This window comes from Bos grunniens, chromosome 8, assembly GCF_055505025.1.
Source record: "Bos grunniens cultivar Pamir isolate PY7600 chromosome 8, Bosgru_T2T1.0, whole genome shotgun sequence".
Classification (NCBI taxonomy): Eukaryota; Metazoa; Chordata; class Mammalia; order Artiodactyla; family Bovidae; genus Bos; species Bos grunniens.
The window spans coordinates 83074044-83218222 of record NC_141172.1 but is presented as its reverse complement, the minus strand read 5'-3'; the positions used below and the strand labels follow the sequence as shown (position 1 = coordinate 83218222).

The 144179-nt window shown below is 38.6% G+C and overlaps 1 protein-coding gene and 1 pseudogene across 4 annotated transcripts; both read left to right on the top strand.

Moving 5' to 3' along the window:
• Window positions 1-27838: 27838 nt before the first annotated feature.
• Window positions 27839-117228, top strand: ZNF782 (zinc finger protein 782). 3 transcript variants are annotated; one of them, XM_086315565.1, is made up of 5 exons: window positions 27839-27973; window positions 30187-30237; window positions 54891-55017; window positions 108120-108215; window positions 113660-117228. In XM_086315565.1, the coding sequence occupies exons 2-5, from the start codon at window positions 30223-30225 to the stop codon at window positions 115528-115530; spliced, it is 2109 nt and encodes a 702-aa protein (XP_086171691.1). In that variant the 5' UTR covers window positions 27839-27973; window positions 30187-30222; the 3' UTR covers window positions 115531-117228. The 3 variants fall into 3 exon arrangements, with proteins under 3 accessions (XP_086171691.1, XP_086171692.1, XP_086171693.1); XM_086315566.1 differs by having other exon boundaries at window positions 27851-27960; XM_086315567.1 differs by having other exon boundaries at window positions 27873-28352.
• A 5097-nt stretch (window positions 117229-122325) lies between these two features.
• Window positions 122326-122793, top strand: LOC147367567 (small ribosomal subunit protein uS8 pseudogene; annotated as a pseudogene). The gene has a single exon (XR_015131932.1). The product of XR_015131932.1 is annotated as a small ribosomal subunit protein uS8 pseudogene (transcript).
• Window positions 122794-144179: the final 21386 nt, after the last annotated feature.

The window sequence follows — 144179 nt, the reverse complement described above, 5'->3', positions numbered from 1 at the left end:
CCTTGTGCCTCACTTGGTAAAGAATCTGCCTGCAATGCAGGAGACCTGGGTTTGATCCCTGGGTTGGGAAGATCTCCTGGAGTGGATGGCAACCCACTCTAGTATTATTGCCTGGAGAATCCCCATGGACAAAGGAGCCTGGTCAGCTGGAATTCCATCACCTCCACTAGCTTTGTTCCTAGTGATGCTTCCTAAGGCCCACTTGACTTTGCACTCCAAGATTTATATCTTTTCCCAAATTTGAGAAGTTTCAGACACTATTTTTTCAAGTACTTTTTCAGTGCTACTCTTCCTCGCCTCTCTTTCTGTGTTTCTGATGGCATGTGTGTTAACTCTTTTGTTATTGTCCTACAAGTCCTTGAGATGCTGTCTTTTTTAAACTTCTATTTTGTAGTTGTGGTTTCTCACATATGGTGATTTCTACTGATTTGTCTTCATATCTCTGAATCTACCTTCTGTTGTGTCCACCTTACTATTGAGCTTATACAGCAAGTTTTTCATTCTGATTATTGTATTTTTCAGTTCTTTAATCTTCGTTTGCTTATTTTTTGAATTTTTATTTCTTTGGTTAGGTTTTCTATTTTTCACGTTTCCAAAAATATGTAGCTGCTTGTTGAAACATTTTTAAGATGACTACTTTAAAACCCTTGTCAGACGATGCCACAAAAAAAGAAAACTACAGGCCAATATCACTGATGAACATAGATGCAAAAATCCTTAATAAAATTCTAGCAATCAGAATCCAACAACACATTAAAAAGATCATACACCATGACTAAGTGGGCTTTATCCCAGGGATGCAAGGATTCTTCAATATTCGCAAATCAAATTCTTCCATATCTGCAAATCAATTAGTGTAATACACCACATTAACATATTGAAAAATAAAACCCATATGATTATCTCAATAGATGCAGAGAAAGCCTTTGATAAAATTCAACATCCATTTATGATAAAAACTCTCCAGAAAGCAGGAATAGAAGGAACATACCTCAACATAATAAAAGCTATATATGACAAACCCACAGCAAACATTATCCTCAATGGTGAAAAATTGAAAGCATTTCCCCTAAAGTCAGGAACAAACAAGGGTGCCCACTCTCACCACTACTATTCAACGTAGTTTTGGAAGTTTTGGCCACAGCAATCAGAGCAGAAAAAGAAATAAAAGGAATCCAGATTGGGAAAGAAGAAGTAAAACTCTCACTGTTTGCAGATGACATTATCCTCTACAAAGAAAACCCTAAAAACTCCACCAGAAAATTACTAGAGCTAATCAATGAATATAGTAAAGTTGCAGGATATAAAATCAACACAGAGAAATCCCTTGCATTCCTATACACTAATAATGAGAAAATAGAAAGAGAAATTAAGGAAACAATTCCATTCACCATTGCAATGAAAAGAATAAAATACTTAGGAATATATCTACCTAAAGAAACTAAAGACCTATATATAGAAAACTATAAAACACTGATGAAAGAAATCAAAGATGACATAAATAGATGGAGAAATATACCATGTTCATGGATTGGAAGAATCAATATAGTGAAAATGAGTATACTACCCAAAGCAATCTATAGATTCAACGCAATCCCTATCAAGCTACCAACGGTATTCTTCACAGAGCTAGAACAAATAATTTCACAATTTGTATGGAAATACAAAAAACCTCGAATAGCCAAAGCAATCTTGAGAAAGAAGAATGGAACTGGAGGAATCAACCTACCTGACTTCAGGCTCTACTACCAAGCCACAGTCATCAAGACAGTATGGTATTGGCACAAAGACAGAAATATAGATCAATGGAACAAAATAGAAAGCCCAGAGATAAACCCACGCACCTATGGACACCTTATCTTTGACAAAGGAGGCAAGAATATACAATGGAGAAAAGACAATCTCTTTAACAAGTGGTGCTGGGAAAACTTGTCAACCACTTGTAAAAGAATGAAACTAGAACACTTTCTAACACCATACACAAAAATAAACTCAAAATGGATTAAAGATCTAAACGTAAGACCAGAAACTATAAAACTCTTAGAGGAGAACATAGGCAAAACACTCTCTGACATACATCACAGCAGGATCCTCTATGACCCACCTCCCAGAATATTGGAAATAAAAGCAAAAATAAACAAATGGGATCTAATTAAAATTAAAAGCTTTTGCACAACAAAAGAAACTATAAGCAAGGTGAAAAGACAGCCTTCAGAATGGGAGAAAATAATAGCAAATGAAGCAACTGACAAACAACTAATCTCAAAAATATACAAGCAACTCCTGCAGCTCAATTCCAGAAAAATAAATGACCCAATCAAAAAATGGGCCAAAGAACTAAATAGGCATTTCTCCAAAGAAGACATACAGATGGCTAACAAACACATGAAAAGATGCTCAACATCACTCATTATCAGAGAAATGCAAATCAAAACCACAATGAGATGCTATTTCACTCCAGTCAGAATGGCTGCAACCCAAAAGTCTATAAGCAATAAATGCTGGAAAGGATGTAGAGAAGAGGGAACCCTCTTACATTGTTGGTGGGAATGCAAACTAGTACAGCCACTATGGAGAACAGTGTGGAGATTCCTTAAAAAACTGGAAATAGAACTGCCTTATGACCCAGCAATCCCACTGCTGGGCATACACACCGAGGAAACCAGAATTGAAAGAGACACATGTACCCCAATGTTCATCATAGCACTGTTTATAATAGCCAGGACATGGAAGCAACCTAAATGTCCATCAGCAGATGAATGGATAAGAAAGCAGTGGTACATATACACAATGGAGTATTACTCAGCCATTAAAAAGAATACATTTGAATCCGTGCTAATGAGGTGGATGAAACTGGAGCCTATTATACAGAGTGAAGTCAGCCAGAAAGAAAAACACCAATACAGTATACTAATGCATATATATGGAATTTAGAAAGATGGTAACGATAACCCTGTATGTGAGACAGCAAAAGAGACACTGATGTATAGAACAGTCTTTTGGACTCTGTGGGAGAGGGGGTGGGATGATTTGGGAGAATGGCATTGAAACATGTATAATATCATATAAGAAACGAATCGCCAGTCCAGGTTCGATGCAGGATACAGGAAGCCTGGGGCTGGTGCACTGGGATGACCCAGAGGTATGGATGGTATGGGGAGGGAGGTGGGAGGGGGGTTCAGAATGGGGAACATGTGTACACCCATGGAGGATGCATGTTGATGTATGGCAAAACCAATACAATATTGTAAAGTAAAAAAAAAATAATAATAATAATAAAATATATAAATAAATAAAACCCTTGTCAGATAATTATATCATATATATCTTGGGGCTGGTATCTGTTCATTGTCTTTTCTCATTTCTTTTGTGATTTTCCTGGTCTTGGTAAAACATGTGTTTTTTGTGTGTGTGTGTTTGTTTTGTTATTATATCTGAGATATTTTATATATTATTATGAGATTATGGATCTTATTTAATCTTCTTTTTAGCAGTCATAGTTCAAGAGCCAGGTGGGTGTATTTGTTCAGCTTCCTGTCAGGATCTTCCAAAGCATCCTGGCCAAAATGGGGCACTGACTCATGCTCCTTTATTGCAAATGGGTAGGGTAAAAGTTCAGATCCCTCATCACCTCATCGTCATTTGTCAGGCAAAGGTGGGGCAGTGACTCACATCACATTGTTTTCTCTGAGTGATGTTGTATGATCAATTCACTGCTTGGCTCTACTGCCTTCCAGGTGGGAAAGAAGAGTGAGCAGAAGTCTGACTTACACCATTTTGTTACTGTGGGTAGGGGTAAAGGGTCAGCTCCCCATGGGGCCCCACTGACATAAGGCGAGGGGAGAGGCAAAGCATGAACTTCCTCTCGTTGTACTAGTCCATTCTGCCTCTCTGATGCCAGATAAGGTAGAGAGTTAGCTCCCCAATAGGCCTTGATGACAGGGGTAAGAGAGGTGAAGCCTTGTTGTAACTACATCTCCCTTGTACAACCTTGTGAAGTTTCACTGTTAGCATGTGGGAGTGGAGGATCAGTTCAAGGCTTGACCCCACTGATGTTCTCCTGAAGAAGCAGAGGGGAATCAGGCCACTGCCTGCATCTAGGAAAGTATGGAATTTCAGCCCTTTCAAATACTACTCTTTCTCTCCTTATTTGTGTCCGGGTTTCAAAAATATGATGGCTTTGCTTTGTGAGATCTCCTGTTTTTATTCTCCTCTCTCATTTCAATTTAAATCTCCTCTTTTCATCATCTCTGTTTTCCTTATCACACTTGATTTTGATTCAACTGCAAACAATTTCTTTTCATTGTGGGACTTTGTCTCACAAAAAGGGAACCCCGGCAGGTCAACTCAGAGTTCATAGCAGTTATATTGCTCTCTCTGTTTTTACTCTATCTTAACATAGGCCCCTTGCACTAAAGTGGTACTGGAGACAATGAACTTCCTTTTAGAGCTGCTGTTCTCAAACTAGCCCATCTCATTGTTTCCCTTGCATTCTCTTTCACAGATGCTACTAATGTGCAGATGGTGTGTCTCTACACCCATATTTTGGGATTTATGGGGCTATCTTGTCATCTTTTTTCTTTTCTTTTTTTTTGGGGGGGGGGTAAATTTATCCCTGATGCTTGATATTTAGTTTTGTTTTGATATCTAGTTGTTTTGTTTTTTTATGTAGTAGTTTAGAATGACTAAACAACTTTTTTGCCACTTTCATTGTCTTCCAAGAATCCCATCTCTCTTTCCATTCTTCATTTTCTATCATTCATTCTTCTCAGAACAGTCTGTGTGGTACTCTCTCTCTCCATTGTTTCTTCATGGATAAAGTGGCATCACAGGTACTCACAGGTTATCCAAATAGAAGAGAGAATTCTCATTTTGAGTCAATGACTGATTTAAGCCATCCCTCCCACAAGTTCAATGATGATGTGCTCAGTCACTTCAGTTGCATCCAGTAAACTCTGCAATCTATGGACTGTAGCCAGCCAGGCTCCTCTGTCCATGGGGATTCTCCAGGCAAGAGTACTAGAGTGGGTTGCCATGCCATCCTCCAGGGGATCTTCCCAACCCAGGAATTGAACCCATATTTCTGGGATCCCCTGCATTGTAGGCAGTTTCTTTACCCACTGAACCACCTGGGAAGCCCATTAGCGCATTCGGTTCAGTTCAGTTTAGTTCAGTCGCTCAGTTGTGTCTGACTCCGCAACCCCATGAATCGCAGCACACCAGGCCTCCCTGTCCATCACCAACTCCCAGAGTTCACTCAAACTCACCTCCATCAAGTCGGTGATGACATCCAGCCATCTCATCCTCTGTCATCCCCTTCTCCTCCTGCCCCCAATCCCTCCCAGCATCAGAGTCTTTTCCAATGAATCAACTCTTCACATGAGGTTGCCAAAGTATTGGAGTTTCAGCTTTAGCATCAGTCCTCCCAAAGAACACCCAGGACCAATCTCCTTTAGAATGGACTGGTTGGATCTCCTTGCAGTCCAAGGGACTCTCAAGAGTCTTTTCCAACACCACAGTTCAAAAGCATCAATTCTTTGGTGCTCAGTTTTCTTCACAGTCCAACTCTCACATCTATACATGACCACTGGAAAACCATAGCCTTGACTAGACAGACCTTTGTTGGCAAACTAACGTCTCTGCTTTTGAATATGCTATCTAGGTTGGTCATAACTTTCCTTCTAAGGAGTAAGTATCTTTTAATTTCATGGCTGCAATCACCATCTGCAGTGATTTTGGAGCCCCCAAAATAAAGTCTGACACTGTTTCCACTGTTTCCCCATCTATTTCCCATGAAGTGATGGGACCAGATGCCATGATCTTAGTTTTCTGAATGTTGAGCTTTAAGCCAACTTTTTCACTCTCCTCTTTCACTTTAAGACCCCCTAAACCTTGTTCCTATTAGCTCATGGTATCAGAATGAGGAGAAGTAAACCTACAGGTCTGTCTCCTGACTGCTTTCCTAAGGCATGTAACTGGTCTCTTATCAACTGCACACAGGCCTCCTGAATGCATAGTTTCTCTATCCCACAGAGCTCCTTAAACTGCTGTTGTAAGGGACATATGCAGTAAGCAAGGGCACCAGTATAAAGACAAATGCTAATCAAATAGTGTCAGAGCAGCATTTCACATACTCCCATCAAGCACAGGATATGAAGTGAAGAACAGAATGGAGAAATCATGTCCTAGAGAGGGCTGGTGGGCACTGCGAGTAGGCTGTGTAGGAGTGTCCTGTGCACTACCAAGAAGCCAAGAGATGCACTCCACACCATGTTTCTACCAAGAAATGGGAAGAGCCAGGTCTGACAGGGAAACATTCTATCCCTAAATTAAAACAGAGTGCAGTTCATGGACTGTGAATGCACATTTATGGCATAAAAGAATTTCAAATCTCTGTTTTCATAAAGCAAAAATCTCAAGTCTTTGTGATTGAGTTTCACATTAACTGGGACTTTATTTGCTTTCAACCTAAGCATTGTCAGTTTGAGAAGTAATCCACTGAGATACATAGATCTCTCCATCTAAATTCTAGGGTTTCTTCTTTTGATCCTTGATAAAAAAATTTTATCCAAGAAACAGAATAGATACATGAACCATTAGAGAATGAAATAGGGAATCAAGAAAGATTTAAGTTTTGGTGGCCCCTGCTTTTTTTTTTTAAGTTTTTTAAAGACTATAGCACAATAAAAGGATCACTGGCTCCGAGTCTCCTAGAGACAACAAGTGATCAAACCAAAACAAACAAGCAAACCCACATCCCTAAACAAGTTTCAGTTCAGTTCAGTCACTCAGTCGTGTCCGACTCTTTGCGACCCCATGAATTGCAGCTCGCCAGGCCTCCCTGTCCATCACCAACTCCTGGAGTTCACTCAGAGTCAGTGATGCCATCCAGCCATCTCATCCTCTGTCATCCCCTTCTCCTTCTGCCCCCAATCACTCCCAGCTTCAGGGTCTTTTCCAATGAGTCAACTCTTCGCATAAGGTAGCCAAAGTACTAGACTTTCAGCTTTAGCATCATTCCTTCCAAAGAACACCCAGGACCGATCTCCTTTAGAATGGACTGGTTGGATCTCCTTTCAGTCCAAGGGACTCTCGAGAGTCTTCTCCAACACCACAGTTCAAAAGCATCAATTCTTCGGTGCTCAGCTTTCTTCATAGTCCAACTCTCACATCCATACATGACCACTGGAAAAACCATAGCCTTGACTAGACGGACTTTTGTTGGCAAAGTAATATATCTGCTTTTGAATATGCTATCTAGGTTGGTCATAACTTTCCTTCCAAGGAGTAAGCATCTTTTAATTTCATGGCTGCAATCACCATCTGCAGTGATTTTGGAGCCCCCAAAAATAAAGTCTGACACTGTTTCCACTGTTTCCCCATCTATTTCCCAACAAGTTTAGGCAACCTCAATTCCCTGCCCTGCCCCATGGTAAAAAACATGAATACCTTAGGTAGCAGTTCAGAATTTATCTTTATCTCTTACCTGACCCATCAATGGAAGTTCAAAGTCATGATTTTTTTTGGACATCCATATTTTTGCATATAGAATATAAATTCATATTAGATGATAACTGATTTTTTAAAAATTCAGGTAGAGAAAGAAGCAATAACTTTTAACTAAAACCTTCTACATTTTTTGATTACTGTTGAACTTGCTACCATTTAGCAAAAGCAAAATTTCATATGTTTACCTCAAATCTCATTGCTTTACAACTGTGGCATACATTCCACTAAAAATAAAAAGATGAAGCAGTTGATCCAGTGATTAATTTAACACTGCTTTCATTAGGAAAAGGGGGGAGGGGGTCATGATGAAGAGGAGACCAATAGACAAAAAAGGTAAATTAAACATACAATGGTTCCCTTAAAAAAAAAAAAAAAAAGAAGAAGAAGAAGAAAAAGAGTTATTTTCAATTATCAATTAGTATCAATTCAATTATCAATGGCGATAATTGAAGTAAAGGAAACTTCAGCTAGTCTTTTACATCCAACAATGTGGAAAGATGGGATGTATTTTTCAAGTTTAAAATTTCTATATTGACAGTAACATTTTATAATTAGGCATAATATAAATATGCATCCAGTTAAAATTAATACATAAAAGTCTTGCCACATGACTAAGAATGAGACTGATTTTTCCCTACTAATGCTTTTGCAATTTTTTAAGTGAGAGGCTTGGTTTCACAGTTGCCAAGCAATAGAGATTAAAATAAGTCTAAGAAAGTCATCTTTTAAAATGAAATAGAAAGTAATTTTATCAAGAAATTAATTTCTCTAGTTGAGAATCAAACGATAATTCAAAATCCCTATTAAAGGAAGCCTATCCTTCTTTTAGAAATGGCCAATTTTCCATTGGTACTCAAGCTTAAAAGGAATTTATTATTTGAAATTTGCATAAGGAAATAATGAAAAACTTACTGGTTAAAGGCTACTAATATGTCTTCCTTATGGTGGCTGCTGCTGCTGCTAAGTCGCTTCAGTCGTGTCCAACTCTGTGCGACCCCAGAGATGGCAGCCCAACAGGCTCCCCAGTCCCTGGGATTCTCCAGGCAAGAATACTGGAGTGGGTTGCCATTTCCTTCTCCAGTGCATGAAAGTGAAAAGTGAAAGTGAAGTCGCTCAGTCACGTCCGACTCTTAGCGACCCCATGGACTGCAGCCTACCAGGCTCCTCCATCCATGGGTTTTTCCAGGCAAGAGTACTGGAGTGGGGTGCCATTGCCTTCTCCTTCCTCATGGTTACTAATAAATAAATATGCTATAATTCTAAATAACTAGGGCTGCTTCCCTCCAATAACTCAGCAAGTAGTTTATATTTTTAAAAACTAAAAGATCTTCATGACCCAGATAACCCAGATCACTCACCTAGAGCCAGACATCCTGGAATGGGAAGTCAAGTAGGCCTTAGGAAGCATCATGACAAACAAAGCTACTGGAGGTGATAGAATTCCAGATGAGCTATTTAAGAATCCTAAAAGATGATGCTGTGAAAGTGCTGCACTCGATATGCTAGCAAATTAGGAAAACTCAGCAGTGGCCACAGGACTGGCAAAGGGCAGTTTTCATTCCAATCCCTAAGAAAGGCAATGCCAAAGAATGTTCAAACTACTGCACAACTGCACTCATCTCACACACTAGCGAAGTAATGCTCAAAATTCTCCAAGCCAGGCTTCAACTGTATGTGAACTTCCAGATGTTCAAGCTGGTTTTAGAATAGGCAGAGGAACCAGAGATCAAATTGCCAACATCCGTTGGATCATCAAATAAACACAAGAGTCCCAGAAAAACATCTATTTCTGCTTTATTGACTGCGCCAAAGCCTTTGACTGTGTGGATCACAACAAACTGTGGAAAATTCTGAAAGAGATGGGATTACCAGACCACCTGATCTGCCTCCTAAGAAATCTGTACGCAGGTCAAGAAGCAACAGTTAGAACCAGACATGGAAAAACAGACTGGTTCCAAATTGGGAATGGATTATGTCAAGGCTGTATATTGTCACCCTGCTTATTTAACTTATATGCAGAGTACATCATGAGAAATGCTGGGCTGGATGAAGCACAAGCTGGAATCAAGATTTCTGGGAAAAATATCAATAACCTCAGATATGCAGATGATACCACCTTTATGGCAGAAAGTGAAGAACTAAAGAACCTCTTGATGAAAGTGAAAGAAGAGAGTGAAAAAGCTGGCTTAAAACTCAACATTCAGAAAACTAAGGTCCTGGTACCTGGTCCCATTACTTCATGGCAAATAGGTGGGGAAAATAATGGAAGCAGTGAGAGACTTTATTATTTTGAGCTTCAAAATCACCACAAATGGTGACTGCAGCCGTTAAATTAAAAGACGCTTCTTCTTTGGAAGAAAAGCTATGACCAACCTAGACAGCATAAAAGGCAGAGACATTACTTTGCCAACAGAAGTGCATTTAGTCAAAGCTATGGTTTTTCCAGTGGTCATGTATGGATGTGAGAGTTGAAAAATATCTTTATGTTGTTGGACAATATCTTTATACTGAGCGCCAAAGAATTGATGCTTTTGAAATGCTGTGTTGGAGAAGACTCTTGAGAGTCCCTTGGACTGCAAGGAGATCCAACCAGTCCATTCTAAAGGAGATCGGTCCTGGGTGTTCTTTGGAAGGAATGATGCTAAAGCTGAAACTCCAATACTTTGGCCACCTCATGTGAAGAGCTAACTCATCTGAAAAGACCCTGTTGCTGGAAAAGATTGAAGGTGGGAGGAGAAGGGGATGACAGAGGATGAGATGGTTGGGTGGCATCACCGACTCGATGAACACGAGTTTGAGTATGCTCCGGGAGTTGGTGATGGACAGGGAAGCCTGGTGTTGTGCAGTCCATGAGGTCGCAAAGAGTCTGATATGAATGAGCCACTGAACTGAACTGATAGCCACATTTCTCACAGCCTTTAAAATCCTGATGTTCACAGAAAACTGTAGAATCTTTTAAATTTTATTTATTTAACTTTACAATATTGTATTGGTTTTGCCATACATTGACTTGAATCCGGCATGGATGTACATGTGTTCCCCATCCTGAACCCCCTTCCCACCTCCCTCCCCATCCCATCCCGCTGGGTCATCCCAGTGCACCAGCCGTGAGCACCCTGTATTATGCATCGAACCTGGACTGGCGATTCTTAAAATACAAAGTGACTTTTCATGAATTTAGGTCCCTTGGACTTAACCTATTTTTTGGTCAAATCAATCTACATAAATGTCAAGTAATTGACTAAATTCTGAACACTTTTAATCTAAATATGATTTTCCACATTTTATTAGATCTCTGATAATATGTTGTTAGAATAAACATACACACACATTTCCAAAATATTTCATTTTATGCAATCCAGGCACTTTTTATCAAACTAACAAGAAAAGTTTAATACTTGGATGGAAATGCAAAAGATCTAAATAACTAAAACAGTTTATAAAATAAAAATAAAATTGGAGAACTTATATTATTTGATTTGAAAAATTACCATAAAACTATAGTAATTGGTGTGGGGTGGGAGGTGGGAGGGAGGGGACATATATATACCTATGGTCAATTTATGTTGATATATGGCAGAAACCAACACAATATTACAAAGCAATTATCTTCCAGTTAAAAGTAAACTTTTTAAAATGTCAAAAAAACTTATAGTAATCATGATAGTGTGATATTGGCGTAAGGATGGACCTACAGAACAATAGAGCAGAATGGCAAATCCAGAAATAGACACAAACATTTGTCTGTTCAGTTAATTTTCTATACAGGAGCCAAGTACTTCAGTGAACAATGATAGTCTTTTCCATAAATAGTGATGGAATAACTGAATATTTGTATAGGGATAAAGCTTAATCATTACCCCATACTCCATATTATGCATAAAAATTAACACGAAGTGGATCATAGTCCTGACTTTAAACGTTAAAAATGTAGTTTCTAAAGGGTGAAAATTTTTTAAACAAGGATTTTTTTTATAAATAACGTTAAGCAAAAAGAAAAAATCAATAAATTAGACTTCATCATGATTAAACCTTCTGCAATTTGAGAGTCTCTTAAGAAAACAAAAACTAACCATGTGATGAAAGGTTTTATATAACATGATCATCGATGTTAAATCCTGGTTATGATACTTTGCAAGATATTACCATTGGAATAAAATGGGTACATCTCTTTACATTTCTAGAAACTGTATATTAATCTATCAGTTCAGTTCGGTCACTCAGTCATGTCCGACTCTTTATAATTATTTCAAATTAAAGGCTTAATCTAAAAAAAGCACATCACAGACTGAGAGAAAACATTTGCAAAATATATATCTAACAAACAGCCTATATACAAAATATATTTCAATATTTTAGATATAAAAAATAAGATGATGAAACTTAATAAAGGTAAAATATTTGAACAGACCACTCACTGAAAGTTGCATACAAACAATGACAGGAAAATATGTTCAACATAATTGTCTATCCCAGAGATGCAAGTGAAATCTCCATCCAACTGAGTGGCTAAAATTAAATGACTGACACTTTTCTGGTTCCAGGCTAGATGTAAGCACATGCCCCTATCTATGTTCCTCACACTGCTTTCAAAACAAACAAAGAACCAAAATAATTCTAGATGAAATTTATAAAGCAAGCAACAAAAGATGCCAGAAGTAGAGTGAAGAAGATAGATTGTATAGAGACCCTGAGACTAGAGAAAAGCCAGTGGTGATTTCCTATAGGTTTTGTTTGTTTGTTTGTCTTTGTTTTTTGCCTCACATATCATAGCCTGGGCACTTAAGAGTCTTGTGACCTGGAAAGAACAATGGGCAAAAAGAGAAAAACTTCCAGAAAAAGCCCACTTTCTCCAGCATAAGAACCAGGAAAAAGGACAAAAAACTTTTGACCATTCCTTCCCAATTTAGGGATACATAAAAGAGCACACACAAAGACACACACACTCACCCCTTAATTGTCACTGGCCATGGAAGCTGCAAGGATTGTAGACAGTCTTGTCTTTTACCCCACCCTGCAATAACAGGGAGGCACCTTCTTGTCAGCCATGGAGCTGACATGAAGTCCTGACACTCATTCCTGACAAGTAATAATGGAGTAGCACTTTACATTTACAGCCATGGAGACTCTGGGCAAAGACTGATTTTTGGTCTCTTCCCTTCAGTAACTAGGTGGAACTCAGCCCTCGCCAAATGACCACAGACTGTGGGAACACACTTGTCCTTCATCACTGATCTGCAATAGCAAGGTGGTGTCCCTTTTCCTCCACATGGGATGCTGCAGCTGCAGAGAAGATCAGCAAAGTTCTGTCTGTGCTTACCACCCTTCAGAAAAAGGGATACCCCTCCCGACTAAATAAAGGGGGATGGGGGTACAGAGGACTACAGAGAGAACTGAACTAGAAAGAGCAATTTTCTTAATCTTTGCATGAAGTCCTGTGCAGAACTCTGAATAGCCCATGCATAAACCAAAAAAATAAGAAAAGGTTTAAGAACTGAACACTGATGTGGACTTTTGCCCAGGTTTCGAATGCTGTCATAATTTAAAAAAATTAAAAGTTAAAAAAAAAACAAACCTGAATTTTGCAATAAGGAGCTCATGATATGAGCCACAGTCAGCCCCAGGTCTTGTCTTAGCTGACTGTACAGAGCTTCTCCATCATCATCTCTTGGGTTGTTGAAGAAGTTTGCTATGAACAGTGTTCTCTTGACAAAACTTTGTTACTCTTTGCCCTGTTCATTTTATACTCCATGGTGAAACTTGCCTGTTATTCTAGGTATCTCTTGACTTCCTATTTTGGCATTTTAGTCTGCTATGATGAAAAGGACATTTTTAATTTTTTGAGTGTTCGTTCTAGAAGGTGTTGTAAGTCTTCATAGAACCAGTCAAGTTCAGCTTCTTCAGCATTGGTGCTTGGGGCATAGACTTGGGATTACTGTGATGTTGAATGGTTTGCCTTGGAAATGAACTGAGATCATTCTGTCATTTTTAAGATTGCACCCAACTACTGAATTTCAGACTCTTTGGTTGACTATGAGGGCTACTCAATTTCTTCTAAGGGATTCTTGTCCACAGTAGTAGATAAAATGGTCATCTGAGTTAAATTCATCCATTCTCGTCCACTTGAGTTCATTCTCGTCTATATGTCAATGTTCACTCTTGCCACTCCTGCTTGACCACATCCAATTTACCTTGTCGTGGACCCAACATTCCAGGTTCCTATGCAATACTATAGTTTACAGCATCAGACTTTACTTTCACCACCAGACACATCCACAACTGAGCAATGTTTCTGCTTTTGCCCAGCCACTTCATTCTTTCTGGAGCTATTAGTAATTGCCACCCACAAGGGATCAGTTACATTGGGGCTTCCCAGGCGACGCTAGTGGTAAAGAACCTGTCTGCCAATGCAGAAGACTCAAGAGACATGGGTTCAATTCCTGGGTCAGAAAGATCCCCAGGAGGAAGGCTTGGCAACCCACTCCAGTATTCTTGCCTGGAGAATCTCATGGACAGAGGAGCCTGGTGGGCAACAGTCCATAGGGTCGCTGAGAGTCGGACACAACTAAAATGACTTAGCATGCACACACACTTCCTCAGTAGCATATTGGACATCTTCCTAGGTGTCTTGTAAGGGGAGCTTATCTTCTAGTTTCATATATTTTTGCCTTTTCATACTGTCTATGGGGTTCTTATGGCAACAATACTGGAGTAGTTTACTATTCCCTCCTCCAGTGGACCATGTTTTGTCAGAATTCTTCACTATGACCTATCTGTCTTGAGTGGCCCTGCCCCGCATGGCTCATAGCTTCACTGAATTGTGCAAGCCTCTTCATTACACAAGTCCCTGTGATATATGAAGGGGGTTGTTCCACTGCCTTCTGATATTTTTCAAGTGACTTCATACTTCCATCTTTCCAAAATTTTTATCTTTTTGAGCAAAGAACCCTTCCAGGTACCTTTTATATTCTTCCAGGGAATTGAAATTTTTTGCAATAAGCAAATTTTGTAAAGACAAAAATAAATGGAAATCTGAAGGTGTAACATCTAATAAATATGGCAGATGAATCAGAACTTCCCAGACAAGCTGTAACAGTTTTTGCATGATCATCAAAGAAACATGAGGTCTTGTTTTATCCTGATGGAAGATTATGCATTTCCTGTTGCCAATTCTGGAAGCTTTTCTGTGAGTGCTGCTTTCAGTTGGTCTAACTGGGAGCAGTGCTTGTTGGAATTAATTGTTCAGTTTTCCAGAAAGAGCTCATAATAGAGGACTGCCTTACAATCCCACCATATACACAACATCACCTTCTTTGGATGAAGACTGGCCTTTGGTGTGGTTGGTAGTGGTTTATTTCACTTGCCTCGTGATCTCTTCCATTTCATATAATTGTATAGCATCCACTTTCCATCACCCATCACAATTTGTTTTATAAAGGGAACATTTTCCTTATGTTTCAGTACAGAATTGCATGCATAAATATAGTCAAGAAGGTTTTTTTCACATAACTTTTGTGGAACCCAAACATTAAAGTGATTAACATAACCAAACTGGTGCAAATGATTTTCGATGCCTGATTTGTATATTTTGAGTATGTCAGCTACCTCCTTCATGGTATAACATTCAGTTCAGTTCAGTTCAGTCACTCAGTCGTGTCCGACTCTTTGGGACCCCATGAACCGCAGGATGCCAGGCCTCCCTGTCCATCACCAACTGCCAGAGTCTACCCAAACCCATGTTCATTGAGTCAGTGATGCCATTCAACCATCTCATTCTCTGTCGTCCCCTTCTCCTCCTGCCCTCAATCTTTCCTAGCATCAGGATCTTTTCAAATGAGTCAGCTCTTCGCATCAGGTTGCCAAAGTACTGGAGTTTCAGCTTCAGCATCAGTCCTTCCAATGAATATTCAGGACTGATCTCCTTTAGGATGGACTGGTTGCATCTCCTTGCAGTCCAAGGGACTCTCAAGAGTCTTCTCCAACACCACAGTTCAAAAGCATCAATTCTTTGGAACTCAGCTTTCGTTATAGTCCAACTCTCACATCCATACCTGACTATTGGAAAAACCATAGCCTTGACTAGACAGACCTTTGTTAACAAAGTAATGTCTCTGATTTTTAATATGCTGTCTAGGTTGGTCATAACTTTCCTTCCAGGTATAATATTGATTGTTCTTAATTAATGTCTCAATTTGATTGCTATCAACTTCAACTGGTTTACCCAACCATGGAGCACTGTCCAGCAAGAAATCTCTAGCACAAAACTTCGCAAACCACTTTTGACATGTTTGATCAGTCACAACACTTTCTGCATACACTGCAGAAATCAAGTTTTGTGTTTCAGTTGTGTTTTCACCTTTCTTGAAACAATAAAGCATAATATGCAAAACGTTACTTTTTTCTTTCATCTTCAATATTAAAATGGCTACACAAAAATTCACCAATTTTGATAAGGTTTTTCTAATGCATGTATTGTGACAGTGGTCACAATACAATCTAATTGTTTCAAATGAAGTTAAAGACAAGTAAGTGCTACTAGAGCCATCATAAGAAGAACAAAAATTAAAGAAACTTTTGGCCAACCCAATAAATCACAGAGAGAAAACAACCTGAGGGACTTATGGGACAGAAACCAAAGGTCTGACATTTAAATCATCAAAGCACCAGAAAGAGAAGAAAGAGTGTGAATTAATATTTACTGAATAAATATTTGAAGAAATAGTAACTGCAAAGTCCTAATACTTAGAAAAAGACACACACAAAAATCTAATGTCTGAGGAAGCAGAGCCAACACTAAAAGAAAAATCCAAATAATCTGTACCAAGACATATCAGAAGAAAATTTTTGAAAAATAAACACAAAGAAACATCCTGAAAGCAGCCAGAGATAAATGAGGGTTAAACCTACAGGAGAATAATGATTTGAGTAACAGCTGATTTATCATTAGAAATGATGGAAGCCAAAAAAGGCACAACCTTTCTAAAGTGCTGAAAGAATGAACCAAAGTTCATTGTCAATGAACCAAAGTTCATTGAACCAAAGTTCAATGTCAACCAAAGTTATACATCCAGAAAAAAATATTCTCTAAGAACAAAGATGAAATCTATATTTTCAAATGAAACAAAATTCAGAGAATCTGTCACCAGCAGATCTTCTCTAAAAGAATGATTAAAGTAAGTTCTTCAGACAGAAAGGAAATGAGACCAAAAGAAAACTTAGAACACCCAAAATGGAGAAAAATCAACAGGAAGAGTAAATATATAGTTAATACAATATACTATTTTTTCTATCTTTTGAGGTTTTCCTTTTCAGTGGGTGAAAGTAAAAATGATAACACTGTCTAATGTGATTCTCAGTGTAAGTAGAAGTAATATTTAAGGCAATCATATTATAAAGAGGGAGGTTAAGGGCTGATAAAGTTTCTATATAATCTTTGAAGCAGTAAAATATTGATACTAGTAGCCAATGATATGTTACAGAGATTGGGAGAATGGATTACAAAAGATGAAGACAAAATTTTAAAAAACCAAACTACATGTTATGCACAAAATCTCACATGAAATGTAATGATTTAGGTATGCTAAACCTAAAAGTACCAAAAAGATACACCATGCAAACACTAAGCCAAGAAACCTGGAATGACTATATTAATATCAGACAAAGTAAATTTCAGAGCAAAAAAAAATGACCAGAGACAAAAACAATATTATATAACTATAAAATAGTCTATTCATGAAGAAAAGATAACAGTTCTAAATATATATTCATCAAACAACAGAGATTCAAAGCACAGTAGATGAAGTAAAATCTGACAGAATTGAGAAGAGAAACAGACAATAGATTATAATTATAGTTTGGATGTTGGGCTTTCCAGGTGGTGCTAGTGGTAAAGAACCCTCTTGCCAAAGCGGGAGATGCAAACAGATTCAGGTTCTATCTGTGGGTCGGTAAGATCCCCTGATGGAGGACATGGCAACCCCCTGCAAAATGCTTATCTGGAGAATCCCTTGAACAGAGGAGTCTGGAGGGCAATAATGCATAGGGTCACAAAGAGTCAGATGTGACTGAAGTGAGTTCGCACACACACACAGTTTGGGATTTTAACACCCTTCCCTCAATAATTGACAGAAGTAATGAACAGGATTCAGAAGAGAAAGAAAAGAATTGAAGGACCCCATCAATCAACATAATCTAGGGAACTCCTTGGTGGCCCAATGGTTAGGACTTGGTGCTTTCACTGCTGTGGGCTGGGTTTGATCCTTTGTAGGAGAAATAAAATCCCACAAGCCATGTAGCATGGCCATACACACATACACAAGCAAAAAACCAGGATCTAAGTGAAATGTACTGAACAACAGCAGAATACATCATTTCAAGTATACCTAGAAGATAAAGACAGTCTATGTCCTGGGTGTTCATTGGAAGGACTGATGTTGAAGCTGAAACTACAATACTTTGGCCACCTGATGCAAAGAGCTGACTCACTTGAAAAGATCTTGATACTGAGAAGGATTGAGGGCAGGAGAAGAAGGGGACAACACAGGATGAGATGGTTGGATGGCATCACTGACTCAATGGACATGGGTTTAGGTGGACTCCGGCAGTTGGTGATGGACAGGGAGGCCTGGCGTGCTGCGGTTCATGGGGTCGCAAAGAGTCAGACACGACTGAGCGACTGAACTGAACTGATGTCCTAGGATATAAAACAAATATGAAAAACATTAAAAGAATTAAAGTCATACAAAATATATTCTCTGACCACAGGGGAATCAAACTTGAAAGCAATAACAGTGATCAGAAAGTCTCCTGACCTTGGAAATTAAACAACACTTTTCTCAATTATGACAAACTCAACATTCCAATGGTCAAAATGAAGCTGCATGAAAATAATGTATGTATGAGAATAAAAATACAGCATAACATCTGTTGGATGTGGTTAAAGCAGTGCTTATCAGGAAATTTAGAGAACTAAAGTTATATAGTAGGAAATAAAACCAGTAATCTAAGCTTCCACCTCAAGAGAACAGTAAAAGAAGAGAAACTAAACAGAAAGCTAGAAGAAAGGGAATGATAAAGATAAAAACAAGAATCAGTAAAACGGAAAACATGAAAGTAAAAGAGAAAATCAAAGTCAAAGCTTTGGGCTTTTTAAAAATACAAATGAAATAGATAAACATCTTAGCAAGACTGACAATGATAAAAGGAAGATACAAATTACCAACATCAAGGATGAAAGCGAATTCCTACAGAACCCACGGATATTAGAAAGAATAATAAGACAATAACATGATCAAGTCTATACACAGAAATTCAACAAATTAGACAAAATGGCCCAATTCCTTGAAAACCACAAACACAGGATGAAGCTGATTGTTTAAGTAGTCTTATGTTAAATAAATTGAATGTGCAGTAAAAAGAAAGCCAAAAAAAAGAACTTGCAAAAAAGGAAATCTCCAGATCAGTTGTCTTCACTGGTGAATCTACCAAACATTTAAAGATGAATTAATGTGTGGAATCTAGTCAACCTCATGGAAGCTGAGAGTAGAATTATAATTGCCCAGGGTTGGGAGGGGGAGGAAATGAGGAGATGCTGGTCACAAGGTATAACACTTCAGTATGCAAGATAAATAAATTCTGGAAATTGAAAGAACAGTGGGATATGTGATGACTATAATAACAGTACGTGAAATTTGCTATGAGATTAAATCTTAACTGTTCTCACCCCAGAAAAAAAGAAAAAGAAAATGCTAACTGTGTGAGGTGATGAATATGTAAATTAGATTCTTTGTGATGATCACAATATATATGTAAATCAAAGTACCAAGTTATACACCTTTAATGTAAATGATTTTTGTCAATCATACCTTAGTGAAAGTGGGGGTGATATAACATCGGAAATTGAAATTTTTAAAACATATTATGATTATTTACAATTCTCCAAAAAAATAAAACAAATTTTATAAAACATGAGCAGGATCTGTATGGCAAAAAATACAAAATGTTGACTAAAAAAAATAAAACAAATGGAGATACATGCCATGTTCATAGATTAAAATACTCAGTATAGCTCAGATTCCTGAGGTTTCGGAGAAAAGTTTGCCTTTACCTCATGATAACCATCTTCCATCTGAAAAGCAGCTTCTGATTTGCCATTGGATCCTGACAGACACTAAACTCCTGAATATAGGAAAGCAAGTGATTGCTGCTGCTGTGTTGCTTCAGTCGTGTCCGACTCTGCACGACCCCACAGACGGTAGCCCACCAGGCTTCCCCGTCCCTGGGATTCTCCAGGCAAGAACACTGGAGTGGGTTGCCATTTCCTTCTCCAATGCATGAAAGTGAAAAGTGAAAGTGAAGTCGCTCAGTCGTGTCCAACTCTAGCGACCCCATGGACTGCAGCCTACCAGGCTCCTCCATCCATGGGATTTTCTAGGCAAAAGTACTGGAGTGGGGTGCCATTGCCTTCTCCGAAGCAAGTGATTATGTGACCCAAAATATCCATCATTTACTTATGTAATCTGCTTCACTGAATTATAATAATGGATACATAAAGCTATTTCATTGTTAAACGGGATAGCAAAATGTAAGACCAGACCAGAGCCTCCCTGTGGTCCAGCGGTTAAGAATCCACCTGCCAATGCAAGGGACACAGTTTTGGTCACTGGTGCTAGAAGATCCCACATGCCGAGGGGCACCTGAGCCTGTGTGCCACAACTTCTGAACCCATGCTCTGGAACCTGCTAGCAGTAACTACTGAAGCCCATGCCCTGTATAGTTCATGCTCTACAAGAGAAGCCACCGCAGTGAGGAGCCTGCTCACTGCAACTGGAGAAAGCCCACACACAGCGACGGAGATCCAGTGCAGACAAAAATAAATAAATTATATTTAAAAAAGAGACCAGAGCAAAACAGAATCAGAAAGTATAAGCAAACTGTATAATAAAGTAGTTCACAGTGTCATGGTATCAATACTTATTTTAGAAAACTGTTGACCAAAGCCACCTGCATACTTGGGCAGCCATAATGATAATCACTTGCAAGAGCTGTTTTGCAACAGAGGTCCAGATAAGGAATAAGGTGCTGTAGTCAAAAACTAACTGGGAGAATTCAGGAGGGGCCTAAAAGAGGAAGGAGATGTCAATCTATATTCTACCAAACTCCCATAATCCTTCTCGCTGAAATTCATCTTGGCTGAGAGACACACACACCACCAGGAAGGACCCTGAGTCATACCGAACACAGGTCAAGCAAGGTGATTGGCCAGAGAAAACCCGGAAACTAATCCCATTACCATAAAACCCGAGATTGTAAGCCACATGATAGAGCGGTTCTCCTGGTTTCCCTTACTTTGCTGCTCTCTGCCTGAATACCACTTCCCAATAAAATCTTTTGCTTTGTCAGTATGGATGTCTCCTTGGACAATTCATTTCCAAGTGTTAGACAAAAGCCCACTCTCAGGCCTTGGAAGGGGTCCCCTTCCTGCAACACTTACTCTTATTGACTCAACACATGACTCCCCAATGCACCTTAGAGCCCCATGGGGAGTCCCCTATAAACATTTAACAGAGGAGGAAAGAGTACTTTTCTTAGGTTATGGATGTGTCTGCAAGGGATGGTGGCAGAATGGTGACCCTAAAAAACTGTAGTGAAGAGAAATCCTCCTTAGTGGGCAGAGTTTGGGGAGGTATATTTAATTGTCCACTTTGTTCGGAGGAAGATACGTTTAAAATCATACTAATTCTCTTGGACTGCAAGGAGATGCAACCAATCCATCCTAAAGGAAATCAGTCCTGAATATTCATTGGAAGGACTGATGTTGAGGCTGAAACTCCAGTACTTTGGCCACCTGATGGGAAGAGCTGACTCATTTGAAAAGATCCTGATGTTGGGAAAGATTGAAGGTGGGAGGAGAAGGGGACGAGAGAGGATAGGATGTTTGGATGGCATCACCAACTCAGTGGACATGAGTTTGCGTAAACTCCGGGAGTTGGTGATGTTCTGGGAGGCCTGGCGTGCTGCATTCCACGGGGTCTCAAAGAGTCGGACACGACTGAGTGACTGAACTGAACTGAGCTGATGTTGAAAATCATACTAACTCAAGATTAATGATTCAATGAGTTCACTGGTAGTCTGGGACTGGAAAATTATCAAGGAGACTTGGAAGAGACTATGTGGATACACTTCTAGGAACCAAACAGAGAGGGAGGATACAAATAATCACTACTGGACAGGACAAGAGGGTGAAAAACAAGTAGAATTTGGGTATTTATTTCTTTGGCCCTCTGCACGAAGCCTTGAGTTGGCCATTTTAATGTTCCTCTTCTGAAGACCATAGCTCCTCTTGGGGCAATTTCTTGCCAAGCTGTAGTTATATACCTAGCCCCCCACCATAGGTCTTGTGGTGAGAATGGCTCCATACAGCTACTAGTCACAGGGTGTGTCTCAACAACCCTGCTCGTATTTTATTAGATCTCCTTAAGTATCCCATTGTTTCCTAACAACTGACCACAGCAACCCTGATCATAAACTCCACAAGAGTAAGGATTTTTATCTCTTAATATTGTTTGTTAAAATCCCAGCATCTAGGATCATGTCTACCGCACAGCAGGTTTTCAATAAATGTTTGTTGAACAAATATATATATGGCCCATTTTCTCTCCATTAGAACACTGTAGACTTAAAACTAGTCACAATCTAGAAACTGAGAGTTATGTTTTTGGTTTCTTTTGTTATTGTTGGAATGTTTAGGACTTCAAGCCTGGGAGACAGCATCTCAAGTGACCCTCAGAGAATTGTTCCGAAGAGGAAAGGGGAAGGAGTCAGGCCATATTCAAATTTGCAACAAAGGGGGCAGGTAGTCTGAACATCAAAGATTATTGTTTCAAGTTAAGAATTTAGCACTATTCTGTGCAAGAGAAGATGCAAGGGTCTGGGCTCACTAAAATTATTCCTTTCAGATGCATTTCAGCTGTCTGTGGCCAGCATCTTGGGTTTCCACACTCCCTACAGGGAGTGCCTCAGCCTGATGGCTATTAGATAGCAGATATTCTTCTTCCTGAATTCCCTTAGGACTCACTGGCTCACACAGAAGAGCTGCAACACTCATGACTGTGACATCATTGTTTACTGATATGGCAGGAAATAAATACTCCATTTCACAACATGAATAGCAATTCATATGGCATCACTAATAATTAGTTTTCAAAAATGCATGTTATCTGCTATCTGGTATTGGAATGGATGTGAGAAAACAACATAAACTGATACAGTTTTTCTGAGGACAATTTATTCAGTTCAGTTCAGTTCAGTTCAGTCGCTCAGTCGTGTCTAACTCTTCGAGACCCCACGAATTGCAGCACGCCAGGCCTCCCTGTCCATCAGTGAACAGTGAACTGAGTTCACTGTTAGCGTCTGTTAAATATTTAACATTGACAGGGCCTACATGGAGGCTCATGGTTAAAATGGCTCATTATGTTGACCTCACAAAGAATGAAGTCACATTGACCCTTGAGACTGATCGCATTGCTCAAGCAGACATCCTGTTTTCCCACTAGTGCCGACTTTCTCAAGGCTATGCGAGCACCAGATTCCAGACCTCAGGTTACGTGACCACAAGACCCTAGCTGCAGGCTAAAAATTAACCACCTGCTCAAAGAATTTTTCATTGGCAAGGTATAAGAAGGACCCCGTCAGGAAGAGAGGACACTGGTTCTTCTCAAGGGCCAGTCACTTTCTTGGTTTCCCTTTAATAAATTTCCTTTTCTTGACTGACTGTCTGGCTCACTCTCTTTTCTCCACACTTGCCTTACAAACATGACCTTTTTTTTTTAATGCCATCTGGCTTTCAGGATCTTGATTCCCCTGCCCAGGGACTGAATCAGGCCCTTGATAGTGAAAGCACAGAATCCTAACCACTGGACCACCAGGGAATTCCCATGTGTATACACTTTAACTGGGCAAGTCTATCATTTTGGCATTTCTGTTAAAGAAATAATCACAAACATACAAAAAATGTATGGGCAATGATGTGTGCTATATATTATTTATAAAAGTAAAAACTGGAAACAAACTGAACATCAGTCACAAAGAGACTGATTAAATAAACATGATATACCCCTACAATGCAGCCAAGAAAAAGAATGCTTTAGTTCTACATAGCCTGACTAGATGGGCTTCACTGGTGGCTTAAACTGTAAAGAATCTGCCTGCAATGCAGGAGACCAAGGTTCAACTCCTGCTTCAGGAAGATACCCTGGAGAAGGGAATGGCTCCCAGTATTCTTGCCTGGAGAATTCCATGGACAAAGAAATCTAGTGGGCTACAGTCCATTGGGGTCACAAAGAGTTGGACACAACTGGAGACTTCCACTTCACTTTCAACCCGACCAGATAACTGGATCAGGAGACACTTTGTGCAAAAACAAGTAGTAAATAAGTAGTGATCATGCTTTTTGGAAAACGCAGTTAGCTCTAACATAAAGTCTAGAAGTCAACATCAGTTAATACTGGTTTTATACGGACGATGGGATGGAGAGTAGAGGGAAATTCCATTATCCGGCAAGGACTTATAATTTAAAGAGAAACATTAAAATATACTTACATTAAAAAATAAACAGGGACAACTGAAGTGTTTAAAAGAAAACAGGCTTATTTAATAGCTCTGCTCAGCACAGAATGTAAGGATGATAAAATATCAAGTTGCGAAGCTTATTACAACACTAATAAATGTAGTCGGGATGACCATCTACTGAACTGTCACATTTTGCTTTCCCAGTACAAGTTCAATGGTATTTACCTTAAAAGCTGCATTTAAAGAAAAAGAAGGGTATTTGATTATTAACAAACCAACTGCATTGTTTATGGAAAACACATTTTTTTGTCCTTCCTAAAGAGTCCACATGACACTGAGTGGGTCCATTTTTGCAAAGATGGAAAATTCAATATGATTAACGAGGTATATCCATGACCATTGGGAGTTGACCAACACAGAAGACTCCTTACCCAGTTGAGGTAAACCTGAATTCCTTTCACTCTGGCCTGGGGCCTAGCCAGGGAAGAGGGTCGAGGGTGGGGTGTGGGATGTGGCAGGAGCTCATCTCCACGGGAGACGTGCCTAGATCCCGGCTGCGGGGAAATCCATCCTGTCTCCCAGTGAAGAGGAAAAGTTAAAATTTTACATAACCTCCTGCTCCTTCTGCCTCTCTAACTCAGCTTACTCCTTGCAAAGTCTGGATCACGTAGGTCATATAGTCTCAGAAAGGGGGGACTTACAATACTAGGAACTGGAGCTTATCTCACTCACCCTTGTCCTGCTCTTTGCAACTGCCCAGCCCCTGCAAACCTGCTTAATCATGCCTGTCCATGTAAAGGTCAGGCATCCCCCTCCCCATCTTGATTGCTGTTTACAAGCGTGCAAAACCCCTTAGTTTAAACCAGCCTATTAGCAGCTAGTGTTGCCCACTATAGTCATTCTATAAAAACTCTGTAACCCCTTTGTTCTGGGCTCAGAGCTTAGAATGTTAACTCCTTTGGGCCCGCTGGCGTAATAAACTTGAGTTCTCCAACTCTCCCGAGTGTGGTGCTTGGTTTCTGCAACACCAAAACCCAGGCGTGGGAGCACGCCCACAGACTCCTGCAGGGCAGGTGAGGACGCGCCCAGTCGAGCACTAGCACATCCACTCCGGCGGGGAGACGCCTCCGGATCCAGCCAAGCAAGGCGGGAGAACACGCCCAGACGCAGGACTGCGGTGGATTCCCTGAACGAGGCATAGCGAGGCCAGAGGATGCCAAGATGGAGCGGCAGCGGTGGTGGCTGGGAGCAAGGGAAGAGCCCGTTAGCACCCGCTGAAATGCTCCCACTGCCCTCTCTGCTGGCCCAGAGCCCTGTCCACCCTGGCAGCAGGGAACTGAGGAGGCTGAGCACCAGGGGCAGGGTGTTCCAGGCACGGGTCAGGCTGAGAATTTCCTAGGAAAGCTGCTGACGCTTTATGTCTCTGCTCACGTAAATTGCACTAACTACTTGATGATTGTATTCCTTTTTTCATCTTATGAATAGGACCAAACTTTAAAAATCATTGTTATAGAAAAAATGTTTGATGTGAATTAATATGACCTTATTAATATTAATTAAATTACATATAGTTAATATATTAACTTTAAATATATAAATATTTATTGCTACTGCTACTGCTAAGTCACTTCAGTCATGTTCGACTCTGTGCGACCACACAGACGGCAGCCCACCAGGCTCCCCCCTCCCTGGGATTCTCCAGGCAAGAATACCAGAGTGGATTGCCATTTCCTTTTCCAATGCATGAAAGTGAAAAGTCAAAGTGAAGTTGCTTAGTCATGTCCCACTCTTAGAGACCTCATGGACTGCAGCCTACCAGACTCCTCCATCCATGGGATTTTCCAGGCAAGAGTACTGGAGTGGGGTGCCATTGCCGTCTCCAAATATTTACTAGTGATTTATATTAATATTAACTAGAATCTAGTTAATATTAATATATATTAATACATTAGTTCTTATTTAGTTAATATAGTAACATATTGCAGATGTTAACAAGCACAATATATGCAATTTAGTTAAAAGATGTCCTTATAATATTATTCTCATATGTACCTAATTTGGTTAAAAACAAACCAGGATGTTTACTTAAGGTGGCAGCAGAGTCATCTCTGAGAAATACGTGTTTTTTGTTTTTGCCGCACTGTTGTGGGAGCTTAGTTGCCTGACCAGGGAACCAAACCAAGGAAGCTCAGAGTCTTAACCATGGAACTGCCAGTGCTTTTCTTGATAATCATTTTCTTATTTTGGATTGTGTGCATTTTCATACATTAATCATTTTTTAAATTCCTCTTTTCCCTTTCCTGAGATAAATTCTGTTTGTCTCAAATACTTTCTTTTATAGTATCGCTGTGCTCAATGTTCAAATGTCTTATTTGCCTTATTCCCAAAATGTGTCTTGACTTCTTTTGGCAACCTTGAGTTTTAATGGGAGCATTGATGGAAAAAGAATGCCTATTCTTTTCTTTGTATTAAAAAAATGTGAAAAACATAGTGATGGAATAAATGTTAGGTATTAAAGCAGGACTCCAAGCAACAGTTAGAACCAGACATGGGACAACAGACTGGTTCCAAATTGGGAAAGGAGTACGTATGTCAAGGTTGTACACTGTCGCCCTGCTTATTAAACTTATAGGCAGAGCACATCATGTGAAATGCTGGGCTGGATGAATTACAAGCTGGAATCAAGATTGCTGGAAGAAAATATCAATAAACTCAAATACATAGATGACATCACCTTTATTGGCAGAAAGTGAAGAGGAACTAAAGAGCCTCTTGATGTAGGTGAAAAAGGAGAGTGAAAAAGCTGGGTTAAAAGTCAACACTCAAAAAATGAAGATCTTGGCATCAGATCCCATCACTTCATGACACATGGATGGGGAAACAATGGAAACAGCAAGAGACTTTATTTTCTTGGGCCCTAAAATCACTGCAGATGGTGACTGTAGCCATGATATTAAAAGATACTTGCTCCTTGGAAGAAAAGCTATGAACAACCTAGACAGCATATTAAAAAGCAGAGACATTACTTTACTGACAAAAGTCGGTATACTTAAAGCTATGGTTTTGCCAGTAGTCATGTATGGATGTGAGTTGGATTATAAAAAAGCTGAGCACCAAAGAATTGATGATTTTGAACTGAGGTGTTGAAGAAGACTCTTGAGAGTCCCTTGGACTGCAAGGAGATAAAACCAGTCAATCATAAAGGAAATCAGTCCTGAATATTCATTGGAAGGACTTATGCTGAAGCTGAAGCTCCAATACTTGGGCCACCTGATGCAGAGAACTGACTCATTTGAAAAGACCCTGGTGCTGGGAAAGATTGAAGGCAGGAGGAGAAAGGGAGGACAGAGGATGAGATGGTTGGATGGTATCACTGATTCAAGGGACTTGAGTTTGAGCAAGCTCCTGGAGTTGGTGATGGACAGGGAAGCCTGGCGTGCTGCAGTCCATGGGGTCGCAAAGAGTCAGGACACAACTGAGAGACTGAACTGAACACATATTCAAGTTTCCCAAACTGTCTCTTTTATGAAAAAACTGCTATTTCAATCGGGAGCCAATAGAAGACCACCCGTCGCATTTGGCAGTTAAGTTAAAATTTAACCTGTTCTCTTCAGGATCTTTGAGATTCTGGGCAGGTTACTTTTTAAGACACTGCTCTACTGCTTTCTAAAATGCATAAAAGCCTCCAGAGAGACCACAACTGTGGACGCGGAGGTCTATGGGAAATGTAGTCTTGAATCCGTCTGTTTCACCGCGCGGCACTCTGGGAAGAGCATTCTGGGCTTCTTCAGCGCGTGTGCAGCCGTAGCCCCGCCTCCTCACTCGTCTCTGAACTCTAGGGGAGCGGTGTCGTTACGTGGGGTTCTGCTCGGAAAGTGAAGGGTGCGCACCTGGGGTGAGAGTGCGAGGGGGCGGGGGGTCAGCTGGGAGGGGGTGCCTTTGTGCCTAGGGATGAGAGCGGAAAATCTTTGACACGCACTCCCACCAACGCTGGTGTACATGCTCGAGCGGGCCCTCAGCCTGGGGAAGGCCAGTAAGGAGTGACCCGGGCCCTCGGGCTCCGAGGGTGCAGGTCGGGTTGGTCCGGTTAAGAGCAGGTGTTCAGTCTAGGCCTGGTTGTGTGGGACCTTGGATTTGGCCTCGCCTGCAGCCTAACAGGGGGAAAAGCCCATGTCGGCGACAGGAGAGAGAGTGAATTTATACCGCTGATGATGGCCATGGGTCTGCAATGAGAACCCTAGCTACGGAGCCAGAAGAGCCTGGGTAAATGCCAGGTCTGTCACCTGGAAGCAGGGTTACAGAAGGAACCTGGATAAGAGTCCAGTTTCTCATGAAAATGATACTAATGATGACTGTTTCATGGCGTTGTTTTGAAACTTAGACCTAAGTCATCCCTTGCAAAGTATTTACACAAGTGCCAGATAATGAGCACTGCATAAGTTCCAGTGCTATTATAGTTGGAAGACACTTTATTCTTTTTCACTGGACGGCTTTATGTAACCTCACAACCACTTTAACAAAAGGGGAGGCTCAGGGTGGTGGAACGATGTGCTCAGGTCATAAGTTAGTGGTGAGGGAATTCAGATTGGAGAGTAGGTGTGCTTTACTTACAACCTCAGGCTTATCTAAATATCACACCAGCCTAAAACCGTCATTGTAGCCTTCACAGCCCTTAATATAGTGGCCTGCCCCCAGTTTCCAGAAATACAAGGAACGTGAATGTAGATGGAATCCTACCATGTGTCAGATGTGTTCTGGGAATTCTACTGTCTCTTCCTGTCACTTGGGGCAGACAGCGGTCCCTGGCCTCTTCTGCATTGTCAGGAAGTCTCTCTTTTACGTGTAGTATTATAATAAATTCCAAGAATTAGGCGTTTGCTCCTAAAATGAATTTGTTTCTTAGATCCACATCCCACTTACCTTGAAATAAAGCCATCCTTGTGAGGTTGGAAGCAGGGAGTCTCTATAAAAGGGAGTCTTACCTGGAAGAGAGCATGCATAAGACTTTAGACCTCGCTCCAGAATCTCCTAGCAGAGACAGACTGGGCCTAGAAAGGAGTAGATGCTAAATTTGCAAGATCAGAAGCTGTTCTTAATCCCCCTGCTCAGAATGAGCCAGTCTTGGTGATGATGCCACCTCCAGAAGCCACCAAACTCTTGACCTTGGGGAGTTTGGGCCATTGCTGAGAAGAGCAAAGTGAGCTGAGGTGGTCCAGGGGCAGGCTACTCAGGAAGAGACATTTTGTTGGATAGCTTGTAAGGGCAAGGGCTAGGGGTAAGAAATAACCAGCAGAGGGAGGAAATGCTGTCTCTCCTCCCCTTGAATGGCCCCACTTATTACAGATGCTGTGCTGCTGTCAGATGTGTCCATCACATGTGACACTTGTGACATCCTGACCTCACAGGATCCCAGGATGATAATATGTGAAGGGCTTTCCAAGGTCGTCTATTTTAACTCTCTTGAAAACTTTAAAGACATTGAACCTGAAAGGTTCAGTAATTTGTCCAGGGAAACTCAGTTTGTGACAGAATTAGGAGAACAGTGCACTCGATGCTGTCATAGGTTAGTCACCAAAAGCATCTTATCAAAAAGGCCTTTTAACAAATACATCACAGCTAAAACAATTTAAAATTATTGCCTTATAGCATCCTATCTAGGCTTTCTGTGGATTGTTTATACCAGGGGGTAAATAATAGTATTAATAGTAAGAAAAATAGATAAATGATTCATACTGAGTATTTTTCTGCTAAGTTAGTTTTAATGAAAGAATAGTGTCTTATTCTTTGGTGTATTTGATTAAACTAAATCTCTTGTTTTTATTTATTTGTGTTAGAAGGACACATGTATTATTTTTAAACAGTTGAGAAAAGTTTACATTCACTTGGTAAAAAACCACAGATGTAATCCTCATGGTCATCTCAGAGTCACACAAAGAGAGGTGGTGCCACCTGTACATGATCCCTCTCATGCCTTTTCAAGGCCCAGAGGAAGATGAGGAAAATAAGGAAGATGATCCCCAACTGGGGTGCTGAGATTTGGGGAGGTGAATCTGGGAGCTATACAACAGGTTAAATCTCATGACATCCATCTTCTTTCTGTCCTCTCAGCTGAACCACAATTCTCTACTCTCCCAAAAGCAGAAAATGAACATAATTCAGGTGAGCTCTTTATTCTTTCTCCATTCTGCATTGTATTGGATTTATAAGTCTAAGAAGCATACATATATTAATGGAAAAGGAAAACTAGAAATAAATCAAGTCAATCTTGAGGGATAATATATACACTGTCTTACTATTCACTGTGATGTTTGCTGTCAGCCTTTGATAGGTAACCTTTGTCAGGGTAAGTAGGTTACTTCCAGGAACCAGTTTGCTAAGATTTTACATTAGTCATGAATGCATATTAAATTATGTTGATTAAAGAACCTGCCTGAAATGCAGGAGACCCAGGTTTGATCCCTGGGTTGAGAAGATCCCCTGGAGAAGGGAATGGCTACCCACTCCAGTATTGTTCCCTGGAGAATTCCATGGACAGAGTATCCTGGCAGGTTACAGTCCATGGGATTGCAAAGAGTTGGATACGACTGAATAACTAACACACACACACACACACACACACATTTTGTTATCTATTGGAGAAAAACTATAGCTTATTTCCTTTATAAATACTGTAAACAATATAATAGATTTTCTAGTGTACTAAACGGAGAAGGCAATGGCAACCCACTCCAGTACTCTTGCCTGGAGCATCCCATGGTTGGAGGAACCTGGTAGGCTGCAGTCCATGGGGTTGCTAAGAGTCGGACACGACTGAGCGACTTCACTTTCATGCATTGGAGAAGGAAATGGCAACCCACTCGTGTTTTTGCCTGGAGAATCCCAGGGACGAGGGAGCCTGGTGGGCTGCTGTCTATGGGGTCGCACAGAGTCGGACACGACTGAAGCGACTTAGCAGCAGTAACAACAGCGTACTAAAATCCGTGTAGACCTTAATTGCTAATAAGTTTGGTAAGTTGCTTCTTACATGTTTTCCTAGGACTTTTTGCTAGTACTGTATTTCGGATGTTTATTTTTGTATTCACAAGTTGAACTACATATACTTTCTTGTTTCTGTGTCCAATTACGGTATCATGGCATGGTCATAATCTCATGAAAGGAAATGGGACATTTTCCTGCTCCTTTAATAATATTGTAGATGAGAAAATTGTGTTTATGTGTAGGTTTTGTAAAGCTCACCTATGACTTAGGACCTTATGAAGACTTTTTGCATGAAGATTTTCAGTATTTATTGGTCATAAGTCTATGGTGGATTTGTATTTTTTTCTTTCATCATTACATTTTCATAGAAAATTGTTCATTTTTATTTAAATGTATTTATATAAGCTTGTTTATAGTATTCTCTTAGGATTTCTAAGTATTTGTTTCTTTTATCAGCAGTATCCTTTTTGATCAGCTTTAAAATTTTATTCAGTATAATTGTTGCCAATCAGGAAAGGACAAAGTATGTTCTATTAGGCCCAATCTAAAGCTAAGAATTTCTGTGTCTGAGGGTCTTAGTATTCTGTGCTAGCAGTGGAATCTAAATATTGTGAGTAGAAGAACATACACTTGCCTTGTTTGTGATTTTTACCTTTGGGTACGTTCCTGTCAGCACCCTTTGTTGACAAGAGTATGCTTTCTCCATTGAATTGCATTAGCATTTCTGAGGGAAATCAACTAGCATCCTACGTATGGATCTGTTTCTGGATTCTGTTTACTTCTTTTTTTATTTTCTAAATATTTTTATTGAAGTATAGTTGATTTACAGATTTCTGCTGCATGACAAATTGACTAAGTTGAATATATATATATGTGTGTGTGTGTATATATATATATATATATTTAGTACATTCTTTTTTATATTCTGTTCCATTATAGTTTATCACAGGATATAGAATATAGTTCCCTGTGCTACACAGTAAGACCTTGTTGTTTATCCATCATATATATAATAGTTTGCATCTGTTAATCCCAAACTCCCAGTCCTTCCCTCCCCTGTCTCTGCTCCCACTTGGGAACCACAAGTCTACTTTTTATATCTTTGTGGACTCTGTTCATTTCTGATGATCTTAAATCCTTTTGCTAATACCACATTTTCTTGATGAGTGTCTCTTTACAGTAACTGTTGAAATAAATAACATGTGTCTTCCTACTTTTTTAAAGAGTGTTTTGGAGATTCAAAGTTCTTTGCTTCTCTATAGAAAGTTTTGAAAATCAGCTTGTTGATCTCAGGAAAACCTGCTGAGATTTTGATTTTGACTGCACTAACTCTATAGAATCTGTAATATACCTCAATTTGAGGAGAATTGGCATCTTCTTCAAAATGAGTCTTCCAATTCATGAGCACATTATCTCTCTCACTGGGGGATTCAGAGGGTTTTCATTTTTTTTTAAGGTTTTTTTTTTTTTTTTTTTTTTGATGTGGACCACTTTTTTCAAGTCTTTATTAAATTCCTTACAGTATTGCTCCTGTTTTGTGTTTTGGGTTTTTAGCCATGAGGCATGTGGGGTCTTTGCTCCCTGACCAAAGATGGAACCCACACCCCCTGCGTTGAAAGGTGAAATCTTAACCACTGAGTCTCCAGGAAAGTCCCAAGGTTTTCATTTTTATTCTTTTGAGTCAAAATCATAGTTCTGACTTACAGTTTTTACAGTTTAAAAGAAAAGTCTGTGTTTTGAAGATAAGCTCTAGTGGTGTAGTAGTGAAAGCAGGAACAATATAGGAAGCTATTTCTGTAATCCTAGCAGGGATGATGATCGTGAGAGAGTTACTTACAAGAAGTAGTGGGATTCTGGAGGTACCTTAGGTAAGAGCCAGCAGTCTAAGAGTGTGTGTTTCTTCTCTACAACCTTACAAATAGAGTATGTCATCAAACTTTTTGCATTTCTACAAATGTGATTAAAAAATGATAACTAAAATTTAGTTTTACAAGCTTTCTTCTCATAAGTGAGGTAGAACATCTTTTTTGTTTGTAATTCATCTATATTTCTTTTTTATTGAACTGTTTATTTCTTAAACATTTTCCTGTTGATGTGCTAATTTTTAATTACTATATCCAGCATAGCTTTATAGCCATTTTTTGGCAATATAAATTGTACAATTTTCCTAGTTTTTTGTATTTTTTCTCTGCTCATGCTTTTTATTTTTATTTTTTAACTGTGGTGAATTGTTTGGGCATTTGAAAAATATTTATTGAAATATAGTTGATTTACAATGTTGTGTTAATTTCAGGCATATAGCAAAATGATTCAGTTATACAAATATACACACATATATTTGTACACAAACACACACACATGTGTATATATATACAGTGTATATATTCTTTTTGAGATTCTTTCCCATTAAAGGTTAATACAAAATAATGAGTATAGTTTCCTATGCTATACAGTCAGTCCTTGTTGGTTATCTATTTTATATATAGTGATGTCCATATGTTAATCCCAAACTCCTATTTTATCCCTCTATCCTTTTTCTGTTTGGTAACCATAAGTCGTTTTCTATGTCTTTGAGTTTATTTCTCTTTTGCAAATAAGTTCATTGGTATCTTTTTAGATTCTACATATAAATGATATCCTGTATTTGTTCCATTCTCTTTATGCCTTACTTCACTTAATATGATAATCTCTGGATTCATCCATGTTTTGCAAATGGCATAATTTCTTTTTTGTGGCTGAACAGTATTCCATTGTATGTATGTATGTATGTCTGCTTTTGTGTATATGTATATCTTCTTTATCTATTTTACTGTGGAAGAACATTTAAGTTGTTTCGTGTCTTGGCTATTATAAATCCATTCAGTTCGGTTTAGTCACTCAGTCATATCTGACTCTTTGCGACCCCATGAACCACAGTATGCCAGGCCTCCCTGTCCATCACCAACTCCTGGAGTTTACTCAAACTCATGTCCATTGAGTTGGTGATGCCATCCAACCATCTCATCCTCTGTCGTCCCCTTCTCCTCCTGCCCTCAATCTTTCCCAGCATCAGGGTCTTTTCAAATGAGTCAGCTCTTCACATCAAGTGGCCAAAGTATTGGAGTTTCAGCTTCAACATCAGTCCTTCCAATGAACAGCCAGGACTGATCTCCTTTAGGATGGACTGGTTGGATCTCCTTGCAATCCAAGGGACTCTCAAGGGTCTTCTCCAACACCACAATTAAAAAGCATCAATTCTTCAGTGCTCTGCTTTTTTTATAGTTCAACTCTCACATCCATACATGACTACTGGAAAAACCATAGTCTTAACTAGACAGACCTTTGTTGACAAAGTAATGTCTCTGCTTTTTCATATGCTGTCTAGGTTGGTCATAACTTCCCTTCCAAGGAGTAAGTGTCTTTTAATTTCGTAGCTGCAATCACCATCTGCAGTGATTTTGAAGCCCCAAAAAATAAAGTCTGACACTGTTTCCACTGTTTCCCCATCTATTTGCCATGAAGTGACGGGACCAGATGCCATGATCTTAGTTTTCTGAATGTTGACTTTTAAGCCAACTTTTTCACTCTCCTCTTTCACTTTCATCAAGGGGCTCTTTAGTTCTTTTTCACTTTCTGCCATAAGGGTGGTGTTATCTGCATATCTGAGGTTATTGATGTTTCTCCCAGCAATATTGGTTCCAGTTTGTGCTTCTTCCAGTCCAGTGTTTCTCATGATGTACTCTGCATATAAGTTAAATAAGCAGGGTGATAATATACAGCCTTGACGTACTCCTTTTCCTATTTGGAACCAGTCTGTTGTTCCATGTCCAGTTCTAACTGTTGCTTCCTGACCTGCATATAGGTTTCTCAAGAGGCAGGTCAGGTGGTCTGGTATTCCCATCTCTTTCAGAATTTTCCACAGTTTATTGTGATCCACACAGTCAAAGGCTTTGGCATAGTCCATAAAGCAGAAATAGATGTTTTCTGGAACTCTCTTGCTTTCTCGATGATCTAAAATGTTGGCAATTTGATCTCTGGTTCCTCTGACTTTTCTAAAACCAGCTTGAACATCTGGAAGTTCATGGTTCACGTACTCCTGAAGCCTGGCTTGGAGAATTTTGAGAATCACTTTACTAGTGTGTGAGATGAGTGCAATTGTGCAGTAGTTTGAGCATTCTTTGGCATTGCCTTTCTTTGGGATTGGAATAAAAACTGACCTTTTCCAGTCCTGTGGCCACTGCTGAGTTTTCCAAATTTGCTGGCATATTGAGTGCATCACTTTCACAACATCATCTTTTAGGATATGAAAGAGCTCAACTGGAATTCCATCACCTCCACTAGCTTTGTTTGTAGTGATGTGTCCTAAGGCCACTTGACTTCACATTCCAGGATGTCTGGCTCTAGGTGAGTGATCACGCCATCGTGGTTATCTGGGTCGTGAAGATCTTTTTTGTACAGTTCTTCTGTGTATTCTTGCCACCTCTTCTTAATATCTTCTCCTTCTGTTAGGTCCTTACCATTTCTGTGCTTTATCGAGCCCATGTTTGCATGAAATGTTCCCTTGGTATCTCTAATTTTCTTGAAGAGATCTCTAGTCTTTCCCATTCTGTTGTTTTCCTCTATTTCTTTGCACTGATCGCTGAAGAAGGCTTTCTTACCTCTCCTTGCTATTCTTTGGAACTCTGCATTCAAATGGGTGTATCTTTCCTTTTCTCCTTTGCTTTTTACTTCTCTTCTTTTCACAGGTATTTGTAAGGCCTCCTCAAACAGCCATTTTGCTTTTTTGCATTTCTTTTTCCTGGGGGTGGTCTTGATCCCTGTCTCCTGTACAAAGTCACGAACCTCTGTCCATAGTTCATCAGGCAGTCTGTCTATCAGATCTAGCCCCTTAAATCTATTTCTCACTTCCACTGTATAATCATAAGGGATTTGATTTAGGTCATACCTGAATGGTCTAGTGGTTTTCCCTAGTTTCTTCAATTTAAGTCTGAATTTGGCAATAAGGAGTTCATGATCTGAGCCATAGTCAGCTCCCGGTCTTGTTTTTGCTGACTGTATAGACCTTCTCCATCTTTGGCTGCAAAGAATATAATCAATCTGATTTCGGTGTTGGCCATCTGGTGATGTCCATATGTAGAGTCTTCTCTTGTGTTGTTGGAAGAGGGTGTGTGTTATGACTAGTGCGTTCTCTTGGCAAAACTCTGTTACTCGAAACTCTTTGCCCTGCTTCATTCTGTACTCCAAGGCCAAATTCACCTTTTACTCCAGGTGGTTCTTGACGTCCTATTTTTGCATTCCAGTCCCTTATAATGAAAAGGACATCTTTTTTGGGTGTTAGTTCTAAAATGTCTTGTAGGTCTTCAAAGAACTGTTCAACTTCAGCCTCTTCAGTGTTATTGGTCGGGGCATAGACTTGGATTACCGTGATATTGAATAGTTATTATAAATAGTGCTGTGGTGAATATTGGGGTGCAGGTATTTTCAAAGTATGGTTTTCTCCAGATAGATACTTAGGAGTGGGATCACTGAATCATATGGTAACTCAATTCTTAGTTATTTTAAGGACCTTCCATAATGTTCTCCATAGTGACTGCACCAATTTACATTCCCACCAGCTATGTAGGAGGGTTTTCTTTTCTCCACACACTCTCCAGCATTTGTTACTGGTAAATGTTTTGATGATGGCCATTCTGACTGGTGTGAGGTGATACCTCATTGTACTTTTGATTTGCATTTCTCTAATAATTAGTGGTACTGAGCATCTTTTCATATGCCTGTTAGCCATCTGTGTGTCTTCTTTGGAGAAAGGTCCATTTAAGTCTTCTGCCCAGTTTTTGATTGGGTTACTTGAGTTCTTTTGTTATTTAGTTGTATGTGCTGTTTGTATATTTTAGAGAGTAATCCCTTGTTGGTAGCATCACTTGCAGATATTTCTCCCCATCTGCAGGTTGTCTTCCATTTTTTTATGGTTTCCTTTTCTGTGCAGAAGCTGTTCCATTCAATTTAGGTCCCATTTGTTTATTTTTGTTTTTATTTAAATTACTGCAGGAGATAGTTCCAGAAAAATGTTGCTGCGACTTATGTCAAAGAGTGTTCTGCCTGTATTTTGTTCTAGGATTTTTATATTATCCAGCGCTCCATTTAGGACTTTAATCCATTTATTTTTCTATATAGTTAGTTCATTATTTTACATGTAGCTGTTCAGTTTTCCCAGTACCACTGGTTGAAGAAGAGACTCTGTTTTCTCCATTGTGTAATCTTGCCTCCTTTGTTGTAGATTAATTGACCATAAGTGTTTGGGTTTATTTCTGGGTTTTCTATCCTGTTTCATTAATCTGTATGTCTGTTTTTGTGCCAATACCATATTGGGTTTTTTCCTATTTATTTTTTAACATATTTTTAAATTGGAGGATAACTGCTTTAATAATCCCATCATAGATCACAGCCTTATCATGGAGAAGGGGCTTGCATACCTCACTGAAGCTATGGGTGGCCATGCAGGGCCGCCCAAGATGGACAGGTCATATTAACGAGTTCTGACAAAATGTGTTCCACTGGGAAAGGAAATGGCAATGCCTACCAGTATTCTTGCCTGGAGAACCCATGGAAAGTATGAAAAGGCAAAAAGATACAACACCAAAAATGAGCCTCCCAGGTCAGAAGGTGTCCAGTATGCTACTGGGGAAGAGCAAGAGATGACTCTACACATGGACATCATCAGATGGTCAGTACCGATTTCAGATTGATTATGTCCTTTGCAGCAAAAGATGGAGAAGCTCTATACAGTCAGTTAAAATAAGACCTGGAGCTGACTGTGGCTCAGATCATCAGCTCCTTATTGCAAAGTTCAGGCTCAAATCGAAGGAATTAGAGAAAACCACTAGGCCATTCAGGTATGACCTAAATCAAATTCCTTATGATTATACAATGGAGGTGATGAATAGATTCAGGGGATTAGATTTGGTAGACAGAATACCTGAAGAACTGTGGACAGAGGTTCATAAAATTGTACAGTGTTACAGTGACCAAAACTATCCCAAAGAAAAAAATATAAGAAGGCAAAGTGGTATTTGAGGAGGCTTTACAAATAGCTGAGGAAAGAGAAGCAAAAGGCAAGGGAAAAAGGGAAAGATATACCCAGCTGAATTTACAGTTCCAGAGAATAGCAAGGAGAGATAAGGACATCTTCTTAAATGAACAATGCAAAGAAATAGAGAAAAACAATAAAATGGGGAAGACTAGAGGTCTCTAAAGAAAATTGGAGCCATCAAGGGAACATTTCATGCAAAAATGGGCATAATAAAGGACAGGTATAGTAAGGACCTAACAGAAGTAGAAGAGATTAAGAAGGAAGAATATTCAGAACCATATAATAAAGGTCTTTTTCAGTTATGATTTTCTCAGGATATGTGCCCAGTAGTGGGATTGCTAGATATATGGATGGAGAAGGCAATGGCAACCCATTCCAGTACTCTTGCCTGGAAAATCCCATGGACAGAGGAGCCTGGTGGGCTGCAGTCCATGGGGTCGCTAAGAGTCGGACACAACTGAGCGACTTCACTTTACTTTTCACTTTCATGCATTGGAGAAGGAAATGGCAACCCACTCCAGTGTTCTTGCCTGGAGAATCCCAGGGATGGGGGAGCCTGGTGGGCTGCCGTCTATGGGGTCACACAGAGTCGGACACCACTGAAGTGACTTAGCAGCAGCCGATATATGGTAATTTTATTCCTAGTTTTTTTAGGGAATCTCCATACTGTTCTCCATCGTGGCTGTAGCAGTTTGCATTCCCACCAGCAGTGCAAGAGGGTTACTTTTTCTCCACACCCTCTCCTGCATTTATTGTTTGGGGATTTTTCGATGATGGCCATTCTGACTGGTGTGAAGTGATACTCATTTTAGTTTTGATTTTCATTTCTCTGGTAATGAGCTGTCTTGAGCATCTTATCATGGTGTCATTGGCCATCTGTATGTCTTCTTTGGAGAAATGTCTGTTTAGGTCTTCTGCCCATCCCAGTGTTCAATGCAGCACTATTTACAATAGCTAGGACGCTGAAGCAGCCTAAATGTCCACTGACAAATGAATGCAGAAAGAAGTTGTGATACATATATACAATGGGATACTACTCAGCCATAAAAAGGAACACATTTAAGTCAGTTCTTGTGAGGTGGATGGACCTGGAGCTTGTTATACAGAGTGAAATAAGTGAGAAAGTAAAAAATATACCTTAACACATATATATGAAATCTAGAAAACTGCTACTGATGAACCTATTTGTGAGGCAGGAATTGAAATGTAGACTTAGAGAACAGATTTAGGACACAGTGAGGGAAGGGGAGGAAGGGACAAATCAAGAGAATAGCGTTGAAACATACATCACCATATGTAAAATAGAAAGCTAATGGGAAGTTGCTGTATAACATTGGGAGCTCAATGCAGTAGTCTGTGATAACCTAGAGAGGTTGGATGGGGTGGGGGCGTGGAGGGGAGGTTCAAGAGGGCGAGGACATATGTATACATACAGCTGCTTTCATGTTGTTGTATGGCAGAAGCCAACACTATATTGTAAAGCGGTTATTCTCCAAGCTAGGCTTCAGCAATACGTGAACTGAGAAAATACAGATGTACAGGCTGGATTTAGCATCACATCTTGCTTAAGCCTAGCTTGAAGGATTTTGAACATGACCTTGTTACCATGTGAAATGAGTGCAGCTATATGTTATTTTGAACATTCTTTGGCACTGCTCTTTGGGATTGGAATGACAACACCTTTTCCAGTCCTATGGCCACTGCTGAGATTTCCAAATTTTCTGATATACTAGGTGCAGTACTTTAACAGCATCATTTTTTAGGATTTGAAATAGTTCAGCTGGAATTCTGTCACCTCCACTAGCTTTGTTTGTAGTAATGCTTCCAAAGGCCCACTTGACTTCATAGTCCAGGATGTCCTGCTCTAGGTTAATGACCACACCATTGTGGTTATCCAAGCCATTAAGAACTCCAGGCTGGGTGAATCCCAAGCGGCAATCAACATTGCCAGAAATATCAACAACCTCAGATATGCAGACAATACCACTCTAATGGTAGAACCTGAAGAGGAACTAAAGAGACTCATGATAAGGGTGAAAGTGGAGGGTGAAAAAGCTGGCTTGAAACTCAACATTCAAAAAACTAAGATCATAGCCTCCAGTCCCATCACTTCATGGCAAATGGAAGGGGAAACAGTGGAAGCAGTGACAGATTTTCTTTTCTTGGGCTCCAAAAATCACTGCAGATGCTGACTGCAGCCATGAAATTAAAAGACGCTTGCTCCTTGAAAAGAAACCTATGACAAACCTAGACAGCATATTAAAAAGCAGAGACATCAGTTTGCCAGAAAAGGTCTGTATACTCAAAGCTATGGTTTTTCCAGTAGTCATGTATAAATGTGAGAGTTGGGCTGTATAGAAGGCTGAGCACTGAAGAATTGATTTAGGCTTGTGGTGCTGGAGAAGACTCTTGAGAGTCTCTTGGAGTGCAAGGAGATCAAATTAGTCAGTCCTAAAGGAAATCAACTCTGAATATTCATTGGAAGTACTGTTGCTGAAGCTCCAATAATTTGGCCACCTGATGTGAAGAGCCAACTCGTTGGAAAAATCTTCTCCAGCACTAAAGTTTGAAAGCATCAGTTCTTTGGTGCTCAGTGCTAGAAACGACTGAAGGGAAGAGGAGAAGGAGGCATCAGAGGATGAGATGGTTGGAGATGAGACAGCATCCCCGACTCAATGGACATGAATTTGAACAAACTCTGGAAGATAGTGGAGGACAGAGGAGTCTGACATTCTACAGTCCATGAGGTCGCAAAGAGTTGGACACAACTTAGCAACTGAACAACTCAACAGCAACTTGGTTTACAGTGTAGTGTTGATTTCTGCTGTACAACAACATGAATCAGCCATAATTTTATATATATATATCCTCTGCCTCTTGAGCCTCCCTCCTCACTCCCATCTCACATCTCTAGTTTGTCACAGAGTGCCAGGCTGGGCTCCCTGTGTTAAATAGAAGCTTCACACTAGCTATATATTTTACACATGATAGTGTACAGATGGCGATTCTACTTCCTCACTTCGACCTTCTCTCTCCTTCCCCCATTGTGTCCATGAGTCCGTTCTTTACTTCTGTGTAGTAGAACTGTACTATTTTTCTAGAAACCATATAGATGCATTATTTGTTTTTATGTTTCAGATGTATTTCATTCTGTATAACAGGCTCTAGGTTCATTCACCTCACTGCTGCCGCTGCTGCTAAGTTGCTTCAGTCGTGTCTGACTCTGTGCGACCCCATAGACAGCAGCCCACCAGGCTCCCCCATCCCTGGGATTCTCCAGGCAAGAACACTGGAGTGGGTTGCCATTTCCTTCTCCAATGCATGAATATGAAGAGTGAAAGTGAAGTCGCTCAGTCGTGTCCGACTCTTAGCGACCCCATGGACTATAGCCTACAAGGCTCCTCCATCCCTGGAGTGGGGTACCATTGCCTTCTCCACATTCACCTCATTACAACTGTATAAAATTTGTTCCTCTTTAGGCTGACTAATATTCCATTGTGTATATATCACATCATCTTTCTTGATTCATCTGGTGATGGATATCTAGGTTGCTTCCATGTACTGTTGGTGGTGTTGTTCAGTCACTAAGTTGTGTCTGGCTGTTTGTGAGCCCATGAACTGCAGCATGCCAGCCTCCCCTGTGCTTTACTATCTCCTGGAGTTTGGCTCAAACTCTTGTCTATTGAGTCAGTGATGTCATCCAACATTCTCATCCTCTTTTGCCCCCTTCTCCTCCTTTCTTCGGTCTTTCCCAGCATCACAGTCTTTTCCAATGTGTTGGTTCTTTGCATCAGGTGGCCAAATTATTGGAGCTTCAGCTTCAGCATCAGTCCTTCCAATAAATATTCAGGGTTGATTTCCTCTAGGGTTGACTGGTTTGATCTCCTTACTCTCCAAGGGACTCTCAAGAGTCTTCTCCAGCACCACAGTTTGAAAGCATCAGTTCTTTGGTGCTCAGTGCTCTTTATGGTTCAACTCTCACTTCCGAATATGACTACTGGAAAAAACCATAGCTTTGGCTATACAGACATTTGTTGGCAAATTGATGTCTCTGCTTTTTAATACACTAAGTTTGTCATAGCTTTTATTCCAAGGAGCAAGCATCTTTTAATTTCCTGGCTGCAATCAACCGTCTGCAGTGATTTTGGAGTCCAAGAAAATAAAGTCCATCACTATTTCCATTTTCTCCCCCATCTATTTGCCATAAAGTGATGGGGCCAGATGCCGTGATCTTAGTTTTTTTTTTAATGTTAAGTTTAAGCCACCTTTTTCACTGTCCTCTTTCACTTTCATCAAGAGGCTCTTTAGTACCTCTTCGCTTTCTGCCATTAGGGTGGTATCATCTGCATATCTGATGTTGTTGATATTTCTCCCAGCCATCTTGATTCCAGCTTGTGAGTCATCCAGCCTGGCATTTTACATGATGTATTCTGCATAAAAGTTAAATAAGCAGGGTGACAGTATACAGCCTTGACATTCTCCTTTTCCAATTTGAATCAGTCCATTGTTCCATGCCCAGTTCTACCTGTTGCTTCTTGACCTGCATACAGGTTTCTCAGGAGACAGATAGGTTGGTCTGGTATTCCCATCTCTCTTTAAGAAATTTCCACAGTTTGTTGTGATCCACACAGTCAAAGGCTTTAGCATGGTCAATGAAGCAGAAGTAGATGTTTTCCTGAAATTCTCTTGCTTTTTCTCTGATCTAGTGGATGTTGACAGTTTGGTTTCTGGTTCCTCTGCCTTTTCTAAATCCAGCTTGTACATCTGGGAGTTCTCAGTTCACATATTGTTGAAGCCTAGCTTGAAAGATGTTGAGCATGACCTTGGTAGCATGTGAGATGAGGGCAATTGTACAGTAGTTTGAATATTCTTTGGCATTGCTCTTCTTTGGGATTGGAATGAAAACTGACCTTTTCCAGTCCTGTGGCCACTGCTGACTTTTCCAAATTTGATGGCATATTGAGTGTAGCACTTTAACTGCATCATCTTTTAGGATTTTAAATATCTCAGCTGAAATAATATCATCGCCACTAGTTTTTTTTTGTAGTAATGCTTCCTAAGGTCCACTTGACTTCAACTCCAGGATGTTTGGCTCTAGGTTTGTGAGGACACCTTCATGGTTATCTGGATCATTAAGATCTTTTTTGTATAGTTCTTCTTTGTTCTTGATATCTCTTCTTAATCTCTTCTGCTTCTCTTAGATACTTGTTTCTGTCCCTTATTGTGCCCATCTTTGCATGAAATGTTCCCTCAGTATCTCTAATTTTCTTGAAGAAGTTGCTAGTCTTTTCCATTTTATTGTTTCCCTCTATTTCTTTGCATTGTTCACTTAAGAAGGCTTTCTTATCTCTCCTTGCTATTCTTTGAACTTTGCATTCACTTGGGTATATCTTTCCCTTTCTCCTTTACTTTTTGCTTCTCTTCTTTTCTCAGCTATTTGTAAGGCCTCCTCAGACAACCATTTTGCCCTCTTGCATTTCTTTTCTTTGGAATGGTTTTGTTCACCACTTCCTATACAACGTTATGAACCTCCATCCATAGTTTGTCAGGCACTTTGTCCATCAGATCTAATCCCTTGAATCTATTTCTCATTTCCACTGTATAATCAAGGGATTTCATTTAGTTCATACCTGAATGGCCTAGTGTTTTTCCCTACTCCCTTTAATTTAAGTCTGAATTTTACAATAACGAGCTCATGACCTGAGCTACAGTCAGCTCCCGGTCTTGTTTTTCTTGACTATGTAGAGCTCCATCTTTGGCTGCAAGGAATATAATGAATCTGATTTAGGTATTGACCATCCATTGATGTCCATATGTAGAGCCGTCTCTTGTGTTGTTAGAAGAGGGTGTTTGCTATGATCAGTGAGTTATCTTGGCAAAACTTTTGTTAGTCTGCCCTGCTTCATTCTGTACTCCAAGGCCAAACTTGCCTGTTACTCCAGGTGTTTCTTGACTTCCTACTTTTGCATTCCAATCCCCTGTGATGAAAAAGATATCTCTTTTTGGTGTTGGTTCTAAAATGTCTTGTAGATCTTCAAAGAACTGTTTGGCTTCAACTTCTTTGGCATTATTTTTGGGGGCATAGGCTTATATTACTGTGATGTTGAATGGTTTGCCTTGGAATTGAACCTAGATCATTCTGTCATCTTAGGGATTGCACCCAAGTACTGCATTTCAGACTCTCTTGTTGACTATGAGTGCTGCTCCATTCCTTCTAAGGGATTATGTCCACAATAGTAGATTTAATTGTCATCTAAATTAAGTTCACCCATTCCCTTCCTAGGGAGAAGGCAGTAGCAACCCACTCCAGTACTCTTGCCTGGAAAATCCCATGGATGGAGGAGCCTGGTAGGCTGTAGTCCATGGGGTCACTAAGAGTTGGACAGGACTGAGTGACTTCACTTTCACTTTTCACTTTCATGCATTGGAGAAGGAAATGGCAACCCCTCTAGTGTTCTTGCCTGGAGAATCCCAGGGACGGGGGAGCCTGGTGGGCTGCCATCTCTGGGGTCGCACAGAGTTGGACACGACTGAAGCAACTTAGCAGCAGCATTTCCTTCCTAAAATGTTGATGTTCACTCTTGCCATCTCCTGTTTGACCACATCCACTTTACCTTGATTCATGGACCTAACATTCAGGTTCTTCTGCAATATTGTGCTTAACAGCATTGGACTTTACTTTCATCACCAGATACATCCACAACTGAGCATTTTTTCCACTTTGGCTCAGCCTCTTTATTCTTTCTGGAGCCGTTTCTTCACTCTTCTCTAGTAGTATATTGGACATCTACCAACCTGGGGGATTATCTTCCAGTTTTATGTCTTTTTGCCATTTCATAGTGTTCATGGTGTTCTCAAAGCAAGAAAAATGAAGTAGTTTGACATTCCCTTCTCCAGTGGACCTCATTTTCTCAGAACTCTCCACCATGACCCATCTGTCTTGGGTGTCCCTGAATGGCACGGCTCATAGTTTCATTGAGTTACATTGAGTTACAAGGCTGTAATTGATGTTATCCTTTGGTTAGCTTTCTGTGATTGTAGTTTTCATTCTGGAGGTCATGGTATTGCAGTTCTTGCTGCTTCTGTCTACCCTCTGATGGATGAGGATAAGAGGCCTGTGCAAGCTTCTGATGGAAGGGAATAGCTGTGAGGATAACTGGGTCTTGCTCTGGTGGGCAGAATCCTGCCCAGTAAATCTTTAATCCAATTTTCTGTTCATGAGTGGGGTTGAGCTCCCTCCCTGTAGTTTGCCCTGAGATGGACCCATCCTGGCGTCTGCATTTTCTGTGGTAGTGCTAATGTCAACCTCCTCCAAGAGGACTTATGCCACCACACCATACCTAGCAGGACTGCTGCTGCCAGTGCCCTTCACCCTGTGGCAGGCTACTATCAACCTACACCTCTGCAGGAGACTCCCACACACACAGGCAAGTCTGGCTCAGTCTCTTGTTGGGTCACTGCTCCCTTCCCCTGAGTCCTGTTGCCACAAGGTTTTCTTTGTGCCTTCCAAGAGTCTCTGTTTCCCTCAGTTCAGTTCAGTTCAGTTGCTCAGTCTTGTCCGACTCTCTGCGACCCCATGAACCACAGCACGCCAGGCTTCCCTGTCTATCACCAACTCCCAGAATTCACCCAAACCTATGTCCATCAAGTTGGTGATGCCATCCAGCCATCTCATCCTCTGTCGTCCCCTTCTCCTCCTGCCCTCAATCTTTCCCAGCATCAGGGTCTTTTCAAATGAGTCAGCTCTTTGCATCAGGTGGCCAAAGTATTGGAGTTTCAGCTTCAACATCAGTCCTTCCAATGAACACCCAGGACTGATCTCATTTAGGATGCACTGGTTGGATCTCCTTGCAGTCCAAGGGACTCTCAAGAGTCTTCTCCAACACCACAGTTCAAAAGCATCAATTCTTTGGCACTCAGCTTTCTGTATAGTCCAACTCTCACATCCATACATGACCACTGGAAAAACCATAGCCTTGACTAGACGGACCTTTGTTGGCAAAGTAATGTCTCTGCTTTTTAATATGCTGTCTAGGTTGGTCATAAATTTCCTTCCAAGGAGTAAGCGTCTTTTAATTTCATGGCTACAGTCACCATTTGCAGTGATTTTGGAGCCCAGAAAAATAAAGTCTGACACTGTTTCCACTGTTTTCCTGTCTATTTGCCATAAAGTGATGGGACCAGATGCCATGATCTTAGTTTTCTGAATGTTGACTTTTAAGCCAACTTTTTCACTCTCCTCTTTCACTTTCATCAAGAGACTCTAGTTCTTTTTCACTTTCTGCCATAAGGGTGGTGTCATCTGCATATCTGCTGCTGCTGCTGCTGCTGCTAAGTTGCTTTAGTTGTGTCCGACTCTGTGCGACCCCATAGACAGCAGCCCACCAGGCTCCCCCGTCCCTGGGTTTCTCCAGGCAAGAACACTGGAGTGGGTTGCCATTTCCTTCTCCATCTGCATATCTGAGGTTATTGATATTTCTCCTGGCAATCTTGATTCCAGCTTGTGCTTCATCCAGCCCAGTGTTTCTCATGATGTATTCTGAATAGAAGTTAAATAAGCAGGGTGACAATATACAGCCTTGATGTACTCCTTTTCCTATTTGGAACTAGTCTGTTGTTCCATGTCCAGTTCTAACTGTTGCTTCCTGATCCGCATACAGGTTTCTCAAGAGGCAGGTCAGGTGGTCTGGTATTCCCATTTCTTTCAGAATTTTCCCCAGTTTATTGTGATCCACACAGTCCAAGGCTTTGGCATAGTCAATAAAGCAGAAATAGATGTTTTTCTGGAACTCTCTTGCTTTTTCGATTATCCAGTGGATGTTGGCAATTTGATCTCTGGTTCCTCTGCCTTTTCTAAAACCAGCTTGTTTCCCTAGTCCTCTGGAAATTGTTCTGTAGTCAAATTGCACTGACCTTCAAACCTGGGGATTCCTGGTCCCTTTATCAGATCCCCAGATTGGGAAGTCTGATGAGGGGCCTAGAACCTTTGAATCACATTGAGAACTTCTTTGTTATAGTTGTTCTCCAGTTTGAGCATCACCCACGTGGCGGCTCTATGGTAGGGCTCCAGGCTCTATGCTAGGGCTAATGTCAACACATTGCATCTCCCAAGACTGCTGCTGCCACTGCTCCTGTCCCCACAGCAGGCCACTGCTGACCCACACCTCCTCAGGAGACCCTGAAACACAGGCAGGTCTGGCTCAGTCTCTTGTGGAGGTCACTACTCCTTTCTCCTGGGTCCTGGTGCGCACAAGATTTTATTTATGCCCTCCAAGAGCCTCTGGCAGGTATGTGGTTTGATTTTAACATGATTGTGCCCCTCCTACCATCTCGTTGTGACCTCTTCTTTGTCCTTGGACGTGGGTTATCTTTTTTTGGTGGATTCCAACATCCTTCTGTCAGTGGTTGTTCAGCTGCTAGTTGGGATTTTGATGTTCTCACTGGAGGAGAAGGGTGCACATCCTTCTACTCGGCCATGTCCTGGCTATTGTAAATAATGTTGTATGAACACTGGGGTGTGTGTCTTTTTGAATTGTCATGTTTTCATGCTATATGCTTAGTAATGGGGTTGCTAGGTCATATGGTAAATTTATTCCTAGTTGGTTAAGGAATATTCATGATGTTCTCTGCAGTGGCTGTACCAATTTACATTCTCATCAGTAGTACAGGAAGGTTCCCTTTCTCCACATCCTCTCCACCATTTATTTTTGGTAGATTTTTTGATGATGACAATTCTAAATGGTGTGAGGTGATACCTCACTGTAGTTTTGATTTGCATTTCTCTAGTAATGAGTGACATTAAGCATCTTTTCACGTGTTTGTTGTCCATCTATGTCTTCTTTGGAGAAATGTCTGTTTAGGTCTTGTCATTTTTTTAATTCGGTTTTGTTTTCCTTATATTGAGCTATTTATGTTTTTTGTAGATTAATTGTTTGTCAGTTACTTTGTAATTATTGTCTCCCATTCTGAGGGTTGTCTTTTCATCTTTACAGTTTCCTTTGCTGTGCAAAAACTTTTAAGTTTAATAAAGTTCCATTTATTTATTTTTGTTTTTATTTCCATTGCTCTAGGAGGGAGTCAAAGAGGATCTTGCTGTGATTTATGTTAAGGAGTGTACTATCTGTGTTTTCCACTAAGAGCTATATATTTTCTGGTCTTACCTTTAAGTCTTTAATTCAACTTGAGTTTGTTGTTAGGAAGTATTCTAATTTCATTCTCGTACATGTAGCTGTCCAGTTTTTCCAGCTAAGAGGCTCTTTTTTCTCCATTGTATATTCCTGCCTCCTTTTTCAAAAATAAGGTACTCATGAGTACATGGGTTTATTTCTGGGGTTTCTCTCCTATTCTGCTTAGCTATATTTTTGTTTTTGTGCCAGAACCATATTGTCTTGATGAGTATAGCTTTGTAATATAGTCTGAAGTCAGTAAGATTGATTCATCTATCTCCATTTTTCTTTCTCACAATTGCTTTGCCTATTCGAGGCCTTTTGGGTTCCCAAACAATATGTAAAATTTTTTGTTCTAGTTCTGGAAAAATTCCATTGGTAATTGGATAGGGATTGCATTGAATATGTGGATGACTTTGGGTAGTATTCTCAAATTTTCACAATATTGATTCTCCTAATCTAAGAACATGGTATATCTCTCCATCTGTTTGATCTCTTTTATCAATATCTTATAGTTTTTTGCATACATGTCTTTTATCTCTTTAGGTAGGTTTATTCCTAGATATTTTATTCTTTTTGTTTTAGGGATGAACGGGATTGTTTACTTTCTGATTTCCCCTTTTGATTTTTTATTGTTAGTATAGGATACAGGGGATTTCTATGTATCATTTGGTATCTTGCAACATTACTGAATTCATTGATTAGCTCTAGCAATTTTCTGGTGGCATCTTTAGGGTATTCTGTTTAGTATCCTGTCATCTGCAGATAGTGAAAGTTTTGCTTCTTGTTTTTCAGTCTGGCTTCCTTTTATTTCTTTTTCCTTTCTGACTGCCATGGCTAGGACTTCCAAATCTATATTGAATAATAGTAATGAGAGGGTCAATTCCTACAGGTTGATAAGAAGTCTGGGGTCCCTGAGGAGGAGAAAGGGGTCTTGGGCTCTCAAAGCAGAGATAGGGGTCTGGAATTCTCAAGGAGGAGGAAAAGACATCTTTTTTTCCCCTCTACATTCCTTAGTCTAATGATTACACAACAACTCAGTTTAAACTCTGTACTAAGGACTGATGTTGAAGCTGAAACTCCAATACTTTGGCCACCTGATGCAAAGAGCTGACTCATTTGAAAAGACCCTGATGCTGGGAAAGATTGAGGGCAGGAGGAGAAGGGGACAACAGAGGATGAAATGGTTGGATGGCATCACCGACTCAGTGGACATGAGTTTGAGTAAACTCCAGGAGTTGGTGATGGACAGGGAGGCCTGGCGTACTGTGTCCATGGGGTCGCAGAGTTGAACACGACTGAGTGACTGAACTGAATTGAAGGATTGTATAAATGGCAACCCACTCCAGTATTCTTGCCTGGAGAATCCCATGGACGGAGGAGCCTGGGCGGCTACAGTCCACGGGGGTCGCAAAGAGTCGGACACGACTGAGCGACTTCACTCATAACAACAAGGTGCCTGCTTGAGGACAGTTTCTCCTCCTGAAAACCTTCTGGCTAATCCTGTTATCTTAAAATGTAAATTATGGGAGTGAGTCTAGTAAGAGCTTTACAACCTTGAGACATTCTTTTGATTTATTGTAATAACTAATTTAAAAAGTATATAACTCGCTTGCTAACACTAGCAAGGGGGGCATTCTCTATCCCCCTTCCGATGTCTATGTCAGAGGCTTTCTCTGTCCCTTTTCTTACTTTAGTAAAACTGCTACACAAAAGCTCTTTTGAGTGATCAAGCCTGGTCCTTGGTCCCAAAGCTAAATCTTCTTCAGAGATCACAAATTTGACATCATTCACTGTAAGCTATCAGTGGCAAGAATGGGCGCCCATATCATGTTTCTGATCTTAGAGGAAATGCTTTTAGTTTTTCCCCATTGAAAATGTTGTTTGGTGTGGGTTTGTTGTATATGGCCTTTATTATGTTCAGGTAGGTTCTTTCTATGCCAGTTTTCTGGAAAATGTTTATCATAAATGGGTGTTGAATTTTGTCAAAAGCTTTCTCTGCATTTATTGAGATGATCATATGGTTTTTATTTCTCAATTTGTTAATATGGTTTATCACATTTATTGACTTATGTATATTCAAGAATCCTTGCAGCCCTGGGATAAACCCCACCTGATCATGGTGTATGATCCTTTTAATGTGTTGTTGGATTCTGTTTGCTGTCATTTTTTTTGAGGATTTTTGCATCTGTATTCATCAGTGATATTGTCCTGTGATTTTCTTTTTTTTGTGGTATCTTTGTCTCATTTTGGTATCAGGGTGATAGTGGCCTCATAGAATGAGTTTGGGAGTATTCCTCCTTCTGCAGTTTTTTGGAAAAATTTGAGTAGGATCAGTTCAGTTCAGTTCAGTCGCTCAGTCGTGTCCAGCTCTTTGCGACTGCATGAATCGCAGCACACCAGGCCTCCCTGTCCATCACCAGCTCCCAGAGTTCACCCAGACTCACGTCCATCGAGTCAGTGATGCCATCCAGCCATCTCATCCTCTGTCGTCCCCTTCTCTTCCTGCCCCCAATCCCTCCCAGCATCAGAGTCTTTTCCAATGAGTCAACTCTTCGCATGAGGTGGCCAAAGTACTGGAGTTTCAGCTTTAGCATCATTCCTTCCAAAGAAATCCCAGGGCTGATCTCCTTTAGAATGGACTGGTTGGATCTCCTTGCAGTCCAAGGGACTCTCAAGAGTCTTCTCCAACACCACAGTTCAAAAGCATCAATTCTTCGGCGCTCAGCCTTCTTCACAGTCCAACTCTCACATCCATACATGACCACAGGAAAAACAATAGCCTTGACTAGATGGACCTTTGTTGGCAAAGTAATATCTCTGCTTTTGAATATGCTATCTAGGTTGGTCATAACTTTCCTTCCAAGGAGTAAGCGTCTTTTAATTTCATGGCTGCAATCACCATCTGCAGTGACTTTGGGGCCCCCCAAAATAAAATCTGACACTGTTTCTACTATTTCCCCATCTATTACCCATGAAGTGATGGGACCAGATGCCATGATCTTAGTTTTCTGAATGTTGAGCTTTAAGCCAACTTTTTCACTCTCCTCTTTCACTTTCATCAAGAGGCTTTTTAGTTCCTCTTCACTTTCTGCCATAAGGGTGGTGTCATCTGCATATCTGAGGTTATTGATATTTCTCCCAGCAATCTTGATTCCAACTTGTGTTTCTTCCAGTCCAGCCTTTCTCATGATGTACTCTGCATATAAGTTAAATAAGCAGGGTGACAATATACAGCCTTGATGTACTCCTTTTCCTATTTGGAACCAGTCTGTTGTTCCATGTCCAGTTCTAACTGTTGCTTCCTGACCTGCATACAGATTTCTCAAGAGGCAGATCAGATGGTCTGGTATTCCCATCTCTTTCAGAATTTTCCACAGTTTGTTGTGATCCACACAGTCCAAGGCTTTGGCATAGTTAATAAAACAGAAATAGATGTTTTTCTGGAACTCTCTTGCTTTTTCGATTATCCAGTGGATGTTGGCAGTTTGATCTCTGGTTCCTCTGCCTTTTCTAAAACCAGCTTGAACATCAGGAAGTTCACGGTTCACATATTGCTGAAGCCTGGCTTGGAGAATTTTGAGCATTACTTTACTAGCATGTGAGATGAGTGCAATCGAGTAGGATAGGTGTTAACTATTCTCTAAATGTTTGATAGAATTTGCCTGTGAAGCCGTGTGGCACTGGGCTTTTGTTTGTTGGAAGATTTTTGATCATGGTTTTGATTTCAGTGCTTGTGATTGGTCTGTTCATATTTTCTGTTTCTTCCTGGTTCAGTCTTGAAGGTTATACTTTTGTAACAATATGTCCATTTCTTCCAGGTTGTCCATTTTTTTGGCATGTAGTTGCTCCTGATAGTAGTCTTTTATGATCCTTTGTATTTCTGCATTGTCTGTTGTAGCTGCTTTTTCATTTCTAATCATATTGATTTGAGTCTTCTCCCTGTTGCTTTGATGAGTCTGGCTAATTGTCAACTTGGTTTATTGTCTCAAAGAACCAGTTTTAGTTTTATTGAACTTTGCTCTTATTTCATTATTTTTTCATTTATTTCAAAATAAATCAAACATCTGATCTCTATGCTTTCTTTCCTTCTACTAACTTCATCAGGTTTTTTGTTCTTTTTCTAGTTGCTTTATATTCTAAGGTTAGGTTGTTTATTTGATGTTTCTTGTTTCTTGAGGTTAGCTTCTATTTCTGTAAACTTCCCTCTTAACACTTCTTTTATTGCATCCCATAAGTTTTGAGTTGTCTTTTTTTGGGGGTAGTAACATACTGTTTTGATGACTATAGCTTTGTAGTATAATCTCTAGTCAGGTAGCTTGATCCCCTCTCCCCATCCCCCCAGTTCTATCTTCTTTTTCAAAATTACTTTGTCTATTTAGGGTCTTTTGAAAATATTTGATCTTTATATTTTTGAATTTAGCATTTTTTTCTTTTATGTTTTGTTGATTTTTAGTCATTGTTGGCCATTACCCACTATAACGATATAAAAGAATTGTTCTGTGTAGTCTTTTAGAATATGGTTTTATTTTTTACATTTAAATCTTGAATATATTTTAATTTTTTCTGCTCTGTGGTGTGATACATAGACCTCTCTTTTCCAGATGGCCATCTATTTATCCAAATGACATTTGTATCCAGCCTTTCCTCACTCATTAAATGATATTATCTGTATTTAAATAGGAAAGTGATTCTGTTTATCATTCTTCCTACTATCCACTTTCTCTAATTTCAGCTTAGACATCTTTCTGGGCTCTCACTAGTGCACTGCTCCTTTTGCCCACTTCTATGTTTGCATTAGACTGTGGATAATAGTATTCTATTTTTCTTTTAATCTAGTATTACCTTACCCTCTGTCTTCCAGAATTTTTTCAAAATTCAGGCCTTGTGCTGAGGTTTTTCTGCATTCCTGTTTTGTCATATTTTTATTACTTTTAAAAGTTTTGTATTTTATCTGAATGTGTTTTTGGAGACAGGAGATATAAGTATGTGTGTTTAGTCTATTCCCTTAAACTAGAGAAACAATTTTTGGTTGTAATTCTCCCTGGTGGCTCAGACAGTAAAGCGTCTGCCTGCAATATGAAAGACCTGGGTTTGATCCCTGGGTCGGGAAGATCCCCTGGAGAAGGAAATGGCAACCCACTCCAGTACTCTTGCCTGGAAAATTCCATGGCCAGAGGAGCCTTGTAGGCTACAGTCCCTGGGGTTGCAAAGAGTCAGACATGACTGAGCAACTTCACTTCGCTTCACTTCACTCTTAATATTTTTGTTTTCTGTTTTTACCACTGAGAATTTATTTCCTAGCCTTCCTGGCTTATCTTTACACCTCACTTTTAAATTTTGCTATTCCCTTGAATTTATTCCTTGGTTGTTTTCTTTCCTAAAATTTCTATATCCTTTCTGAACCAGCTCTTTTTCTCTAATGACTTCACTTACCATCTTAAGGACTAATGTCTCCTAAATCCTTTTTTTCATTTTAGATCTTCCTTCTCCATTCCAGGATCATGCAGCCAATCATGAAATAATTCCATTTGTAAATTCTGCAGGTGTTTTGAGTACAATTGAACAACATCTACTCTCTGTGACCCAACTTGTGATTCTTATTTATTTTTCCAGTCTCTGTATATAGCATCAGCATCTATCTTGGTTGTGGAGCATTTCTTTGTATAGCTATAAAAAAAAAAATAGTGACCAGATTTTTTTCCTCTAAGAATTAATTCCCTTTCTTTATCTCTGTTGCTTTGCCTTAGGATAGATCATCCCTAAAATTGGGTAGTTTGTTTTGTTGCTGAAGATATTATCCACTATTCATATAGAGTGATAGTTCTAATGAGGAGAGATTTTTCTTCCTAGGAGACATTTGCAAGTATTTGAAGATATTTTTGATTGATGCTATTGATATCTGATTAGTAGAAGTAGGGATGCTGGTAAACATCCTGGAATACACAGGACAGTCTTCCACAGAAATAGCTTTATCTGGTCTAGAGTGTCAGTAGTGCCAAATTGAAGAAACCCTGTTCTAGTGTAAAGGCGGAGTTGCTCATCTTTTATAGCATTTTGTTTTAAACTCTAAACAGTTAAACATATGTTAGGAGAAAACCATGGTTTGAAAGTATACACTCACCCCAGTGTTCATTGCAGTGCTGTTTACAGTAGCCACAGCCTGAAAGCAGCCTAAGTGTTCATCAAAGACTCTATATAGATACGGTGCATATATACAATGGAATGTTACTCAGCCATTAAAAAATGAAATAATGCCATTTGCAGCATCATGGATGGAAAGGTGGGGAGGGAGGGATAAATTGGGAGTTTGGAATTGACATATACACACTGCTATGTTGTGCTACTGTATAGCACAGGGAACTCTGCTCAGTATTGTCATAACCTAAATGAGAAAGGAATTTGAAAAAGAATATATATGTATATATAAATCTCTTTGCTGTACACTTGAAACTTACAGAATATTGTAAAACACCTATAGACCAATATAAAATAATCATTAAAACATAAACAGAAAATATAGTAAGAGTTAGTTTTCAAAAATATTTTCTACGTCCTGATTCTGAACCCTCAGATTGAGTAGAAATATATTGTTACAGGCATCAGTGTCATTCAAGGATGTGACTGTGGAATTCACCCAGGAAGAGTGGCATCAGATGGACTCTGCTCAGAGGACCTTGTACAGAGATGTAATGCTGGAGAACTACAGCCACCTCGTCTCAGTGGGTGAGCAGACCTTACCATGCAACTTCCTCAAGAATGCAGATTCAGTTTTTTCTTTTTTTAAATATTAATCACTTTTATTGAAGAATATTAAATGAAAAATAAAATTCAGCACTTCATTATACAAATCAATAAGTTTAAAAAGTTATGCAGTAGCTTACTATCATCAGAGTCATGGTTTGGAATATTTTCATCATCCCCCCAAAATTCCTTGTACCCCTTTGCAGTGAGTCCCTTCCTCTCATACCTCTTCTCAGATGCCAGCCAATCACTGATCTATTTTCTATTTCAATACTTTTTCCTTGTTTTGAATCTTATATAAATGAATTTATATATAGTATCTTTTGTCTGACTTCCACATTTAGCATGATGCTTTTGAGACTCCTGTGTGTGTATCACCAGTTTATTCTTTTTAGCCTGAGTAGAATTCTTTTGTGTGCATATACTACAGTTTGTTATTCTTTCAGCTCATGGATACATGGGTGTTTTTCCAGTTTGGAGCTGTTATGAATAAAGCTTCTATGAACATTCACATATAAGTCTTTGTGTCAATATGTTTTTATTTCTTATGTAAATACCTAGGAGTGGGCTTACCTAGTCTTCTGGTAAGTTTATATGTAACTTATTCAGAAAGTTCCAGATGTTTCCCCATTGGGTCTACTGTGTTTCATGCCTATAAGCAATGCCTAAGAGTTCTCACTGCTGTTACCAGCAGTTGGTTTGGTAAGTCTTACTATTTTTAACCATTGTAGTTGATGTCTAGTTGCATCTTATTGGATTTTAATTTGCATTTCTCTGGTAATTAACAATGTTGAACTTCTTTTCATGTGCTTTTTAACCATTCATAATCTCCTTTAATGACGTGTTTCATCAAATCTTTTGCCCATTTTTTTGTTTTGTTTTTTGGTTTGGGTCTTATTGTTGAGTTGAAGGAGTTCAGACCTTACCAGATACATGTTTTGAAAATGTTTCTTCTCCAGGTCTGGCTTGCCTTTTTAGAAGAAAATGTTTACAGATGGTTTTGGTTTGCTATATACTTAAAAAATTTTTTATATGACATGATTAAGATTCAGGGATTTAGATCAATTGTATTCTTCATGTTTCCCCTAATGGTTATATCTTACATAACTATAGTATAGTCTTAACACAAGGAAATAGGCATTGGTACAATGAATGTGAATAGCTTTGTATCATTTTTTTTACTTTCTAATTTTGTATTGAGGCATGGTTGATTTATAATATGATGTTAGTTTCAGGTGTACAGCAGAGTGATGCAGTTATATATTCTTTTCCAGATTCTTTTCCCTGATAGGTTATTACAAAATACTGAGTATAGTTCTCTGTGCTACAGAGTACATCCTTGTTGTTATCTATTATATATTGGGTTGGCCAAAAGGTTCATTTCTTTTTTTCCCATAAGATGGCTCTAGTAGTGCTTTAGTTGTCTTTAATATCATTCGAAACCAGTTTGTTAGATTTTATTGTGACAGCAGTCATATCAGTATACATTTAAAAATTGGTGAATTTTTGTGTAGCCATTTTAATATTGAACACAGAAGAAAAAAAAACAGTTTTGACATGTTATGCCTTATTATTTCAACAAAGGTAAAAATGCAACTAAAACACAAAAATAGACTTGTGCGGTGTATGGAGAAGGTATTGTGACTGATCAAACATGACAAAAGTGGTTTGTGTAGTTTTGTGCTGGAGATTTCTTGCTGGACAGTGCTCCATGGTCAGGTAGTTGAAGTTGATAATGATCAAATAGAGACATTAATTGAGAAGAATCAATGTTATATCATGTGGGAGATAGCTGACATACTCAAAATATCCAAATCAAGATTTGAAAGTCATTTGCACCAGCTTGGTTATGTTAATCACTTTGATGTTTAGGTTCCACCTAGGCTAAGTGAAAAAACCTTTGTAACCATATTTCACATGTGTTTCTCTACTGAAACATAATAAAAATGTTCCATTTTTAAAACAAATTGTGATGGGTGTTGAAAAGTGGATATGGTACAATAATGTGAAATGGAAGAGATTGTGGGGGCAAGTGAAATGAACCACCACCAATCACACCAAAGGCATCTTCTTCCAAGGAAGATGGTGTTGTGTGTATGGTGGGATTGTAAGGGAATCCTCTGCTATGAGCTCCTTCTGGGGAATCAAACAATTAATTCCAACAAGAATTGCTCCCAGTTAGACCAACTGAGAGCAGCACTTGATGAAGAGTGTCCAGAATTAGTCAACAGAAAATGCATAGTCTCCATCAGGATAATGCAAGACCACATGTTTCTTTGATGACTAGGCATAAACTGTTATGCTTTGGCTGGAAGTTCTGATTCACCCACCATATTCACCAGCCATTGTACCTTCAGATTTCCTTTTATTTTGGTCTTTACAAAATTCTCTTAATGGAAGAAATTTCAGCTCCCTGGAAGACTGTAAAAGGAACCTGGAACAATTCTTTGCTCAAAAAGATAAAAAAGTTTTGGGGAAATGGAATTATGAAGTTGCCTGGAAAATGGCAGAAGGTAAAGGAACAAAACAGTGAATTCATGGCACAATAAAGTTCTTGGTGAAAATGGAAAATGTGGCTTTTTTTTTTTTTTTAATCAAAGGAACTTCTTGGCCACCCCAATACATAGCAGTGTGTATAGGTTAATCCCAAACTCCTAATGTATCCCTTTCTTCTCCTTTACCCTCTGGTAACCATACGTTTATTTTCTGTGTCTGAGTCTGTTTATATTTTGAATTAAATTCATTTGTATCTTTTTTTTTATTCTGCACAAAAGCATATTTCATGATACTTTTCTTTTTCTATCTGGCTTACTTCACTTAGCATGATAATTTATAGGTCAGCCATGTATCTGCAGAAGGCGTGATTTTATTCTTTTTATGGCTGAATAATATTTCATTCTATGTATGAGATTATATCTATATCTATCTTACCACAATTTCTTTATCTGTTCATCTGTGTATGGACATTGGGTTGCTTCCATGTCCTAGCTATCATAAATAGAGCTGTGGTAACATTGGAGTATATGTATCTTCAAACCATGGTGTTCACCAAATATATACCTAGGATTTGGAGAAGGAAGTGGCAGCCCACTCCGGTATTCTTGCCTAGAGAATCCTGTGGACACAGGAGCCTGGGAAGGCTACAGTCCGTGGCGTTACAACTTAGCGACTGAGCACACGCCTAGGATGTGCTTCCATGGATCATATGATAGCCCTATCATTTTCAGTTTTTTAAGGTACCTCCATACTGTACTCCATAGTGGCTACACCAGTTTACATTCCCACCAGCAGTGTGGGAGGATTTTTTCCTCCACACCTTCTCTAGCATTTGGTACTGATAGATGTTTTGATGATGGCCATTCTGACTGGTGTGAGGTAATAACCTCATTGTAATTTTGATTTGCATTTCTCTGATAATTAGTGATATTCAGCATCTTTTCATATGCTTATTAGCCATCTGTACATCTTCTTTGGAGAAATGTCCATTTAGGTCTGCCTGTTTTTTGATTGAGTTGCTTGGTTTCTTTTGTTACTGAGTTTCATGAACTGTTGTATGTTTTGGAAATTAATTCCTTGTTGGTAGCATCATTTGCAGATATTTTCTCCCAGTTTGTAGGTTATCTTTCATTTTTATTGTGGTTTCCTTTGCTGTGCAAAAGCAAAAGTGTTGTTAGGCCCCCATTTGTGTATTTTTGTTTTTATTTCCATTACTGTAGGAGACAGATCCAGAAAAATATTGCTGCAATTTATGTCAAAGAGTGTTTTGCCTGTATTTTCCTCTAGGATTTTTATAGTATCCAGTCTTACATTTAGGTCTTTAATCCATTTTGAGTTTATTTTTGTATATATTGTTCAGTTCAGTCTAGTCTCTCAGTCGTGTATGACTCTGTGACCCCATGAATCGCAGCACACCACACCTCCCTGTCCATCACCAACTCCTGGAGTTTCTCATCCTCTGTCGTCCCCTTCTCCTCCTGCCCTCAATTTCTCCCAGCATCAGGGTCTTTTCCAATGAGTCAACTCTTCATATGAGGTGGCCGAAGTATTGGAGTTTCAGCCTCAGCATCAGTCCTTCCAGTGCACACCCAGGACTGATCTCCTATAGGATGGAGTGGTTGGATCTCTTGCAGTCCAAGGGACTCTCAAGAGTCTTCTCCAACACCACAGTTCAAAAGCATCAATTCTTCGGCGCTCAGCTTTCTTCACAGTCCAACTCTCACATCCATACATGACCACTAGGAAAACCATAGCCTTGACTAGACAGACCTTTGTTTGCAAAATAATGTCTCTGCTTTTGAATATGCTATCTAGGTTGGTCATAACTTTCCTTCCAAGGAGTAAGCGTCTTTTAATTTCATGGCTGCAGTCACCATCTGCAGTGATTTTGAAGCCCCAAAAAATAAAGTCTGACACTGTTTCCACTGTTTCCCCATCTATTACCCATGAAGTGATGGGACCAGATGCCATGATCTTAGTTTTCTGAATGTTGAGCTTTAAGCCAACTTTTTCACTCTCCTCTTTCACTTTCATCAAGAGGCTTTTTAGTTCCTCTTCACTTTCTGCCATAAGGGTGGTGTCATCTGCATATCTGAGGTTATTGATATTTCTCCTGGCAATCTTGATTCCAGCTTGTGCTTCTTCCAGCCCAGCGTTTCTCATGATGTACTCTGCATAGAAGTTAAATAAGCAGGGTGACAATATACAGCCTTGACATACTCCTTTTCCAATTTGGAACCAGTCTGTTGTTCCATGTTCAGTTCTAACTGTTGCTTCCTAACCTGCATACAGGTTTCTCAAGAGGCAGGTCAGGTGGTCTGGTATTCCCATCTCTTTCAGAATTTTCCACAGTTTATTGTGATCCACACAGTCCAAGGCTTTGGCATAGTCAATAAAGCAGAAATAGATGTTTTTCTGGAACTCTCTTGCTTTTTCGATGATCCAGTGGATGTTGGCAATTTGATCTCTGGTTCCTCTGCCTTTTCTAAAACCAGCTTGAACATCTGGAAGTTCACGGTTCACATATTGCTGAAGCCTAGCTTGGAGAATTTTGAGCATTACTTTGCTAGCATGTGAGATGAGTGCAATTGTGTGGTAGTTTGAGCATTCTTTGCCATTGCCTTTCTTTGGGATTGGAATGAAAACTGACCTTTTCCAGTCCTGTGGCCACTGCTGAGTTCTCCAAATTTGCTGGCATGTTGAGTGTAACACTTTCACATCATCATCTTTCAGGATTGAAATAGCTCAGCTGGAATTCCATCACCTCCACTAGCTTTGTTCGTAGTGATGCTTTCTAAGGCCCACTTGACTTCACATTCCAGGATGTCTGGCTCTAGGTGAGTGATCACACCATCATGCTTATCTGGGTCATGAAGATCTTTTTTGTACAGTTCTTCTGTGTATTCTTGCCACCTCTTAATATCTTCTGCTTCTGTTAGGTCCATACCATTTCTGTCCTTTATCGAGCCCATCTTTGCATGAAATGTTCCCTTGGTATCTCTAATATATTGTTAGAGAAAGTCTATAATTTCATTGTTTTTATGTAGCTGTTCAGTTTTCCCAGTACCATTTGTTGGGGAAGAGACTCTTTTCTCCATTGTATAGTCTTGCCGCCTTTGTCATGGATTAATTGACCATAAGTGTGTGGGTTTATATCTGGGTTTCTGTCCTCTTCCATTGATCTCTGTGTGTTTTTGTGCCAGTACCATGCTGCTTTAATGACTACAGCTTTGTAGTAGGGTCTGAAGTCAGGGGCCCTGATTCCCCCAGCTCTGATTTTCCTTTCTCAAGATTGCTTTGTCAAGTTTCAGGATCTTTTGTGTTCCCATTCAAATAAAAAATATTGGGTTCCAGTTATGTGAAAAAAGCCATTAGTAATTTGATACAAATTGCATTGAATCTGTAGACTGCCTTTGGCAATATGATCATTTTGAAAATACTGATTCTTTGAATCCAGGAACATGGTATATCTTTCCATTTGTTTATGTCATCTTCTCTTTCTTTCATCATATCTTGTATCAACAGTTATCAGAATATAGGTCTTTTGCCTCCCTAGGTAGTTTTATTGCTAGGTACTTTATTCTTTTTGATACAGTGCTAAAAGGATTGTTTCCTTAATTTCCTATTCTGATCTTTCCTTGCTAATGTATAGAGATGCATAGATTTCTGTGTATTAATCTTGTATCCTGCAACTTTACTAAGTTTATATATAAGCTCTAGTAATTTTCTTCTGTGTATTCTTGCCACCTCTTAATCTCTTCTGCTTCTGGTAGGTCCTTGCTGTTTCTGTCCTTTATTATGCTCATCTTTGCATGAAATGTTCCTTTGGTATCTAATTTTCTTAAAGAGATCTCTAGTCTTTCCCATTCTATTCTTTTGTATCTCTCCTTGCTATTCTTTGGAATCTACATTCAATTGGGTATGTCTTTCCCTTTCTCCTTTGCCTTCATTTCTTTTTTTTTCTCAGCTCTTTGTAAGGCATCCTCAAACAACCATTTTGCCTTCTTGCATTTCTTTTCTTTGGGATGGTTTTGGTCACTGCCTTCTATGCATTATTAAGAACCTCCAACCATAGTTCCTCAGGCACTTTGTCTACCAGATTTAATTACAAACCGCCATCCATAATTCCCCAGGGACTTTGTCTATCAGATCTAATCCCTTGTCTAACCTATTTGTCACTTCCAGTGTAACATAATCATAACAGACTTGATTTAGATCATACCTGAATGGCCTCGTGGTTTTCCCTACTTTCTTCAATTTAAGTCTGAATTTGGCAATAAGGAGCTCATGACCTGAGCCACAGTCAGCTCCAGGTCTTGTTTTTGCTGACTTGTGTAGAGCTTCTCCATCTTTGGCTGCAAGAAATATAATCAATCTGATTTCAGTATTGACCATCCCATGATATCCATGTGTAGAGTCGTCTCTTGTGTTGTTGGAAGAGGGTGTTTGCTATGATCAGTGTGTTCTCTTGGCAAAACTCTTGTTTGTCTTTGCCTTGCTTCATTTTGTACTCTAAGGCCAAACTTGCCTGTTACTTCAGGTATCTCTTGACTTCCTACTTTTGTATTTCAATCCCCTATGATGAGAAGGATATCATTTTTGGGTGTTAGTTCTAGAAGGTCTTGTAGGTCTTCATAGAACCGTTCAGCATCAGCTTCTTTGGCATTAGTGGTTGAAGCATAGACTTGGATTACTGTGATGTTGAATGGTTTGCATTGGAAATGAACAGAGATCATTCTGTCAAATTCTTGTTCACTATGAGGGCTACTCCAATCCTTCTAAGGGATTCTTGCCTACATTAATAGATATAATGGTCATCTGAATTAAATTCTCTCATTCCTGTCCATTTTAGTTCACTGATTCCTAAAAAGTTGATGTTCACTCTTGCCATCTCCTGTTTGACCACATCCACTTTACCTTGATACATGGACCTAACATTCCAGATTGCTACGTTATTGTTCTTTACAGCATCAGACTTTGCTTTCACCACCAGACACATCCACACGTGAGCATCATTTCTGCTTTGGTTCAGCCTCTTTATTCCTTCTGGATCCGTTTCTTTGCTCTTCCCCAGTAGCATATTGGAACCTACCAACCTGGAGGCTCATCTTCCAGTGTCATATCTTTTTGCTGTTTCATGCTATTCATGGGGTTCTCATGGCAAGAATACTGACATAGATTGCCATTCCCTACACAGAAGAACTGTATAAAAAAGGTCATAATGACCCAGCTAGCCATGATTGTGTGGTCACTCACTTAGAGTTAGACATACTATAGTTGAAGTCCACTGGGCCTTAGGAAGCTTTACTATGAAGAAAACTAGTGGAGATGATGGAATTCCAGCTGAGATAATTCACATCCTAAAAGATGATGCTGTTACAGTGCTACACTCAGTCTGCCAGCAGATTTGGATATCAGCAGTGGCCACAGGACTGGAAAAGGTCAGATTTCTTTCCAATCCCAAAGAAGGGCAATGCCAAAGAATATTCAGACTACTGTACAATTGTACTTATCTCACATGCTAGCAAGGTCATGCTCAAAATCCTTCAAGCTAAGCTTCAATAGTACATGAATCGAGAACTTCCAGATGTACCTGCTGGATTTTGAAAAGCAGAGGAACCACAGATCAAATTGCCAAAATCTATTGGGTCATAGAAAAAGCAAGAGAGTTCCAAAAAAACATCTACTTCTACTTCATTGACTATGCTAAAGCCTTTGACTGTGTGGATCACCACAAACTGGAAAATTCTTAAAGAGATGGGAATACCAGACCACTTTACCTCTCTCCTGAGAAACCTGTATGCACGTCAAGAAGCAACATGGTACAGTGGACTACTTCAAAATTGGGAAAGGAGTGTGTCAAGGCTCTGTATTTTAACCCTGCTTATTTAACGTCTATGCAGGGTACTTCATGTGAAATTCTGGGCTTGATGAATTACAAGCTAGAAACAAGATGGCTGGGAGAAACATCAAAAACCTCAGATATACAGATGACACCATCCAAGTGGCAGAAAGCCAAGAGGAACTAAAGAGCCTCTTGATGAAGATGAAAGAGAGTGAAAATGCTGGCTTAAAACTCAACGTTGAATAAACTAAGATCATGGTGTCCAGTACCATCACTTCATGGCAAAATGATTCAGAAAAAATGGAAACAATGGCAGATTTTATTTTCTTGGGCTCTAAAATCACTGCAGATGGTGACTACAGCCATGAAATTAAAAGATGCCTGCTCCTTGGAAGAAAAACTATGACTAACCTAGACAGCATGTTAAAAAGTAGAGACATCACTTTGCCGACAAAGATCTGTATAGTCAAAGCTATGGTTTTTCCTTTGGTCATGTACAGACATGAGAGTTGGATTGTAAAGAAGGCTGAACAATGAAGAATTGATGCTTTAGAACTGTGTGCTGGAGAAGACTCTTGGGAGTTCCTTGGACAGCAAGGAGATCAAACCAATCACTCCTAAAGGAAATCAACCCTGAATATTCATTGGAAGGACTGATGCTGAAACTGAAGCTCCAGTATTTTGGCTTCCTGATGCAAAGAGCCAACTCATTGGAAAAGACCCTGATGCTGGAAATGATTGAGGGCAGGAGGAAAAGGGGGCAGCAGAGGATGATATGGTTGGATGGCATCACCAACTCAATGGATATGAGTTTGAGCATACTCTGGGAGATACTGAAGGACAGGGAATGGTGTGCTGAAGTCCATGGGATCACAATGAGTTGGACATGACTTAGTGACTAAACAACAACAGAGGAGTATTCTGGTAGTATTTTTAGGATTTTCTGTTTATAGTATGATATCATCTGCAAACAGTGACAGTCTTACTTTTTCTTTTTAAATTTGGATCCTTTTTTTTTTTTCTTTTTCATCTGATTGCTGTGGTTAAGAGTTTCAAAACTATGTTGAATAAAAGTATCAAGAGTGGACACTCTTGTCTTGTTCCTGATCTTAGAGGAACTCCTTTCAGATTATAGCATTGTGTATGATGTTAGCTGTGGACTTGTCATATATGGCCTTTATTGTGGTAGGTTCCCTCTGTGCCTGCTTTCTGAAGAGTTTTTATCATAAATGGAAGGTGAATTTTATCAAAGGCTTTTTCTGCATCTGTTTAGGATCACATGGTTTTTATTCTTCAGTTTGTTGATGTGTATTACACTGATTTGTGGTTATTGAAAAATCCTTGCATCCCTGGGATAAATCCCACTTGATTATGGTGTATGATCCTTTTAATGTATTGTTGGATTTGATTTGATAGTACTTTGTTGAGAAATTTTGTGTCTATGTTCATCACTGATACTGGCTTTCTTTTTTGTGGTGTCCTTGTACAGTTTGGGTGTCAGGATGGTGGTGGCCTCATAGAATGAGTCTGGAAATGTTCCTTCCTCTGCGGTTTTTTGAAATAATTGCAGAAGGATAGGTGTTAGCTCTTCTCTAAATGTTTGCTAGAATTTACCTGTGAAGCTGTCTGGTCCTGGACTTCTCTATGTTGGGAATTTTATAAAACACAGATTCAGTTTCAATACTTGTAATTCGTCTGTTTATATTTTCTGTATCTTCCTGGTTCAATCTTGGGAGATTTTACCTTTTAAGGATTTAACTGTTTCTTCTTGGGTGTCCATTTTATTGTTGATTTTTGTTGGCCTATGAAAACTCAGCAGTGGCCACAGGACTGGAAAAGTTCAGTTTCCAATTCTAATCCCAAAGAAAGGCAATGCCAAAGAATGCTCAAACTACCACACAATTGCACTCATCTCACATGCTAGTAAAGTAATGCTCAAAATTCTTCAAGCAGGCTTCAGCAATATGTGAACCGTGAACTTCCTGATGTTCAAGCTGGTTTTAGAAAAGGCAGAGGAACCAGAGATCAAATTGGCAACATCCACTGGATCATCGAAAAAGCAAGAGAGTTCCAGAAAAACATCTATTTCTGCTTTATTGACTATGCCAAAGTCTTGGACTGTGTGGATCACAATAAATTGTGGAAAATTCTGAAAGAGATGGGAATACCAGAGCACCTGACCTGCCTCTTGAGAAATCTGTATGCAGGTCAGGAAGCAACAGTTAGAACTGGACATGGAACAACAGACTGATTGCAAATAGGAAAAGGAGTACGTCAAGGCTGTATATTATCACCCTGCTTATTTAACTTCTATGCAGAGTACATCATGAGAAACGCTGGACTGGAAGAAACACAAGCTGGAATCAAGATTGCCGGGAGAAATATCAATAACCTCAGATATGCAGATGATACCACCCTTATGGCAGAAAGTGAAGAGGAACTAAAAAGCCTCTTGATGAAAGTGAAAGTGGAAAGTGAAAAGTTGGCTTAAAGCTCAACATTCAGAAAACTAAGATCATGGCATCTGGTTCCATCACTTCATGGGAAATAGATGGGGAAACAATGGAAACAGTTGTCAGACTTTATTTTTGGGGGGCTCCAAAATCACTGCAGATGGTGACTGCAGCCATGAAATTAAAAGATGCTTACTCCTTGGAAGGAAAGTTATGATCAACCTAGATAGCATATTCAAAAGCAGAGACATTACTTTACCAACAAAGGTTTGTCTAGTCAAGGCTATGGTTTTTCCAGTGGTCATGTATGGATGTGAGAGTTGGACTGTGAAGAAGGCTGAGCGCCGAAGAATTGATGCTTTTGAACTGTGGTGTTGGAGAAGACTCTTGAGAGTCCCTTGGACTGCAAGGAGATCCAACCAGTCCATTCTGAAGGACATCAGCCCTGGAATTTCTTTGGAAGGAATGATGCTAAAGCTGAAAGTCCAGTACTTTGGCCACCTCATGCGAAGAGTTGACTCACTGGAAAAGATTCTGATGCTGGGAGGGATTGGGGGCAGGAGGAGAAGGGGACGACAGAGGATGAGATGGCTGGATGGCATCACTGACACGATGGATGTGAGTCTGAGTGAACTCCGGGAGTTGGTGATGGACAGGGAGGCCTGGTGTGCTGCAATTCATGGGGTCGCAAAGAGTCAGACATGACTGAGTGACTGAGCTGAACTGAACTGAACTGTACATTTGTCTTATATATTGTGGTCCTCCTGTGCTGGGTGCATACATATTTTGAATTCTTTTATCTTCCTCTTGGATTTGCTCGATCTTGCTCGATCATTATGTAGTGTCCTTCTTTGTCCTCTGTAACAATCTTTATTTTTAAAGTCTATTTTGTCTGATACGGTATTAATACTCCAGCTTTCTTTTGATCTCCTTTTGCATGGAACACCTTTTTCCATCCCCTCACTTTCAGTCTGTATGTGTCTCTAGATCTGAGGTTGGTCTCTTGTAGACCACATATGTACAATTCTTTCTCTTTCTCTCAATTCAGCTAGTCTTTGTCTTTTGGTCAGAGCATTTACTCTGTTTACATTTAAGGTAATTATCCATATGTAAGTTGTTATTGCCATTTTGTTCATTGTTTTAGATTTTTTTTGCAGACCTTTTCTTTCTTTCCTTTGTTTTCTTCTCTTGTGGTTTGGATTCCTTTTCTTTTCTGTGTGTTTATCATGGATTTTTGTTTGCAGTTACCATGTTTTCATATAGCAGTATGCATATATTGATATATACTTGATTGTTTTAAGTTGCTTATCTCTTCAATTTACATTTCAGAAAGCCTTGTACTTCTACTCTCCATATCTCACAATTACTGGTTTTGATATATTTGTGTGTGAATAATTTCCTACCTTATTATATGTTTGTCTTTACTAGTGAGCTTTCCCACTATGTAATTTTCGTGTTTCTAGTTATTGCCATTTCTTTTCCACCTAGAGAAGTTCCATTGGCATTTATTGTAAAGCTAGTTTGGTGGTGCTGAATTCTCTTAGCTTTTGCTTGTCCATAAAGCTTTTGATTTCTCCATCAGATCTGAACACAAGCCTGTTCTGGGTAGAGTGTTCTCGTGTGTAGGTTTTTCCCTTTTAGCACTTTGAATACATTGTGCCAGTCCCCTCTGGCCTGCGGAGTTTCTGCTGAAAAATCAACTGATAGTCTTATTTCCTTGTACGTTATTTTTTGCTTCTACCTTCTTTTAATATTTTTTTCTTTGTCTTTAATTTTTGTCAGTTTGATCTCAGTGTCTTGACATGTTCCTCCTTGGGTGTATCCTGCATGGAATTCCCTGTTCTTTCTGGACTTGGGTGATTGTTTCCTTTCCCATGTAGGGGAAGTTTTCACCTGTTACCTCTTCAGATGTTTTCTCAGTCCCTTTCTTTCCTTCTTCTTGGATCCCTACTATCCAAATGCTATTGCATTTGACCTTGGCCCGGTGGTCTCATAAACTATCCTCATTTCTTTTCATTCTTTTTTCTTAATTCCGTTTCACAGCAGTGATTTCCATCACTATTCTAGCTCACTGATTTATTCTTCTGCCTCGTTTATTCTATTGCTTTTTTCTGGTGTATTTTTGTTTTAGTTACTGTATTCATCTACTCTCTTTGGTTGTTCTTTATACTCCTAACTCTTTGCTAGAAACCTCTTGTAACTTCTCACTCTATGCATCCATTCTTTTCCTCAGTTTCGTGGTCATCTTTACGATAATTACTCTGAACTCTTTCTCTGATAAATTGGTTATATCCACTTCACTAAGTTGTTCTTCTAGGTTTTATCTTGTGTCTTCATCTGGGCAATGCTGTTTTGCCATCCCGTTTTAAATTTCTATTTGTATTTTTATGAATATAGTACTTATGTGGTTTTTTTTTTTTACTTTGGGTAACTGGCCTTCTGTAGGGGATGTCCTATGTGTCCCATCAGTACACTCCCCTCTCATCACGTAAGGGCCAGAGATCAGCTGGTCCTAGGATAGGTTCCGACCTGTTTGAGGACTCAGTTCTTCAGACTGCATGATTGTAATTTTTTTGCTTCTTATGTCTGTCTCCTGGTAGGTGAGGTTTTTCTGGAACCTTTGCATGCTTCCTGGCAGGAGGATCTGGTACCTGCCTGCTGGTGGAGGAGCTGGGTCTTGTTGCTCATGTAGGCAGGGCTGTGTCAAGGGGCATATCTAGAAGTGCCTATAGGCTCAAGATGTCATTAGGCAACCTATCTGCTGATGGATTGGGCTTGCTCCCACCTTGTTGGTTGTTTGCCTGAGGTATCCCAGCACTGGAGCTTTTAGGCTGTTGGGTGGGGCAAAATCTCATTGCCAAGAACCAAAAATGTCTACTTCTAGCCAGAGTTTATGTCCCTGCTGTGTCCGCCACCAGCTTATAGACCCCAGAGAGAGCTACAGCCGCCATAGGAGACCTCCAAGACTGGTAGGTAGGTCTGGCCCAAGCTCCCATGGAGTCACAACCTTTTCTTTTTTTTTTCATTTTGGAGTCACTGCTTTGCCCCTGGGCCCAGTGTGTGCAGGGCCTTGTATGTACCCTCCAAGAATGGAGTATTTCCCCAGTCCTGTGGTACTCCTGTAATCAAGCCCCACTAGTCTTCAAAGCCACATGGTCTGGGGGCTACTCCTCCCTATTCTGGACCCCTAGACTGAGAAGTCTGGCATGGGGCTCAGAGCTGTCACTCCTGTGGGAGAATTTCTGTGACAATTATTTTCCAGTTTGTGGTTCACCCACCTGGGTGATGTTGGATTTGATTACATTGTGAGGACTCCCCCACTACTGTGTCATGGTTTCTTCTTTGTCTTTGGATGTAGAATATCCTTTTTCTGGTAGATTCCAGTCTTTCTTATCAATGGTTATTCAGCACTTATTGTGATTTTGGTGTGCTAGGCCATTTTATCATATGTGGATTCGTGTAATCACCACAACAATTCAGACTCAGAACTATTCCATCACCAAAAAGATTTCTTCGATGCTACCTCTTTATTTTCATATTCATCCTTTCTCCTACACTATGCATAATCTCTGCCAACTATTAATTGGCTCTTCATCTGTACAGTTTCCAGGACATTATGTAAATGGAATCATGCAGATTCTGACGTGTTGAGATGGAAATCCATCCAAGTTGTAGTGTGTGTGTATCAATAGTTTATTTTTTACTACAATGGTATTCCACTCTATAAATGAATGTGTTACAGTTTGTTTAGCCATTCACTTATTAAAGCATATTTGGTTGTTAATAATTTGGGGCTATTATAAATAAAGATGCTACGAACATTCACGTTCAGATTTTTGTGTAAGACAAATTTTTCTCTGGGATAAATGCCCAGAAATGTGATCAGAGTTGTATGGTAAGTATATATTTTGTTCTTTAAGAAACTACCAAACTCTATTATCAAAAAGATTACAAATAACAAATGTCGGCAAACATATGGAGAAAAGGGAACCTTCGTACTCTATTGGTGGGAATAAAAATTGGTGCAGTAAGCAGTAAATGCGGAAAACAGTATGAAGTATCCTCAAAATACCAAAGATAGAACTACTAGCAATTCCACTCCTGGGTATATATCCAAAGGAAATTAAAACACTAATTCAAAAAAGATACATGCACACCAGTATTCATAGCATTATTTACAACAGCCAAAATATGGAAGCTACCTATGTTTCCATCCACAGATAAATATATATGTATATAATGGAATATTTACTCAGCTATAAAAAATTTTCTATATACAACAGCATAGATGGACTTGGACTGCATTATGCTTTAGTGAAATAACGCAGACAGAGAAAGACAAATACTGTTCGGTGGATTAGTCACTGAGTTGTGTCCCAGTCTTGTGAACCCTATGGCCTGTAGTCTGCCGGGCTCCTCTGTCCATGAGATTCTTCAGGCAAGAATACTGGAGTGGGCTGCCATTTCCTTCTCCAGGGGATCTTCCTGACCCAGGATTGAACCTGGGTCTCCTGCATTGCAGGCAGACCAACTGAGCTACAAAGGAAGCTTTGTATTTGTAGTTTTCCCAATACTGTATAATATCACTGTATTATATAGTGGAACCAATATAATATGTGGAACCTAAAAATAAGACAAACTAGGGAATATTACAAAAAGAAACAGACTCACAGAGAAAGCAAACTAATGGTTACCAGTGAGGAAAGTGAAGGGGGTGGGGTAAGATGGAGGTAGGGGAGTAAGATGGACAGACTACTATGTTTAAAATAAATAAGGTACAGGAATATATTGTATAGCATAGAGAATGTAACCAATATTTTATAGTAATCATAAATGGATTATAACCTTTAAAATTGTGAATGACTATGTCATACACCTGAAACTTATATAATTTGTAGATTGATTATGCCTCAGTTTAAGAAAATAGAAACTGCCAAATTGTTTACTAAGAGTGGCTGTACCATTTTGCATTTCTACGAACAGTTTGTGAGAAATCCAGTTACTTTTTATCCTTCTTAGTACTTGGTATTGTCAGTATTTTTTGTATTAGAAAAATGCTTTCCCTACATCTTTTGAGATGGTTTTTTTTTTCTTTCATTTATTTAATGTGGTATGGCACATAAATTGATTTGCATATAGTTAACCATCCTTGTGTCCCAAAGGTAAACCCCACTTGTTCATGGTAATAAGTGTGTAGTAATATCTCATCTTGGTCTTAACTAGCCTTTTTTAAATAGCTAGTGATAATTAAAATATTTTTTCATGTGTTCATATGCCATCTCTATATCCTTAGATAGTAAATGTCTGTTCATGACTTTTGCGTATTTTTTCTATCTTTATTGAGGTATAATGTCAAAAATTGTATATATCTAAGGTATAAGACACAGGGAAGCCCTAGTGGGTTAGCAGTAAAAAATTTGCCTGCAATGCAGGAGACTTGCAGGAGATGCGGGTTCACTCCCTGAGACAGGAAGATCCCCGGAAGTAAGAAATGGCAACCCAGTCCAGTATTCCTACCTGGAAAATTCCATGGACAGAGGAGCCTGTCAGGCTGCAGTCCGTGGGGCTGCAAAGAATTGGACATGACTGGGCAACTAAACAAAGCAACAAAGGTGTAAGACTTGATGTTTTTATATATGTATACTTTGTGAAATAATGGCCACAATCAAGCTAATTAACATACCCAGCACCTGACATAGCTACCTGTTTTGGAGGTTGGGGGTGGAGCCATGAGTACACAAAAGATCTACTCTCTTGGCAGACTTCAAGTATAAAATACAGTATTGTTAACTATAGTCACATTTGTGTATTATATCTCCATAGCTTATTCATCTTGGTTAATTGAACTTTGCATCCCTTTAACCAGTATCTTCCCATTCTCTAGCTCTCCAAGCCCTGAAAACCAACATTCTACTCTCTGTTCCTATGAGTTTGTTCTGAATTCCACCAAGATTATGCAGTATTTGTCTTTCTGTTTCTGGCTTATTTCACTTAGCATAGTGTCCTCTAGTTTTATCCATGTCAGGGCAGATGTCAGGATTTCCTTCCATTTTGTGGCTAAATAATATTCTACTGTTTGTATGTATACCGCATCTTCTTTAATCATTCATCTGCCAATAGACATTTTTGGATTGTTTAAATATCTTGAGTATTTTGAATAATACTGAAGTGAACATGGAGTGCAGATACTGATTTCACTGGCTTTGAACACCCAGAAGTAAAATTTCTGGCTCAGAAATCAGTTCTGTTTTTAGTTTTTTGAAGAAACTCTATTGTTTTACATAACGGCTACACTAATTTACATTCCCATCAACTGTGTAGGATGGTTCTGTTTTCTCTACATCCTCAGCAACACTTACCTTTTGTCTTTTTGATAATCACCGTTTTTTAACAGGTGTGAGGTGATACCTCATTGTGGTTTTGATTTGCATTTTCCTGATGATTAGTGATGTTGAGCACATTTTCATATTTCTGTAGGACATTGTATGGCTTCTTTTTGAGAAATGTCTACTCAGGTCCGTTTCCCATTTTTAACCTGGTTATTTGCTTTTATCCTATAGAGTTGTAAGACTCTTACTTTTTTTAGATATCTACTCATAATTATTATTTTTTTTTGAAAATGCATTTTATTTTATTTTTTAAAATTTTATTTTATTTTTAAACTTTACATAATTGTATTAGTTTTGCCAAATATCAAAATGAATCCAAAAAAAAAAAAAAAAATGAATCCACCACAGGTATACATGTGCTCCCCATCCTGAACCCTCCTCCCTCCTCCCTCCCCATACCATCCCTCTGGGTTGTCCCAGTGCACTAGCCCCAAGCATCCAGTATCGTGCATTGAACCTGGACTGGCATCTCGTTTCATACATGATATTTTACATGTTTCAATGCCATTCTCCCAAATCTTCCCACCCTCTCCCTCTCCCACAGAGTCCATAAGACTGTTCCATACATCAGTGTCTCTTTTGCTGTCTCGTACACAGGGTTATTGTTATCATCTTTCTAAATTCCATATATATGCGTTAGTATACTGTATTGGTGTTTTTCCTTCTGGCTTACTTCACTCTGTATAATAGGCTCCAGTTTCATCCACCTCATTAGAACTGATTCAAATGAATTCTTTTTAATGGCTGAGTAATACTCCATTGTGTATATGTACCACAGCTTGCTTATCCATTCATCTGCTGATGGACATCTAGGTTGCTTCCATGTCCTGGCTATTATAAACAGTGCTGCGATGAACATTGGGGTACATGTGTCTCTTTCCCTTCTGGTTTCCTCAGTGTGTATGCCCAGCAGTGGGATTGCTGGATCATAAGGCAGTTCTATTTCCAGTTTTTTAAGGAATCTCCACACTGTTCTCCATAGTGGCTGTACTAGTTTGCATTCCCACCAACAGTGTAAGAGGGTTCCCTTTTCTCCACACCCTCTCCAACATTTATTATTTGTAGACTTTTGGATCACAGCCATTCTGACTGGTGTGAAATGGTACCTCATAGTGGTTTTGATTTGCATTTCTCTGATAATGAGTGATGTTGAGCATCTTTTCATGTGTTTGTTAGCCATCTGTATGTATTCTTTGGAGAAATGTCTATTTAGTTCTTTGGCCCATTTTTTGATTGGGTCATTTATTTTTCTGGAATTGAGCTGTAGGAGTTTCTTGTATATTTTTGAGATTAGTTGTCAGTTGCTTCATTTGCTATTATTTTCTCCCATTCTGAAGGCTGTCTTTTCACCTTGCTGATAGTTTCCTTTGATGTGCAGAAGCTTTTAAGGTTAATTAGGTCCCATTTGTTTATTTTTGCTTTTATTTCTGATATTCTGGAAGGTGGGTCATAGAGGATCCTGCTGTGATGTATGTCGGAGAGTGTTTTGCCTATGTTCTCCTCTAGGAGTTTTATAGTTTCTGGTCTTATGTTTAGATCTTTAATCCATTTTGAGTTTATTTTTGTGTATGGTGTTAGAAAGTGTTCTAGTTTCATTCTTTTACAAGTGGTTGACCAGTTTTCCCAGCACCACTTGTTAAAGAAATTGTTTTTAATCCATTGTATATTCTTGCCTCCTTTGTCAAAGATAAGGTGTCCATATGTGCGTGGATTTATCTCTGGGCTTTCTATTTTGTTCCATTGATCTATATTTCTGTCTTTGTGCCAGTACCATACTGTCTTGATAACTGTGGCTTTGTAGTAGAGCCTGAAGTTAGGTAGGTTGATTCCTCCAGTTCCATTCTTCTTTCTCAAGATCGCTTTGGCTATTCGAGGTTTTTTGTATTTCCATACAAATTGTGAAATTATTTGTTCTAGCTCTGTGAAGAAAACTGTTGGTAGCTTGATAGGGATTGCATTGAATCTATAAATTGCTTTGGGTAGTATACTCATTTTCACTGTATTGATTCTTCCAATCCATGAACATGGTATATTTCTCCTTCTATTAGTGTCCTCTTTGATTTCTTTCACCAGTGTTTTATAGTTTTCTATATATAGGTCTTTAGTTTCTTTAGGTAGATATATTCCTAAGTATTTTATTCTTTCCGTTGCAATGGTGAATGGAATTGTTTCTTTAATTTCTCTTTCTGTTTTCTCATTATTAGTGTATAGGAATGCAAGGGATTTCTGTGTGTTGATTTTATATCCTGCAACTTTACTATAGTCATTGATTAGTTCTAGTAATTTTCTGGTGGAGTCTTTAGGGTTTTCTATGTAGAGGATAATGTCATCTGCAAATAGTGAGAGTTTTACTTCTTCTTTTCCAATTTGGATTCCTTTTATTTCTTTTTCTGCTCTGATTGCTGTGGCCAAAACTTCCAAAACTATGTTGAATAGTAATGGTGAAAGTGGGCACCCTTGTCTTGTTCCTGACTTTAGAGGAAATGCTTTCAATTTTTCACCATTGAGGATAATGTTTACTGTGGGTTTGTCATATATAGCTTTTATTATGTTGAGGTATGTTCCTTCTGTTCCTGCTTTCTGGAGAGTTTTTATCATAAATGGATGTTGAATTTTGTCAAAGGCTTTCTCTGCATCTATTGAGATAATCATATGGCTTTTATTTTTCAATTTGTTAATGTGGTGTATTACATTGATTGATTTGCGGATATTGAAGAATCCTTGCATCCCTGGGATAAAGCCCACTTGGTCATGGTGTATGATCTTTTTAATGTGTTGTTGGATTCTGATTGCTAGAATTTTGTTAAGGATTTTTGCATCTATGTTCATCAGTGATATTGGCCTGTAGTTTTCTTTTTTTGTGGGATCTTTGTCAGGCTTTGGTATTAGGGTGATGGTGGCCTCATAGAATGAGTTTGGAAGTTTACCTTCCTCTGCAATTTTCTGGAAGAGTTTGAGCAGGATAGGTGTTAGCTCTTCTCTAAATTTTTGGTAGAATTCAGCTGTGAAGCCATCTGGACCGGGGCTTTTGTTTGCTGGAAGATTTTTGATTACAGTTTCAATTTCCGTGTTTGTGATGGGTCTGTTAAGATTTTCTATTTCTTCCTGATCGAGTTTTGGAAAGTTGTACTTTTCTAAGAATTTGTCCATTTCTTCCACGTTGTCCATTTTATTGGCATATAATTGTTGATAGTAGTCTCTTATGATCCTTTGTATTTCTGTGTTGTCTGTTTTGACCTCTCCATTTTAATTTCTAATTTTATTGATTTGATTTTTCTTCCTTTGTTTCTTGATGAGTCTCGCTAATGGTTTGTCAATTTTATTTATCCTTTCAAAGAACCAGCTTTTGGTTTTGTTGATTTTTGCTATGGTCTCTTTTGTTTCTTTTGCATTTATTTCTGCTCTAATTTTTAAGATTTCTTTCCTTCTACTAACCCTGGGGTTCTTCATTTCTTCCTTTTCTAGTTGCTTTAGGCGTAGAGTTAGGTTATTTATTTGACTTTTTTCTTGTTTCTTGAGGTGTGCCTGTATTGCTATGAACTTTCCCCTTAGGACTGCTTTTACCATGTCCCACAGGTTTTGGGTTGTTGTGTTTTCATTTTCATTCGTTTCTATGCAAATTTTGATTTCTTTTTTGATTTCTTCTGTGATTTGTTGGTTATTCAGCAGCGTGTTGTTCAGCCTCCATATGTTGGAATTTTTAATCGTTTTTCTCCTGTAATTGAGATCTAATCTTACTGCATTGTGGTCAGAAAAGATGCTTGGAATGATTTCTATTTTTTTGAATTTACCAAGGCTAGCTTTATGGCCCAGGATGTGATCTATCCTGGAAAGGTTCCATGTGCGCTTGAGAAAAAGGTGAAATTCATTGTTTTGGGATGAAATGTCCTATAGATATCAATTAGGTCTAACTGGTCTATTGTATCATTTAAAGTTTGTGTTTCCTTGTTAATTTTCTGTTTAGTTGATCTATCCATAGGTGTGAGTGGGGTATTAAAGTCTCCCACTATTATTGTGTTATTGTTAATTTCTCCTTTCATACTTGTTAGCATTTGTCTTACATACTGCGGTGCTCCCGTGTTGGGTGCATATATATTTATAATTGTTATATCTTCTTCTTGGATTGATCCTTTGATCATTATGTAGTGACCTTCTTTGTCTCTTTTCACAGCCTTTGTTTTAAAGTCTATTTTATCTGATATGAGTATTGCTACTCCTGCTTTCTTTTGATCCCTATTTGCATGGAAAATCTTTTTCCAGCCCTTCACTTTCAGTCTGTATGTGTCCCTTGTTTTGAGGTGGGTCTCTCGTAGACAACATATGTAGGGGTCTTGTTTTTGTATCCATTCAGCCAGTCTTTGTCTTTTGGTTGGGGCATTCAACCCATTTACGTTTAAGGTAATTACTGATAAGTATGATCCTGTTGCCATTTACTTTATTGTTTTGGGTTCGAACTTATACACCATTTTTGTGTTTCCTGTCTAGAGAATATCCTTTAGTATTTGTTGGAGAGCTGGTTTGGTGGTGCAGAATTCTCTCAGCTTTTGCTTGTCTGAAAAGCTTTTGATTTCTCCTTCATACTTGAATGAGATCCTTGCTGGGTACAATAATCTGGGCTGTAGGTTATTTTCTTTCATCATTTTAAGTATGTCTTGCCATTCCCTCCTGGCTTGAAGAGTTTCTATTGAAAGATCAGCTGTTATCCTTATGGGAATTCCCTTGTGTGTTATTTGTTGTTTTTCCCTTGCTGCTTTTAATATTTGTTCTTTGTGTTTGATCTTTGTTAATTTGATTAATATGTGTCTTGGGGTGTTTCGCCTTGGGTTTATCCTGTTTGGGACTCTCTGGGTTTCTTGGACTTGGGTGATTATTTCCTTCCCCAGTTTAGGGAAGTTTTCAACTATTATCTCCTCAAGTATTTTCTCATGGTCTTTCTTTTTGTCTTCTTCTTCTGGAACCCCTATGATTCGAATGTTGTAGCGTTTAATATTGTCCTGGAGGTCTCTGAGATTGTCCTCATTTCTTTTAATTCGTTTTTCTTTTATCCTCTCTGATTCATTTATTTCTACCATTCTATCTTCTAATTCACTAATCCTATCTTCTGCCTCTGTTATTCTACTATTTGTTGCCTCCAGAGTGTTTTTAATTTCATTTATTGCATTATTCATTATATATTGACTCTTTTTTATTTCTTCTAGGTCCTTGTTAAACCTTTCTTGCATCTTCTCAATCCTTGTCTCCAGGCTATTTATCTGTGATTGCATTTTAATTTCAAGATTTTGGATCAATTTCACTATCATTATTCGGAATTCTTTATCAGGTAGATTCCCTATCTCTTCCTCTTTTGTTTGGTTTGGTGGGCATTTATCCTGTTCCTTTATCTGCTGGGTATTCCTCTGTCTCTTCATCTTGTTTAAATTGCTGATTTGGGGGTGTCCTTTCTATATTCTGGCAGTTTGTGGAGTTCTTTTTATTGTGGCTTTTCCTCGCTGTGTGTCGGTTTGTACAGGTGGCTTGTCAAGGTTTCCTGGTTAGGGAAGCTTGTGTCGGTGTTCTGGTGGGTGGAGCTGTATTTCTTCTCTCTCCTTTCGAAGAGTTGGGTTGCTTTTCTGGGTGCCTGATGTCCTCTGCCGGCATTCAGAAGTTGTTTTGTGGAATTTACTCAACGTTTAAATGCTCTTTTGATGAATTTGTGGGGGAGAAAGTGTTTTCCCCATCCTACTCCTCCGCCATCTTCTCATAATTATTATTATAGTTTTCAAATTTTTTCACCCATTCTCTGAGTTAACTTTTTCATTCTTTTGGTTATTTCCTTCTCTATCCAGAAGCTTTTTAGTTTGATGCAATCTCACTTGCCTGTTTTTGCCTTTGTTGTCCATGCTTTTGTTGTCATATAACAACCATTGCCAAGACTAACGTCAAGGAACTTTTTACCTAAGTTTTCTTCTAAGTGTTTTGTGATTTCAGACCTTTATGTCTTCAATCCGTTTTGAATTGATTTTTGTATATAGTGTGAGACAAGAGTCCAGATTCAGTTTCTACATGTGGATGTCCAATTTTCCCAGTACTGTTTATTGAAGAGACTGTCCTCTCCCCATTTTGTGTTTTTAGCACTCTTGTGAAGACCAGTTGACTGTAGATGTTCAGATGTATATTTGGGCTCTCTGTACTGTTCCACTGATCTGTAAATCTCATTATGCCAGTGTAAAACTGTTTTCATTACTCTCATGACTATATCAGTCCAGTTCCGTTCAGTCGCTCAGTCATGTCCAACTCTTTGCAACCCCATGAACCGCAGCATGCCAGGCCTCCCTGTCCAACACCAACTCCCGGAGTTCACCCACACTCATATCCATTGAGTTGGTGATACCATCCAACCATCTCATCCTCTGTCATCCCCTTCTCCTCCTGCCCTCATTACTGTATAGCCTTATAGTATATTTTGAAGTCAGAAAGTGTGGTGCCTCTAATTGTTCTTCTTTTTCAAGATGTTTTGGCTATCCAACATCTTTTTTGTTTCCATATGAAATTTAGGATCATTTTCTCTATTTCTATAAGCCACTAGGATTTTGATAGGGATTCAGTTCAGTTCAGTTCAGTCACTCAGTCATGTCTGACTCTGTGACCCCATTACTCTGATGACTGTATCAGTCCAGTTCAGTTCAGTCGCTCAGTCATGTCCAACTCTTTGTAACCCCATCAACCGCAGCACGCCAGGCCTCCCTGTCCATCACCAACTCCCAGAGTTTACCCAAATTCATGACCATTGAGTCGGTGATGCCATTAAATCTATAGATCACTTTGGGTCACATGGACATTTTAACAGTATTTCTTCAATTTGTAAACATGGGATGTCTTTCCATTTACCTGTATCTTTAATTTCTTTCATCATTTTATAATATTCAATGTACAAGTCTCTGACCTCTTTGGTTAATTTCTAAGTATTTTTTTAATTTCCTTTTTGGATAATTCATTGTTGGTATAGAAACGCAACTGAATTTTGTAGGTTGATTTTTGTATCCTCTAACTATACTAAATTTATTTATTAGTTTTAATACAGTTGTTTTGGTTGAGTCATTTGGATTTTCTACATACGGAAGTTTGTCATCTGCAAAGAGAGATAGTTTACCTTCTTAGTTTTTATTTAGATGTTTTTTGTTTCTTTTTCTTGTCTTTTTCTTGCCCTGAGTAGGACTTCTCATGGTTCTAATAGAAGTGACAGTATGCATTCTCACTTAGAGGGAAAACTTTTGGTTTTCCCCCATTGGTTATAGGCTTTTCATATGTTGCCTTTACTAAGTTGGGAAAATTGTCCTCTGTACCTATTTTGTTGAGAATTTTAATTTTGAATGGCTGTTGAACTTTGTCAAACGCTTTTCCCACATTTTTTGTGATCTCTTCTTCTTTCATTTTATATAGGATAGCACATAGATTGATTTGCATATAGTTAATACACATCCTTGTGTACCAAGGGTAAATCCCACTTGTTCATGGTTTAAGTTCTTTTAAATGTGCTGTTAAATTTAGTTTGCTAGTCTTTTGTTGAGGATTTTTGAATGTCTGTTCTTTAGGGATATTAGCCTATAGTTCTCTTGCAGTAACTTTCTCTGGTTCTAGAATCAGGAGTGATGCTGACCTTGTAAAATGAGTTTGGAAGTGTCCCCTGTCCTTTTTTAAAAATGTGTGTATTGGAGTACAGTTGATTTACAATGTTGTGTTAGTTTTAGGGATATAGAAAAGTGGTTGAGTTATATGTATACATGCATTTGTTCTTTTTCAGATTCCTCACCCATATAGGTTATTACAGAATATTGAGTGGAGTTTCCTGTGCTATACAGTAGGACCTTGCTTTCCATTTTTTAAAAGAGTTTGGGAAGAATTGGTATTCATTCCTTGAGTGTTTGGTAGAATTCTACCATAAAGCCATCTGGCCCTGGACTTTTCTTTCTCAGGTTTTTGATTACTGATTATTGTTGTTTAGTCGCTAAGTCCTGTCTGACTCTTTTGCAGCCTCATGGACTGTAGCCCACCAGGCTTCTCTGTCCATGGAATTTCCCAAGCAAGAACAATGGAGTGGTTGCCATTTCTTTCTCTAGGGGATCTTCCTGACCCAGAGATTGAACCCATGTCTCCTGCATTGGTAGGTGGGTTCTTTACCACTGAGCTGCCAGCGAAGCTGCTTGATTACTCCTGGACAAATACTGGGTCAAAAAGGAAATGAAAAGGAAATTCTAAAAGTATCTTAAGGTCTCCTTATTTTTTAATAGGTCAGTTCAGGCTTTTGTTTCTTCATGATTCAGTTTTGACAGGTTGTATCTTTCTAGTAATTTATCCATTGTATCTATTGTAATATCTCCTCTTTTCATTTTTATTTTATTTATTTGAATTTCTCTCTTTTTCCCTTTAGTGTAAGGGTTTGTTGACTGTTTAGCTTTTCAAAAAAACAACTTCTAGTTTATATTACTCTGTTCTCTATTTCTGCTCTAATCTCTATTATTTTCTTCTTCCTACTAACTTTGGCTTAGTTCTTTTTTCTAGTTCCTTGTGGTATAAAATTAATTATTTCTTTGATATGCTTCTTTTTTATGTAGGCATTTATCATTTTCTTCTTACACTGCTCTTGCTGCCTCTCATAAGTTTTAGTATGTTGTGTTTTTGTTTTTCTTAAGATACTTTTAGAATTCCCTTTTCATTTCCTTTTTGACCCAGGAGAGTATGTTACTTAATTTCCACATTTTTGAATTTTCTTTTTTTTCTACCTGTTGATTTCTAGTTCAGTAAAGATGCTTAGAATGATTTCAGTCTTCTTAAGTTTGTCAAGGCTTGGTTTGTGACCAAACATCTATCATGAACAATGATCCCCGTGTGCTTGAAAGAATGTGTATTTTTCTCTTGGGTGAAATCTTCTGTATATATCTGTTTATATATACACACACACACATGCAATCTAGAGTTAGATGTGTATATGTCTATAATGGTTATATCTTCTGTGGAATTGACCATTTTATCATTTTATGGTGACCTGTTTAGTCACCAGAGACAGTATTCTGTCTGCTGTAAGTATAGCCACTTACGTTTCTTTTTACCATTTCTGTGAAATATCTTTTTCCATCCCTTCACTTTTAGCCTATGTTTGTCTTAAATTTAAAATGAATCTCTTGTAGATAACACATCTCTGAATCTTGTTTTTTAATCCATTCATGTATTCTATGCCTTTGATTTGAGAATTTAATATGTTTACATTTAAAGTCATTATTGATAAGTGAGGACATACTGTTACCATATTGTTAACTGTTTTCTCTCTTACAGTTGTTTTGTCCCTTTCTTCCTGTCTTGTCTTTTTTTATTATTTAGTAATTCTTGTATGATTTCTTTTGATTCTTTCTCTCAGTATCTTTTGCATGTCTATTGCATTTTTTTCTTTGTAGTTAGCTTGACTTTTGCCAAAATATTTTGTAGTTACAACCATCTATTTTAGGTTGATAGTCTCAACTGCTCACAAAAACTCTACACTTTTACTCTTTCCCCCATACTTTTTGTTCTTGCAGTCAAAGTTTGCTTCTTTTTATATTATGGATCTATTATATAATCTTTATCTAATTTTTGTCTTTTAATTTTTTTATTAGCATAAATATTATTTTAACTATTACAGTATTACATTATTCTGTATTTATTTGCCTTCATCAGTGAGACTTTTGATTTGCTGTTTAATATATTTTCACTTCATTTTGAAGAACTCCCTTAATTCAACATTTGTTATAAGGCAGGTCTAATAGTTACAAACTCAATTAGTTTTTTGAGTTTTATTTTTCTCAGAAAAGATTTCTTTTTCTTCGTTGCAAAGGATACTTTTGCTAAGCCTAGTATTCTAAGTTGGCAGGTTTTTTCTTTTAGTGTTTTGAAGGTGACACCCTACTCTCTCCTAACCTGCAAGGTTTGTGCTGAGTAATTGACTAATAGTCTTACGGGAGCTCCCTTCTATGCGATGAGTCACTTTTCCCTTGCTGCTTTCAAAATTCTGTTGTCCATAACTTTTGACAATTTGATGATGTGTCTCAATGTACTTTAGGTTAATTAATCTTATTTGGGACCTTTGAGTTTGATCAGTCTGGATGTTCATTTCCTTTCCAAAGATTTGAGAACTTTTTAGCCCTAATACCTTTTTTATTCTTTTACTTTTTTATTAAAATATATTTGACATGTAACACTGTATAAACTTAAGGTATTCAACTTTGTTAATTTGATACATTATATGGTGATATGTTTGCCATTGTAGTGACAATTAGCACCTCTATCACACTACATAATTATTCTTTCAGCTAAGTCGTGTCTGACTCTTTTGTGACCCCATGGACTGTAGCCCACCAGGCTCTTCTCTCAATGGGATTTCTCAGGCAAGAATACTGGAGTGGGTTGCCATTTCCTTTTCTAGGGGATCGATCTTCCTGATCCAGGGATTGAACCCGTGTCTCCTGCATTATGGACAGAAGCCACTGAGGAAGCTTTTCTTCTTAGTAGTTGGAGTAATTAAGTTATAATCTCTTAGCAAATTTGATGATTATAATACAGTGTTGCCTATTTTTACTGTGCTGTGAATTATATCTCTAGGGCTTATTTACCACTCATTACAAGTTTGTAATCTTAAATAACTTCTGTCCTGCTCCGTACCACCTACCACCCTTGCCCTCCCCCTATTCTTGGAAACTGCAATTTTATTCTCTGTTTTTACAAGTTTGGCATTTTAAAATTCCACATATAGGTAATATCATACAGTATTTGTCTTTCTCTGTCTGACTTTTCTCACTTAGCACAATGTATAATGTGCTATAAGTCCATCCAGTGTTGTAAATGAAATGACAAGCTATCCTCCTGTCTCATGGCTAAATATTCCATTGTATATATGTATCACATTTTCTTTATCCATTCATCCATCAATAGACATTTAGGTTGTTTCTAAATCTTGACTACTGTAAGCAGTGCAGCAGTGAACATAATGAATAAATGCCCAGAAGTGAAATTGTTGGACATGTTAGATCATTTTTTAATTTTCTGAGGAACCTCCATACTCTTTTTCATCAAGGCTGCACCAGTTTACATTCCTACAAACAGTGTTCCCTCTTCTCCACATCCTCACTGCCACTTGTTATTTCTTATCTTTTTGACAATAGCTGTTTTAACAGGTGTGGTGTGATACCTCATTGTGGCTTTGATTTGTATTTCCTTGATGATTTATGATGTAGAGCATCTTTTTATATACCTGTTGGCCATTTATATGACTTATTTAGAAAAATATTATTCAAGTATTCTGCACATTTTTAATTGTTCTTTTGTTATTGAGCTGTATGAATTCTTTATATATATTGGATATTGTCATATATATGACTGGCAGATTTTTTTCTCCCATTCTGTATGTTGCCATTTCATGTTGCTGTTTCTTTTGATGTGCAAAAGCTTTTAAGTGTGATGTAGTGCCATTTGTTGATTTTTACTTTTGCTGAATTTTCTTTTTTTTTTTTTTTGGTGTCATATTCAGAAAAGTATTGCCAAGATCAATATTAAGGACCTTCTTCCTTGTGTTTTCTTCTGTTAATAAGAATTTTATTGTATCAGGTTTTGTGTTTAAATGTTTGATCCATTTCAAATTAATTCTTGTGGGTGGTGTAAGTTAGGGCTCCAGTTTTATTGCTTTGCATGTGTTTATCCAGCACCATTTATTGAAGAGGCTATCTTTTCCCCATTGGGTACTCTTGGCTACCTTGTCAAATATTAGTTGACCTTATAAGCAAGTATTTAATTCTGGGATCTCTATTCTGTTCCACTGGTTTGTACATTTTTGTGCCCACACTATACAGTGTTTACTACTGTTGTTTGAAATCAGGAGGTATGATACCTCCAGCTTTGGTCTTTTTCCTCAAGGTTGCTTTGGCTATTCATGGTCTTTTGTAGTTCTATACAGATTTTAAGATTTTTTTTCTATTTCTGTGAAGAATGCCATCATCATTATGATGGAGATTGCATTGAATCTAGTGATGACTTTTGGTTATATGGACATTTTAGCAATTCTTTTTTTTTTTTTTAATTTTATTTAACTTTACAATATTGTATTGGTTTTGCCATATATCAAAATGAATCCACCACAGGTATACATGTGTTCTCCATCCTGAACCCTCCTCCCTCCTTCCTCCCCATACCATCCCTCTGGGTCATCTCAGTGCACCAGCCCCAAGCATCCAGTATCGTGCATCGAACCTGGACTGGCGACTCGTTTCATATATGATATTATACATATTTCCATGCCATTCTCCCAAATCATCCCACCCTCTCCCTCTCCCACAGAGTCCAAAAGACTGTTCTATACATCAATGTCTCTTTTGCTGTCTCGTATACAGGGTTATTGTTACCGTCTTTCTAAATTCCATGTATATGCGTTAGTATACTGTATTGGTGTTTTTCTTTCTGGCTTATGATCCATGCACACAGATCCATTTGTTTGTGTCTTATTTGATTTCTGTCAGCAAAATCTTGCAGTTTTCATTGTAGAGATTTTTACTTTCTTCTGTTAAGTTTATTTCTAAATGTTTTATTGTTTTTGATGCTATGGTGAATGGAAGAGTTTTCTTTCTTTTACATGTTTCATTCATCCTTAATGTATAGAAATAGATTTATACCTCAATATTTTATTTTGGGTGATTGTAAATGCTACTGTATTTTAAGTTTCTGTCTCCTTATCAGTTGCTAGTTTATAGAAACATTTTTATATGATGTTCCTTTATACTCACACCTTGCTGAACTTTCTTGTGAGTGATGAGAGCGGACACATTTGCCTTGTTTGCAACCTCAGAGGAAAAACATCTTGTCTTTCACCAAGTGATGTTAGAAGATTTTCTTCAGCTATTCTTCATCAACTTGAGGAAGTTTTCCTCTATTCCTTGTTTTCAGAGAGTATTTATCATGAATGAGTACTGAATTTTGTCAGACACTTCTGTTGTATCTGCTGCTGTGATTATGTTTTTTCTTTATTTGCCCCATTAACATGGTAGACTCCACTGGCTGATTTTCAAGTAGTAAATTGGCCTTGCATAATTGGAATAAACCTTACTTGGTCATATATTTTTATTTATTGCTCAATTACATTTGTTAGTATTTTTAAAGTAGTTTTTTCACTTTTATTCATGAGAGGCATTGGTCTATATTTTTTATACTGTGTTTATCTAGGATTTATAAATTTATAATGTAAATTTATATTATTTATATAATACTGGCCTCATTCAATTCATTGGAAATTTTTTCCTCCTGTTCTGTTTTCTGGAAGAGACCATGTAGAAGTTTTGTTTATTCTTCTTTAAATGTTTGGGGGAATTCCCTAGCAAAAGCACCAGGACCAGGAGATTTCCTTTTTGGATGTTTTAACTTACAAACTCAGTTTCCTTAATAGTTATAGTACTATTTAAATTGAGTCTATTAGATTTAAAGAGTAGAGTTTCTCATATTATTCTCTTATTTTCATTTTAATATCTGTAGGATCTGTATTTATATCCTTGTTTTATTCATCATGTTGATAGTTTGTTCTCTCTCAAATAAAAGTTGTCAGTTTCATTGCTTTTTTCAACCAGCTTCTATCAACCAGCTTTCAACCAACTACAGACTTTTCTCTGTAGTTTTTCTGTTTTTAATTTCACTGATTTCTGCTCCTTATTTTTTTCCTTCTGCTTAAGTTGGGTTGTGGTCTTTTATAGTTTCTGACTGTGAGACTCTTTTAGATGTTTCTTTTCTAATGTAATAATTTAATGATATAAACCTCTCTCTCTTCACTGTTCTAGCTACATTATATAAATTGTATATAAAGTCACTAAAACATTTTTAATTTATATCTCTTTCTCTGATAGAATCATCACTTACATGATATATGATCTTGAAGAAATGAAATTAAAGTATAACAACTGTTTGCTGTTGTTCAGTCACAAAGTCATGTCCGACTCTTTGCGACCCCATGGACTGCAGCACACCAGGCTTCCTGTCCGTCACTGTCTCCCAGAGTTTGCTCAAACTCATGTCCATTGAGTTGGTGTTGCCATCCAACCATCTCATCCTCTACCTTCCCCTTCTCCTCCTGCCTTCAATCTTTCCCAGCCTCTGGGTCTTTACTTAATACCTACTATTTGGTGGACCCCTGTACAGTCTTGAAGATATATAACATATCCCCAATTTTCATAGGGTGGTCTGAATACTCAGTCCACTCATTGAACTAACTAGTAGAGAAGTATTAATAATTATGAACAAAATACAGAGCCTCTCTGCTTTCAGGGAGCATGACATTTTGAGAGGGAAATAAATTATATAAACAAATGTAACTAAATTTGATAGGCATCAGGAAGCAAAAATATGCAATGCAGTTTCTCTAGTAACAGTACTTTAGAGAGCGCCATGAAATCTTTCTATTAAAAAAAGTATGATATGAGGCTTCCTTGGCAGTCCAGTGGTTAAGACTTCATGCTCCCAATGGGACATGGGTTCGATCTCTGGTTAAGGAAATAAGATTCTGTGTGCTTCACAGTGCAGCCTGAAAACTTTTTTTTAATAAAAATTAAAATGTCTGATATTTGTTAGTACAGCATGAAGAATACATCAGGAGAGGTATTCAGTGAACTATGTACTATTTTATAAAGTTTTTTAAATTCAAAAAGAATTATTAAGATAAAGTGATGCTTGAACACATCTCTAAAGAAAGTACAGGAAGAAATGAAATAAGGAAATATAAGTATTCCAAGGAGTATATGGTGTCCTTTCAGTTCAGTTCAGTCACTCAGTTGTGTCCGACTCTGCGACCCCATGAATCACAGCACGCCAGGCCTCCCTGTCCATCACCAACTCCCGGAGTTCACTCAAACTCACGTCCATCGAGTCAGTGATGCCATCCAGCCATCTCATCCTCTGTCGTCCCCTTCTCCTCCTGCCCCCAATCCCTCCCAGCATCAGGGTCTTTTCCAGTGAGTCAGCTCTTCGCATGAGGTGGCCAAAGTACTAGAGTTTCAGCTTTAGCATCATTCCTTCCAAAGAACACTCAGGACTGATCTCCTTTAGAATAAATAGACTGGTTGGATCTCCTTGCAGTCCAAGGGACTCTCAAGAGTCTTTTCCAACACCACAGTTCAAAAGCATCAATTCTTCAACATTCAGCTTTCTTCACAGTCCAACTCTCACATCCATACATGACCACAGGAAAAACCATAGCCTTGACTAGACGGACCTTTGTTGGCAAAGTAATGTCTCTGCTTTTGAATATGCTATCTGGGTTGGTCATAACTTTCCTTCCAAGGAGTAAACATCTTTTAATTTCATGGCTGCAGTCACAATCTGCAGTGATATTGGATCCCCCAAAAATAAAGTCTGACACTGTTTCCACTGTTTCCCCATCTATTTCCCATGAAGTGATGGGACCAGATACCATGATCTTAGTTTTCTGAATGTTGAGCTTTAAGCCAACTTTTTCACTCTCCACTTTCACTTTCATCAAGAGACTTTTTAGTTCCTCTTCACTTTCAGCCATAAGGGTGGTGTCATCTGCATATCTGAGGTTATTGATATTTCTCCTGGCAATCTTGATTCCAGCTTGTGCTTCTTCCAGCCCAGCGTTTCTCATGATGTACTCTGCATAGAAGTTAAATAAGTAGGGTGACAATATACAGCCTTGAAGTACTCCTTTTCCTATTTGGGACCAGTCTGTTGTTCCATGTCCAGTTCTAACTGTTGCTTCCTGACCTGCATACAGGTTTCTCAAGAGGCAGGTCAGGTGCTCTGGTATTCCCATCTCTTTCAGAATTTTCCACAATTTATTGTGATCCACACAGTCAAAGGTTGCCTGCAATACAGAAGACATGGGTTTGATCTCTGGGTCGGGAAAATCCCCTGGAGAAGGAAATGGCAACAAGAAAGCAAGAAGGCATATGGTATAACATGTGGAAAAGGACCAAGAGAATACATTGAAGCCATGTTCTGAAGTTTTTAAGCAATACGTAGACATTAGTGTTTTAAATAAAATAGTAACTCAATCAGATTGTTCCTTTAATAAATGTACATTTTTGAGACTAAAAAAAATTCCAGGTGTATTAGATTTTACATAGCAACTTCATCTCCAGGAATCTATCCTAAAGCTATATCTGCACAGATATAATATAATACATACACAAGGTCATTCATCACAACATAGTTGATAATAGGAATAAAACAACAACAACCCAAACGTTCATCATTGATTGATTGATTTAGATTACATCTACCCACAAATGACTGTTATGCAGCCATAATATAAGAAGAGTTTATACACAGATAAGAAGTAATATTCAGTATATATTAAATGAAAAAGAAGTAGAACAGTGTGCATTAAAAGTTATCTTTTGAGTAAAGAAAGGGAGAGAGGAATATATGCAATTGCTTATATCTTAAAAAATGAAAATACTGGAAGAAAATCAGAAAATAATAAAAATGGGAGGGAGGGGAGTGACTGGAGGGGACAGGAATAAATGTGGGACTTTAATTATACCTTTTTATACAATTTGAATTTTTTAACTACATGAATATTTTACATACTTAAAAAGCTACAGAAAAATTTTAAAGCAGTTTTTGTTAAGTGTGAAAATTTGGAGACTGTTTCATACAATTTTGATTAGACATACTTCACCTTGTTCCTTCTCTTAAATACAGCTAAAACCCTAGACATTATATATAAAACAAACATAATACTTTGGACAGTGGGTTAAAAAAACAATCCAGAAACACCAACAGAACAGACAAAAAAAATAAATAAAAGCCCAAGTAAAACCTGCTTCCTCTAGACGGGGAAAAGAATAGAGGTGGCATAGAAAAATAGAAAATTTTAGATAGCTGCCCTACCTCAGCTAAAACACCATGGAAAAACTGAAGCCCATCTGCATTAGTAAAGACTGACTTCCATCATTCTGCTCTAACAAGTACCACTCCCACCTTTCCAATAGCATGATGACAGAGAAAGCCTGATGGGGAACCAGGACTTTCAGCAGTGACTAGCAGCAAAAAGTGGCCCCAGTCCCTCCCTCATGGTGTCTGGTGAGAGGCCAAGTGGAGAACCTGGACTTCAAACCTCATCTGGCAGTAAAAAGCAGTATCTCTCTAGCTTCCATGGTGTCAGAGGCAGCCTACTATAATAGAAGATAAAGAAGATTCACAGTCACATAACATAATGCTTAGAATGTTCAGGATGCAGTTGAAAATATTAACAGTAACAAGTTATAAGGTGAATTAAAGCATATGGATAAGTTAATGACAGCAGTAGCACAAGGGATGGCAAAGATCACAGGGAATAAGCTATTAACAGGTGCCTGCACTAAATTAGAAGTGAATTGTTACAGTGTTACTGTAATACAGACACAGATTACTTTAAAATGTATATTGTAAACACTGGGCAACCACTAGAAAGATTTTAAAAGAAGTGTAAATGATACACTAAGAGAAGAAATGAAATGGATTCATATAAAAAGAATGGCTACAAGAGTAATACACCATGATAACACTAACCAAAAGAAAGTGTAAGTAAATATATTAATTTTAGACAAAGTATACTTTAAAACGTGGAAGATTACCAAGAATAGAGAAAATTGTATACTGAAGTCAGTTCTCTAAGAAGACATTAAAGTCCTAAATATTTATGCACCTAACATAAATTCAAATACAGGAGGAAATTCAAATTCAAAATACAGAAGGAAAAAACTGATAGAACTGGAAAGAGAGACAGTTAAATCCACTATTAGAGTTGGAGCCTTAAACTCTATTCTGTCACTATTAATAGATCAAGAAGGCATAAAATTAATAGGGATATAGATGACCTGAACAGTGCTGTCAACCAGTTTGGATACTGATACATACACACATACATATATATGTGTACACACACACACACACACACACACACACACACAGAGACAGACTATTCCAGCTATGAGAGAATACACTTTATTTGCAAGTATACATGAAATATGTATTCCAATACTTTGTCCACCTATTGTAAAGAACCAACTCATTGGAAAAGATCCTGATGCTGGGAAAGATTGAGCACAGGAGAAAAAGGGGGCAACAGGATGAGATGGTTGGATAGCATCATCAACCCAATGGACATGAGTTTGAGCCAACTCTGGGAGATAGCAAAGGACAGGGAAGCATGGCATGCTGCAGTCCATGGGGTCGCAAAGAGTCAGACATGATTTAGCAACTGAACAACAATGAAACCACAGATACATTGTTAACCAAAATAGAACACATTCTAGGCCAAAAACACACTTCAACAAACTTAAATGTATAGAAATTAAAAGTATATTCTCAGATTACACCAAAAGTAAACAAGAAATCACATATAGAAAGATAGCTGGAGTACTCCAAAATATTTGCAAATTAGCCAAAACATTTCTAAATGGTGCATGAGTCAGAAAAAGAGGTTATAAGAGAAAGCTTGAGAATTTTTTAATGGAAAAAAAAAAAAAAACTTGTAGATGCAGCTAAAGCAGTACTCAGAGGTTAGTTTATAGTACTAAGTGCACATAGTAGGAAAAAAGATCTAAGGTCAGTAACCAAAGTGTCCATCTTAGGAAACTAGAAAAAGGAAATTAAACCTAAAGCAAGCAGAAGAAGGAAATAATAACAAAACAGAAATCAGTGAAATTGAAAATAGGAAAAAAATGAAGAAAAATAAAACAAGTTCTTTAAAACGATCAATAGATTAATCCCTAGCTAGGCTAACAGAGAAAAGAAGAAAGACAAATTACCAATATGAGTTATAAAAGAACAGTCAGCACTACTGATCCCTTAGACACTAAAATATATATAATAAGGGAATACTGCAAACAGTTCTCTGCCCATAAAGTTGATTATTTGAATGAAATAGACCGATTCCTTGAAACACAAATGTCCATATTACTTGTGATGAAATACCTTGAATAGTTCTATATCTGTGAAAGAATTTTTATTTAGAGTTTAAAACCATCTAAAAAAGAAAGTGCCAGACATAAATGATTTCACCAGTAAATTCTATCAAATTTTTAAGGAATAATACCAATTCTGTACAAACTCTTCCAGAAAAGTAAGCAGCAGGAAAGAATTCCCCACCATTTCATTAGTCCAGTATTAACATACAATGGGAAAACTAGAAGAAAGCTACAGACTTAATATTTCTCATGGACTTAGATCTAAAATCTTTTATAAATATTAAAAAACCAAATACAGCAAATTTGTTTCACTGCAGAAAGGCAAGACTGGTGCTACATGTATAAACCAATAAATGTAAGTCACAGTAACAGACAGTAAGAAATACTGTGTGATCATAGCAATGGAAATTTTTTTAAATTTCCAAGGCATTTGTATATTTGCATCCCCCACAATATCGTGTTGAAATCCCAGCCTTCAAAGTATTTAAAGGTGGGGCCACTTGGCAGTTATTTGGTCATGAGGCCAAAACTATCATAAATGGGATCAGTGTCCTTAGAAAAGGAACCCCAGAGAGCTTACTCACCATTCTATCATATGAGGATACCTCAAGAAATCAGCCATCTCGGAACCAGGAAATGGGTCCTCATCACACAGCGAATTTATTGGCACCTGGATCTTGGACTTCCCAGCCTCCAGAACTATAAGAAATAAATGTTTGTTGTTTATAGACCACGCAGTTTATGGAATTGTTACAGCAGCCTGAATACTAAGACACAATTCATTGCGAAAAAAGTAAAGAATCACTCTCAGAAAATTAGGAATATAAGAATATGACCCAATAAAGGATGTATATGAAAGATCTAATGCTAACAACATACTTGTTGTGGGAGATAGAATACTTTCCCTTTAAGTTAGAAAATAAGGTAAGGATCAATTTCTTATCAGTATTATTTAGTGCCTTACTAGAACTCCTTACTAGTAAAGTAAGGTTAAGAAAAGGGGGAAGAAAGTATATAGATTGAAAAGGAACAAATAAAACTGCATTTATTCACACATGACATTTCCTATAGAAAACCCCCCAAAATATACCAAAACATTCCTGGAAATAATAAGCAAATATAACAACTTTACAGGATCCACGATCTATTTGTAAAAGTTATTTCTGTCCTGTATATTAAAAATGAACAATTGAAACTTAAGTACAAAAATAATAATAATTGTGTTAAAAAGAGGAAGTCAGATCAGAACAGTCGCTCAGTTGTGTCCGACTCTTTACGACCCCATGAATCACAGCATGTCAGGCTTCCCTGTCCATCACCAAGTCCCGGAGTTCACTCAAACTCACATCCATTGAGTCAGTGATGCCATCCAGCCATCTCATCTTCTGTCGTCCCCTTCTCCTCCTGCCCCCAATCCCTCCCAGCATCAGAGTCTTTTCCAATGAGTCAACTCTTTGCATGAGGTGGCCAAAGTACTGGAGTTTCAGCTTTAGCATCATTCCTTCCAAAGAAATCCCAGGGTTGATCTGCTTCAGAGTGGACCGGTTGGATCTCCTTGCAGTCCAAGGGACTCTCAAGAGTCTTCTCCAACACCACAGTTCAAAAGCATCAATTCTTTGGCGCTCAGCCTTATTCATAGTCCAACTCTCACATCCATACATGACCACAGGAAAAACCATAGCCTTGACTAGACAAACCTTTGTTGGCAAAGTAATGTCTCTGCTTTTGAATATGCTATCTAGGTTGGTCATAACTTTCCTTCCAAAAAGAGGAAGTACTTAAGGATAAATCTACAAAATATGTTTACAGAAAACTACAAGACACAGATGAAAGAAATTGAACAATATCCAAATAATGGAGAGATGTTTTTTATTTATGGATTGGACAACTTAAGATATCAGTTCTCTCTGCTATCTTGATCTATAGATTCAAGGCAGTATCTGTCTTGATTACAGTAAATTTTTATCAGTAAACTGATTCTAAGATTTATATGGAAAATCAAGGGATCTACAGTAGCCAAAATGAATCTGATAACAGAGATGATATTTCCTGATTTCAAGGTATATAATATTGGTGAAAGAATACTCTTGTTATTGAGTGGAACAGAATGGAAACTTGAGTAGATATACACAAACATAATAAAGTGAATTTTGACAAAGTTCAAAGGCAATTCAATGGAGAATGTATAACCTTTCATCAAGTAGTGCCAGAACAATTGAATGTCCATATGTTATAGAAACAACAACCTCAAATTCAGGCCTCATATCTTACCCAAAAATAAGCTTAATATAGATCATAGGCATAAGTGTAAAATGCAAAACAGAACCATCTAGAAGCCAAAAACATAGAATATCTGAGAACTAGGATTGTCAATACATTTTTACATACACCACCAAAAGAAGATTTATGAAAGAAAAAAATTGATATGTTGGACTTCATTATAATTTTAAAATGGTGCTCTGAAAGACACTGTTAAGAGAATGAAAACAAAAACCATGGACTGGAAGAAAATTTGTTAATTGTACTGTTACTCAGGAATTATACAGAATATACAAAGAGCTCTTAAAATTGAATAGTAAGAGATAATGATGTCAGTAAAATAGTGAGCTAGAAAACTCCAAGCTCTCATTCCCCCGTAGAAACAATGTTTTAAAAGTTTGTCAGAACTCTGAATAGTGAAGTTTTAGTTAAGCAACTAAACAAATACATGATCGAGAAAAGGTCATCTACAAAATGGTAGAAAATTCTTTAGTGTTTTTACTCATCTTTGTCCCACACACTGCTGAGTACAGTGATGGTCTTGGTCTTGAGCAGATGGCTTCCCAGTTCCCAGGTCCTTCCTCAAACCAGAAAATTTACAAATTAATTTGCAAATTATTTTGTATGTCTGTTCTGACCTATCGTGGGGGATACCTAAAGGGTTAACTCAAGGTGTTCATCTGTTTCACATAATACAGAGTACAGGCAGGAAAAGTGACAAGACATGCTCGTAAAAGACACAAAGCAGACTACAAGTCCATAGATGCCTGGGGCAAGAGATTATGAGTGGAGATATACAATAGGCCAGGTAAGACAAAGAGGATAAGCTGGGGAAAGATTCTTGAAAATTAGGACACTCAAAAGTAGCCAAAAACATAGGTGAATTTAAAAAGCCATTGACTTGCCTGGGCAAGACACATACTCAGAATCTAAGACTGGAGAAGACCTTAAGCTTCCACCACAGTCTGACTTCTGGCATAAAACAAACCTAGGTAAGTGGTGACGGAGTGCCACAGAATAGATCCAGTTTGCAGATAGGGAGAGGTGGTTCTCTCATTTTTGTGTTGTTTGTTTTGGGCAGTTTTTTATTTTTTAGCTTCTATCAAGGAATTCCATCAAAATATCAGCTAAATGTGAACCGAAGGAACGGAGAGTTTGGTGATCCACACAGTACAAGCAATTGACTGTACAAAAAAATAGTTTGGGTAAATCTCAAGACACTTGGACTACTACAGCCTCCAACAGTCAAAAAAATAATAATATTAGCAAACCCTGGAAAAGAGGAAAATCTGATTTCCAGAGTTGACACATTTTAATAATCAAATGCCCTATTTTCAATGAAACATCACAAAGTATACAGAGGAATGGGAAAACATGCCTCATTGAAGGGAACAAAAGTCTTTGACAGGAAAAACCACCCTTGAGGAACCCAGACATTAAATTTTCTGGAGAAGTACTTTAAGCTAACTGTCTTAAATATGACCAAAAAGCAAAGAGAAAACATGGAAAAGATCTAAAGGACATTAGGAAAACAACATATGGATAAAATTAGAACAGCAAAAAAAAAAAAAAAAAGGAAAAATTAAAAGGAACAAAACAGAAATTTTGCAGTTGAAAATTTTTCTGAAATGCAAAATTCATTATAGGACTTCAACAAGAGACAGAAAGACAGAAAAAGAGCTACAAGATAGGACAATTGAATTTACCTAATCTGAGAATCACAAAGGAACAAGAATGAGGAAAAGTGAACAGACCAAAAGACTTTCGGGGTACCATCAAGAGGAAAAATGAATGCATAGTGTGAGTCCCAAAAGAGAAGAAAGAAAAAGGAATAAAAAGTTACTTGAAAAAATAATGGCTAAAAACTCCAAACTTGATGAAATACATGAATCTATAAATCCAACAAGTTCAATGAACTCCAAGTGTAAGCCCCAAAAGACCCAAACTGAGAAACATACTCTGTCAAAATATATACAGAGAATCTTAAAAGCGGTGAGAAAAGTGACTCATCACATGCATGGGACCCTGAGCACAATTATCTCCCTATTCCCCCCAGAAACTTTGGAGAACAGAAGGCAGTGGGATAATGTATGCTGAAAGAAATGAACTGTCAAGTGAGAATTCTATATCCATAGGAAATGGCAACCCACTCCAGTGTTCTTGCCTGGAGAATCCCAGGGACGGCTGAGCCTGGTGGGCTGCCATCTATGGGGTTGCACAGAGTCGGACACGACTGAAGCGACCTAGCAGCAGCAGCAGCAAGATAGTGCTTTAAAATTGAGGGAGAAATTAAGAAATTCTAAGAAAATTAGAGGGAGTTCATTACCACTGGAGGTGCCCTTAAGGAATGTTAAAGGAAGTCCGTCAGGTTGAAATGAAAGGATGTTAGATGGTGACTGGCATCTAAAATCTCCAGTAAAGCCCTAGGTATGGACAAATAGAAAAGCCAGTTTTAGTTTTAACTTTGGTGTGTTGCTTCACTTTTTATATTCTGCAAAACTAACAAATAAATAAAAATGATTATGAATCTATATTATTGGGCTCACAGTGTAAACAGATGTAATTTGTGAGATGAGTAGCATAAACGTAGAGGACAGAAGTGTAAGAGCTTTCATATGATTGACGTCAAGATGACATTGATTTAAATTAAATTCTTATAACTATGTATATAACCCCTGTGATAACCAAAAAAAAAATCTACAGAATATACATAAACAAATGAGACAAATCAAAATTTATCAGAACAAAACAATCAGCTAAACACAAATGGTGCTAGTCATGGAGAAAATGAGGGCAAAAAAACTATAATATATACCAAAAGCCGGTGGCAAAGTGGCTGAAGTAAGTCATTCCTTGTCCGTAAATACTTCAAGTGTAAATGGATTAAACTGTATCAAAAGAGAGAGATTGTTAGAATTTTAAAAATGAACCAACTTTATGCTGTCTTATAAGAGACTTAATTTAGATCTAAAAACACACTTAGGTTGAAAATGAAAGATGGGAAAAGATATTCTATGCAAATAGTAACCAAAAGACAGTAGAGGAGGCTATTCTATTAATAGACAAAATAGACTTGGAGTCAGAAACTGTTACAAGAGGAAAAAAAAAAGAACATTATATATTGACAAAAGGGTCAGTCCACAAAAAAAAAAAGAAATGCATAAGCATATATGTATCAAACATCAGAGTCTCAAAATATATGAAGCAAACACTGACAATTGAAGGGAGAAGCATATGATTCTACAGTAATGAACACTTCTGTATTCCACTTTCAATAATGGATTAAACAACCAGAGAAAGATTAAATAAAGGACTTGAACATCATAAAACAACTGAACCTAACAGAGAAGACTCCACCCAAGTTCAGTAAACTACATATTTTTTTCTGATGTGCACGTGGATCATTCTCTAAAATAGACCACAAAACAAGTTTTAACACATTCTAAAAGACTGAAATCATATGTAGTGTCTATTCCAAACACAATAAATCATTAACAGAAAATGGAATGTCATAAATATATAGAAAATAGAAAGTGAAGTCACTCAGTCGTGTCTGACTCTTTGCAGCCTCATGGACTGTAGCTCACCAGGCTCCTCCGTCCATGGGATTTTCCAGGCAAGAATACTAGAGTGGGTTCCTGTTTCCTTCTCCAGGGGATCTTCCCGACCCAGGGACTGAACCCGGGTTTCCCTCATTGCAGGCAGACGCTTGACTGTCTGAGCCACCAGGGAAGCATATAGAAAATAGCATGCTCTTAACCAGTGAGTGAAGAAATCACGAGAGAAATTAGAAAATATCTTGAGACAGTAAAAATATAAATACAATATACCAAAACTCATGGGATATGGTGAAAGTAACACTAAGGTGGGAATTTATACCTGTAAACACATATATCAAACAAGAAAAAAGCTCTAAAATCAATGACCTGACTTTACACCTTAAGGAAGTAGAGACCAAAGAACAAACTAAACCTAAAGTTAGCAGAAAGAAGAAGATATTATAATACAGATTAGAAAAGAGATAAATAAATGGATAAACAAGAAATCAGTGAAACCAAAAGTTAGTTCTTTGACAAAGAAGCAAAATTCACAAACCTTAGCTAGATGAATAAGAAAAAAAAAGAAGGCTCAAATTACCTAAATCAGAAATGAAATTGGGGCAATATTACCAATTCCACAGAAATAAAATATTTATGAAAATACTATGAGTAATTATATGACAGCAGATTGGACAACCTAGACGAAATGGTCAAATTCCTAGAAACCCTTTGTCTTCCAAAACAAAATTATAAAGAAATAGAAAATAACATAGATCTATATGTAGTTTCTAGTATAATTTTCCAATTAAGAGAAACCAAAGTTCCTTGGAGAAATGGCTGGTTCTAGAGCTGGAACATGGAACATGCAAGATGAGTATGTAAGAACATAAGGAAATACTCAAAAAACAGAATGATGGCGGTATGTCAAAGACCATAGGAGCCTAACCGAAAGACCCTGCAATAGCTAAAGCTGCAACAATTTGAACAATAAAATGATAAATAATAAAATAGTGTTGGTTTATAACTCAAAGTGTAAATTACTTACGAGTCCATACTAGTAAGTGTGGTTGATTAATACAATTAATCATACAGGTAAGTATGATTAAGTAAGTAAATGGGAGAGAACCGTAAAATCTCCAACACAGAATTACTAACAATATAGTTACTGTACCTTCAAGGAAGTGGAGCAAAATTTCCCACCGCTTGCTTCCCTTGTGGTTCAGTTGGTAAAGAATCCACTTGCAATGTGGGAGACCAGGGTTTGATCCCTGGGTTGGGAAGATCCCCTGGAGAAGGAAATGACTACCCACTCCAGTGTTCTGGCCTGGAAAATTCCAAGGATTGTAAAGTCCATGGGGTTGCAAAGAGTCGGACATGATTGAGTGACTTTCACTTTAGTGGGTTTTGCCTAGTGACTTTCTTCTCAGAGTACAATATAGGGACTTAGCTGATAGTCTGATGTTTAAGACTCCCCACTTCCACTGAAGAGGGCACAGGTTCAATCCCTGGTCAGAAAAAAGATCCTGCATGCCACTCTGCATGCTAAAAATTAATAATAATAATGATAATAAAGAATATGTATCGGGTGAGGTTGGGAAGTAACTACATTGGAGAATCCTGATATAATTTTAACCAGGTTATCATCATTGATTAATCATATTGATAGCATGTACCCTTGATTTGGTGGGGTAAGAATGACAGTCATTTTACCTCTGTGGTCCTTCTCCCAGAAACACAACACCATTTTTAACTATGAGAAAAACACCAGACAAACCAAAACTGAAGCCTTCTTACAATGTCCTCTAAACTGTCAAGATTATATTTTAAAAAATGATTACTTATACTCCAGAGGAGGCTAAAGAGACAAGATAACCAAATATAATGTGGTATCCTGGATGCAATTGTGGAACAGGAAAAGAAAAATGATTAGGTTAAAAAACAAGGAAATCTGAATAAAGTATAGATTTTACTTAATAATAGTGTATCATTATTATATTAATAGGTACGTCAAACATGCTAGTGATAAAGAATGTTAACAGTAGGGTAAGTTGGATACAAGTTATACAAGAATTCTCCTTTCTCTCTTTGCCATTTTTCTGTTAATTTAAAAGTATTCTTAAATAAGACATGTATTGTAGGGGGGGCCTCCTCAAGGCATGAGTACAGCAGAATGGAGAGGAAAGGGAGAGGGGAATCACTGCACGACAGAACAATATAAATGGCTCAGTCATTACAGAGAAAAAAAATAGAATACAGGTAAGCAGAACATCTCTAAGGGAAGGTGCATTATTTGGGCAATCTGATTGTTGCTGCTAATGCTGTGGTTTTAAAAAGTGAATCCAAAATTAGAATAAGCTCACTTTGAGTAGAATTTAATATGTAAGTTTTTAACTTATATGCAGAGTACATCTTGCAAAATGCTGGGCTGGATGACTCACAAGCTGGAATCAAGGTAGCTGGAAGAAAACAACCTCAGGTGTGCAGATGATACCATTCTAATGACAGAGAGCAAGAAGGAACTAAAGAGCTGAAGATGATGAGGGTGATGAAAAAGCTGGCTTGAAACTCCACATTCAAAAACTAAGATCATGGCATCTGGTCCTATCACTTCATGGTAAATAGGTGGGGAAAAAGTGGAAACTAGTGACAGATTTTATTTTCTTGGGCTCCAAAATCTCTGTGGAGAATGACTGCAGCCATTGCTCCTTGAAGAAAAACTAGGACAAACCTGGACATCATATTAAAAAGCAGAGATGTCACTTTGCTGACAAAAGTCCATATAGTCAAAGTTATGGTTTTTCCAGCAGTTCTGTATGGATGTGAGAGTCAAACCATAAAGAACGCTGAGTGTCAAAGAATTGATGCTTTCAAATTTTGGTTCTGGAGAAAACTCTTGAGAGTCTCTTGGACAGCAAGATAAAGCCAGTCAATCTAAAGGAAATCAACCCTAAATATTCACTGAAAGAACTGATGCTGGAACTGAAGCTCCAGGCTTTGGCCACCTGATATGAAGAGCTGACTCACTGGAAATAACTGTGATGCTGGGAAATAATGAGAGCAGGAGAAGAAGGGGGCAACAGAGGATGAGATCGTTTGATGGCATCACCAACTCAGTGGACATGAGTTTGGGCAAACCTAGGGAGATAGTGAAGGACAGGGAAGCCTGGTGTGCTGCAGTTCATGGGGTCACAAAGATTCAGACAAATCTTAACAACTGAACATTAACAAGAATAAAGAAGTGTGGTCTAAATTTCAGTTCCATCCTCTTCACTTAATTCTATTTTGTTAATATATCAGAAAGGTAATCTGAAGTTTGGTACAAGGGTAAAGATTTCCAAATTAAGTGACAAGAAGCATTAACTCTGAGTTGCAATGTAGAAACAAAGCTGGCATATTTGTTGTAAATACATGAAAACAGTAAATTCAGAAGTGGAAAGATATTTAAAGTTTAACCAAAACCTAAAGCTAGATTTCTTTCTCTTTAGATATTGAGACATAAAATGCATCTGTTGGTTCTTTTGAAGTTTGGGCTTATGAAGATCTTCTGTCAGGCTTCCCAGCCTGGGGATCCAACAGAGGGACTGGGAATCCCCAGGGAATCTGAACTTGAAGGCCAGTGGGATTTGATTATAAGACTTCCACAGGACTGGGGGAAACAGACTCCAGTCTTGGAGGGCACCAGCAAAATCTTGCAATACACCAAGACTAAGAGGAAAGGATCTGTGACCCCACAGGAGACTGAACCAAAACTACCTGCTGGTGTTGGAAGGTCTCCTGTGTAGGCATGGATTGGCAGGTGCTCACCACAGGGATGGGGGCACTGGCAGCAGCAGTCTGGGAAGGTCCCCCTTGGTGTAAACCCTCTTGGAAGTTGCCATTAGCCCTACTAAAGAGCCCATATACCCAAGGCCTGGGTAGCTTCAGGCCAAAAAACTACCAGGGAGGGAGCACAACCCCACTCATCAGCAGGTACTTGAATTAAAGCTTTATTGAGCATGGCCCTGCCGAACAGAGCAAGACCCAGTTTTTCCCCACTGCCAGTGCCTCCTATCAGGAAGCTTACACAAGCTTTTTAACCTCCATCAGAGGGCAGACAGAAGAAGCAAAAATAACCACAGTCCCACAGTGACTAAAACAAAAGCCACATTACAGAAACTTAATTAGCTTGGAAAAGCAGAAAGTTATGTCCTAGATGAAGGGACAAGATAAAACCTCAGAAAAAAACAACTACATGAAGTGGAGATAGGCAACATTCCAGAAAATAATTCAGAATAATGATACTGAAGATGATTGAGGATCTTGGAAAAAGAATGGAGGCAAAGATTGAGAAGATGCAAGAAATGTTTACCAAAGACCTAGGAGGACAAAGAACAAACAGGGATGAATAATACACTAGAAGAAATCAATAGGAGAATAACTGAGGCAAAAGAACAGATAAGTGGCCTGGAGGACAGAATGGTGGAAATCACTGCCGCAGAACAGAATATAGAAAAAAGAGAATGAAAAGAAATGAAGACAGCCTATTTTAAATAATAGGCTGGGACAGACCTCTGGGACAACATTAAACGCACCAACATTTGCATTACAAGGGTCCCAGAAGGAGAAGAGGGAGAGGAAAAGGACCTGAAAAAATATTTGAAGAGATAATAGCTGAAAACTTCCCTAACATGGGAAAGGAAATAGGCAACCAAGTCCAGGAAGCAGAGAGAGCCCCAGGCTGGATAAACACAAGGAGGAACACACTGAGACACATAGTAATCAAACTGACACAAATTAAAGGCAGAGATAAAATATTAAAACCAACTAGGGAAAAATGACAACATAAAAGCTCCCATCAGGCTATCAGCTGATTTCTCAACAGAAACTCTACATACCAGAAGGGAATGACATGATATATTTAAAGTGATGAAATGGGAAAACCTACAACTAAGAATACTCTACCCAGAAAGAGTCTTCTTCAGATTTGTTGAACAAATCAAAAGCTTTCCAGATAAGCAAAAGTTAAGAGAATTCAGCACCACCAAACCAGCTTTACAACAAATGCTAAAGGAACTTCTCTAGGCAGAAAACAAGAAAAGAAAAAGACCTACCTACAGAATATAAACCCCAAACAATTAAGAAAACAGTAATAGGATCATACATATCAATAATCAGCTTAAATGTAAATGGATTAAGTACACCAACCAAAAGATATATAGACTAACTGAACAGATGAAAACATGTGCATGTATCCAGTTCCACTTAACCACATGACTCTACTTGATCCCCCCAGATTGTATATAATTATTTTATATTGTTAGGTTAATCATGTTCCCATTATGACTTGCAACTGTAATTATCTTTTTGTCTATTGATTGTGAAAACTGATAAACATCTTTCTCTATTGTGATTATGTAACTGTAGCAATACCATTGTATCATCATTGGTCAACAGAAAAATGATAGAATTCTATATCACCAAAAGTACCATTTAATAGAAAAACCTGTAATCACTTTTTACAATTCAGATGCATAAAATTCAGAATTATCTTGGAATTTTTTGAAAATGCCCAGGTTTTGATTTTTTTTTTCACCAGAGCTCCAGATATGTTTCTAATGAGTAGCCATGTTTAAAGACTGCTGGAATATATGAAGATCTTTTTTGATGTTCTTTCTCAAGCCTTTATCAAGCATAGTAGAAACGCTCTTGTATACACATATATAAATAATATGTATAATATATATATATTTTAGAAAACCTATGAATTTTTCTAACTAAAAAATTTATGGCATTTTTATTGTACTTGTTTGACTTAGTATAAATAGAACGTTAGATTTCTAACTTAAATAGATATGCAACAAGCAACAAAAGTTTACTGTATAGCACAGGAAGCTATGGTCAATATCTTATAATAACCTATGCCGCTAAGTCACTTCAGTCGTGTCCGACTCTGTGCGACCCCGTAGATGGCAGCCCACCAGGCTCTGCCATCCCTGGGATTCTCCAGGCAAGAACACTGGAGTGGGTTGCCATGTCCTTCTCCAATGCATGAAAGTGAAAAGTGAAAGGGAAGTCGCTCAGTCGTGTCTGACTCTTTGCGACCCCGTGGACTGAAGCCTACCAGGCTCCTCCATCCATGGGATTTTCCAGGCAAGAGTACTGGAGTGGGTAGCCATTGCCTTTTCCATATAATAACCTATAATGGATAATAATTTCAAAAATAATATATGCGTATATGTATGAATCACAAAAAGAATTCTACTTTTTGAAATTTAGTAATGTTTATCTTTTTGCCAGTTTTTCTAAATGTCCTATGGACATCTAATAACAATGTATGAGATACAAAAATTTAAATATATTTGTATAGGATATGAGTACTATAAATAGAAATCTATTATATTTAAATTATTAATGACCTCATTCAAGGTGCTTCTATTATTTTTTCTGCACTTGATAAAATATTCTCAGAGAAATGTTATTATGTCTTACAATGATTATATATTTTTTGCTTTCCCTTATATTTCTTATTTTTGTTTTATGTATCTTTGTTTCTTGGTTGTTAGGTATCTAATGGTTTATGATGTCTATCTTCTTTGAGAGTTGTATCTTTTATTAATAAAATATTCATCTTTGTTTCATTTTAAGAGAAAAAAAGACAATTTGGTACTGACACAAAAACAAATATAGATCAGTGGAACAGGATAGAAAGCCCAGAAATAAACCCATGTACCTGTGGTCACCTAATCTATGACATATGAGGCAAGACTAAACAATAGCAAAAAGGCAGTCTCTTCAATAAGTGGTACTGGGAAGACTGGACAGTTACATGTAAAAGAATGAAATTAGAACATTCCCTAACACCATCTACAAAAATAAACTCAGAATGGATTAAGGACCTAAATGTAAGACTGGACCCTATAAAACTCTAAGAGGAAAACATAAGAACACTCTTTGAAGGAAATGGCAACCTACTCCAGTATCCTTGCCTGGAAAAATCTCATGGACAGAGGAGCCTGGTGGACTGCAGTCTGTGGGGTCGCAAAGAGTCAGGCACAACTGAGCGACTAACACTTACTTACCTACTTGACATAAATCAGAGCAAGATGTTTTTTGACCCACCTCCCAGAGTAATGAAAATAAAAATAAACAAGTGGGACCTAGTTAAAAGCTTTTGCAGAACAAAGGAAACCACAAACAAGACATAAAGACAACCCTCAGAATGGGGAAAAATATTTGCAAACAAAACAACTGACAAAGGGTCAATCTCCAAAATATAAATAATTTTAACTTACATAGTAAAAAAGATCATGCAGTTGACAGTGTAAACACAGGAAACAAATCAATCATTTGTGGGTGGGTAAGCCAAAGAATGCTTAAACTACCAAAAAATTGCACTCATCTCACATGCTAGTAAAGTGATGCTTAAAATTCTCCAAGCCAGGCTTCAGCAATACGTGAACTTCCAGATGTTCAAGCTGGTTTTAGAAAAGGCAGAGGAACCAGAGATCATATTGCCAACATTTGTTGGATCATTGAAACAGGAAAGGAGTACCAGAAAAACATCTGCTTTATTGACTAAGCCTCTAACTGTGTAGATCACAGCAAACTGAAAAATTCTTCAAGAGATGGGAATACCAGACCACCTGACCTGACTCCTGAGAAATCTGTATGCAGGTCAAGAAACAACAGTTAGAACTGGACATGGAACAACAGACTGGTTCCAAATAGGAAAAGGAGTATGTCAAGGCTGTATATTGTCACCTTGCTTATTTAACTTATATGCAGAGTACATAATGCGAAATGTCGGGCTGGATGAAGCACAAGCTGGAATCAAGATTGCCAGGAGAAATATCAATAATCTCAGATATGCAGATGACACCACCCTGATGGCAGAAAGCAAAGAAGAACTAAAGGGCCTCTTGATGAAAGTGAAAGAGGAGAGTGAAAAAGTTGGCTTAAAACTCAACATTCAGAAAACAAAGATCATGGCATCCGGTCCCATCACTTCATGGCAAATAGATGGGGAAACAATGGAAACAGTGACAAACTTTATTTGGGGGGCTCCAAAATCACTGCAGATGGTGACTGAAGCCATAAAATTAAAAGACACTTGCTCCTTTGAATAAAAGCTATGACCAACCTAGACAACATATTAAAAAGCAGAGACATTACTATTGCCAACAAAGGTCCATCTAGTCAAAGCTATGGTTTTTCCATTAGTCATGTATGGATGTGATAGTTGGACTATAAAGAAAGCTGAGTGCCGAAGAATTGATGCTCTTGAACTGTGGTGTTGGAGAAAACTCTTGAGAGTCCCTTGGACTGCAAGGAGATCAAACCAGTCAATCCTAAAGGAGATCAGTCCTGATTGTTCATTGGAAGGACTGATGCTAAAGCTGAAGCTCCAATACTTTGGCCACCTGATGCTAAGAACTGACTCATTGGAAAAGACCCTTGTGCTGGGAAAGATTGAAGGCGGGAGAAGGAGATGACGGAGGATGAGGTGGTTGGATGGCATCACCAACTCAATGGACATGAGTTTGGGCAAGCTTCAGGTGTTGGCGATGGACAGGGAAGCCTGGCATGCTGCAGTCCATGGGGTCGCAGAGTTGGACACAACTGAGCAACTGAACTGAACTGAACTGAACTTATAATAAATATTGGTAAATTTCTTAGCAACTCTGCATGCCTCATCTACATAAGTTTAAAATCCCCAATATTCCTAACTCTCACTATTTCCCATCTCCTACAGTACATTATTGTTGTTTTAAAACACAATTTACTATTTTTAAGAGTTCTGAAAATGATAAAAGTTTATTTTATTTTTATCCACTTGTGTCCAGATTATGGTGCTCTTTTTTTTCTATATATTAATCCAAATTTCCACCTGATCTCATTTTTCTTCTAGCTGAAGAATTTCTTTCAGAGAATTAACTTTCCTGTAATACATATCAGTTGGTGATAAAGTCTTTCAATTTTTATTTGTTTGAAAATGCCTTATATTAGTCATGTATAAAATTCTAGGCGGGCTTTTTTCTTTCAGTACTTTAAAATTGTTACTTCATAGTCTTCTGACATATAATTTGTGACAAAAAGTAGGCATCCATTCTTTTTTCTTCTTCCATACATATTATGTCTTTTTCTATTCAACATTTTCTTTTTATCTGTGACTTTAGCAATTTAATTATAATGTATCTTGGTGTGGTGTTCTTCATGTTTCTTCTCCTTGGCGTTTATTTAGCTTCTTAGGTCCATGGATTTATACACTTCTTGGGTTTCCCTTGTGGCTCAGCTGGTAAAGAATCTGCCTCTAATGCGGAAGACCTTGGTTCAATCCCTGGGTTGTGAAGATCGCTTGGAGAAGGGAAAGGCTACCCATTTCAGTATTCTGGCCTAGAGAATTCCATGGACTGTATAGTCCATGGGGTTGCAAAGAGTCAGACACAACTGAGCGACTTTCACTTTCACTTTGTTTTCAAAAATCTAACTTTTGCCCATTATTGCTTTTTCCATTCTCTCTTTGTTCCTTCTGAAATACTAGTTACCCATATTAGACAACTTTATCCCATAGGTCAGAGATAACTGTTTATTATTTTCTAGTCTTTATTCACTGTGGGTTTCTTCTTTCATAGTTTTTAACCTTAAAGTTATCCATTGTGCCTTTTGTCATTTAACCTTCCATATGTAGTGTGTGTGTGTGTGTGTGTGTGTGTGTGTGTGTATACTGTTATTAATCTTCTCCATTTTTTTTTGTTTCTTGTTTGGTTGATTTGTTTACTCATTTCAGATATTTTTCATATTGAGAATTCCAGTTAGGAACTTTTTTTTAATAAATTCTCTTATCATATTCTTGAACATATGGAGTATTTTTACTGTTTTAATGGCCTTGACTATTAATTTTATGTGTCGTTTCTTACTCTGTGGCTTACTGATTCATTTTTCTTCTTGATTACAATAATATATCCCTTTTATTCATATTAAGTAATTTTTTATCGAGGGCTAGATGTTACAGATTTTATGTTGTTAAGTGGTAGTTTTGCTGTATTGTCTGAAATCTTCTGGGCCCTTTCCTAGGATGAATTTAAATTACTTGGAATTACTTTAATCCTTTTAAGGTTTGCTTTAAGTTTTGTTATATTGGATTCAGAACTTATTTTACTCTCAGACTCATTTGGCCCCTCTACCAAGGCAATAAATGCCCTTCTGGTTACTGTATCCAATTGGCCATGGGTTAGGAAGTTTTATACCTCTCTGTGTGCTTTGTGAAATTTCAGCCTACGCTTTTCCACTGGTTTTTCCCCAACCTCAAGTGTTTTCCTTACATTTTCAAAAGTTAGTACTCAGGAGACCCTTCTGCAGATCAGACAAAGACTCTGTATCTTTCTTCTCTTGTATTTTCTCTTACAAATCCTATTTGTCATGACTTTCTTGAGGTCCAATTCTATTGCCTTAACTTAGTGAGTCCACCAAGCGGTTTTGGTGGCCTCTTTTTGTTTAGGGTTGAAAACTCTCTAAGCAATAAGCTTTGGTAATCACAGGGCTCACCTCATTTGTTTCTCTGTTCTCAAGTTTCACTGTCTGTACTGCCTGTTTTCTAAAGTCTAAAACCCATTTCATACACTTTGTATGGTTTGTTTAGATGTCTGATATGGAGGTGTGTGTGTGTGTTTGTGTGTGTGTGTGGTTGCTTCAGTCGTGTCCAACTCTGTGATCCCATGGACTGTAGCCCACCAGGCTCTTCAGTCCATGGGATTCTCCAGGCAAGAATAGTTGAGTGGATTACCATGCCCACCTAGGGATGTAACCCGCATTGCCTACATTAGCAGGCAGGTTCTTTACCACTAGCACCACCTGAGAAGCCCTCATGGAGAGGTAAATTGGTTCTTCTACTCCATTATGGCCGGCTATAGAGTCAGTCCTGATGAAATTTTGTTTAAGGAACAGACATTGACAATTTTAGAACTTAATGTTATTTAGGCTTGTGACTTATGGGTTTAAGAAGAGTGATCCTTTATAAGTATAAGAAAATGGTTTTTGCTATCATTCCCTCCACCAAAAAAAAATTCTAGCAAGCACCCTCAATGTGCCATTTCTGAAGCTGTACCTTTCTTCACATTCAGAAACAATGAAACCTATGCAGCTAACTCAAGTGCTAAAGTATTTCCCATTTACAGGGTACTGCTTTACAAAGCCAGAACTGATCTTCATGTTGGAACAAGGAGAAGATCCATGGTTATTAGAGAAAGAATTTATAAACAGAAGTTCCCCAGGTGAGTTACTGAATACTGGCAGAAGGCATCCAAGAAAATTAGATCCGAAGTGATCACCTAGATAGAAGTCAGCAGTTTGAAATGTTTTTTAGCACTCTCCTATTAGAGGTCTTTACATTTGAAATTTTAGAAATAATAAATCTAATAAAATGTGAGAAGGGGACAACTAAAAGCAATGGAATGTAAGCATGTTGATATTCTCATCTTTAGAAGATGGGAGCTAAGTATACCCTTTGAAACTGAAAAATTAAGTAATGGATGCATATTTAACAGTAAAAAGGTAAAAACTAAGAAAAGTTAATAAACTGAAATTGGGAGTAACAGAGCAGAAGAGAGAAATAAATTAATTTTATCATTATATAATAAATTACTAGATACAATCAAAATTAATAGATGATTAAGAAATTGTATAGTTAGAAAGGATAAAGACTAGAGCAAAGTGCAACCCTCCTAATTGTTAAAAGTTATTTACATTTGACAGACTAAAGAAAACAGACCTATTAGTAGAGAAGTTTCTTATAAATACTATATCAGGGTCCTCAGGATCATCATCAGGTTTATTAATTCACCTGGAGGACTCAGCACACAGGCATACTCGTAACTAAGATTTATACCATGAAATCATACAGAGCAAAATCAGTAAAGAGAACAGATGTATGGGGCAAAGTCAGTAGAAAACCAGTTATGACAACTCGTGTGAAATATCTACCTGGAAAGTTCATTTGCAATGAAGAGTCTGATGCTGGGAGGGATTGGGGGCAGGAGGAGAAGGGGACGACAGAGGATGAGATGGCTGGATGGCATCACTGACTCGATGGACGTGAGTCTGAGTGAACTCTGGGAGTTGGTGATGGACAGGGAGGCCTGGCGTGCTGCGATTCATGGGGTCGCGAAGAGTCGAACACGACTGAGCAACTGAACTGAACTGAACTGAACCCAGAGTTTTTACTGTAGGCACCCATATATCAAAATTCTAGGCTTTCTGATAGAAGCTAATTATTCAGCATAAATATATTTTTTGTACAAACAGTTTAAGCACATTGAGCCCCTCTTAGCAATTCTGGGAATCCTGGTAACCATCTTGAAATCTGAGTTCCCAAATGCTAGTTAAGGGCTCATCTTGTAAGCAGGCTTTTCTAAGGGTAACAGTCTAGGCCTGCTGTGTTAAAAATTTTCACCACAAAAGCTATGCAAACATACAACATAAAACAGAGGAAGACAAACATATCTGACATATCAACTCTCAATGTAAATGGATTAAATACACCTATTAAGAGAAAAGGCTATCATATTGTATCAAAGAAATTGTTCTTGCTTAGTCACTAAGTCATGTCTGACTCTTTCACGACCCCATGGACTGTAGCCCTCCAAGCTCCTCTGTCCATGGGATTTCCCAGGCAAGAATACTGGAGGGGGTTGCCATTTCATTAGCCAAGGGATCTTCCCAACCTAGGGATCGAATCCACGTCTCCTGTTTGGCAGGCAGATTCTTTACCACTGAGCCACTAGGGAAGCCCATCAAATAGTACATCTACAAAATAGTTCAGGAAGTTTGAAAATGCAGTCATGGATTATTAAGCCAGTAAACATAAAAGCAACTCAGTGTTTATTTATTTCAAAGTTCAGTTCAGGTCAAAAACAGGTGGAAAAAGGACATTTTGATACTGCTAAAGAAGATAATTTTTAAAGGATACAGAAAAGTTCAAAATATTAGTACACCAAATAAATTGTCATCAAGATTCATAAAACAAAAAACTGCAAGAGTTATAAGGAGAAACAGGAACTCATTAGAAGTAGTCAACCTTAATATCCCTCTCTAATTTTGTTTCACACCCTGTGGACTCTAGAATGTGTGTGTGTGTGTGTGTGTGTGTATGTGTTAGTTGCTCAGTCATGTCTGACTCTTTGCAACCCCATAGACTGCAGCCCACCAGGCCCCTCCGTCTATGGGATTCTCCAGGCAAGAACACTGGAGTGGGTTGCCATTTCCTTCTCCAAAAGGAACTATAGAAAGAAAGAAACTAAAGTTGCTCAGTCGTGTCTGACTCTTTGCAACCCCATAGACTGTAGCCTACCAGGCTCCTCCATCCATGGAATTTTCCAGGCAAGAGTACTGGAGTGGATTGCCATTTCCTTCTCCAGGACTCTAGAAGAGTGCTTGGCAAACTGTGGCCCACATGCCAAATCCTGCCTACTGATTGTTTTGGCAAAGAAACATTTATTGGAACACAGCAATATCCATTTGTTTACGTATTCAAGCTACAAGGCAGACTTGAATAGCTACAGTAGAGACTGAATAACCAGTAAAGCCTAAATCATTAACTCTATGGCCTTTCACAGAAAAAGTTTACCAACCTCTTATCTAGAAATATAAATAGCATATTTTATAAAGATGAATGTAGTATGTTCTGAAAACAAAGCTATGCAAACACGCTACATAACTATTCTTAAAGAATAAACTTCCTTTTAAATGACCTTAGAACATTGATAAAATGTAAAGGTGGCACCAGGTGGCGCTAACGGTAAAGAACCTCCTGCCAATGCAGGATGCATAAGAGAGGTAGTTTCAATCCCTGGGTGGGTAAGATCCCTTGGAGGAGGGCATGACAACCCATTCCAGTATTCTTGCCTGGAGAATCCCATGGACATAGGAGCTTGGTGGGCTACAGTCCATAGGGTCGCAAAGAGTCAGACACGACTGAAGTAACTTAGCAGTTATTTTAGGCAAATTCTACAAAGTAAAGACATTGTTATATAACACTATAAATTGCAGACAATATGAGAAAATTTTAAATTCTTCTATCTTAAAATTAATAATGAATATATATGTATATATCTTTAAAAATCTATTCTTCAAAGTTAAAATGGTACAATATGCAGAAATCTTTTTTAATGAAAAGCATGATTATTAGACCCTTTGAGCTGTAGACGGAGCAATGCTTAGAGGAAACCATTTTCACCTCATATACTTATTTTTAAAAGCAATAAAGTTTTAAAAGAAAACTAAGCAAGCTAAAAGATGCAATAAAGATAAAACATTATAGTTATAAGTCATTATAATTATACAGCCAAAAGGTGGTTCTTGGAATAAAAGCAAATAAAATAGCTAACCTCAGCTAGAAAAAGGGAAGAAAGTACTATTACTCATTTTAAATTTTGGCTCAGATTCCTACTTCTATCATATAATCTCAGAATATTTTAGTCTATACGTGATCTCTTACTTTTGTAAACTCTTAACCCATGTGATGGATGTGTCTAAAGAAAATGAGATTCTGTGCCAGATAGCATACAGTTACCAAGAGTTCCTTTCCTCACCTGGATTACAATCTCCCAAGAAGAATGGTCTCTGTTTTACTCTTCCTGCCTGGGCACTTTTCACATAATAAATATTATTTAATAGTATTGTAGGCTGATTCCACAGTCAGGTGGAGAGGTATTTCATATTGATTCACTCAGAAAACACTGTCCATGAATGTAAATATGCAAATTTCTGTGACTTTTGAATCATCAGGTATGGGTTGTTATTGCATCTGAGCCCTTATACGTGAAAGAACTCTAGGTAAATTTTAGACATGGAGCTTTTTATGTACCTCTAAATTTATAGAGGGATGCAAAAATATCACAGTGAAGGTTTTATTTTGGAAAAGTGAGGAAAGCTTCATAAAGCATAGCTATGGTGCTATAGATTAAAAGGTGAACTATTATTTTAGGTACAACCAAGAAAGAGAAAATGCTTCTCATTTATGGATTTTCCTTCAATTTTAAGATGCCTCTTGATTTTGGTGATGGGTATTTACTATAAAGTCACAGATATGGGTGCTTTTATCCCTTTATAAAGTGAATGATATACAGGTAGTAGCTTCTTTCAGGTTTTAAAATAAATGTTGCTTAAATTTGTGAGAAGGATGTTACAAACTTTGTTTTTTGTTGTTAAGATTTGGGAAAATAGTGTGCCCTACCTGAAGGGCACCTACGTTCTCAAGGGTTCTAAGGCTAGAATGGAGGATAATTTAGGGAAAGAATGTGAGTATGAAGTTATTGTTGGAAATGAACCACTTAATGAGGACTGATACGCTATCAAAAATTAGAGCAGAAAATAATGTGTACTAGACAGGAAACCTGGGTTCGACCCCTGGGTCAGGAAGATCCCCTGGAGGAGGAAATGGCAACCCACTCGAGTATTCTTGCCTGGGAAATTCCATGGACAGAGGAGCCTGGTGGACTATAGTCCATGGGCTTGCAAAAAATCAAACACAACTGAGTATGCATGCATGCTCATGCTAAGAGGATTGGTAGCAAGAACACATAATGAGCATATAGTTAGTGTAAAACTTTCTTTTCCTGAATTCCATCACTTTAATCTTTCATCTCTTGGTACCTAAGGTAGTATAACCAAAGCCTTCAAATATTTTTAGCATGGGCATGACATTTTTGCATGGAGTGTGGGTAACAAGAGGACAATAGCAGTCAAATGTTCATAGGAAATTTGTGGTAAATAAATATAAAAAAGGATACTTAAAAGATTTTTAGGGCCAACTTGAAACACAATCCTTAAGATCTTGCAGTGAATAAAAACTAGATATGTGGAAAAATAGATGGAAATTAAGGATTGGACAGGAGCAAGACTAGTCTGGAGGACATAAGTGAACAAATTAAAAAAAAGGAAAGTAAAGATTTGATGATTAAGAGGGATTCACTACTGAACAACCCTGATATAATACCAAGGCACTAGAACCAGGAAAGAGGGGTAACTCCAACATAGGCAGAAAAATTACTTTAACTCTCATCAGGTTTCTCACTTCCACCTATACACTTATGTTTCTGATTCTTTCTTTCAACGTAAGAAAGTTAGTGCCATGATTTTTGTTTGTTTGTTTGCCATACATGTAGCTTGCAGAATCTTAGTTCCCAGACCAGGGTGGAGCTCCAGTTGGAAACATACAGACTAGTGGTTTTCTTATCATTGTACTCTATGTTTCACTGTGAATATAGTCACTGGTGTGCTTCCCTAAGGCAAACTCTATCTCAGTAAAGCCACTAAAAGCAATTCTCCATTGATACATTTTGTTATGTACTTAGAGCAAAATCCTTGTCGAATTCATTCCAGTCTTTGTTTTCTCTGTTCCCAGGATTCAGCTCTCTTAAATATATTCTCTTTTCTTAATTGTTGCTTTCCTTTATATCCTCTTCTTTTTCCAGTTTTGAAAATTATGGTTTAAGTTACCAAAGATATGTGTAATTTCATTTCTAGATTGCTCTCTCTTTTTCCACTAGAAAAAGTTTTTAACAACAAAAGAAGAGAGAATATAAACTTGAAATTATTTTGGGGAAAGAAACTGAGCCAGACACCAAGGAGTCAAACACATAATGGGGCATAGGTATATAAATCTCATTTTATAAGTGTGTTAAGTATCATAAAATATTTTTAATTTTCTCATTTTTAGAAGAATTCCAACCTGATGAACTCTTAGAGGAGAGCCTAGAAAACCAAGGCAAACGTTTGAGGCAAGTTTTATTCATCAACAAATCATTGACTATGGAACAAGAAATATCAGGAAAACCATGTACTCTGGACATAAACATTTTTCCTGCAGAAACAATACCCTGTAAATTTGACACTACAGGGTCTACTTACTTGCTTCTTAGCTCACTGGCCCCACACTGTCAATATTCAAAAAAGACTTATGCGCCTAATGTATGTGAGAATTGGCTTTTCAGTATTAAGGACGGCAGAACTAATACTGGAGAGAATTCTTTTGTTTGTAGTAAAAATGTGAAAACCTTTGGACATAAAGACAAAGTTATCCAGCATCAGACAATTCAGACTTTGCAGCAAGCTTTTGAATATAATGAATGTAGAAAAGATTTTCTTGAAAAGACTGCCCTTGTTATGTCTAAGAGTACCCATCCAAAAATGAAACCTTATGAATTCAATAAATTTGGGGAAAACCAACATGAGAAATCAACCTTGATAGTTTCTCAGAGCAGTCATCCAGAGGAGAAGAGTCACTATGAGTTTAATAAATATGAATGTACTAAAAACAGAAATAATTTTAGTAGGATCACTCAAAAAACTGACATAGAAGGGAAATCTTTCAGCCAAAAATTACACACTAAAGAACAGGAAAAATTTTATATAGGGGTGAAATCCTTTGAATATGGAAAGAATTTCAGCCATAATTCAACCCTCCCAGTGCATCAGAGAATTCACACAATAGAACAAACCTATAACTATGGCACATGTACAGACACTTTGGGTTACCAGTCAGCTTGCAATGTGCATAAGAAAACTCAAATAATGTTGAAACCCTATGAGTGTAATGAATGTGGAAAATCCTGCAGTAAAACTTCATGCCTGATTCAGCCTCAGGAAAGTCACATGGAGGAGAAACCCTTTGAATGTCATCAATGTGGGAAAGCTTTCAGTGAGAAGTCACGTCTAAGAAAACATGAGAGAACTCACACCGGAGAGAAACCCTATAAATGCGACGGATGTGAGAAAGCTTTCAGTGCAAAGTCAGGACTAAGAATACATCAGAGAACTCACACAGGAGAGAAACCTTTTGAATGTAATGAATGTGGGAAATCTTTCAACTATAAATCAATTCTCATAGTACATCAAAGAATTCATACAGGAGAGAGACCCTTTGAATGTAATGAATGTGGAAAATCTTTCAGCCATATGTCAGGCCTAAGAAATCATCGGAGAACTCACACAGGTGAAAGACCATATAAATGTGATGAATGTGGGAAGGCTTTCAAACTGAAGTCAGGCCTAAGGAAACATCATAGAACTCATACAGGGGAGAAGCCCTATAAATGTAATCAGTGTGAGAAAGCATTTGGCCAGAAATCACAACTCAGAGGACATCATAGAATTCACACAGGGGAAAAACCCTATACATGTAATCATTGTGGGGAAGCATTTAGCCAGAAGTCAAACCTTAGAGTACATCACAGAACTCACACTGGGGAAAAACCCTATAAATGTGATGAGTGTGGAAAAACTTTCAGGCAGAAATCAAATCTTAGAGGACATCAGAGAACTCACACTGGGGAGAAACCCTATGGATGTAATGAATGTGCCAAATCTTTCAGTGAGAAGTCAGTCCTAAGAAAACATCAGAGAACTCATACAGGAGAGAAACCCTATAATTGTAATCACTGTGGTGAAGCTTTCAGCCAGAAATCAAACCTCAGAGTACATCAGAGAACTCACACTGGAGAGAAACCCTACAAATGTGATAAATGTGGAAAAACTTTCAGTCAAAAATCAAGCCTTAGAGAACATCAGAAAGCCCATACAGGGAAATAAAAATATAAATATAATGAAGATGGAAAAAGTCTGAGCTGAAAATAAAGTCTCACAATACAAAATACATATGAGAGAACTCCTAAGAATATAATAAAAACTTGGAAGTTCTTATGCAAGATACTAGTTTCACTCAACATCAGAAAACTTAACATGAGCAAATCTCTTGGAATATATTTTATATGGGCAGTTTCATCTTGAGTATAGTCCTCATTGTAGATCAGAGAATTCAATCCAGTAAAGAAACTAAAATAATACAAGAAATACTCTAGGCATTCAATCCTTAGAAAACTCACACTGCAGAAGAACTCTGGGAATATAATGAATATGTCATAACTTTGTCCCAGCAAATCAAAATTCACTCATCATCAGAGAAATCAAACAGTGAGAAAATTGGGAATGGAGTAAATGTGAGAACTGTTAGTCAAACACCAGTTTTTTCAATAAGCAGAAAATAACATAAAGGGTAGAGACCTTACAGTATATTAAAACAGACAAGAAAACAAGGTAATGGATGTGGGGAATCCTTCTACTATGTCCAACCTCTATTTGACTAACATAAGGGTAATAACTATATGACATATAATGACATATGTCATATGATATATGACATAATGATATATTCATTGTTCACCAATAACCATTTCCTCTTTTTCTAATGCCATACCTAGCTTAAATTTCTCAACCACTGTCATCCAACTTGAAATCCTATTTTTAACCTCTAGATAGTGAAATGTAGGGCTTAATGACAAGTCTTACTAAATACATCTCTCAAATTCTTAATGTTTTCTCCTGTCCCTTGTCAGAATGCAGTGGATATTACCCCCAGCAAAACCAAGGGGCTTATGCACAGAAGATGAAAGAGTACAAAATAGAAAGAAACAGGGCCAAAGAATAAATATTGAATGGAATTTTCTCCTGCATGTACACAGACATTTTGCTATGAGGAAATAGAATTGTTCTTTGCTGAGCTTCTGCAGGTTCGAGTATACTTAATACTGACATATACTCAAACCTATGAATATGATTTCTGTGGACATGTGAACTCAGTGAAGTATATCAGAAATATCACACAGGAAAAAACCCTGGCAAATCCTGAATGACCATAGCTTTTGTCCATATCTCTTCCTCATCAGTCAGGTGAGTATCAGGGGAAGATATCTAATATTACTGCATATATAGGTAATCCATTACCCAAAAAATGAGATCTCATTGAATATCTGATAATTGAGCTGCCAAAGCTCAATTTGAATATGTCAAAGCTTTTAATGAGTCATCAAAGTTTAATATCACTCAGAGTTTGTTATAAGGGAAAAATTTATCAGTTTGAGAAAGTTAATAATAGCCTTTATGTTAATCAAAACTGTTGTTTCTTGTGTAATATTAAGACATTTAATGAACTATAACAGTATTGGTTCATGGACTTTTACTAGAATAAGAAGATTTTTAAAAATAAGAAATAAATGGGTATAAGTTACACAGTGTTGAATATATGCGAATATTTTCTGAGTTTTCTGTTGTCTACATCAGTTTGTATGTGCATGCCACTTAAATGTTTGTTTTGTGTGTATCCTAGAACTCTACAGCATTGTAATAGAATTATGTACCCCTTATTTAGTAACTATTCTGATATTAATACATCATCTACATGTATACTAATAACAAATAAACCTTTCACAGGAAGTATCTGAAAATTCGAAATCCTATACCACATTTCTTTTCTCTTGTTGCCTCCTGACATGTGCATATAGGAAAGGCCATTTTTACTAAGCTGTCTTTTTTCAACAAAGACAAACCCTGTTTTCTGTGTACTTTTGTATTATCTCAGGGTCACTAATACAAATATTGTGTTGAAGCCTACACACATACAAATTTATGTAAATGTGTTTGTATCCTGCCTCTCTTCAATGTCACTGAATCCTTCCTCAGTTGTATCAAGTATACTGATAATCCATCCCTTAAAAGGTATTCTTCATTTGTTGGTTTTTTTTTATTTCCAGCATTTAAATTTTACTATAATTTCTCTCTCTTCTGAATTAACCTATCTGATCTTGAATGTTATTTAGCTTTTTTTACAATCATTTTATATGGTTTGTGGCATTCTCTGTCTCAGTTAAACAACTGCTTGAGTTCTTGTTTCTCCCTGCAGCTACCTAGCTCTCCAGACTTTGGACTCATTTTTTGCCCCATAATCTCAGATATCTGATGTAGTCAAAAAAAAGTTGTTAATTGAAACTCTTCCCAGCTATCTTCTTATTTAAGAATGGAAACAATGCTTTTTCCTGCTCTCTAATGATCTGAAATGTAACTGAGAGTTGTTAGTTGATTTTTGACATATGTTCCTGGGTAATTTGATATGGAAATGATGATAAAATAATTGGATATTCACATATTTCAAATGCACCTTGATATTTATACAATAATTAAAGTTTTATTCAAAATAGATTATAAACTTAAACAAAATAGCTAACAGTATAAAATTTCTGTTGGGAAACATAGAAACTGCTTTGAAGCATGGAGAGATTTTTAAGATGTAATACAAAGAATTGTGTGAGACATAAAAGCAAAAAAGATAAGCTGGAGTTTATTAAAATTTAAAGTGTTTGCTTTTCAAGATTTTATTTTGAAAACAAAAAATCACACATTGGGAGAAAATGTCTCTAATAGATGTATCTGTCAAAGTACTGAAATTCACAATATTCCATGTTCATAATGCAATAATTCCAGGCCAGAATACTGGAGTGGGTAGCCATTCCTTTCTCCAAGAGATCTTCCCACCCCAGGGATTGAACCCAGGTCTCCCACATTGCAAGTGGATTGTTTATCATCTGAGTCCACCAGAGAAGCCCAATAATACAAACAACTCAGTTTAAATTGGGAAAAAAGATAAGATTAAAACAGGTATTTCACAGCAGAAGATATATAGATAGCCAGTAAGTACTAGAAAAGATTCCAAAGCTTTAATCATCAGGAAAGTGTAAATTAAAACTATAATGCTATAATGTGATAGCATTAAAAATCCATTTGATAATTCCTTGTAAAAGTAATGCTGCTGCTGCTGCTGCTGCTAAGTCACTTCAGTCGTGTCCGACTCTGTGCGACCCCAAAGACGGCAGCCCACCAGGCTCCCCCATCCCTGGGATTCTCCAGGCAAGAACACAGGAGTGGGTTGCCATTTCCTTCTCCTATGCATGAAAGTGAAAAGTGAAAGTGAAGTTGCTCAGTCGTATCTGACTCCCAGCGACCCCATGGACTGAAGCCCACCAGGCTCCTCTGTCCATGGGATTCTCCAGGCAAGAGTACTGGAGTAGGGTGCCATTGCCTTCTCCAAAAGTAATGCTACCTTATCTAAAACCAACTATTTCAATTCTAGGTGTTTACGCCTAGCAAAACTTAAATTATTGTAAAAAATAAAATAATTTTTTAAAAAGAATTGTATTAAAATGTTCATAGAATCTTTATTTATACTATCCCCAAGTTAGAAAGAACCAAAATGTCCATCAGCAGATAGATGTATAGTCAGTGATGTTGCCTAACAATGGAATACCACTCAGTAGTGAAAATGAAGAACCTATTAATATTACACTAATACATGTAACAACATTAATAATAAGATCAGGCTGAGCAAAGGAAGCCAGGCACCAGAAATTAGAGCTGTATGATTCTATTTATGCAAAATTCTAGGAAAGACGTCTAATCTAGAGGGATAGGAAGCAGTCCATTGGTTGCCCTGGTGTGGGGTGAAGATTAATTTGGTAGGGGAACGAGGGAATGTTTTAATATGACAGGAAGTTCTATGCAGATTGTGATGGTATTTACAAAGGTATATAAATTTTCAAAACTCATCAGAAGGTATCAAAAATGCATGTTCATGTTAGTCGCTTAATCGTGTCCAACTGTTTGCAACTCCATGGACTGTAGCCTGCCAGACTCCTCTGTCCATGGAATTCTCCAGGGAAGAATACTGGAGGGGGTTGCCATACTCTCCTCCAGGGGATCTTCCTGACCCAGAGATCAAACCTCAGTCTCCAGCATTGCAGGCAGATTGTTTACCATCTGAGCCACATATTTATATAAATTACACATCAATATATCTGATTTTAAAGATTATAGAAGTGAATTTTGGATCTCCAGCATATTATGGGACTCAGATTCTGAATTCGTCACATGGTTCACTTGCTTTACTCCTTGTATATTTATTCCCTTCTCCCTCCCATGTGGCTGTGTGACCTTGGGCAAGGCAGTTCTCCTTTATATCCCTCAGTTTCCTCATTTGTTAGGGGTGCATAATGATGGTAATTACCTACAATGCTTCTTGAGGGCATTTTCTGAGTTAATCTATGTCAGTTATTTTAAACTATGCCTGGCACAGAGTAAATGAGCAATAAGTAATAACTAACCATTATCTTTTGAATTGTGGTGCTGGAGAAGACTCTTGAGAGTTCCTTGGACAGCAAAGAGATCAAACCAGTCACTGTGAAAGGAAATCAACCTTGAATATTCATTGGAAGGACTGATGCTGAAGCTCCAATACTTTGGCCTCCTAATATAAAGAGCTGACTCACTGGAAAAGACCCTGATGCTGGGAAAGATTGAGGGCAGGAGGAGAAGAGGGTGACAGAGGATGAGATGGTTGGATGGCATCATCAACTCAGTGGACATGAGTTTGAGTGAACTCCGGGGGACAGTGAAGGACAGTGAAGTCTGGTGTGCTGCAGTTCATGGGATAGCAAAGAGTCAGACTTGACTTAGCAACTGAACAACAGCAAACCATTACCTATTTTACTACTACTGTTAAAAACAGAGCTTAAAGCAAGATTTTAGCTGATATAATAAAAAATACACTAGGCCTAAAGGAGATTCAGCCTTGATATAGGTGGGAATTCCTCATATTCTTGAGGCATTACTTTTTATCTGATGATACAATTCCTGAAATTTTGGAAGCTTCAGACCTGTGCACTGGCCTATGTACCTCAGCCAAATTTCCAAGTGTCCAACTCCCAGGAAATTTCTTTTCCACAACAGCAGGAAAATCACCACCTGTCACTATCTCTCCCCTTCCCCCCAGAGCTTCTCTCTGATAGAAGTCTGAACTAAACTGGAATATTGTCACTTGGGTTCTCTGTTACAAGTTCTTGCATCCAGGGTAGGAGTTACACAGCAGATGTATAACTATTCTAGACAGAAGTCACGCTTTAAGATAGAACCAGCAATACACACACACACACACATCCTCTAATGGTCACTACTGCCCTGAGTCCTGTTTCCTTGCTATACTGAAGGTGATTCCATTAATGCCTTTTAGCACAGGAACTGCATCTTGAGTTCTCTTGTGTACAGAAGTCACTTCATGGTGACCTCTCTGACAAAAGATTTAGAGATCAGCAGGTGATTTGGCCCTAATCATGGGCAAAAGGCATGAAATTTTTCCTTCTTTACCAGAGCTTATGTCAGAACCTTAAAAAGACACCATTTCAAGTAGTAGATAGCCTCCTGCCAGGTTACAGAGTTTTGGGGGGCATGACTTGGGCCAGAGTTTGAGAACTCATCTTCAAGGTCAGTGGAGAATTTTGAGAAGGACCTTGAGATAAGATTGAGCTTGATGAGACAAATTTGGAGAGTAGAGTGACATATATACATGACCATGTATAAAACAGTTGGCTAGTGGGAACCTGCTATATAGCACAGGAAACTTCTTGGTGCTCTGTGATGACCTAGAGGGATGGGATGGGGAGGTGGGAGGGAGGTTCCCAAGGGAGGGGATGTATGTCACTTGGGTTGACATACAAAGCTGATTCACTTTGTTGTACATTAGAAATTAACAACATTGTAAAGCAACATACTCCAATAAAAAAGAAATTTTAATAGGAAAAAAATATTTAACTCAATTCTCAGAGGCCCCTCCATATTCCTAAGGGAAACTTAGAGTCATCAGTGGTGAAGGCATGACTATACCTGTAAATTCTTCAGCAGTGGGTGAGATGAAATCAAATGGAGTGATGAGACAAAGTGGTTTTTTACTTGATAGTATAACATTTTCATGTCAAAATTATTGGAACAGTGCAGAAACAAACTGTACTCAAAAGATACAGGAAAATAAGTATAGAAAGTTGTAGTGAAAAGATGCAGTCATATTTATGCATGCAACAGAAGCCACCAAGTTGCCATCAATTGTGCAACTTTATTCCCTGAACTAATGCTTTATATCCACATATTTTAAATGGAAGTGAGGGTTTGGGCCTTTATTTTTCAATGTACAGCATATGTTTTGGTGACTTATCCGTGGAAAAAGCAAACCCAATGTCTCATCTCTGCAGGAGGCTGAGCAATATCTTATCCTGAGTCTACAAGCCAAGTGTTTGTCCCATGGAAGCCCCTTTGTAGCTGGCAGCTCCTGGACATGAAGGTGACCTTTCTGGTACAGACAGCACAGATGCTGATGTCTCCAAATAGGCAAACCAGGTAGACTTCAGGGGCCTCCTGTAAAGCCCTACTAGTACCACACTGGAAATACAAGCCAGGCTACAAGGTTTGAGCAACTTCCCAGATCAAAATCTGTAATGGCTGTTGAGGATCAGAAGCCTCTGGGATTTCTAATTCTGCCTGATTTCACAGAGAACAATCCAGCTGAGGCAGGGGTGGTGGCACTGTCTTGCCACTGGTGCCAGGGGTTTTCAGGATGCTGGGGATCATGACAGGTGTTTTTTCTGGTCTGCTTGCTGTATGCTTCAGGCTGTCAAGCAATGTTTCCTATACATGTGCCTTTTCTGTGTAATCTTTAAGAGCAAAGAGTAGCTCTTTCCGCCATCTTTCCGTGCCGCCAGAATGGTGCGCATGAATGTCCTGGCCGATGCTCTCAAGAGTATCAACAATGCTGAAAAGAGAGGCAAATGCCAGGTCCTTATTAGGCCGTGCTCCAAAGTCATCATCAGGTTTCTAACAGTGATGATGAAGCATGGTTACATTGGCGAATTTGAAATCATTGATGATCACAGGGCTGGGAAAATTGTTGTGAACCTCACAGGCAGGCTAAATAAGTGTGGAGTGATCAGCCCTAGATTTGATGTGCAACTCAAAGATCTAGAAAAATGGCAGAATAACCTGCTCCCATCCCGTCAGTTTGGTTTCATTGTACTGACAACCTCAGCTGGCATCATGGACCATGAAGAAGCAAGACGAAAACATACAGGAGGGAAAATCCTTGGATTCTTTTTCTAGGGATGTAATACATACAAATAAAATGCCTCAGAGGGAAAAAAAAAAAAAGAGCAAAGAGTAGCCTCTGTGCATGAAAGAGTGCACGACAGCCGCTGACACGTACCATACTTAGCTCTGAACAACATCTGGGGAAGGCAGTGGCAACCCACTCCAGTACTCTTGCATGTGAAATCCCATGGACGGAAGAGCCTGGTAGGGTCTTTTTGGGATACAATGAAAACACTGCTTAAGGGGGAGTTTATAGCTAAATAATATGAAAAGATTGGAAAACTTCACTAAAGAGGCTAAGTCATGGGGTCTCAAAGAGTCTGACATGACTGAGCGACTTCACTTTCACTTTTCACTTTCGTGTATTGGAGAAGGAAATGGCAACCCACTCCAGTATTCTTGCTTGGAGAATCCCAGGGATGGCGGAGCCTGGTGGGCTGCTGTCTATGGGATCGCACAGAGTCAGACACGACTGATGCAACTTAGCAGCAGCAGCAGCTGAACAACATCTAAATGCGGACTTCTTTAAGCTTGGGCACATTACACCTACTTATCAATAATAAAGGTTTATCAAAGGAAGGAGTACATGAATGATGTTTATAACCAACAATACACTGGTAATTTGTTTTTATATTATTAATATATTTTTCTTGGGAAAAGAATACAGTTTTTATTTTTTATTTTTTTATTTTTTATTTTTTTAGAATACAGTTTTTAAAATAAGTCTGGCTTAGCCTCTTTAGTGAAGTTTTCCAATCTTTTCGTATTATTTAGCTATAAACTCCCTCTTAGCAATGTTTTCATTGTATACCATGATTTTGGTATAACTATCGTGATTGTAGAAGAGATTTTGTATGATGTCTATCTTTTTAAATCTGCTGAGGCTTAATTTGTGGCCTAACATATAGTCTCTTCTGGAAAATATCCCATTGGGCTTTGGATACAATATTCTGTATATGTCAGATCTAGGTGGTTAATTGCATTGTTCAAGTTCTCTATTTCCTTATGTATCTTCTGTCTGGTTGTACTGTTCATTAGTGAGATACTAAAGTCTCCCTGGGAGAAATATCAATAACCTCAGATATGCAGATGACACCACCCTTATGGCAGAAAGTGAAGAAGAACTAAAGAGCCTCTTGATGAAAGTGAAAGAGGAGAGTGAAAAAGTTGGCTTAAAGCTGAACATTCGGAAAACTAAGATCATGGTATCCGGTCCCATCACTTCATGGCAAATAGATGGGGAAACAGTAAACAGTGGCTGACTTTATTTTGGCGGGCTCCAAAATCACTGCAGATGGTGATTGCAGCCATGAAATTAAAAGACGCTTACCTCTTGGAAGGAAAGTTATGACCAACCTAGACTACATATTAAAAAGCAGAGACATTACTTTGTCAACAAAGGTCCATTTAGTCAAGGCTATGGTTTTTCCTGTGGTCATGTATGGATGTGAGAGTCGGATTATAAAGAAAGCTGAATGCAGAAGAATTGATGCTTTTGAACTGTGGTGTTGGAGAAGACTCTTGAGAGTCCCTTGGACTGCAAGGAGATCCAACCAGTCCATCCTAAAGGAGATCAGTCCTGAGTGTTCATTGGAAGGACTGATGAAGCTGAAACTCTAGTACTTTGGCCACCTGATGTGAAGAGCTGACTCATTTGAAAAGACCCTGATGCTGGGAAAGATTGAAGGCAGGAGGAGAAGGGGATGGCAAAGGATGAGATGGTTGGATGGCATCACTGACTCAATGGACATGAGTTTGGGTAAACTCCAGGAGTTGGTGATGGACAGGGAGGCCTAGCGTGCTGCAGTTCATGGGGTTGCAAAGAGTTGGACACGACTGAGCAACGGAACTGAGCTGAAAGTCTCCCTATTATTACAAAAATGTTTGTTTCCCCCTTCAGTTGTGTTTTTAAAGGCTACTTACCTCCCAGGATATTTATGACTTTCTTAATTCCCTTAACATATGGGATTGCTTTAGAATGCCCTACTTCTTAAATGTCTGGCTCCCAAAAATGAAAGAAAAATTAAGAGAGAAAAAGAAGTGCTGGACTTATACATCCTCTTGAAATTGCTTCAGCCAGATAAAGAGGGGCTTGCAAGAATGGCAGCCTGCCTCTGTGTCCACACTTCTGTCATCAGAAGCAGTAGTCAGCAGTAAAAGAAGATTTCCAATATTTGGGGGTCATTCTCCTTATTGCTCACCCTGTTTCCACAACAGGAAATACATAAAACTACATAAAAACTGCTTCAGGAACATGTTCATGGTTGTCTGCACAAGGTTGAAGGTGTGTGAGATGAGTAACTGCTATGGTGCTAAAAGCTGAAATTGACTAAAATCAACTTCAATTTATAGGACCAACGCTTCTCCAGGAATAGAAATCTTCAGTAGACTCCAAAACAGTTACAACAGACAGATTCTGCCAGCATAATTTTTGTCTGGATAGGGAGACAGATTCCTGGTCCTTCCTAACCCCACCATCTTCCCTCTAGCTCTACCTCCTTTTCATATTATTCAAATTTACAATGGTTAATTGTGTATTTAAGGGACAATGTTATGTTTTGTTTCTATAACAGCATTTTTCACCATATAAATTCTGTTGCTTATTTCTGAATACTCTCCAGTTTGTGGCTTGGAAGTTCTCAGAGCTTAAGTCAATATCCTCAGTCACTGGAAAGCCAAGTATATTGTTTCTAGGAAGCTAAATGTTTTGGTCAGATTTGATGTATGATTTATGTTTTATTTTATCTACAAGATTATTCTTTAAATCCATGGGAAAGATTTTTAGTTTGGAGGGGGTAGTTTTCTGAGAGATAAATCTTCCCTACCCAATTATCTGGCAATCCTACTTTAATTAATTTCACTCTATCTGGTGAGTCCTGTTAAGATTATTTGTAAAATTTAATTATGGGAGACCTAGCGTCTTTTATTTCCCAAATCAGCCATGGCTTTCAGGTGGCTGCTGTGGAAGGACTATTTAATACAAGTAAACCAAAGGCCCCCTGAATGCCTGTGGACCATTGAGCAGACAAGCTCTTTGTGAAAAGTTAGTATCTTTTATTTTTTCACAAATCACCACAGCTAATTAGCATCGCCTCCTTTAAGTTTCTTATTGGCATGTGTTAATCAAAATTAACCCACCATATGAAATAAGCATGTTGTATTTTAAACTAAGAAAACAGAGAAATGTGAAGAGCAATATTACTAAGTCACGTCACTCAAATTTGATATGCTTATTACAATGACATTGATCTTTGTGTCTTAGCTTCTGAATGTGTTTGGTGTAGTGGATAACTCTGGCAATTAGATGGTCCTTCTTGATGATGTTTCTACATGCATAAAGAATAATAGGATTACAATGAAAACCAAATGTACTGAAAGAAAGGAAGGAAATATTTTTAAAAATAATTTTGGTATAGAAGTAAATGTGATACTTTACTAATACATAAGATACCCAAATCTCTTGTGAGATATATAAACTGTCATAATTTCAAAGCAGAGATGAGCCAAGTAATATTTCTAAATACATATAACTACTTGTATGTGATACATGAGAATATTTATGATTTCTCTTTGTGACGGAGTGATAGGTACTCTGACACTTCGAATTTTTGTTGCCCATGTTCATAATTGAAGGAATAGATAAGTTTTAATAAGGGCTGGTTACATTTAAGATGTAATTTGGGGAGTTTCCTGGTGGCCTAGTGGATGGGTTCACTCCCATGGCCTGGATTCAATCCCTGGTTGGGGAACTGAGATCCCACAGGCCACACAATATGGCCAAAAAAAAAAAAGTTACTTTGAGTGACCTCAGCAAGATGGAAGAGTAGGTTGTCCCTGACCTCAGTTCTCCTTAGAGGAATACTGACTAGCAACTATCCAGAGACAAGATACCTTTGTGAAAATTCCAGAACCCAGAGGTAAAACTGAAGCACTCTCCTTGGACCGACAACAACAACAACAACAACAAAAAAAAGGGACCACGTTAGAAAGGCAAGAGCAGCAGTTTCAATTTGATCATATCACCTCTTCCCAAGGCTGATACAGCACTGCATCAAGAGACATCTCTGGGCCTATAATTTCTCTAGTGGGAATTAGCCCAAGGTGGGCATACAACTTCCTCAGCATTGCAGATGCTTCTCAGAAGGCCCACTTGGATCTCACCTCACAGGAATTTGTGGAGCTGGACCACCTGATATTAGACAGAGATAAAGAAGGCAGCAGAGTTTATAGTAGCCAGCACAAATGTCTGCAAATCACATTCCTGCTGCTGGTTGTGCCTGAGCAGAGATCGTAGCCAGTGGTCTCTGCTCATTTGCAGACCCAGACCACTGGCTTCATGTGCCCAGGGAGCTCAACTGGCAGTTATGTCAGGTTTGGGTCCCCAGCCAACAATCACTACTGGCTATAACATCCATTCTAGGGGCCACTCAGGGAAGTAAGATGGCAGCCCTTCCAACTGCTGAACATAATCTCTAGTCTCGCCCAACTGGAAAGCCTAGACAAAAAACATGGGCAGTTATGGAGTTCATCCTATAGCTGCATTGGGGTAGGAAGGTAAACCAGCTGCCCCTCTCAACTCAAGAGTATAGCCTCCAGCCCTTCATGAACACAGAACCAAATAGGGACTCCCAGGAAGCCTTAAAGCCCAACATATAGAACTGCCTGGCTGCAGAGCACAGCCTGTGCCTTCATCTAGCCAGTGACCCAATCAAAGAGAATAGCCTGAGCATAATTTGTGGCCCTCTCCTGACAAGTAAGCCCAGACAGCAACCCTATCCAACTGTGGAGCACAGTCTCCACCCCACCCAACCGTATAGTATAGTTGACAGCCCCACCAGATGAAGGAACCCAATGGAGCAACTTTTATCAATAGTGGCACACAGCCTGCAGCATCCAATCACAAAACCAGCCTGTGACCCTGACCAATTTAAGGGCACAGCCTGCAGCCCTACCTGGCAACAGACCACAGCCTGAAGTCCCATCCTATCATAAAGCCCTACCTGCAGCCCTGCCTGAACACAGACTTTAGCCAGTAGCACTATCCAGATGGGGAGCACAGTCTGAGGCCCCACCTGACTAGGTGGTATTGCAACGTGTGCCTGCAGCCCTACCCAGTCACAGAGTCCAATAAGCAGCAATGCTTTACAAAGGAACACAAACTGACCTGTCCAACCAGAGAGGAACACAGAACCCAACAAGTGGCACTACCTGACCATAGAGCACAGCCAACAGCCCCACCTAATCAGGGTGTCCAGTCAGTGCCTTCCCTCCCCATACTTCAGAGTAAGAGCAGTCAGAGCCTTCCCTCCCCCCACTTCAGAGTATGAGCAGTATAAGTATTAACTAGAGAACAAGCCTTACTTTCCCACAGGTGTTACCAGATAACCTGCCCAGGACACAAAGCTGAGATAACTGGTGAAGTTCTTCCCCTGACAAAGCAAACCTGTAAATTCTGGAAAAGAAAACTACTTCTTCAGTTGCACAGAAACCAAAACAAGGTACAAGGATCACAAAGAGTCAGGTAAACATGACATCACCAAAGGAAACTAATAAAGTTCTAGGAATGGACCCTAAAGATCTATTAACTTTCTGAAAAAGAATTCAGAATAATCCTCTTAAAGAAGTTTATCAAACTATTAAGAACACGCAGATAAATAACTAAGTGGAATTAGGAAAACAATACATGAACAAAATGAGAAGTTAAAGAAATAGAAACCAACACACACACTAAAATCCCATTGTATTCAGGATACAATGACTGAAGAACTGAAGAGAGTTTCAATAGCTGACTTGACCAAACAGAAAAAAGAATCAGTGAACTAAGGTGCAGATAATTAGAAATTATCCAATCATAGAAGAAAGAGGAAAAGGAATTTAAAAGGATGAAGAAAATCTACAGAACTTGTAGGACACCATCAAAGGAAACAATATATTCATAATAGGAATTTAAGAAAGAGAGAAAGAAACAGTCTATTTAAAGAAAGAATGGCTGAAAGCTTCCCAAACTTGGGGAGAGAACTGGTCATATTCAAGACCCAAAAGTCTCCAGATATGTTGAACCCAAAAAGAGCTACATCAAGAGACATTGTAATTATTGTCAAAAGTCAAAGACAATTTAAAAAGTAACATTTAAGAGAGCCTCCCTCCTAAAACTATCACTGGGTTTCAAAGCAAAAATCACTCAGGCGGAGAGAGTGGGATGTTGTATTCAAAATACTGGGGAGAAAGAAAGACTGTCAACTAAGATTGTTATGCCTAGCAAAGCTGTCCTTCAGAAATGAGATAAAGTGTTTTCCAAACAAACAAAAGCTAAACTACACCAGATCTGCCTTACAAAAGTTGCTAAAGAGAATTCTTCAAGCTAAAATGAAACAATGTTAGCAGTGTAAAAGCATATAAACATGTAAAATTCAAAAGTAAAAGTAAATACAGGGGTCCCCAGTCACTTTTCACTTTCATGCATTGGAGAAGGAAATGGCAACCCACTCCAGTGTTCTTGCCTGGAGAATCCCAGGGACAGGGGAGCCTGGTGGGCTGCCATCTGTGGGGTCGCACAGAGTCAGACAGTACTGAAGCAACTTAGCAGCAGCAGCAGCAGCAGCAGTCTCCAGCCTCTGGATCTATACTTTTTGTCAGATTGCAGCAGCATTAGTGCACAATAAATGTAATGTACTTGAATTATCCCAAAACCATCCCCCACCCCCTGGTCCATGGTGCCAAAAATGTTGGGGACCTTTGGGTAAATATATAGTCAAAATCAGATTCTCTAATATTGTTATAATGGTGGTGCATAAATAACCTTCAACTCAAGATTTAAAATGAAAAAACAAACATAATAAATATAACCGTGACTATAGTGATTTTTTATTGGATTCACAATATTTTAAAAGCTGTAAACTGTAAAACATCAATAACCTAAAATATGAGGGAGAGGACTTCCCTGGTGATCCAGTGGTTAATACTCCATGATTCCAATGCAGTGGGCACAGGTTTGATCCCTGATTAAGGAACTAAGGTCCCAAATGCTGCAGGGCATGGCCAATAAAAAAATAAAATGTGAAAGAGGAGGGAGAAGTATAGTTTCCATATTTTGCCAAAATTATCAACTTAAGATAGTATTTTAAAATAAGATATCTTATAACTATAAGCTTCATGGTAACCACAAAGGGAAAATGTACAGTAATACACAAAAGATTAAGATGAAGGGAATCAAAGCACATCACCATATAAAAGTCACCAAACCACAAAGGTAGACAGCAAGAGAGGGAGAAAAGAAGAAAGGCACAACAAAATAGTCATAAAACAATGAACAAAATGGCAATAGTAAGTCTTTACCTATTAATAATTACTTTAAATATGAATAGGTTAAATTCTTCCATGAAAAGGCAGAATGGTTGAGTGGATAAGGGAGAAAAAAAAGATCCCACAATATTCTGCCTACAATAGGCTCACTTAAACTTTAAAAACATGGGCTGAAATGAAGAAATAGGGAAAAGATATTCCAAGCAAAGTTATCAAAAGAGAGTAGGGATAGTTATACTTAAGTCAGACAAAATAAACATTAAACTAAAATTTGTCACAAGAGACAAAGAAGGTCATTATATAATGATAAAGTGGTCAATTCAAGAAGATATAACATGTTTAATATTTATGTACCCTACATTGGAACAACTAAATATGTAAAGGTCATACCAACAGAACTAAAAGAAGAAGCAAACAGCACTACAATAACAGCAGGAGCCTTAATATCCTGACTTGTAACAATGGATATAACATTCAGCTACACTTGTGAGTTCAGTTCAGTTCAGTTCAGGCACTGAGTCATGTCCTACTCTCTGTGACCCCATGGATTGCAGCACACCAGGCCTCCCTGTCCATCACCAACTCCAGGAGTTTGCTCAAACTCATGTCCATTGAGTCAGTGATGCCATCCAACCATCTCATCCTCTGTCGTCCCCTTCTCCTCCCACCTTCAATCTTTCCCAGCATCAGGGTCTTTTCCAATGAATCGTTCTTTGCATCAGGTGGCCAGAGTATTAGAGTTTCAGCTTCAACATCAGTCCTTCCAATGAATATTCAGGACTGATTTCCTTTACGATGGACTGGTTGGATCTCCTTGCAGTCCAAGGGACTCTCAAGAGACTTCTCCAACATCACAGTTCAAAAGCATCAATTCTTCGGCCCTCAGCTTTCTTTATATTCCAACTCTCACATCCATACATGACCACTGGAAAAACCATAGCCCTGACTAGACGGACCTTTGTTGACAAAATAATGTCTCTGCTTTTTAATATGCTGTTTAGGTTGGTCATAACATTGACTATGCCAAAGCCTTTGACTGTGAAGATGACAATAAACTGTGGAAAATTCTGAAAGAGATGGGAATACCAGACCACCTGACCTGCCTCTTAAGAAACCTGTATGAAGGTCAGGAAGCAACAGTTAGAACTGGACATGGAACAACAGACTGGTTCCAAATAGGAAAAGGAGTATGTCAAGGCTGTATATTGTCACCCTGCTTTTTAAATTATATGCAGAGTACATCATGAGAAACACTGGGCTGGAGGAAGCACAGGCTGGAATCAAGATTGCCAGGAGAAATATCAATAACCTCAGATATGCAGATGACACCATCCTTATGGCAGAAAGTGAAGAGAAACTAAAGAGCCTCTTGATGAAGGTGAAAGTGGAGAGTGAAGAAGTTGGCTTAAAGCTCAACATTCAGAAAACTAAGATCATGGCATCTGGTCCCATCATTTCATGGCAAATAGATAGGGAAACAGTGGCTGACTTTATTTTTCTGGGCTCCAAAATCACTGCAGATGGTGACTGCAGACATGAAATTAAAAGACGCTTACTCCTTGGAAGGAAAGTTAGGATGTCAGACACAACTGACATGACTTAGCAGCAGCAGCAGCAGACAGCATATGGAAAAGCAGAGACATTACTTTGTCAACAAGGTCCATCTAGTCAAGGCTATGGTTTTTCTAGTGGTCATGTATGGATGTGAGAGTTGGACTATAAAGAAAGCTGAGTGCAGAAGAATTGATGCTTTTGAACTGTGGTGTTAGAGAAGACTCTTGAGAGTCCCTTGGACTGCCGGGAGATCCAACCAGTCCATCCTAAAGGAGATCAGTCCTGAATATTCATTGGAAGGACTGATGCTGAAGCTGAAATTCCAATACTTTGGCCACCTGATGCGAAGAGCTGACTCATTTGAAAAGACCCTGATGCTGGGAGGGATTGGGGGCAGGAGGAGAAGGGGACGACAGAGGATGAGATGGTTGGATGGCATCACCAACTCAATGGACATGGGTTTGGGTGGACTCCAGGAGTTGGTGATGGACAGGGAGGCCTGGCATGCTGCGGTTCATGGGGTCACAAAGAGTCGGACACGACTGAGCAACTGAACTGAGCTGACTAACTGATACCTACTATCACTATACTCTTAGTATGGAATATTTAACATAATTCTAATTAAGTAATTGAATGAATGCCCTTGGTATCTTGCTGGACTCCTGTTAAATTTGTCTGAAACTATCTACTTACTAAAGTATCAAGTGGTTTTAGAATAGAAGTGTTAAATGATTTCTATCTAGAGCATGATAAAGTTGAAATATTGCTATCTGTACAGTTAAATTCACATACAAAGAGAAACCACTGTTCACTCAGTTAATATTTCCAGAACATGTGACATTTTAATTTACGCTTGTACCTTACCACTTGAGGACAAAAGTGACAACTAAAATAGCAACATTGAAATATAAAATCAGAATAAAATCATGCCCTATCACAATATTCTATCAAGGCAAAATTGTAGACTGTGGTTCTCTAAGAATAACTCAGATGTGAAATTCCTCCTCCTAATATTCTCCACCACACTCCTCAACACCCCCCAAAACACACACTCACACATTCTCTTCAGGTTCTAACAAAATAAATTTAATTGTGAGCTTATCAATTATAAGGTAGAAGTTTAATTTATCTTACCATTACAGAAACAGCAAAGATTTTTCATTAAAAGCTAGATTTAGAAGCTTAATATAAAGTACCAGATTTATAATTTTAATTCATTTTGTAATACTGGTACAATAAGATTGTTCTGTAAAATATATGGGAAAATGTTCCAAAGTAACCTATTTTTCTCCTTAATTATTTTCCCAATTCAACAAGTTAATAAAATATCAAAGGAGGTATGGTTTAACATAACTACATTTATTTTTGAAAATTCAAAAGGAATTTTATGATCTTTCATCTGTATAATTAAATTATGATGCTAAAGATTTTAGGCCTTGGGGAAACTAACTGCACTTTTCCTGATTCTCCCATTACTCTGAAAATATAAGTACCAGGTTCCAATGTTTAAACAAATGGGAGTCTGATTTGTTTCTGATATGGATTTAAACATATTATAACATATGCATTTAAAAATACTTTAATTACCTATTTAACTTCATTTTTTAACTACTTGGGAGTGGATAGCAATGTCATCACTTGTTCCAAAGAATGACTCTCATAGCCTTCTCTTTTGGTTTTCTGCACTTTTATCTTCTCAAGACCTGTTTACACAAGAAACAAACTGTCTTCTGTTGTACTGCAATCCAAATACACCAAGTTTTAGCATTCACTGATCTCTCCTTGACATAGAGAAAATTTGAAAAAGTTTTCTTTAAAATCTGAATTAACTTTGATTTGATTTTGCAAAAACTGCATTATTTAAATGTCATATAAATTAAGAACTTTTATCATCTCTGAGCAACTCCAGGATAAGAAGCTGTAGCTTTCAACTGCAGACTGAAAAATCCCTATCATTTAACCTGTAAGTTTCTTTGTGTTCGGTTCAAAGCATCAGTGGCTCTTACAGCTATTTGATGGTCATCTGATACTCCATCCACTACCTTTATCCAATTAAGTCCCTGTTTCTGCTTAAGTTTTTCCTCCTGTAGTGGACATAAAAGAGCTTTAAAAGAAGAATCGAAAAGACAGAAAGAAGACAAGACCTATGAAGAAATAAGTCGACAAAACTGCCTTCTTAAGCAGTTTGGACAGTTCTTCTGAAGAGGGAAAGCTGAGCAGTGCATACCTGGTGGTAAATTCCCACCCTTGTATCTTTGAGATGGAGGTAAATGGGGAAGATAAAAAAAAAATGAAGTTTTCGTTAGAGCACTCATTAACATAATGAGATTAGTAAAAAGGTTAGTAATTGCCAAAGGTTAGAGAGGCAGGAGGGAAGGATGAATGGGGGAGCACAGAGAAATTTAGGGTAGTATATGATAATTTAGTATATGATACTATAATAGAGGATACATGTCATTATACATTTGTCAAAACCCATAGAATATACAACATCAAGAGTAGAATGGTAAAATAAACTGTGAAGTTTGGGTAACAGTGATGTGTTAATGCAGGGGCATCATTTTAACAAATATACATTCTGGTGCAGGATGTCAACATGGGAATTTACATACCTTCTGCTCAATTTTGCTGTGAACCTAAAATTTCTCTTTAAAAAAGCCTATTTTTAAAGTTGATATTTATTTCCCATTTGTAGAAAAGATAATAGAGTTTTGTTGAGCTTATTTTGCTATATAATTATATCCCTTTCATTCAACATACAGCTATATTCACTTTATTTTTTTTCAATTTTTAGAATTATTTTTCCTTTGTGTTTTAATTATGAAAATATTTGCATGGTTACAAGTCAAAATTATTCTAAAAAAGAACATTAATAGAAAATTTGCTTTCCTCCTCAACTCTGCAATTCTTTTCCTTCCTCTTTACACAGTTTTCTTAGTTTTGGTTTATCCTTTCATTGTTTCTTTTAAAAATACAAGCAAATGCATTTAAATATGGTCACACCCCCTTCTCTTTCTTACACAAAATTCAAATACTATAAAAGTGTTTTGTATCTTTCACTTTTTTTTTGCTTAATAATATATGATGATGATCACTCCATATCTGTAGACAGAGATCTTCCTGCTCATTTTTACAGCTACATAGTACTCCACCAGATGAATGCAACAGGTTTGGGTTTTTTTTTTTTAAGTTTCCTGTAATAGAGTTTTGGGTTGTCATAACCTGTTATTAAAAACAATGCAGTGCTGCAATGAAAAACTTTGAAACATTTGACAATAAAAAAAATCAAAGTTAGTTGTATTAAATGCAATAATAAGCTTAAAGGAGAGTTCCAGCATCATGGTAATCATTCCTTGTTAGTAATTAGTAATAACCTACCCCCCACATTGGCTTCTTATTGAATATTGCTTTATTTGCCTAGATGTGAACCTCCCACTTTCACTCAGATACATGCTAGCTACCCAAGTGTTCACTATGGAGTTGTAATTCTCTTATAAGCCCCACATTCCTTGCCACAATGATAGGCCTATGCTGAGACACCTAATCCAAATTGGGTCCATCAAATAACCTCAACTGGATGGCCTGGGTTTAGTAATTTGACTGAAACTGTGCCATTCAGAGCTCTACTCTGCCTTCTAAATTAGAGCTCTAGGAGGGGTATTTTCTGATCACCAATTCCAATTTGTGTGTTGTGGTGGAGGAGGGTGAGGGTTCTCTTCACACCTCCAAGCAATGCTCCAGATATCAGAATTCAACTCAATTCTGACATTATCTATGAGAGATGGTATCAGATTCCACAGGCTATGGGTTCAGTTCTACAAGACTATCCCCACCTTACTGTGATGTCAGTCACAGCTAGTAGGTTCCCAAGTTTTCCCCAACTTCTGTCCAACTTAGCTAAAAATCAAAGGTTCCCATGAGGACCCTCAGGTTTTTATTAACTTGCTAGTGTGTGCACAGTCACTCAATCATGTCTGACTCTTTGTGACCCTTTGGACTGTAGCCCGCCAGCCTCCTCTGTCCATGGGATTTTTCAGGCAAGAATACCATAGTGGGTTGTCATTTCCTCCTCCCAGGGATCTTCTCAACCCAGGGATCAAAGCCCTGATTAACTTGACAGAGCAGTTCACAGAACTCAGAGAAACATTTTACTTAGTAGATCACTGGTTTATTACAAAAGAATATAACTCAGGAACAACCAAATGGGTGATAGGGCAACATAGGGGGAAAAGGCGTGTACCTCTAGGCTCTCTCTCTGTGTGTACCACCTGCCCGCAAACCTCTGCACATTCACCAGCCTGGAAGCTCCTGGAACTTCCTATTATTGGGATTTTTATGGAGGCTTCATCATGAAGGCACAATCAATCATTAACTCTGTTTTTAGGCCTTCTCTCTTCTCAAGAACATGGTAAGTGGGGCTGAAAATTCCAAGCTTCTAATCATATGGTTCAGCTTTTCTGGTGACCACCCACCATCCAGGAGCTATCCAGAGCTACTACATTAAACTAAAAGATGCCCCTGCTGCTGCTGCTGCATCACTTCAGTCGTGTCCGACTCTGTGCGACCCCATAGATGGCAGCCCACCAGGCTCCCCCATCCCTGGGATTCTCTAGGCAAGAACACTGGAGTGGGTTGCCATTTCCTTCTCCAGTGCATGAAAGTGAAAAGCCAAAGTGAAGTCACTCAGTTGTGTCCAACTCTTAGCGACCCCATGGACTGCAGCCTTCCAGGCTCCTCCATCCATGGGATTTTCCAGGCAAGAGTACTGGAGTGGGATGCCATTGCCTTCTGCAAAAGATGCTCCTATCACCCAGGAAATGACAAAGGTTTAGGAGCACCATCAGGAACCAGGGTTAAAGGCCAAATATTAGAACAGAAATGCCTCAAGAGCTCTTATCACTTAGGAAATTACAAGGGTTTCAGGAGCTCTGTGCCAGGAACTGGGGGCAGAACCAATATATATTTTCCATTACCTCACAAGGGGGTATATGTGAGGGGAATGTGTGAGACATGGTTCCGGGAGTAGCCATGTTCTCAGGCACTGTATAACGGGAGAAGCTGAGAAAAGCAACCCGACCATATAGAGATGCAGAACTAGAGAAGAAGGAAGAAGTTCCTGGTGGTGTTATCTTCTGAGACAAGCCATATCTCTGCCTTTCTTGCTATTTTGTTACATGGAACAGGAAATTTCTCTTTTATTCCAAAAAATAAAAAGGAAATTAGGCATTAAGATGTTACATTGAATTGAAAAAGAATTGCCAACCAAAAAGCTCATACTAGAGTCAGAACCTACTTTGATTCTTGCTCTATCGTTTTCTCTTAGTCCATCTAGGTTTTCAAACAGAAGAGTTCACTGCTCCTGGGACACAGTTGGTGCTTGATAAGTGAATGTTGATTGAACAGATGAATGAGTAAACAAAGGATGTGCTATTATTTCTTTTCAGTGATTATTTTCTCAACAATCTAAACATGTATTAATAGATTATAATTCAATCTGAAATTATGTTTCTTAAATCTAAGAGTTACTGAATTTCAAGTTGGTTCTCACACAACTGATAAAAGCACTGTTTCATCATCTGTTTACTAAAGAAAGATTCAGTGTCCTGGATTGGCAAGTTTTAAAGAAAGATGGGAAATACTCTCTGACTGGTGTTTTTGTGTAGCTATAGAACATTTAAAATCTACCCACTGCAAATCAACATGAATTTTATCTTCATGTTACTAAATAATGGTTCGGTTCAATTCAGTCGCTCAGTCGTGTCCGACTCTTTGCGACCCCATGAATTGCAGCACGCCAGGCCTCCCTGTCCATCACCAACTCCCGGAGTTCACTCAGACTCATGTCCATCGAGTCAGTGATGCCATCCAGCCATGTCATCCTCTGTCGTCCCCTTCTCCTCCTGCCCACAATCCCTCCCAGCATCAGAGTCTTTTCCAATGAGTCGACTCTTCGCATGAGGTGGCCAAAGTATTGGAGTTTCAGCTTCAGCATCATTCCCTCCAAAGAAATCCCAGGGCTGATCTTCAGAATGGACTGGTTGGATCTCCTTGCAGTCCAAGGGACTCTCAAGAGTCTTCTCCAACACCACAGTTCAAAAGCATCAATTCTTCAGTGCTCAGCCTTCTTCACAGTCCAACTCTCACATCCATACATGACCACTGGAAAAACTATAGCCTTGACTAGATGGACCTTTGTTGGCAAAGTAATGTCTCTGCTTTTGAATATGCTATCTAGGTTGGTCATAACTTTCCTTCCAAGGAGTAAGCGTCTTTTAATTTCATGGCTGCAATCACCAACTGTAGTGAATTTGGGGCCCCCCAAAATAAAGTCTGACACTGTTTCCACTGTTTCCCCATCTATTTCCCATGAAGTGATGGGACCAGATGCCATGATCTTAGTTTTCTGAATGTTGAGCTTTAAGCCAACTTTTTCACTCTCCACTTTCACCTTCATCAAGAGGCTTTTTAGTTCCTCTTCACTTTCTGCCATAAGCGTGGTGTCATCTGCATATGTGAGGTTATTGATATTTCTCCTGGCAATCTTGATTCCAGCTTGTGCTTCTTCCAGCCCAGCGTTTCTCATGATGTACTCTGCATATAAGTTAAATAAGCAGGGTGACAATATACAGCCTTGACATACTCCTTTTCCTATTTGGAACCAGTCTGTTGTTCCATGTCCAGTTCTGACTGTTGCTTCCTGACCTTCATATAGGTTTCTCAATGGTAGATACCACAAATTTATTTTATGAAACTACATTGCTTGTAGAGCAAACTTGTTCCATTCATCAAGGGATGCTTGCTCTTACTCTTATTTACTAAAACTCAAAAAGAGGCATTCTGTTTGCATAGCCTAGATAAGTGACATATCTTAAGATCTTTCATCTCAAATACAAACTTACTGAATTAGGGTCCAATGAAGCGCAATAAATTAATTAAATGGAAAAAATAATATAAAGAACTATTAACTATATACAGGCAGTAACCAAAGATGAAAAGATGACTCTAAAGAGTATCCTAGGTCTGAGAAAGAGTGCTCAAGGAAGGAATAACTTGTGAGAGGCTCCCTCCCTGTGGCTGAGATTCACTTTCTTTCAAGATGTGGGTTTAGCCTATTGGATGATAGAGAAATTTTCTCAGTTGCCTAGGCCAAAGCTGGTATACTGTCTAGGCAAGCAGAAGATACCTCTTTAGGCTGCAGGTGGGTAGAAACTACCAAATAGGCATGCCGAGGGAGCTAGTCATCAGGAGCCCACTGTGTGATACTAAGCCTGGCATGTGTGGTGTCCACATTGGGAGAACAGTAGGAAAACCCTCCAGGGTGCAAGTGGACTGAGGCTGGCAGGTAGTGAGCAGAGGGAGAGCACCAGGGCATCAGGAACCCATCTCAGAGAAGTATAGTGTGAGGCTCATAATGTTCACATTGTGAGGACTGTGAAAAAGTGGGGGTGGGCCGGGGCTGAAAGCTCACCATGGGATCTCATACTCCTGAGGGCCCAGTGGAACAGAGCGTCACTAAAGTTCCACACATGCAGTCCTAGTAATCGTGAATTTGGAGCAAGATAAGGCAAAATCAAAGCACATCAAAAAATACAAGAGAAGCCTTTGCTCCTGCAATATCCCTCTGGCACCCCATTTTAAATCACAGGTTTATTATTCAGGTATGGTAAGGCCAAGTCATAGCAAACACCCTCTTCCAACAACACAAGAGAAGACTCTACACATGGACATCACCAGATGGCCAACACTGAAATCAGATTGATTATATTCTTTGCTGCCAAAGATGGAGAAGCTCTATACAGTCAGCAAAAACAAGACCAGGAGCTGACTGTGGCTCAGATCATGAACTCCTTATTGCCAAATTCAGACTGAAATTGAAGAAACTAGGGAAAACCACTAGACCATTCAGGTATGACCTAAATCAAATTCCTTATGATCATACAGTGGAAGTGAGAAATAGATTTAAGGGACTAGATCTGATAGACAGAGTGCCTGATGAACTATGGACGGAGGTTCGTGACATTGTAGAGGAGACAGGGATCAAGACCATCCCAATGGAAAAGAAATGCAAAAAAGCAAAATGGCTGTCTGAGGAGACCTTACAAATAGCTGTGAAAAGAAGAGAAGCAAAGGAGAAAAGGAAAGATATAAGCATCTGAATGCAGAGTTCCAAAGAATAGCAAGGAGAGATAAGAAAGCCTTCCTCCTCGATCAATGCAAAGAAATAGAGGAAAACAACAGAATGGGAAAGACTAGAGATCTCTTCAAGAAAATTAGAGATACCAAGGGAACATTTCATGCAAAGATGGGCTCAATAAAGGACAGAAATGGTATGGACCTAACAGAAGCAGAAGATATTAAGAAGAGGGGGCAACAATACACAGAAGAACTGTACAAAAAAGATCTTCATGACCCAGATAATCACAATGGTGTGATCACTCACCTAGAGCCAGACATCCTGGAATGTGAAGTCAAGTGGGCCTTAGAAAGCATCACTATGAACAAAGGTAGTGGAGGTGATGGAATTCCAGTTGAGCGATTTCAAATCCTGAAAGATGATGCTGTGAAAGTGCTGCACTCAATATGCCAGCAAATTTGGAAAACTCAGCAGTGGCCACAGGACTGGAAACAGTCAGTTTTCATTCCAATCCCAAAGAAAGGCAATGCCAAAGAATGTTCAAACTACCACACAATTGCACTCATCTCACACGCTAGTAAAGTAATGCTCAAAATTCTCCAAGCCAGGCTTCAGCAATACGTGAACCATGAACTTCCAGATGGTCAAGCTGGTTTTAGAAAAGGCAGAGGAACCAGAGATCAAATTGCCAACGTCCACTGGATCATCGAAAAAGCAAGAGGGTTCCAGAAAAACATCTACTTCTGCTTTACTGACTATGCCAAAGCCTTTGACTGTGTGGATCACAATAAACTGTGGAAAATTCTGAAAGAGATAGGAATACCAGACCACTGACCTGCCTCTTGAGAAACCTATATGAAGGTCAGGAAGCAACAGTTAGAACTGGACATGGAACTCCTTGGAAGGAAAGTTATGACCAACCTAGATAGCATATTCAAAAGCAGAGATATTACTTTGCCAACACAGGTCCGTCTAGTCAAGGCTATGGTTTTTCCTGTGGTCATGTATGGATGTGAGAGTTGGACTGTGAAGAAAGCTGAGCACTGAAGAATTGATGCTTTTGAACTGTGGTGTTGGAGAAGACTCTTGAGAGTCCCTTGGACTGCAAGGAGATCCAACCAGTCCATTCTAAAGGAGATCAGTCCTGGGTGATTTTTGGAAGGAATGATGCTAAAGCTGAAACTCCAGTACTTTGGCCACCTCATGGGAAGAGTTGACTCATTGGAAAAGACTCTGATGCTGGGAGGGATTGTGGGCAGGAGGAGAAGGGGACGACAGAGGATGAGATGGCTGGATGGCATCACTGACTTGATGGACGAGCTTGGGTGAACTCTGGGAGTTGGTGATGGACAGGGAGGCCTGGCGTGCTGTAGTTCATTGGGTCTCAAAGAGTTGGACACGACTGAGCAGTTGAACTGAACTGAACAGAAGGCCAAGTCAGGAGACAATTGCCATTGAAAAGATAGTTTGTTACTCACAGTTCCCAAGAGGAGAAAGGAGGCCACACAGGGATGCATCAGTCAGTCAGGAGGCAGAGGGAGTGAGAGGAAAACATGGGCAAGAGTCTTTATTTTGGTCTTCACGGGAAAGAATGGGAGAGGCAGGGTAAATAGGCCTAGGATTAAGCAGCTTAGATAATTTTAGTGAGCTCCAGAGGGTAGGGGCTGCCCCTGGTTGTCTTATAACTGGCCCTGGAATGATTAGTGAAAAGGAACAGTGGCATAGTGTGAAAGCCCAATAAAAGACTGGTTGAGGGGTATGGGCTCTGAATTCTTTAGTGTGCATCTTAAAGCTGTGCCTGCAAGCAAGCGCTTTGCTCTCTCTAGGAACTGGCTACCTGGCAGTCCCTCCAGGGCCAGCAAGGCCCCAGATGGAAAACCATCAGAAATACATGGTTAATACCACCCCCTACTGACAAGATGTGTTTACTGCAGAGGAGAAATGCTTTATTACCATAGATCAAGCAATGAAGGGGGGATTTGTAGCTGAGATGCATTCATTACTAACCAGCACAACTACTCAGATTATTGATCATCCTGTTTAAAGATTTTCAACCAGTTGAGTTCATCTCTGAGTGTTTATTTTTTTATTTCATTTTTTTGATCAGTGATAGTATCATCTTTGGAAAATTGATCACTCTGTGTTTTGTATTCTGTAATGGTCATTTTAGACTTCCCTCGTGGCTCAGATGGTAAAGCGTCTGCCTACAGTGCAGGAGACCCAGGTTCGATCCCTGGGTTGGGAAGATCCTCTGGAGAAGGAAACGGCAACCCACTCCAGTACTCTTGCCTGGAAAATCCCATGGACCGAGGTAGCGTGGTAGGCTACAGTGCATGGGGTCGCAAAGAGTCAGACACGACTGAGCGACTTCACTTCACTTCAATGATCATTTTGGCTTATTTTCCAGTGTCCATTTTATTCAAATCATCAATTTAAACCAATCATAGTCTTTTGCCAGAGATTGGTCCAGAGCAGCGTACGTCTAAACTGTGTTGACCTGAAACAAACAGGCTGCCAGGCTTTTCTCCAGAAAAGATGGGTTTATATTCTGAAGCAACAGGGAATTGCAGTTGTAGGTCTGCAACCATGGTGAGCCACATGCAAGTTCACCCACCGCAAGGAAAGATGCACATTTTCATAGAGGGAAAAGGAAGTTGGGAGGCTACAGTAAGCAGAGTCCATAGCTCCTCATTGGCCAAGTCCTTGCCAGGAAAGGAATCTTTCTTAAAACTGTTGAGCTTGGCTATCACTGCAGGGTGTGAGGGCTCCCCCTTCTGGTTTCCCAACTCTATTTAACTCAGGTTTCTGTTTAATAAAATTTTTTATAGCAAATTTAGGTAAGCTAAACTAAAAGGCATGTAGCTGCCCCCTCTTCTGTCTAGAAAAGCTCTCACTCCCTACTTGTCAGAGGGGGAGTGAGTTGGCCTTTGGATAGACATCTACCACCCTCCCCGCCTCCTCAGTTGCTGGCATCTGAAACAAAGCAAACTTACTTTTCCACCAACCCTGCCTGCTTATTGGCTTTTGACTGGTGAGCAGCCGGATCCACTACACACCATTTGGTAACAGTCTGACAAACTGAAGGTCTTTCTAGGAAGCTGGAACAGTGTGTACAGAGGTAAAGAGGTAGAAAACGCAAGATACACTTGGGGACGTACAAATAGTTTAGTTTGTATGAACACTTGTTTCAAAGGCATAACAAAAGGTGTAACTAAATAAGGAGATATTAATAGATTTATGTGACCTGGTAAGGAGTCTCAGGGGGAAGGCAATGGCAACCCACTCCAGTACTCTTGCCTGGAAAATCCCATGGACGGAGGAGCCTGGTGGGCTGCAGTCCATGGGGTCACGAAGAGTCGGACATGACTGGGCCACTTCACTTTCACTTTTCACTTTCATGCATTGGAGAAGGAAATGGCAACCCACTCCAGTGTTCTTGCCTGGAGAATCCCAGGGACAGGGGAGCCTGGTGGGCTGCCGTCTATGGGGTCACACAGAGTCAGACACGGCTGAGGCGACTTAGCAGCAGCAGCAGCAGCAGCAAACTAAAAGGAAAAGTTTGCTAGAGCTTCTGGGGATGAAAATATCCTGTGTCTCTTCATCACATCTGAACTAGAAAATGCAGCTCTACTGCTACTGGGATCCAGCTTGTGACTACACAGGAGGCTAGCTTAAGGGCAATGCCAGAACAAAGGAGGGTAGAACTAAGAGAAGAGGTGAGGAAGGAATACCACTCCTAGAACCTACCTGGGGCTTCCCTAATAGCTCAGCTGGTAAAGAATCCACCTGCAATGCAGGAGACCCCATTTGATTCCTGGGTCGGGAAGATCTCCTGGAGGAGGGCATGACAACCAACTCCAGGATTCTTGCTTGGAGAATTCCATGGACAGAGGAGGCTGGAGGGCTGCAATCCATCAGGTCACAAAGAGTCAGACTTGACTGAGTGACTAAGCACAGCACACAATCTGACTTGTCTCTGAATTTCCTGTATGGTAGATAATAAATATCCTTATGATGCAAAACCATTTGAGCCAAGGTTTTCTGTCACTTGAAACCAAAAGTACAATAACTGATTCAAGTTCTCACTATATTTTATTCATACTTCTGCTATATTATTTATTGCTTTTCATCACAACTATTTATTCTGAATTTATCTTCCTGACTATTGTCTCCTTGCCTTGAGCTTGTCTTAGTTAACTTAATCTTTCTAGATAGCAGATAAAAGCTATTATATATAAAATAAACAATAAAATCCTACTGTATAGCACAGGAAACTGTATTCAATATCCTATAATAAAACATAATAAAAAATAATGTGAAAAAGAATATATATACATGGGTGTATATATATGTAACTGCATAACTGAATCACTTTGCTGTATATCAGGAACTAGCACCACACTATAAATCAACTATACTTCAATAAAAAAAGAAATGGGCAAAAAAACAAATAATC

Bases quoted from the DNA above. Each gene is read 5' to 3' on its own strand.
- ZNF782 (XM_086315565.1), top strand. The intron at 55,018-108,119 runs GTGAGCAGACCT...TCCCATTTACAG, and splicing joins CAGCCACCTCGTCTCAGTGG to GGTACTGCTTTACAAAGCCA. The intron at 108,216-113,659 runs GTGAGTTACTGA...TCTCATTTTTAG, and splicing joins TATAAACAGAAGTTCCCCAG to AAGAATTCCAACCTGATGAA.